At 44.8% G+C, this 144,179-nt stretch overlaps 2 protein-coding genes and 1 pseudogene across 3 annotated transcripts; all 3 read left to right on the forward strand.

Annotated features, from left to right (window-relative positions):
- The first annotated feature begins 11,974 nt into the window (after window positions 1–11,974).
- Window positions 11,975–36,787, forward strand: LOC149348370 (putative sodium-dependent multivitamin transporter). The gene is made up of 16 exons (XM_089541733.1): window positions 11,975–12,085; window positions 17,618–17,881; window positions 19,782–19,847; window positions 21,283–21,334; window positions 22,289–22,356; window positions 24,911–25,068; window positions 25,714–25,854; window positions 25,960–26,089; window positions 26,697–26,785; window positions 30,016–30,125; window positions 31,054–31,121; window positions 31,237–31,323; window positions 32,522–32,706; window positions 33,718–33,818; window positions 35,202–35,296; window positions 36,629–36,787. Exons 1-16 carry the CDS (start codon window positions 11,975–11,977, stop codon window positions 36,785–36,787), a joined length of 1,884 nt encoding a protein of 627 aa, XP_089397859.1.
- Window positions 36,788–41,522: 4,735 nt separating this feature from the next.
- Window positions 41,523–70,693, forward strand: LOC149348371 (putative sodium-dependent multivitamin transporter; annotated as a pseudogene). The gene is made up of 16 exons (XR_016292249.1): window positions 41,523–42,042; window positions 43,613–43,876; window positions 47,115–47,180; window positions 48,768–48,819; window positions 49,682–49,749; window positions 51,332–51,489; window positions 53,704–53,843; window positions 53,967–54,096; window positions 55,267–55,355; window positions 61,877–61,986; window positions 63,823–63,890; window positions 64,028–64,114; window positions 65,923–66,098; window positions 68,574–68,674; window positions 69,724–69,818; window positions 70,472–70,693. The product of XR_016292249.1 is annotated as a putative sodium-dependent multivitamin transporter (transcript).
- Window positions 70,694–78,804: 8,111 nt separating this feature from the next.
- LOC149348372 (putative sodium-dependent multivitamin transporter) lies at window positions 78,805–116,361 on the forward strand. The gene is made up of 16 exons (XM_089585805.1): window positions 78,805–78,932; window positions 81,606–81,869; window positions 82,937–83,002; window positions 85,120–85,171; window positions 86,803–86,870; window positions 88,207–88,364; window positions 89,984–90,124; window positions 90,247–90,376; window positions 91,694–91,782; window positions 102,707–102,816; window positions 104,136–104,203; window positions 104,340–104,426; window positions 111,485–111,648; window positions 112,707–112,807; window positions 113,674–113,768; window positions 116,139–116,361. Exons 1-16 carry the CDS (start codon window positions 78,822–78,824, stop codon window positions 116,298–116,300), a joined length of 1,866 nt encoding a protein of 621 aa, XP_089441931.1. The 5' UTR covers window positions 78,805–78,821; the 3' UTR covers window positions 116,301–116,361.
- The last annotated feature ends 27,818 nt before the right edge of the window (window positions 116,362–144,179 follow it).

Here is a 144,179-nt window from a genome sequence, read left to right on the forward strand (position 1 = left end):
TGATGGACTCACTCCTTCGCGGATTTAAGTGGACTACGTGTCTGTGCTACCTTGACGATGTTGTCTTCTCGCCCACATTTGCCTCGCACCTTGAACGTCTCAGGAGTATCCTGACTGTCTTTCGTACGGCTGGGCTCCAGCTCAACTCGTCCAAATGCCAATTCGGCCGCCGGCAACTCACCATTCTGAGACATCTCGTCGATGCCTCCGGTGTACGTCCTGATCCTGCTAAAATTGCAGCGGTGCAACAGTTCCCTCGCCCAAATTCTCAGAAAGACGTGCGCAGTTTTCTTGGGCTGTGCTCCTACTTTCGCCGTTTTATTCAAGATTTTGCCCTTATTGCTCGTCCCCTCACTGACCTCCTGAAGACGGACACAGACTTTACCTGGGGCTCTGATCAACAAAATGCGTTTTCCACGCTTGTCCGCCTGCTGACATCATCCCCGATTCTGGCACATTTTGATCCCCGGCCCCTACTGAACTCCGCACGGACGCCTGTGGCTACGGGATCGGAGCCGTGCTGGCTCAACGCTCCCGGGGCCCACACCACGTGGTTGCGTATGCTAGCCGCCTGCTTTCACCTGCCGAGCGAAATTACTCCATTACGGAACGTGAGTGCCTCGCTCTGGTTTGGGCTGTAGCTAAATTCCGGCCATACTTGTTCGGGCGTGTTTTTTATGTTGTCACGGACCACCACGCCCTATGCTGGCTGTCCTCGCTGAAAGATCCTTCTGGGCGTCTTGGCCGCTGGGCGCTACGCCTTCAGGAATATTCGTACACTGTCGTGTACAAGTCTGGACGTCTCCATCAAGACGCTGATTGCCTGTCTCGGTACCCTGTCGAGCCACCTGCTCTCAGTGACACTGACGATATCCCTTCCCTGTTTGGCATTTCTGATCTACACAACATCGCCGAGGAGCAGCGCAAATACCCATATTTGCAAACCATCATCGAGGGCCTCAGCTCTGGAAGCTTGAAGCGCTCCCTGCAGCTCTTCGTTACTAAAAATGACATTCTCTATCGCCGCAACTTCCGTCCTGACGGGCCATCACTCCTTCTAGTCATTCCCCAGCAGCTGCGGTCTTCTATAATTGCAGAACTCCATGACCTGCCTGCAGCTGGCCACCTGGGTGTGGCACGAACTTACGACCGCATACGGTGCCGTTTCTTTTGGCCTGGATTATACCGTACAGTCCGGCATTACGTCACCAATTGCGACCTTTGTCAGCGCAGAAAGAAGCCTTCGGCACCACCTCCTGGTCTTCTGCATCCTATAGACGTGCCTGTGGAGCCGTTCCACCGTGTAGGGCTCGATCTCCTCGGACCATTCCCGACCTCGGATTCCGGAAATAGGTGGATCGCAGTAGCCACAGACTATGCCACTCGGTATGCGATCACCCGTGCGCTGCCTACGAGCTTCGCGACCGATGTCGCTGACTTTCTTTTGCACAGTCTTATTCTACAATATGGTGCCCCTCGTCAATTACTCACAGACCGCGGACGCTATTTCCTGTCCAGAGTTGTCGACGACATCCTGCGTTCGTGTTCTACCAAGCATAAGATTGCCACAGCACACCACCCCCAGACAAACGGGCTAAACGAACGTTTGAATCGAACATTAACAGACATGTTGTCTATCTTAGAAGAATTTGTTGTTGGGCTAGTTGGTAGTTATTCATAATTAAATTCAAAGGCGCCAAACCATACGCACACACACACACAGGAGGCGCTCTGTCTCGTCTTTCTTCTCCTGTGTGTGTGTGTGCGTATGGTTTGGCACCTTTGAATTTAATTATGTTGTATATGTACGTCTCCCTCGACCACAAAAACTGGGATCTCGCCTTGCCCTATGTGACGTTCGCTTATAACACCTCCAGGCATGACACAACTGGTTACTCTCCGTTCTATCTCTTATACGGCAGACACGCCGTCCTGCCATTGGACACACTCGTGCCATCCGCTGACCGTCCCGTCACGGCCTTCGCCCGGGACGCCATTGCTCAAGCTGAAGACGCTCGCCAAATCGCCCGAACTCGGCTCCAAGCGTCCCAACAAGCGCCGAAGTCATTGTACGATAATCGCCATCGTCATGTCACCTACGAACCGGGGTCGCTCGTTCTTCTGTGGTCCCCTTCCCGTCGCGTCGGTCTCTCTGAAAAACTTTTGTCTCCCTACCATGGTCCTTATCGTGTTGTGCGTCAGGTCACCGATGTCACGTATGAAGTTGCTCCTCATACACCTGCATCCTCTTCATGTACACCACCCACCGACATTGTTCACGTTATGCGCCTCAAGCCCTACCACGCCGCTCCTCTATCACCGGCCTAACGCCGGGGCGGCGCTCATGCCGCCGGGGGTCATGCTACGACGAAGAGGAAGTGGAAGTCGAAGTGGCCTCCGGCGTGAAAGGGTCGCACGAAGAAGAAGAGGTTGTTGGTGCTTCCTGCTGGCGTTGGTGCTTCCTGATGCTCGCCGCTAGGAACTATTCACCTACCGCTTGTAAATAAATGTAAATAGTATTTCCCCGTAACAATATTAACAGCGATGTTCACAGCTTACAAAACTTCCGATAGCTAATAGTACTTCTCTCCATAGGCGCTACTGAGCTCATTCTTTATTTCGGGCACAAGCATGCACGAATAAGCATTTTAATCTTAGGCTTCGACAGCTTTGTATCCAGCTTGTCTGTGTGGTAGCAACAGTGGTCTGAACGGGGACTAAAATTATGGTGCGAAAAGAAATGCGTGTTATAGTTCACATTCTTTGTATGCCAGCACGTGGAAAAGCAGTTGCGAGCGACAACGAGTTCTCCAGAATTTTTTTTTAATTGCGTCGAATATAGCCCAGGTGCGCACACGCTTTCTCGAAAACAAAACCGCGCATGCTAGCAGCCTCGACTGAAACGGGATGTGCACTGCTTGCTTACCGCGCAGCGTTCACTTGTTCCAGCTGTTGCGAACGCAAATTGTCGGATACGAATAATTGTTGCCATTGTATGTTGTTTTCGAGGAAGCACAGAGTTTATGAGCAGCTTTCCCTTTTCGGCTGACTGCGTCAAATATTTTCACAGGCAGAGGAGCGGACGCCATTGCTTATTGCTTCCAAAGCAACGACTGAGTTACATTAACTAATTCCATCGGCTTTTCGTGGAAATATCACGTTTTCAGCTGCTTTTTACCCATCTTATTTGTGCTTTTATTTTCCTTGAGCCCGTTATAACGTCGCTGTTAAGTGCATTCTCCGCTGTCGTTGATTGTTTTTTTATGATATTTTCGAAGGTCTAACTCACTGGGGTTGTTTCAGATCAAAGTTTTACGCATACACACCGTTGCGGTGGCTCAGTAGTTATGGTTCTCGGCTGCTGGCTCGAAAGACACGGGTTCGATCCCGGCCGCGGCGGCCAAATTTAGTTCGAGGCGAAATTCTAGAGATCCGTGTACTGTGCGATGTAAGTGCACGTTAAAGAACCCCAGGTGGTGGAAACTTCCGCCACCCTTCACTACGGCACCCCTCATAGCCTGAGTCGCTTTGGGACGTTAATAAACCCCCATAAGCCATGCGCGAAATGTAATGGTAAAGATGACGTCAGCGATATTCACTACCATAGTACTTCAGCTGCTCTGTTAGAAGGGTTCTGTTGTGGGAGTCCAGTGCTTTCGTAAATGGTACGAAAACTTCGAGTTTGAGCTTTTTTCGTAAAAATTCTGAAGGATGTACTCTTTTGCTGCGGGAAACGTACCAAATAATTTTGGAAAAAAGCACTTTTGAAAAGGAAAGAAATTATCGAGGGAATTTTTTCATATATTCAAAAAATTCGCTATAAAAATGAGTACGTTCGCAGATTGCCCCTCGACAGGGCAGTAGTTTTTGCCAAAACATTCATCACTGGTTTTCTAAGGCAGTGTTAACTACACTATGCGAGAGATGGAAGCACTTTAATAGAATGATTTTGCTACGCTTTGGTAGAACAGACAATTACTTTCAACATTTTTACGATAGTAACTTAAATCATTTCAATACTGAAATTTTTGTCCAAAAACGTTGGACATGCGCTGTTTATGTATAACGTTTTTTTTTAAATCCGTCAACATGACCTCACATGTTCGTAAAGATTGATGTATTTTAATATGTGGCATGCTAACGAAAAAATGCATTCCTTGGCAGCAAGTGAGGCGACCGGCACGGTGTGTGCGGCACAACTGCTCCTAGCTATACTACGTGTGCAGCTAAATGTGTCTCTTTATTTCGCAATTTTAAAAATCGCGTGCTCGTATACCAGCTATTAAGCCTAACGGTTTACTCGATATGACGCCGGTTATAGACACCATCTGCATCAAGGCTTCGCACTCCGCTATCGCGGCTCATTGCCTCCTGCAGTAATATATGCCGCTTACCTCATGGGACACACTTTATTTGTTAATTTTAGATACAAACTGCATCGCACAGTGTTGCAGCTGGTCGCTATGCTGCCTCTACTGCGCATGCGCAAGGTGCAGCCACGTTTAGCCGTGGTTGTCACGTAGTGTCGGCGGTAACTGCTGCAGCTGTGGAAGGCATTCCTAAGCAGAACCTGTCATGCCTATCGTACGAAAGTTGTTACTGACATAAGCGCCATCGCATCGAAATAACATCACGGCGTGAAGCAGGTGTATAACACTGGCAGTGCAAATAGCCGTTCTCTATGCCCGAACTACTGCAAACGGCTCCCGTAAGTCGGCCAGCAACCCCTAGTGGAATATGTTCGTGCCCAATAACTAGTTTTTGTGTAATTATTATTTCAATACGCTTCTCGCGTAAACTTCGCTTTGTGCCCGTTTCCTACTTGGTGTAAAAAAGTCTATTTAGTTTAGTAAAAGTAGTGCAGTAGTTTAGTAGAAAGTGAATTTACTTCACCTAATGAGAAGCAAAGATGCAATGTTATGATAAGTTTCCAAAGTTTAATGTTAGGCCGCTTTCAAAGCATAAAAAACTATAAACACCGTCAGCTCACTCCATCAGTGTTCCAACACATCGCAAGAGATTATAGGAATGAAATTGTCAAGACGTACTTGCTTTACTTCCCAATCGAAAGAAACGACGCAACTACGCAAGAATTACGACAAAACGTTTTGTCATTTCATCGCAATGACGGAATTTTCTGTTGTGTTTTTGTATTATTTTCTAGTACTCAAGTTTTTCCTTTTATTAGTTTCTGTATTCTGTAGGGTTGTAGTACTTTACTGCAGTAATTGCGCCAAATTTAGTTGTTACTAGAAACATTTCTGTTGTTACCGCAAGTTCATGAGCAAATCTACAAATTTTGTTGTAAGGACAGAAAACTTCCTGTTGTTTAAGGGTAGTTCAGTTCCTGCCTGCTTCCATTCGTCCTAAAAAAAGCGCTGTTGTCCAGTGTTCGCGTATTTACCAACATGATCGTGAACCAAGAAGCCCACATTACCACTCCTACGAACCTCAGTGACTCTTGACAGTACCCAGTTTATGAGGAGAGGCTCTTAACAACAGTCCATCCATCTATCCACGATAGTGAGGCCATGAGGTCATATGCGAGGCTTTCTGCTTCCCTGATATGAAGGAATTGTCATAAATAATTGCCGTCATAGTCGTCGTAGGTAATCCTTCATATTTGGTACATTCGTTGCGCGAATCCATGTGCTAGACGGCAAAGAGAATATAAAAAAGAGAACATTCAGGAAAGCGTGAGGTTGTTTGGTATTGAAATCTTACCTTGCTGCAAGGACAAAGAGCATAGTTTTCCTAAACACAGAGTGTCTACAAGCTAGAAAAGGTTAATATTTTAAATGCAGGTTTCGCTGTCATCGGCCGTTCTAGCAAGTTAAGTACAGTAAGTCAAGGATTCTCGAAGCCAGTGTACTCTGCTATTCATCTTCAATCGGTATCACGGAGTCTCTGTGGCATTGCGATAACGAGTTTGAAAGAAGTTGCTGGAATATTTCTGAAATGAGATTTTATCAGGAATAAATGCATATCTTGTTGCCTGATAAGCCTGAACATTGCTAGAAACAGACACGAAGCCAATGTTTACAACGCACAAAACTAATGAATTTCTTCTTAGCATCCCGTTAACACAGCTGAAGTTTATAGCTAGGTTGCTCTCATATGGGTTACCAAGGGCTCAGTGCATCTAGCCTTTAAAGCCCGGCTGTAAACTCAATTTATTATTTCAGCTTTCCAATAGATATTTGGGCTTCTGAGCGAAAACATTCATACCTGCGGATTAGAAGTTTTGCACTGCCCTGCCAGCAACTGATTAAAGTCAGGAGAACTGATGGAGGTCCGGCAAGTAAGAGTGGTCAAATGCAGCGGCCTGTTATCGCTGAAGTGAACGTACCAGGTATTTCTCCTAAAATGATCTGCAATTTTTTAAAATAAGCTCTTTATTTAGAAGAGCGAGCTTATTTTCCTCCTCGGCATTGTCAGCGGTGCAGCGCGTCATAATGCAGCTAAAACTTGCTAACTAGTTGGCTGGCTAAATAATGTTCAACATCTCAGGTTTTTTAGTATCACTGTTAGCCTCCTTGATTACCGAAGGGCGTGTAGCCCGCTGTCAGTAATATTCACATCAGCCTTTAGAATTTCGAAAATACAGTCCCCAACGATGCTGTGACGTAACAATTGTTAACTACATCGCGCCAAAATACATAAAAGCTTGCAAACAAACAATCCCCTCTAGTGCACGGAACTTATCGAATTGGCAAAAAATTGTTGCGTCTCTCAACCGAGGGTAACTGCGTTTTCGAAATTCTAAAGTCTGAAATGGATAGCACTTACGGTGTGGTACACGGCTCTCAATGAACGAGAAAAAGCAAAAGCTAGAGTTACGTACTCAGTATTGGTTAACAAGCCTACTAGTCGCACGTATTAGCTGTGTTCTGATGCGCACCACCGATGAAAAAGTTATAGCGAAGGAAGGGTTCTTTTAACACCAAATGCCTATTTTTAAAAATTGCAAGACATCTTGTGTGAAAAACGCAGCACATATGGGCAAAAGCCACAAGGAAATACTTTCACTTTATTAAGGGCGCTGTGGCAAAATGCGAAAATACAGCTTCGAGCTGAAATGTACCTTGGCTAGCTCTAAGCTGAAATATTACTACATGTATTGTTGTTGTAATGAATTCTTATCTACCCGGAGGTTTGAACAGTGTTCAGGACAATAACCTTACCTTTATCTCCACCATCTATTTCCGACGACAACTAGGTTTATCGAGGTCGTCCGGACTGCTGCAAAACATGGGGGCAATAACACCGAAACTGTCTACCTCTGTTTTAGTGTGCTAAAATTAAATCATCTGCAAAAGGTACAGCCGATTCGAGTGGCTGAAATGATAAAAAATTGCATTGCTTTCCCCGCAAAATGTACCGGATCATGAAAGAAACGTGCGCAAAGTGTATCTGCTTCACTAGGGCATCGGTGTCTACTCCGCAAGACGATACAAAGAAATCGAGAGTTGGGTGCCAAACACACACGCCAAAGTTATTCCTTGCTGTTTGCGTGTACCTCCGCGTCCACAAATGTAAGTCTGCTTGGTTTCGCCTTAAGCTAGGCTACCTTTGCTACTCTTTGAAGTGCACATAAAAATGAGGAATGGTGTCCAATGTCCCCTTTATTGCGAGGACGTGGTTATACGCGAGCACTGGACGTTTCCACTTGGTATATACGAGTACAGAAAAAGGAGCGTTCCTTATAGAAGACATCGTGCAATACTTTAATATGAGGAAGATTCCGGAGATTGGCTGCAGAACTCCTCTAACCTTGAACTCTATAGAGAGGGATAGCTGAAGGTTTGGTTTATGGTTTTAGGGGGGTTGAACGTCCCACAGGTACTCAGGCTATGAGGAACGCTGCATTAAAGGTTTCCGGATATTTCGGCAGCCTGGAGTTATTTAACGTGCACTGACATTGCACAGTACACGGGCATCTAGCATTTCACCTCACTCGGAATGCAACCGCCCAGACCGGGATCGAACCCGCGTCTTTCGGGTCAGCAGCCGAGCGCCGTAACCACTGAGCTACCGAGGCGGTCTGGTAGGTTGAAGCGTGTTGAGAGAAGGTTACAATGAGAGGGTTTGTATTTCATAACGCAGTGAGTAGAACACGTCATGTGAAGGAGAGGATTTAAACGTGCGTGTGCAGCCTTAGTGAGAAATTAACAGCCCAAAGGGTTGCCTCTAAGGCTTGTTAACGGTGGTCATGAAGTAAGCTTGGAAATGCTAGCTTTCGAAGGAACGTGGACAAGAGTTTCTCTTACCGTCAAGAGATTCTGAACGCTGGTGACCCAAACCGATCAACATGAGATAGCCTAGAGGGAAACTCTTTGTCCTCTAACTTTTTAGGGAACATTACACATACGAGAACAAGCAACCTCCGTAAGTGCTCAACGGAATACCGTCTATAGGCTGGTTTCACGCAGAAACAAGAAAGAAGCCTTTTCTGCGGGCCGTGATAAAGCGGTTGGGAAGGAGCTCTCCGCCCTATGATAGAAACCCGTCAACGTTCGCGAATGCTCCAGTGCAGTTGCCTTGGCAGATAACTAACGTAAATCGTACCAAACGCTGAGGAGAGGCTGTTTGGAACAACCACTCGAAGAGGTGGACTGGAAGCTAAAGCATTTGAGAGCATTCGACGGCATACATCTGGTTTTAGGAAAGGAAACAATACTTGTGCGGAATTCGCTGTTCGTACAATTGACTGATGCGCCGCGGCGGTCGTCTAGCGAGCCGGAATACCTGGGTTCGAAACCGACCGCGGCGGCTGCCTTTCGATGGAGGCGGACGGCAAAGGGCGAGCATTTGTTGTGCGATGTCAGTGCACGTTAAAGATCCTCAGGTGGTCGAAATTATTCCGGAGACCTCCACTACGGCACCTCTCTTTCAATCCCACTTTCCTCCTGTCCCTTACGGCGCAGTTCAGGTGTTCGCCGAGATAAGTGAGACAGATACTGTGATTTAATTTCCCCAAAAACCACTTTACCAATTTACTATTGATTGACTTTTGTTTTTCATACTCGGTTCATAATATGAACGCTTTAGAGCTGGTAAGATGACTTCACAAAGAATGTTTTGATTTAGCTGGCTGGAGCTCTGCTAGTGTTTCTAAAATAAGATTTGAAAAAAAAGAAACGTTTGTAGCTTTCTTTCGCAGGGGGACTGATTAGTTCAAAATTGGCTGTTTCTTCGAAATGCATTCAAAGGGCAGTATGCTATAAAGAGATTTGCATGAAGGGGTTGCGAGGGGGAGTGATTGTAGCAAGGCAAAGAGCTTTTAGCGCTTGCCCTGATCGGAGGAATAAAGGACGATGCGTGTCCTGTAGCACTAAGCACGCTTACTAAATACGCACGAATTGAACCGGTCGGCTCTTGATTGGGACTCTCATTGGGTTACGCAGGATGTTTTTGCCAATTCGTTCAGTGCACGCTAAGCGTTGAATTCGCCGCGGTGGCTCAGTGGTTATGGCGCTCGGCTGCTGGCCCGAAAGACGCGGGCAGAACACAACATGGTAGTTAAATAGCAACGCTTTGCGTGTAGCTTCGTTTCCTTGGTCGTTTGAATTTTCCTACTTGTTCTGTACTTTTCTGCGTTAGTGTCACAGCTATCGGTTTTGCGCTTCATCCCTGAATAATTACTTTTCCGGACACCGTTGATCGCCTGGCCCAAGCCCTCGGAGGGTGGTGGGAGGCTCACCCTTCGCCGCACCATAAAAGAGGCCTACCTCGAGCTCCGCCTCGACAAACGCCTTTACCCTCCCCCTCATCCATCACTCACGGTGCCGGAGGCTCGCCTTCTTCGGCACATCCAAATGAATGCAGTCATCACCCCGTGTCGCCTCTTCCTCTATCGTTATCGATCGGACCCTTCCTGTCCCAACTGCCCCTGTAGCCATGCGGACCTGGCACATTGCCTCTTCTATTGCCCGGCTGCTCAGCAGTCGGGTTCCTTCCCCCCACCATCTCTATCCATCACCACCTGGCTCAACTGGCTTGGCGCTGAATAGGAGGAAGAACAGCGACTTCTGGTCGCCCAGGGGGTCGACATGATCGGCCTGTAAATTATGGCCGAATAAAGGTCTTGTACTATACTACTTACTACTACTTCACTCGATGATTCATAGTGCGTTACAAGCGTTGCTAGATGCGACTATAGGTAAGACTGAGCAGAGCGTGCTAGTTAGTCAAGGTTTGTTTCCAGCAGCCGTTCTTTCGAGTAAGAAAGAAAGTGCAGCTTCATCCCAAAGAAACTTGACGCATTGCTTGCCTTTTTCAATACTTTATTTTTTCTTCGGTGGATGATGATGATGATGATACCAACTATAGTATCCACAAAATAAAGAGCCCCTACTCCGTGTCCTTGGCACGCAGGCCCGGGTGACGGTGGCCGGGACCTCCGCGATTAGAAGCAGGCAAGGAGGTATTGACTCCTCGCGGCTTCTTCCGCCAGGGGAATGGCTTGTTGCTGTGGAGCAAGGGCCTCGCTCCGCAGCAGGGTTTTCCAGGTTTTTCACCACGGGCAGAGCCATCCTTGAAATGGTAGGCCTGCAAACAGATAGGGGACTACGAGCCAAATCGAGCATTCCGAGGATTGCCGAGAAAATCTAATCATTCTTCGGTGGAACGCATCTTTATAAGCAATGTGCTTAGTTTTTTCTGATAACACCTGATTTTTACCCTATTCTTGCGCTCTGTATAGATTGAAGGATGCCACTTCCGAGCAGAGCCGTTACGGTGGCTCAGTAGTTATGGCACACTCCGCTGCTGGCCCGAAAGGCGCGGGTTCGATTCCGGCCGCGGTGGTCGAACTTCGATGGAGGCGAAATTTTGAAGCCCCGTGTACTGTGCGGTGTCAGTGCATTTTAATAACCCCAAGTGGTCGAAATTTCTGGAGCCCCTCACCACGGCGTTCGTCATAACTCGAGTCGCTTTGGGACGTTAAACCCCAATAAAGGAAACCATAAACCATTACTCAGATGCAGTAGCGGCACAAAAGCGCTGCGCACACGCTGTTAAGTACTTATCAAATGTACCTCGGCCGCAAAAGTTTAAGGATACAGGCACTCCGCAATAAATGTTTTCTGGCATTACCTTTCATCGCAGCTGCCTTGCACTTATACCGTCGTATGAGGCATGCAGGTCCCCCATACTCGTTGCCGCTTCACGCGTTTTATTGTGTGGCAGGGCTGAAATTTTTTTTTTTTTCATCTGCACAGCTGTGTCCCTTGAACTTTCCACCCCTATACTGTAAGATGGGAGATACTAGGCAGAAAAAATGGCAATAAAGTTTGCGAGGTCGTGACATCGAGGTTATTCACTGCAGGTACACTTTGTGCAGAGAGAAAGTTTGCCTTGTGACGCCTGATAGTCGCTACCACCTGTGTTCGGGAGGTGTAACCATGCGCGGAAATGCAACAGCTGCTTGAACAGTGAGCGGAGGGTGAATTCTATGCGCCATCAGTTTTGCCAGAAGCGTACCTGGCTGGCTTTCTGCGGTTCTGAAGCCTCACTGCTTAAAGTTGAAGCGATAAAATTAAGGCTGCTCTGTCACTCGTTTTCACTGTACTCTGTACTTTAAGTGCTTCTTATGAGGACGACTGAAAGAGGTTGCAGTGCTAGCTCATAATGCAAGACCGTAGGAACCTCTGTAATTTATCGTCGACCAAATTCTTCTAGATTGCTCAGAACTGAAACTCCTTTTATTATCCACTGGCAGGATGCTCAAGTAATCGAGTGACCAGATAAAAAAAAACGCGAGAGGCAGCTACAGTACAGAAAAATGTGTCCAAAGATAGCGCCAGTTTTTAGGGGACAAAATATTAGGTTTCTTTAAAAGATGAGTGATGAAATGAAAAGAGAAAGGCAGGAGTGTGAATCTTAAAAAGGCTAAAATCATTCTTCCCTGCAAATGCCTCGACGTTCTCAACATCAGTAACACCTATAACTTCGCAAACGACGCCAGGACACCATGCCCTCTGCAAACAACCTGGACACTGCCGATTGTGCCATCTTCGGAGTGCTGACAGCCTTGGGATACCTGGTGGGCCTGTATTTTTCCTTCGTTCGTCGTCGTCGTCAGGTACGTTCGAATATGTGAGCACAAATCTAATAACTCACATGCAATTTTCACGTTGAAGAATTGCGAAATGTTAATGAATAGTTTGCGGAGTATTTCTGCTTTAGTCAAAATATGCAAAACATGCAAGTAAATAGACTGATTTTGTCATAGTACTGATTTCATAACATAAACCTCGGAGCCATTCGCACTGCGCTATAGAAAGACAAACTGCTGCCAGCACAAAAAGGAAAAGAGATCAGTTAAATACATGCACCAAAGTAAAAACTGGAGTCACGCATTGTGGGACTGCTGGTGGGGTTAACGTATTACTACGAAAAAAGGTCTTGGATGCATCTGTTCAACAGTGAACTTTTAATGGCCGCTTGCGCTCATATAGCATGATATACATTGAAATCTGCATATTCTCATAGGAAAAATAAACGCAACCTGAATTGTCACGAGCTAAGAATACCTTTTATTTACGGCTGCGTTCAGAATTTCACGGAGGCGCGTTAAGGTCCTCGATATCAATTCATTCTTGATAAAAGCGTGCAGTAAACGACGAAGACAAAGGTGAGAAAAAGACACGAACAAGTGCTTGTCTCTCTTTTCTCGTCGTCGTTTTCTGTGCGCTTTGTGTCTAGGTTTTGCGCTTCTCATGAACGCACCCCACGACCTTACGCATTCTTAAATGCTCAGCCCTGAACGCCCGATTAAGAAGCAACCTCTATAGGCACCATCATTCCTTGTTTTTTGTTTTTTCTTTTCGTCGGCATTCCTTCTTCACCGTCAGTACCTTAGTTCTATTTTCTCGACATTTCACATTCTGAGTTCAAAACCCGAGGTCACAATCTTCACCTCTAAAAGAAAACCTTGTGCCAAAGAGCCGACACGTTGCTTTATTCACAAAATGAAGGAGAAAACTACGATCTTGCGAAAGTTTATTGCCTCACGAAAGGAGAACTCTTTGAGTTTGTTTATTAATTTAGTGTGCCCATGAACAGCAACAGCCTCACACACAGCCTTAACAGCAACAACACACGTGTAAACACCCACCAAACACAAAAGTAAGGAAAGCTTGAATGCATTTGAGCGGAATCTAAAATTTGAACACTGCAACCACCACTGGGGTTAGCTTAACTATCAAGTAGCAACTGTGTACGTGCTATCGGGTTAGTACAATGTTCTCACCGGAAAGACATCGTGTGGTCGGGGCAGCGTTGTGGCACATTAAGGCTGATTGATTCTAGGATGCGAAAGCGATCAGTATAAGGTCATGTAAGGTCGTGCAAGCATTTGCAAAAGAAGTTTACGTAACTTTTTCCTCTTTAGATCCTAAATCTGGGAGGTTGCACTTTCTGAGCGTTCTATTATAGCCGTGGTAACTAACACTCGTTGCCTAAGTACTTATCATAACATGCGCGAATAAAGTGATGTCGTACCTTTGCCATTCAGGATTTAAGTAGAGGGCAAATGCAAGCTCAAAGAGCAGCGGAAAATTTGAGGTTAGAGCGCACAAGCGAGCAATATAGCGCTATCAAATAATGATGTTAACTGAATCCACATGTGGTCCTTGCAATAATACCTCATATAGAAGAAGCAGAATTGTTGGTGCAATTACCAGGGTCATGAAATTTCAATATTTTTATCTCCTCTGGTCACTATCCGCATTTTATAGATGTTTTAAATTCGAAGAAACAACTTTGCCGTACCTCTACCATTGCAATGAAGTCTCAAGCAACAGTGCACGTAAACAGCAAAATCGCAAGTGCGCTTCTCTTTTTGAAGCTATCACCACAAATGGTGAAGTAGAAATTAATAAGGACATGTTTCGTATTCAAAAGCTACAAGAGTCGTCGAGGTTGGATTAAAAACTGGGACATTGAAGAGCACCACTTTTCCTGGATACAAATATCTTGCAGCACGACATTTGTGTATCAGAAACAGGCATGATCAGCTTAATATTGTCTGCATATTGAAACATATTCGCTCTCTCGATTACCATGCACATGTTGTTAACAAAAAGTTTAAACATGAGTGGAGCAAGTTCAAAGCGTAGCGGGACACCATGTACTGAAGGCCATTTTTAAGAGCGCGCACTAGAATGTTAAACTAGTTTCTTCGTTCACGGAGAGAACTTTAACTGAAATGCTCAAAAAAGATCGCTAATCCTTAAGACTACCAATCTCATTAATTTTTAACTAGTGAATGACTAACATAAACGCTTTGGAAAGATCGAACTATTCCCTGTCTTTATTTTAAATGTTTGCATCTAGAGGAGCATTCAGGTAAAAAAAAAAAAGACACGAGGTTACATTGACCACATATTCCTTTCTAAAAGCCCTCTTTAACACTGGAAAGGTGATACCTTGCCAGGGCTATATAGGGGACTTGCACTGGAACTACCGGTGATACATTAGTTTCGTGCAATTATCAGCAGTTACCGCACAGTAACTTGTATTTCACAGCAGCTTCTACGATACATACGATTTCAGCAGCGCGAACACCGTTAGGAAAAGACAGTAGGGACAGGACAGAGCGCTGAAGGGCCCTTTGAACAAGAAATGAGATTGAATAACACAATCTGGCGGGCTAGTTGGTGGGAATCCATACGATTTCAGCAGCGCGAAACCTAACCGTGTTCGCGCTGCTGAAATCGTATGGATTCCCACCAACTAGCCCGTCAGATTGTGTTATTCAGCTTCTACGAGCAAGGAAGACTAGTTGATAGCGAACATCGAAAATAAGGTTTGCAACGAATTCTTCGATAAAATAAAATCTTACGTTTACGAATAACGACCTGTAGTTTGAATTGGTACATGCTGAAATGAACGGTGACGCAACTACAACGGAACAAGAAAAGGACAACACATGCGCACGAGTTTTCCTTTTCTTGTGTCGTGGTCATTGCGCCGACGTTAATTTCTTGCGCTTACGTGTACCGTTCTACTTAAACTGAAGCCCTGCACGTGAAAATCTGTCACTTGAAAACTAACCAGGCATTTATTCTCGGTAAGAGAACCATGACGGTCGACGTACCGGATATTTCGATGGCAAAATGTCTCCTCAGGTTTTCTGATCATAGAGGTGCTCTTAATACGCGTTCAATGTACAATCTCGAGATAGCAGGTCATTCGTGGATTAAAGGGCAAAATGGTTTGCACCGAGGGTAAGAAAAGCGAAACACTGATAGATATTAAATCACCCATCACCCTCCGGCAAGAACTGTCGATCCCGATTAAGATGCGATATAGACATCGGCCATCGAACACGGCCTGGTTTCTTTTGTCTATCCCAAATCTTATACTAGAGTGAGCCACAAAAAAAAATGATGATCTCAGGTTAGGTCTACACTTTGTCTCTTTGGCTCGGCTGTTTATTGTTTAGGTTTCTATTGGAAGCTCGCTGCCCTGTCACAGTAGAGGAGGGAGTGGATGGCAGTGACGCACTGCCTTCTCCACCCGGCTATGTCCACCATCTCCTTTGCCTTCGAACATCCTGTTATCGCATGTTGTCGCCTAGGAATGAGAAGTAAAAAAAAAATGGAAATTATTCATTCGCTTTTCAGGACTAGCACGTTGCACGGACGTTCAACGGCATTTAGTAAATATAATGAACGAATTTTATAGCTACTTTTAAACCGTCTATTCTCTCCTTAATATTTACAGTGAGCAAGGAAACGGCATGCTCGCATCCGCCTTCGTGGAAGCATGAGACCCAAAGAGGTATATATAAAAGAAGATGAAAAAGTTCCGGTCATGATCGAACTTCGGTGCTCCCGGCCACAAAAATATTGATTGAAAGTTCATCTTTGTGGCAACGCGAATTTCAGCTACAGCTGGGGTGGTGCTAAATGGCTAATGCCACGCTGAGCATAAGGAACTCTCGATAGGAACGTTACAGGGTAGAAGGGTAAATTTCTCTCACGCGCGCATGCGTACGTCACACGCGGTCACGCGTTCACTTAATGATCCATATGAGGCGGACGTCCAGCGGGACGAACGTACTGAGGGGAAGGGTTTCGAGGAAACGGTCGATAGGAGAGAAGAGAAAGATGAAGACGGCGGTAAGAGTCATGTGCCATGAAGCCTGAGGACATCATTATCACCATCATTCGGGTATCTATTTAAACGAGGTGGCTGATTTATTGGCACGGTCAGCTCTCACTGCCTCTGTAATCTATCCCGTACCTCACCTCATTCTGTTGGAGACCTCCCGTCTCCAGCGGTTCCAACATATGTCAGCCAGCTTGGGTGATCCGTCGCTGAATACCGCGGATTTCCAACATTTAAAGTTCCCATGGAATGTCCGATCATGTAAGTCAAGGCTGTGTGAAGTGTCCATGACGCGTTTGCGATGCAGAATTCCCAACCTCAACTTGTATTTATGCAGATGCGGGTTCGCTACGCACCATTGCACCATATGCGGAGAAGTTGAAACAGTAGACCATTTTCTCCTCTCTTGTCGGCGGTTCGCATTTCAGAGAAAACAGTATTTGGAGGTTCCGCTTTCGAGGTTCGGACTCCCTCGGTATCTACTTCTGCTCTCGTTTGGTGCGAGCGCGACGGGATTTCTCGTGAAGCACTATTTGCGGCTACCTTAAATGATTACATTATTGGAACTGGTCGCTTTTCCTGCTAACTCCGTGTAAAATTCCACCGCATGTCCAAAAAGCGTATTTCATTTTACTCCTGGTATGTATAATTTGTTTAATCTATTTTAAAAAATTCACCAATTAATATATTTCATAATTTCAGTCATTGTACTATTATACTTAGTTTTTTTTCGCGCATATACGGCACGCTCTATTAACCGCCCCACTACGAACGTCCTCCCGGCTTAGTCACGGTAACCCGATAGCACGCATCAGTGGCCACACGTCAGCTTACAACAACTCATTTTTCCCCAACGCAATAGCACTATGGAATTCACTGCCTAACGACATCGCTGCATGCACTGATCACAAAACATTCCGCGAGAAAATAAAAATTCACCTCACATAAATCTTGATCACTTCTGCGCTCTTTGTAGCGAGTATTGCTTGACATATCTTTATTACATGATGTATCACCTGCTAGGAAACCCTGATATGACTGCAACCCCTTTTATGTTTATTTGTATGTTTGTTCTTTTTATTGTTATGCATGTTCCCATCATCGCCATTGTAAACCAATATGCCCCCCTTATGTAATGCCTTCGGGCCTTTAAGGGATCAATAAATGAAATGAAAAATATACCTCGTTGGCATTCACCACCTTACCTTGGCCAATCACCTCGCGTGGGTATGTGCTATATTTAATGTAGAGAAGAAGGCGGTAAGAGGAAGACAGTGCGGACGACATCGACATGATTTTGCCGAACGTCATTAATACAGACCTCACTGAAAGACTGTTGTTATTCCAGCACAAACAACGTAATATACCAACCCATCCAACTATGATGACCACTAGCGGCCCTCATTAATCGAAGACTCCGCATCTTCTAGATAATGTGGCACCGATCTGGCTCTGCATTTATTCAAGATCGAACTGCTGTGCTCGCTCACATCAACAGGTCGCTACCGGCGAGGCCAGCAGCGCGTCCGAAGCCCTGCTAGAGACCTTCCTGGGAAGCCGCACCCTTCCGGCCGGTGCCCTCAGCATATCTGTCTTGGCTTCGCTCGCTAACGGCATAGCTGTGGTGGGCTACGTCGGGCACCACTACGGCTACGGCTTCCACATGGTCTGGGTGCTGGTCATGAGTCCCATTGCCATGGCGGTGATGTGCACCTCTCTGGTGCCACTGCTGTACAGACTGCGTGTCACGTCTATCTTTGAGGTAAAACTTATATGGGGAGCGGTTAAAGGGAAACTGCATAGGTTTTAGAAATCAGCAAGCTTAAGAAGGTGGAAAGTGTGAAACCTGCAGGTAAAGCATGCGAAGTCTTTTTGGGATAGGACTTGAAATAGTGAAGTAATCGCCGATTAAAATTCGGATGTCCTTCAAGCTTCTCTGCAGCGCACAACGCCAAGTGGGGGGAAAGGGGGGGGGGTGCATGATGACGCCATGGAAGGTATCGGTACATTCCCAACGCACAAACACCTGCGTTGAAGGAAAAAAACCAACGCCACCGAAGACGAACCCTGCCGAGAGTTGTTTGGCAGCGTCTAACAGGTCAGGGCAGGGTGTGGGTGACGACAGCGGTAATTTGAAATCACACCTTCCCTGACGTCACGCTTAGTTTTTCTGCACTTCTCCGGCGCATTGAGGAGAAGTGCAAGATTCATTCGTCGATTACGTCACTATTTTAAATGCTAGTGCAAAACCACTTGGCATGCTTTACCTACAGCCTGTATAGATTTGAATCCTCGAATATCGCAAAATTCTAAAAAATGTGCTGAAGTTGCCCTTTAAGGTGTCCACCGTGATATGTGAGAGAGATAATGCGCCATATCCTTTCCTCAAAATCCAATTTACCAAGTTTAACATATGCGATTTGGAACGTACCCAGAAGAGGCATTCGATGGAAAAGTGAAACATTATGAAAGCAGTACATTTATAGCTGTTAAGCTTCTGCTGTTGGAATTGAATGTTCCATGCAGGCGCGAGTGGCTTACACAAGAACTACACGCGGGCGTTATTTCAATGTCTTCTTCAAAGCGCAATTTTTGCAGAAATATATCTTTTGTCTCCGCGGCCTGGGCGAATTTTGGTTCAACTACTAAGTTTTTATGAAGACTGTACAGCTACCTTCATTTGAGTGATTCGAATGAGTAATTACTCCTTTCTATCAAATTCTCCTCCACCTTACGTCATTGCCCTAAATATTAGACTAACAGCGTTCCGACTTCAGGTCACTTATAAGTTCGGCATCCCTAAATCATCGGCTAGCTGTCCTGGTTAGTAAGAAAGGCGGTGTAAGGTCCGTTGCTCTATCTCCGAACCAGGACGAATATTTCTTCGACTACCAAGTTCGTCTGAAAACTCTAAAGTTTTGCTTCGTATCAGTAAGGTGGCGCTTGGGTGAACGCTAATGAGACATTACTTTCTTATTCCAGGCGCCATATTGTTATGTGTTCAAGACAAATGGGTGTTTTTGGTGAATAAGTGGTAGGCGTACTACTGTCAAATTTTTCGCTGATTTTAGTACTACGATTTGCAAGAGTGTAACAGGTTTAAATATGTTCGCCACGAAGTGCTCTGGAATTGACCGTAGAGTTAAATTATTTTTTTCGTAGAAAATCTTGCAAGAGGGCATGACACTAACGCAGTTTTTTTTCTGCCCTTTAGCTAAAAATCCTTGTATTACGAAAAGCATTGCATCGAACCTGACCAGTACTCTTATGTTTATTCGTAACCATTCTAAACTCTCATTTCTTGGTGTTCTTTTCCGAATGATTGCAGAAGCTACTACGCAACTCGTCGCTTTGATTGCGTAAGCATGCAGCCCAGAACAGTTTTGCTCAGCGCACACATTTAAGCTTAATCACGAAAATGAGACAAACAGTAGGTGGCCGCTTATTAGCGCAACATAAATGCTCCGCTATTTCTAAATTGTCCGTAGTCTTTTTTCGCTGTTTATGTCGATCTCTTATCTTCCTTTTTTGCATGAATAAAATTAACTAAGTTCCAGGGTGCGAAGCATTTAGACACAGACCTCATGAACCAGCATCTTTATTGCCTTAGTTCAGTGTTTCAGTGTTGTTGTCCTGTAACCAACTTTATTTTATCTTCCAAGTTCCTGCGCATGCGATTCGACAACAAGGTGGGCATCACGGCGTGTGTCATCTACTTCGTGCTCAGCGTAAGCAAATCGCTCACAGACCTGTGTAATGAAGTTTGGCTGTTAATTCATCCACCGGAATGTGAAGAAATGTGAGCTGCAAGGAAACAGCCGGCTCTGAAATCTTTGTACAAATTTCACCATCAACTGTACGCATCCGCGAAACCTCTTCGCTAGAAGCTTAATAAACAGCTACAGTGCAACTTGCACGGACAAAAAAAAAAAACACATCGAACCGCGCAAGCGAATCGACAGGGCACACACTAGCATATATCCCGTCAGTTTTCTTTTTCTCGGTTCTTTGTGTTTTTGCGCTAGTTACAATGTCATAACTCTACACAACACCAACTAGCTCAACGCTCCTCCTCTAAGAAACAGTGACTGCCGCGAACTACTGATGCCGTTTATTACAGGAGTTCGATGGAAGCGAAATTTTAGAGGCCCGTGTACTGTGCGATGTCAGTGCATCTTTAAGTACCCCTGAAGGTCGAAATTTCCGGAGCCGTTCACTACGGCGCCCCTCATAGTCTGAGTCCCTTTCATAAACCACAATCCACAATTACACTGAGACCAACATACTTGTTTCAAACATTACACACCATGTGCTCCGGCCACGGAAAAATTGGGACGAAAAGAAATTTTTGCCGGATATTTTAACGAAAACTTAGCCACTTTTGGTTCAGCTGGAAAAAAGAATATCGACTGCTTTAAGGGCTACTCTTGGGTACTTTTATGTAGCGCTCTTTTTCTGACAATTTAAAGACAATGACTTTTATACTACGAAACTGAGGAGTGCACTGCGCGAATACCACCCAAAAGCACTTGAGCGGAAACGTACGAAGGAACAGAGCGGGGTCGTGCACATGTCCGACGCGGTTGCATGAACCTGACGTTAGCGCCGCCGCACCTGTGACCGATGCTTATAGAGATAAGAGGAAAGCGTAATAAATGCTGCTCGAAGTGGTGGTAGCGATCTGTGCACCGTATCCAGTGAATTGATATTTCGCCGCAGAAGACAATATCTTTAGTAAGAAAATGTAACATGGGTCGTTTTAGATCCTGAGAAATCGGCGTTCTAAAAATTTTCAGGCAATCTTAAGCTTCCATTTGTACGGTACGACCAATAACTCTAAGCGTGTTACCTGCTTTGTTCTCCGTAACCTCTGCACTGAAATCTTTTACTGCATGTGGATGTGACTTGTAACGCCTGCGCAATGTATGATATATTATATTAGGCGAAAAGTTGATATATTATGCTCTAAAACAGTGTTTTTAGTCATTGTATCAAGTGCGAAATGAGTTCACATCGTTAAATGCTCATACAGACCATATGCCCAACGATGGCGGACTCTTAAAATTTCTAACTTCTGCCAATATGTAATGCAGAAATCTGCTGAAAGCGTTTATATGCTCTGTGCGTAACTACGGAACTCATTCTTAATTTGTTTCCCTGCAGCAAACCCTCGGCGCTGTGGGAATATACACCGCTGCGATAGGAATTTCAACAAGTACGTGTCTACACACAATCACTGCATTGCATATTTTTTATACTAGAAACATACTCTTTTATCTAGATATAAGAAGACAATTAGAAATAAAATTTCATGCATCCTTTAAAGGAATCTTCCTGCGACTACTTAATACTTAGAGAAATTGAGGAGCTGCAAAAATTATAAACATAAGGTCTGTAAATGAAGTAATAAGACAAAGACAGCTCCCACACCGTTTTATGGCAACACTGAGGCCGTTGCCGGCATCTCTTTGCCGGCATCCTGGGGTGAATGACCCACGCACCTTCAGATTAAGTAGGAAGCTCGCGACATTAACCGGTGGTCTTTTAGTGCACTTTCCACAAAGTCGTCGCCTTTTGTGCGTTCTGATAATGAGCGAGCACAGTTACGAGGAACGCTGTGCGATCAAGTTTTGTTCCAAACATGAAGACAGTGATACTGAAACTTTTGAGAAACCTGAAATGACGTACGAAGGGGCTGCTTTGTCAAGAGACCAAGTATTTATAATGTTCAAAGAATTTTCATAAGGAGGAGAATCTGTTGAAGATGACCCGCGGTCAGGAAGGTCGTCAACGGCAAGGAGTGACAAAAACAGAGAACGCATCAGAAGCCCCCTGCAACATGACCGTCATTTAACGGCAAGATTGATTGCAGATGAGCTTGATCCGCACAGCCATTCATCACGTTTGTAAAGCGCAATTAAGAATGAGGAAAAATTGCGCAAAAATTCTCCCCAGAAGCCTCACTTATCAGCGGAAAGACAATGGAGCAAAAAGAGAAAGGAAGTGTGCTGTGAGCTGGAGTGGATTTAAAATTATCAAGAGTTCTTACATGCGACAGTATGTATCATCCAGCGAAGGGCACAACGAGCAATTCAGACTTTAGTAAAAGTCGATATTTGGTGCCGGTCAAGTGCAGGCTTCTATGTTGACTTGTTTCTTTTCTTTTCAGTGTTTTCCGTGCCTCTGATGTACTCGAATATCGCCATTGGTCTGGCGGGTACCATCTATGCGGCACTGGTAAACTTGTGGTTGTTTTTTCCTGCTGCTTTTCAACACGCAGTTTTATTGAAGCTACACTTCTAAAATTAGCAGTACTCGGTTAAATGTAAAAGGCGCTGCCAACTAAGTGACGATGTAGAATGCTTAATTGGTGCCACAGTTTTGAGTTAAATTATCTTGAGATTTAGGGAGAGATTATGGTCTGAGGGTCAACTTTGGATTTACTGTGCGCATTCTCTTGAAACTTTCACTGGAGATGTATGATTCTCATTGGAGTATAAGCGTAGTTTCATGATTTGGTATGGAGTGACAAAAATAAAGATATTCGTGTCTGCAAAAATTCGGTGATATGTTCATATACGTTCATATAGCGCTTTTACAGGATAAGAAGAAGAGATAGTTATATACGACTGCTATCTTTGAAATGAAATCACTTAGAAACAATTATAGAAACAATTGTTTTTTTAGAGCACTCCTGTTAAAAAAAAATTAGACTTCTTTTTCAAATAAAAGCTTAACATAGCATGAAAGCTCCAATATCTTGTTCCTAAGTAAATATTGACGGGCACAACACAGTCAAAGTAAACTTGGTGACGCAGTATGAAAGCGGAAGTTCTCTTAAACGCGGCATTTGACCCAAAATAGTGGACTGAGAACATTTAATGCAAGAGTTTCAACAACCTTAATATTCCTTCATAGGCTTTTCTTCTCAACAAATGCCCGAGCTTTATATATGCGACATTGTTCGATGCAACGCTGCTCTGTAGGAATTTCTTGCAGTTTTTCCTGAGATTTTCTCACTTTTGAACATTGAACCGACTTTGTTGCTGCTAGAAAACACTGGTAATTGAGCAAAACTTTAAAGACAATTTCTGTAGACACTAGTAAAACCATGCTGTAATGATGAATAGCGGCTTGAAATTTTTCAGTCCTCACGTTATGAGCTTTCGTTGGTCACAACTTAAGTTCCTTTTTTTCCTGCTGACCGTGGCTCACCAAGCTAGGATTTTGGCGCCCTTTTGCCGTGTTAAAAGGCAGTCTGAACCGACGGTCTGAACAGGTCAGGAAGGGCAAAAAAAAGTCAACCTGACTTTTTGGTCAGTGCGCTAGAAATTGAAATATACTTTTTCGGCTTCTGCACACACCACTATAAGAAAAAAACCCTCGTTTTCTACATTTCTATTGAGAAGATTATAAACAATCCTGAAAGTTCTTTTTTTTGTTGTCAATGAGCTTTTTGCGAGCAAAATAGAGAAATTATTTACGATAATGGTTGCTTGGCCCGCACTCGCCCTAAACAACACTAATAAATTGTTTCACTGTGTATAGGAATTATTGTATGCTCGTGCCAAGGACTGTTTTTAAGGGGAAATTTCGATTTTCAATAACTATAAAAAGAGCCCATGTTTAACTAATGGTACAATAATGATGCCTTTAGAAGTCTTTAGATAATATCGTACACACTGTCCACATAACAAAGCTGAATTTAAATTCGAAAGAAAGTTAAGATTTGAGCATTGGCATGATATACCAACTCTAATCTGCATTAATGCTGAAAAAGTTTTGTTACTGATGTTATTATTATGTTGGAATTACTAGTGACGTGTAAAATATGGCTATATACGATCAACGAACGACAGGCATTCTGTCGTTCTCGATCCCATGTTCTGAAGAGAGCAGAGCGCTCCGGATTTAAAGGGAATTCATTTTCTAAGCTTTGCTGTTTTAAAAGGGATTTGAGGCGCCAAAACTTTGCTCTTGGCAAATATTTTGTCCAACAATAATACGGTACCCCACCTTGCAGGAGAATAAAAATTCTTGAACATGCACAGAGGTTAGTCAAACCTAAAGAAGAATCTCATTCTCTATCAATATTCATGTATTATCTGCTTAAGAACCCCATTAACCAATTTTTATCCTTGCACAGAGGTTAGTCAGATCTAATGAAGCATCTCATTCTTATTCATCATTCACGTACTCTCGTCTCACGAACACCATTAACCAATCTTTATTCTTGCACAGAAGCCAGTCAGATCTAATGAAGCATCTTATTCTCATTCACCATTCATGTATTCTCTGCTTAAGAACACCGTTAACCAATGTCTATTCTTGCAGAGAGGTTAGTCAAATCTATTGAAGCATCACATTCTCATTCAAAATCCATATACTCTGCTCAGGAACACCATTAACCAATCTTTATTCTTGCACAGAGGTTAATAAAACGTAATAAGCATCTCATTCCCATACACCCTTCATGCACTCTCTGCGCACGAACACCATTAACCAATATTAGAATAAACTTTTACTTGATTGAACTATTACTAGCGCAAGCGTAGAGACTTTGTCTTGCATCACTGCTTAGCCTTGAGCAAAAATAATTTTTTTTAGAAAAAGACCTTCGCTGCTTATGTTTTTTGATGATGAGAGACACATTGTGACTCGATGTAATTTAAAGGTTTATCCTCAGCACTAGTTCACGAGTGTTTAGGTTAAATGAAAATAATGCGTAAACTCCATACTGACGTTCTAGTCACTTACACCCTTATATTATATCGTTTCTGTCCCCTAAAAGGGAGGCCTGCGCTGCGTTGTTTGGGCCGACTGTGTTCAAGCGTTCGTCATGCTGGCGTCGCCTTTGACGATCATCGGGAAAATCTTCTACGACAGCACTTATGCGAGTCCACCGCTGAGGTCCATGAGTGATTATAACGTCACAGAGTTCGCATTAAGGTGAGAAAGTATTGCTCACTGCTTCTACTTCTTAGCCAAATGAGCATGCCTGGGTCTGTCTCGTCGGAACAAGCGAGTGACTTTGAACTAGATCTAACAGGTATAAAAGCTAGAAAGTTACTTAACTTTCTCGGGCGTCTCAGTGCGCGTGACGTTTGACTGCGCGGCGTCAGGTTACTTGTTTTATAGAATTTGTGGGAGCCGCATCTGACTGGAGGCGAAGTTTCAAAGCGGGCGTGAGCTGTTTGATAAGCATTGGTTGGGAATGCTTATGAATATTCATGCAACGTGGCATTACTGGACACAATACCGAAAGTATCAAAAATGCATTTTTAGGGCCAATGTAATGTTTTTTGACCCTGTGCTTCCTTGACATTTGTGCTGTAGTAGTTACGTATAAAGGATAGGTAAGGGAATGTTATATTTTTCAGTGAGCATGTTTTTGTAGGATGGAGTGCTAAACGTTTGTAAGTATAGCTTCTTTCTTCGTTTTGTTAAACAAAAACTACCAAGCAAACTTTGCGGGCGTCAAGTTTGCGATAATTTGCTTAAGGAATGAAATCTCCAAACTATTAAAAATAATAGTGCACAATAATAGTAGCGCCTTTCTTGCAATACGTTTTCCAACACTGCCTTTGCTGACAGAACAAATGTGGACATATCGAGTGACGAGAATGTCTGGTCTTGCCTGGTAGCAGCGCTGCCTTTCATCATGGTACGGATGGGATTCGACCAGATGGCGGTACAGCGATTCATGGCGGCCAGGTCATTGAGAGATGCCAGAAGGTACACATTACTGCTTTTGTTTCCCTCGCACTTAAGCTAGTTATAGCGAAAACGTGGCTAGTGCAGTATGACTACAGTACATCCCCTCCTTGTGTGTTTCTCCAGGATCGTGGTCGGTGGCGTCATGTCCATCGTGGTATTCTTTTGCTTGGTTTCAATTTCGGGTGCTGCCATGATATACTGGTATAGGGACTGTGACCCTCTGCTGCACGGCGATGTGAAGACCTACGACCAGGTGACTACCACATCTTGATCGCTGCATATGCTTTTGACTCAGAGAAGCGTAAGGGGAATAATAATGGAAGGCTGTGGGTGGCAGTGTTTGACAGGCACAGAGTGAGAGACGATACTCAAGGTTACAATATGTAAAGTTTGACAATAACCACGAAAAATGAATTATTCCATTCCCTCGCCTCCCGCCCCTCCACCCCCCTTTCCCCTAGGACCGCCACTGTACTGACTATTGTGTTGTCTGTGACATCATTTTGTTAACAAGGTTCCATGAACACTCAAAACAATTAAGCCGTCGTTGGGGATGTGATACAACCTAGTTCTCGATCACAAGAACGAACTCACATAGGGACAGCCCCTCGACGACACAGATTCAGTAGCAACAAAGAAGAGTTCAGCCATGCGTATAGCAAAACAAAAATTGATGCTTCTCGTTCGTATTTGATACGTAACTGCGGACGGTTGTGAAAGTCGTGGTGCGTTTCAAGAACTGGCACTGTGTCTTCTTTTATTTCATGCATGAACGCGATCATCCCAAGAAATCGCGCTGCAGACCTGTCTTTGTTTCCCGCATGCGCTAAGCAGCTGCGAAATTTGGACTTTTCTTCCAGATAGTACCATACTTCATGAGGGAGAGTCTCTCTGATATCACAATGTTGAGGGGACTATTTCTTGCTGGACTTCTTGGCGCTTCCACGAGGTGAGCAGAGATTTTTACACTACACTTAGACCTATACCTCTACTACACAATGCACCGCAACGATACACGTCACTGCCTCAACTGATGAAGCAGGCATGGTAGAGCAATATGCGCTCTGTTTTACTTGAGAATCATTACTACAGTAATTATTCGTTGTTTTGCTTATTTTATGTGACGAGCGCGCGTCACACATCGACGCGCATATCACGTGACCTCTGCACGCTCACTGCTCCCATCCATACGCTGGGAAAGGAGCACGTGACACACGCACCGCTGAGTGACGCGCTCGTGGGCGTGGCTAGTTTTCTTTCTGGTTGCAGGGGCTCCCTTTAGTCCGTGGTCGGCTCCCAATTTCCTAAAGTTGCAGCGGCAATGAGAAGGACATCTTTTAAATTCTAAAAACAGATAAGGATGCTACTTACGGTGGGGTGAAAGCATCTCAATAAACAAGAAGTCTAACAGCCTAACAGTGCGCAGCTGAGAAAAAAATAACGACGGTCCATTGTTGACACACTCAATGTGCAATGAGTAACATAACTGTAAGTTTCCTTGAAAGCCGCTGCTTTCATCGCTGTAGCTCTCCCAGCTCCTAAAGGTTTTTCTCCACCAATTGCAGTATCGTTGCAGAAACGATATGATTCACGGCGTCAGAAAATTCAAAAACAACATTTTGTTTTGGGTTTTATAACCTCCTGGCTCTGCCGGTGCATTGTACGCTCTCACTTTTTGAAATGACCAACATTACCTGGCCGCATAAACAAGATACGATTCACACAAGGTCAATCAATCAAATCTTTATTTCAGTTTGTACACGCAAACTGGGGATGATGAGAAAAAATCAGTGAATGATACACCGCTTGACGGGCCTCACCATCCTTACAAGTCAGCAGTTGGCACGAGGCAGAAAGAGAAAAAAAAAGAACACTGTTGAAAAGTGGATACAAGTGCGCTTATGAAGAACTATGTATTATAGGAAACAGATATCTAGCAATTGGCAGTAATAATTATAATAAAAGACAGTGAGGTTATTACACAGAGTGGCATAGTACACCCAGACGCTTCGCATCACTGTAGCACAGATTGCTGAATAAAGCTTTTCCAGATGGGAGACAAAGACAAAATATTCACTTGGTCACTGAATGAGGTATTGAGCAACTTTGGCACAATATACCTTAACATACAGAATCCGTAGTGAGTTCTGCATTTTGGTAGTACAAACCTACATTGCAATCGGATGTCGTACGATGATTGGCGATATGTCATTGGCACAATCTGAGAAATAAATGAAATAAATGAATCACCCTTTTTCACGACTGTTTTGTAAAAACATGCAAATCTGTAGTCAAATAGTTTGTTGACAGGTATAATATTATAATGTAGGTAAATGTGTCTAGTAGGTGAATCATATGACCCATTGACGATTGCACGAAGCATTTTTTTTTTTGCAATGTTTGCAGTTTTAGGACGTTAGATGCCGTTGTGTTGCCCCAGACAAGGAAACAATAGCTTAGGTGGGAATAGAAAAATGCATAATACAAAGTAATTTTAGTTTTGGTAGGTAAAGTATGCCGGTTACGCAACGTAATTCCGACGATTCTAGAAAGTGTTGATACAATGTTATTAACATGTGCATCCCATGTCATCGTACTGCTAAATGTTAAACCCAATGATTTAAAGGTGTCCACATATTCGATCACACTGCCACTGAGGTATAGCGAGGGGCGGTGAAATAGTTGTTTCCTTTTAGGAAGGAACAGTACTGCTTTAGTTTTCTCTTTATTTATCTTTAGTGAGTTAACTGATGACCATGCGGCAAGTGATAATAGCGTACGGTTTGCGGTATCTACTAAGCGGTGTACATCATTGGAAGCAAAGAATAGGCTGGTGTCGTCTGCATATATAATATATTTTGCATGGTTGCTAATGTTAGGAATATCATTTATATATATATTGAACAGTAGTGGCCCCAAGATGCTACCCTGAGGGACCCCATTCGAAATTCTTAGAATCTGTGAAGAAGAATGATTAATCGCCACATATTGAGACCGGGAACTCAAATAAGATTTAATTAGGCTGAGAGCATGCCCGCGTATGCCGTAGTGCTCTAGTTTTGCATAAAGAACATCGTGATTCAAGCAGTCGAAGGCTTTGCTGAAGTCAACAAACATACCAAGGGTTAAAAGCTGTGACTCAAAAGTTTTTAATATATATTCTTTTTGAACCAGTAGTGCATGCTCCGTAGACCTATTTTCTCTAAATCCATATTGGCAGTCAGTTATTACGGAATGTTTAGACAGGAAATGTTGAAGACGGATGAGAATTAGCTGTTCTAAGCCCTTAGAAAAATACGGAAGTATAGACACTGGTCTATAGTTCCCCAATTTGTTTGCATCGCCTTTTTTATATATCACGGCTACCCTGGCTAGCTGCATGTCAGAAGGGAATTGAGCGGTCATGAGTGCGGTATTATATATATAGGTTAGACATGGCGTAATTATGTCAAGAATATATTTAACTGGTCGGCTCTGTATACTGTGTGTATCAAGACTACACGTATCTTTTAACTTTCTGCATATTGTAAAAACTTCAGCTTCGTCCGTTGGCCCGAAGAATAGAGATGCTTTTAACTTGCCGCCTAAAAAATTGAAGATGCCAGCATTAAATTGGCTAGTACCTACTTCGGAGAAGAATTTATTAAATGTGTTTGCGAGGTGTGATCCAGAAGTTTCTGTACCATCGATTATTAAACTTGTTATCTTCCTGCCGTGTGGTTTCTATTTAAGAGCAAGTTTAAGCGCCTCCATTTTTCTTTGGGGTTGCTAGGGAGCTGGTTATCAAATAAGTTGTTATAGTAAGCGACCTTAGCTATCCTAATTTCTTTATTTAAACGATTGCGCAATGATTTATACCTGGCTAATACGTCCGCGTCCCTAGTTTTGGCGTCCGCGTCCCTAGGTCTGCAGAGGGGGTCGCCGTTATTGAGTACGCGCACTAAATCTGATCGTTTGCCGACAACACTAGTTTGCTCTGCACAGTGGTATTCTGTTTAGAGCATTTAGGCGCACGTGGAAGTGTAGTCCGTTCGTGACTGGCAAGAACGCCATTTCCTGTCACCGACGTGGGAGCATGGCATCAGATGCTGATGATTCGGTGCACACCATTTGAACCAACGCCGCCTGAACTTTGCAACGTTTTATCCTATTTTTTCTCTTCTTGATTTGAATCCTCAGCACCGTGTCGTCAGTAGTCAACTCTAACGCGGCGACCTTTTACGTCGACATCCTGGCACCCTACGTCAAGATGAGCGAGCAGAGAGCTGTCCTCGTGGTGCGGCTTCTAGGTACGGTGCCTCTTCGCTATAAATCAACCGCTGTTGCACAGTGTTCTGGAACACATGCGACCTCTATGCGCAGGCGCGGAAAGGTTGACCCATGAGTGATATTTCATGCAGAGGCTGCAGCTCATATTCCAGTTTAGTCTCCAGGGCATAACTGCAGGATTTCTAGCTGGCGTATTCTTTATTTGCGTTTCATTCTGCTTTCAGACCATAAGGAAACGTTGAGTATCTATTACTTATCATTGCGAGTTGTTTGGGATTTTTAATATATCTCTGACATAGCCTCGTGCGAGGGTGCAGCGTGTGATTATCACGAAATTCTTAGATAGATGCAGTAATGAATCAATAAACAAATAAATATGTATTCAATAATGAATCTTACCATATGATATATGTACTTTAACTTTCTGAAAAATCTGTTTTCGAAGAGCGTACAGAACGTGTGCGACTAACCAGGAAGAGAGCTTGTTTATTTTGATCCGAGTAATGATTTCTAGACCGGAAAGTTCAGACTTGGAAGTTCAGTAGGAGCTGTTCGGAATGCAAGAGCTGCTGCAAGATCAATGAAATCCCGGAACAGCGGAACAGACCGCCAATTTTAGATACAGGTGATATATTTTCATCATCATCTCGACCCGAGGAACGCTTTCTACACTATAATTTCTTTCGTTGGTTACTGGAAGTTCAGTATGTCTTATACGTCTTTCTCTCCCCTTGAGCTTTTTTACGCCCAGCGATGTTCGCTTTCATTTCCTTACTGGCGCTCATTAGCGGCCCACTTCGATTCACTGCTAATTATTCAGTTTTGTGGTAAAAACAGTGAACTTTAGCCTCAAAACAACCTTCATGGCACTGACACTGTGCTTCGTAGTTCTTTGGTGAAGGAAAACTCATTCTGTTAATCTGAAATGAAGTAAAAATACCCTTTCAGCGACTGCCAGCGGTGCCACAATGACTCTTTTCGCAGTCGCGGTACCATTTCTTGGTACTGCTACGAGGGTGAGTCCGGTTTTATTACTGCTTTATTACAGCTTACTTTAGAGAATTCTTTAATCGTGTGCAACTCAACGTCACTCAATCTTTTACACTGCGCACTAATCTCGTTCTCGCACAGCTGTTCCTCTCCCTATATTCCTCTGCTTCAGGCCCATTCGTCGGACTCGTCCTTCTCGCCATATCTTCGCCTTGGGTGAACGCAAAGGTATGTGTACCTAGTCAGGCCTTGCCTGCCCGGACGAACAGTCGTGAAGATTTTGGTAGCTTTAACAATTGAAATGGCCTAGCCTTGCCGCCGCAACTGTATTCATGTTTTAAAGGATAGAAAACCGAAGATAAGATAAAAAGGTGCTGCAAACCAAGAGTAATATCCAGTTGGAGCTTTTGCGTAGCAAGAACAAGACAGATGGAGGTCACAAATAAATGAAGCCAACCTACAAACGTGGTGGCCACTGGTGGTTTATTAAACTTATTTGTCTGGAGCTCCGGCACGCACTTTCACCTCAATAACAGCAACTTATTGAAATCTTACGAAGAAAATGCACATAATAGTTGTATGTTGGTACTTGGTACTACTTTCCCATATAAAAAAGCACAGAGGATAACGAAGATATATTTTTTATTTATCTAATTTAATACACATCGTTTGCAAAGAAAACCGCTCGGCAAACATCCAAGGCTAGTATAGGCCCATTTCACAAACATTCTTACTGCGCCAACACTACATGAAACTGCATTTCACAAGATAGATGAACACAAAAATGGCATAATGCGGTTCAGTTATATGGAAAAACCTCTGACCAACAAGACCCGGTATAGAAGAAAAATGAGCACTTAAACCCTCAAGTTCTGAAAACACGAAAGTTTAGTTGAAATTATGAAGTTTTCAGGTTTTCTTTTATCTCGAGGGGCACTGTAATTCAAACTTTCTCATTAGGATAGTGAATTAAGCGTGGTACGCAGGCATTACCAATTTCAGGCCAACTGAAATTAATTTTCCTTACATTTCTACTATTCTCCTTAGTCAATACAAAGGCAACCGTTCGGCCGCTCTTAATTTAATGAAGGAAAAAAAACAGCGACCTATAAAATGAAAAACTATCACGGCGATGCGTTGGGCTATTGATGTCAAAGTGTAAATGAACAGGATCTAATGAACTCAGGCGGGACATCGCACTATACCCCGCTGTGGGTATGTGCATTAAGCCTGAGAACATCATCATCATCATCGCACACCTGCTATTGCACAAACGCAAGCGTATACACAGCAAGCGAGAAATTCTTCAAGCTTTGAAGAAGCAGCCTTCACACGCAAGGAACTGAAGGTTCACATGCTGGTGTGACGGCAGTGTTTCAAGATGGCGCTGGAAGTTTGCCTCTAAGCTGCCGCACTGGCATCGCAGGGCGCCGCGTGGGCCAGCTTGCCGGTTTGTGGACTTCAGCTGTGGCACGCCGTAGGTAGAATCGTGTCCCGCGTACCGGCTCCACCAGTGCTACACGGAACACTGAACCGTTGCCCACCACTCGCCAACGGAACTGACATTGACTCCAACCCTGCGATGCTATTGCAGGCTTCACTGTCCAGCAGGTTCGTCATGGTAGTTCATTCCCTTGATTAGTTGGCATGGTCCGTATTTATTGTCTCAAGCTCATGTATGGCTTATGAAGCGAATTTTACGGTGGACGCTATAAGAACTGTCTACCAGCTGTTGTTCTGGGTTGCGAAATTATGATACCAGGGATAGAAAACACGCTATGTACTCTTAATAAGAGGCGCATGAGGCCGGAGGAAGAAGAAGCAAGAGCAGGAATTCAAGGCCAGATCTGTCTTCTTGTTTCCTCTCCGTTCATATCTCATTATTTTTCACGAAGCAGTCCAACCCGCCATTATTGAGTAATTCGTTTTTGTTTCCACTGCTTCACGTGCTCTCCACATGAGCTGCACAGAACATCCTCAGTCACATCGAGAGGTTGGATTTCCGTGACCCATGTCCATGACCCAGCAAACCAATTAAGAATTGAGTAGCGACCTCATCACAGCTTAATGTGTGATCTTTGCTGGGTGTTAGAATCAGCCTCGGGATGTAATGTGGTTGTGACGTCACGATCTTCTTCATCAGTCCTGATTTTCTAGACATTAGGGCAACTACGCCGGCTTCTACGCGAGGGGTTTCTTACCACTATGACGTTAAAAGCACATGTAAATATGAACTGCCCATTTGACCTCAAGTACGCCATATGTCAGTCTGTTAGGGATTACGGCGGCGATTTATAGATTGGCAGTAAGGAGTCTGTACCTACCCGAAGTGAGTTACTGAGAATAAAAGTTCTGCGTAGTGTTCTAAAGCTATTCTTTTGAGGTCTACCTTTGTTGTTGTGCAATTTTCACATGCACCACTAATGTGCGAAAAACGCTTCTTATACTAATCATTTTCCACCGGAAAACGTTAATGCGGCAACCTGGGGAGATATGAAGGCATTGTTTTTTATATGTGACCATGTGAGTGCCATAATTCCCGGTAGTACTGTGTATCGCCCATGAGATTCGGAGGATTCTGAAGGAATGAATTAATTACCGCTTGAAATGGTTCTTTTGCAGCGTTGACGTGTTCCCACTGTATCACCTGTCGTTCTTCTGGAGCTCTTTCTTTGGTTCCCTGCTAACCATAATTCTTGGCACTGCTTTGAGCCTTGCAACAGGCGAGTATTAGGATGACTGCTACAGAGTTCTTAGTGATATTACGTCGCAGTATCAAACGAGCCTGTTTAATTTGATGTACTTAGCAGGCGCGGTCTAACGATAAGCATCGAATTTTGCTCTCTATTGTCGAGAGATGTGAAATGTGAGAAAATGGATCTGCGTCAAGCCGTTCTCACTGCTTTTTGTCCTGTCTCTTCCCCTGAAAAAAAAAGGAAATAAAAGGATGGGATTGAATTTAATAAGGACGAAGTAAGTACAGTCGTGTCCACACTTGTCTAAAATGCTTGAACCAAGCGCAGTTTTCTGGCTTCACAAAAATCGCCGCTGTATGGCGTTCGCGATACAGCTGCTAAAGACACCAACAGTTATACATGATCCGCGGGTATGTGCGTGCATGATAAAGTCAGATTGCAAGTCCTGGGCCACTCGTAAACGATACAAATGTACTCCGCAGCGCAACGTTCGAGTGCTCTGAACAGGCGTGTGGACGTTACTACGCGTGGTGTATACGTCTGAAGTGCCAAGTTTAAAAAGGACTTACATAGCAGTTCAGTATTAATGTTTGCCATGCATGTAGTCTTGACCCGAGCTCAGGTTGCGTCATGGGTAAAGCATACTGAGGATAGTACTTGAGGCTGCTTCTTTGCTAAGACACGTGTGCATGTAAAATGGTTCTTGTAAGGCAGAGCATACTAAAGACTAATAGACGCGTTCCGGTTTCTAAGCGTTCATCCGTCTTCGACTAGTCTTTTCATATACCGCTTGCTAAAAGGAAAAGAAAGCTAGCATTTATGCCAAGGCGCTTTATAGGAAGAACGCGCAATGCTTTGGGCACTGTTTTTTGAGCTGCGTACAATTTATGTCAACTCTAATTAATTAAAATAATATACTGACCTAATTAGCGGCTTATTTACTAATTCGACGTATGTAGCCTCACGTCGTTTGTATGAACACATCTTTCTACAACAGGAAAGAGTTTGGTTTATGGTTTTATGAGAGTTTAACGTCCCATAGGGACTTAGGCTATGAGGGACGCCGTTGTGATGGGTCCAGATAAGTTCCAGCATCGGGCTTTTCTTAACGTACGCTGACATCGCACCATCGCACCTTACACGGGCCTCTGGCATTTCTCTTCTATCCAAATGTGAACACCACGGCCGGAGTCGAACCCGCGTCTTCTGTGCGGGTTCGACTGAGCGACTGAGCCATCGCTGAGACTCATGAAGAATCCTAATATTCATGTCATACCATACAATTTTTTGCTTAAGTAACAACACTCAAATTTGTTGTGCATGAACTCAGTTTCTGTCGTTCACACACAAAGAAAGGAATTAGTTTTCTGTAAGAACAGGTTTAGTGACTGCAAGTTTCATAATTTAAAGGAGGCGCCCGGCAATCGAGGAAGAATCTACGCCTCACCAGTCCTGCGTTTCTGAACCTGTGGAGGCGCTTCAGACGTCTGCGTCATCTACTGGAGGTGAATACAGTTGACAAAAGAGAAAATTGGCTCGAATACTTTGAGAAAATGAGTTAAAACATCCTTGAAACCCTTAAGTGAGTCGAAAAGTACAATTATCAAACATCGCAGGACCGAAGTGAGAAGGGCTATTACAGAGAAACAACAAGATTCTGATGCGACTCGCGACTTGGAGTAAAATGTATTTGCACTAGCGTCACAAATTCTCTGCTGTCCTAAGGTGTAAGCACTCGAGGGAAGGTGTACCGTTAAGCCTTACATGAATGGATATTCCTCATAGATAGCGAGGGAGTGCAACTATATAAGTATAGTAAACACCACATATGCGGACGATTTGAAATCAAGGACAAGAATGGTCTCAGACCATTTGACAGAAACATTGAAGTTAAGAATGGTAGACTGCCGATAATCCTTATAAAGTCGTATAACTTCTATTCAGGCAATTAGCTGAAAACGGTAGGGAATTGACGGGCTGGTGGAAAAATAGATACGATGAAACCAAGGAAAGCATGGTGGGATGTTTTGTTCTTTATTTGTTAAGTTGATCAGTGGGAAGTCAGTAATGGAAACATTTTTACTTGAAGGATGTTTACAAAGGAGAATAAACCGAAGACATAGTGCAAGTTGCACCCGAACACGTGACCTAAACATGTCTCGTGTGCTTCTCTGCTAACTCAGCTTCAAACGCGGCTTTTCAGTGTTCTGCTCTCGAGAGCATTTATGTTGCGTACAAGCTAAGCTGGTTAACCTCCCTGAATTTTCTTTCTTCGGCTACTCCATCTCTAACCTTCAGCGTTCGTCAGTGGCGCTCTTGTCTATCCCATCGGATCTCACTTGCGTGCGGTTCCTTTTTCATCTACCTTGAAATATTTCAGGTAAAGAAATGGTAATGAAAGATAAAGAAATTACAAACATTCCACTACTATTTCCTTGGTTTCAGGATGGTTGGCTTTGTTCATTCTATTCAGCCGGTACTTAACTTACAGGCTGAAAATTTGTAGAGTAAAAAAATGGCTTCAATCTGATTCACTTGATTGGAGCTAGGTTTTGAAAGCAAAACGTTAGCAAATGTCATGAAACAAAAAGAGAGCGGCGTATATCATGGAAGAAACTATCATTAATATCCCAGTAAAAGTTCAGAAGAAAGGAACTTGTACATGAAATGCGGCGAACTGATTACCGCTCGTCTATTAGTGCAACTGTTTGCATAAAAAAAAGAGACACGTAGGCTTGGCGCTGTGAAGTCGATTGAGCAGATTGCATCATGAAACATTCTTCCTTCTTTTTTTTTTTTAGTGTCTTCAATGTTCTTTTTTGCTTTCATTGACACAGCCTGACGTTACAACAGCGTCATACATCAAAGCATCGACTGCCACGGAAGAAGAGAATGACGACGAGCACGTTGTTTTCGACACCAGATTCTCTTCGAAAGGCGAAAATCATCATCATCGTGCTGCCTTTGTTGAAAAGAGACTTGAACATGGCACCTAGCCACAAGGCCGGTGATTTATAGAAATTCTAAGAAAGTGCGAACGACGGTGTAGGATATTCGCTGAGGAAATGCCTACTGCCCCGCAATGGTGGAATTACGGCAGTTGGGTTGGCTTTTTGGTTTCTGAGGAGAAAAAAAATGCTTCAGCCTACAAAGATTTTATTGCAGTGAAGGATGGCCACGTGGTAACAGGCATTCCTGTGATACCCTATATTGTACAGTAAAACTCAGGCCACATTATGATGGAAAAAATAGCGCGCTCAGGACAACGGACAAGGAAGGCCAAACAACACAAGCACAAACAAACCAACTACCTCAAATGTCGATTCTACTTGAAGCTACATTGTTGTTTCCCTCGTAAGGTTTAATTAAACCATTTTTATGTACCTTGACACTTCTGTGTTATCAAGTGAAGCCCAGAAAATCTGGATAAACGCTTCTATTTTACACGTCAGCACGAGCCGCGTAGCGCTTGAGACTCAAAATCAGTGCGGGTATTTAGAATGTTCGGCACATCCGATTCATTTTCGTCAGTGATCGTAAATAGTTGTAGTCAGAGCAGGAAGCATAGTAAGTCAGGTTTTGAAGCAAACAGGAATAGTAAGTCATGGTAATCCCCATGTTGGCGCAGTATCGTTTGGTACTCTTTAGATTTCTCAGTATTAGCAGCTTCAACTGTCCCCTGTAAGCTAAGCGGTGTTGGTTAGTGGCGGCCAACACATGTGCATGGAACCGCCATGAGAAGTATTTTCTAGCTGGAGCACATGACGAAATAAGGCCTGACTGATGTTTAGTTTGTTTCCTCTAATTTGCTAAGTTTTTTTGAACTCCATCAAATGCAGGGAATGTTTTATGCCACGTTCATTTCCGTTTCAAGCGGCATCACATCCTGCCAGAGAAATAAAAACAACTGAAAGTGTGCGCATGTGTTGTCTTTTTTCTTCTGTGTTGTCGTAGCGACGCAGTATTTTCAGTCATGCACCAACTCACACCACATACTGTCATTGTAAAAAACAACGATCCATCGACAATCTAGTGCTATAGTGAGCATGTTAGGGAAGCTTTCATAAGCAGTAGGAAAAAAGCGTGATAATAGAACACGCCGACAGAATAGAGCAGCCGACAGAAACATATACGACAGAGTGCTATATTTGTGCAGTTTCTCTCACAGGACTTCCCTTCCCTTTTTCACCCCTCTTGTTGTTACGGCAGATACGTGCAGATATGCTGGCGTTCGCCAACACTTTTTTTAGAGAATGATGTGAATGAGCCGAAAAGGTCGACTTGCAGGCACTTTAAGTCCAGTCCCGTGTGCTTAAAGAGCTCGGCATTTGTGGATGCACAAGACATAGACTTGGTCAAATGTTTAGGGGAATCCCCCAAGGTGGAGTAGATTTGTAATAAGGGAGTCATTACTCATTGACATCCACCCGAGTGCAGCCATACGGCTACAAAGGAAAGCTATACAGCTTTCTCAGAAACTTCGTAGTTAAAGAAAAATTCGTCCTGGTCCGGAGTTCGAACCCAGGACCACCGCTTCACCGGAGCAGTCGCTCTACGAATTGAGCGACTGCTAAACATTTGACCAAGACAGTTCCCATTTCGAGTTATTGATCAATTCGCTCTCGCCCTACCATAAGCTTGCCGTCCTGGTTAGCTCAATTGGTAGGACGACTGCTCCGGTGTAGCGGTGGTCCTGGGTTCGAACCCCGGACCAGTACGAATTTTTCTTTAACTACGAAGTTTCTGAGAAAGCTGTATAGCTTTTCTTTGTAGCCTTATGGCTGCGCTCGGGTGGATGCCAATGAGTAATTACTCCCTTATTAAGACATAGACTTGAGTGTGTATAAAATTAAGGGCGATTTTTTCACGCCACAACAGTAGTTAACTCATGTCGAGATAAATTGTCCGGTGTCGGTGTTGCCGACCGTTGGAAGCGTTGCTACCGGAACGGCCTGTTGCTCCGCCAATATAGGTGTCTACCTAGGTGACGTGACGCAGCAATCAATTTTATCTTGATGAGAATTACTGAAAGGTTAGCTAGAAAAGAACGGACCTCTAAGGAGCAAGAGTTAGAAATACCTGAAAACATCGCACGTGTCAAACAGAAGACTTCAACATCGTTCACACTGCGAAACTTTAGTTGAAATACCGCCCCGGCACAAATTACCTTGATGTTACCGACCGTGCCATTTAGGAATCTTTTCTGCATAGGGCTACCTTGTTGGCCCATATTTCCCTTTTTATTTGCAGCATCATCAGGTGAGTGTACTCGTATAATTGTGGAGGGCTAGAAATGATCAAAAGTCCCCAAGACACATGGTTTTGTTTTAGAGCCCTGCAGTCGCGCATTTACGAAAACCTTGAGCATCAAACTCTCTGAGAAAAAAAAAATCAAGACGAGTCTATGAGTTCCTAAAGTGCCGCGGTTTCACACGAAAGTAATGTTTTATGAAAATGTAACGTAAAATTCTCTTGCAACCATAAACAACTACTGCCATTTACACAACAAAAATGGCAAAAAACTGCTTTCCTTACATTTTTAGCTCACAGCAGAGCTCGCATTTTCTTTGAAGTATTCTGAAGACCTTTATATGAAGGACTGTATTCATACTCGTAGAATAGTAGCAAAAAATATTATCGAATTATTGCGACTCAGAGAAAGAATGGACTTTTCTAGGGGCAATCAGGGAAGGGAGACGTGCGGTGGTCGGTGTGGCTCATCACCTGTTTTGTGCTAAGTACGATTAGCTTCCGCTTGTCTACCTCAAATGAACTAGTCAGAGAACAGAGAACTAGTCAAGAAGAACTGGTCAAAAAAACTAGTCAAGAACAGAGGTGAGGCGCAGATCTTTGCTGATTTATGTAATCAAGCCTTGAACGCATCGCTCTTCTAGGAGGGCGGCACTGAGCCCACTAAATTCAGCGGCGACTATAGCGCAACTCTACGCATTGCCACCGCAAGGGTTACAGCACACACTCTGGCCTATGCATCGTATGCATGAGGCCGCTCGGGAGGAGTTTACATAGTTCCTGACGGAAGGAAAGGCGTACGCTCACGTGGTGTTGCAAATTTGCAATCGTATACACTCGTATACTTCCCGTTCGTGAACGTACCCCTGTCAGAATCCCAATTGGGATGGACGCTACCATACACACGAACAAAGGTGCCTCACATTACAGAGCCCTGAACCGTTAGCATGTGCCGCCAAAACCGCGTACGCCGAAGCGGAGACGCCGGCTTTAGCACCAGGCAAGGAGCCGTCACCGCAGTTGCCGAGAGTCCTAAGATCGCGGCCCCGAAAAGCCAGGAAGCCACAGCTCTACCCCAGCTTAAACATCAGATACTCCTTCCCAAGGCGACTCGATGGGCTTAGATGATGTACTGCTAGTTAGCAAAATTGTAAAAATCAATATTGTGGTCTTTTTATTTTTCTAGATGTCATGCAATTAGTGAGCTTCACATGAGATGCCTATTAGTTGAACATTTCGATTTCTTGCTTAACTCCAAAAATAAGACTAATAGTTAGAGCGGCTGTTAGGTCAGCGCACATGCGATTTCTCCGGAAAACGTGAGCCTCAGAATGCCATGCAGCACTGGCACTTTTCTATCATGTGAAAGGGACATTTTGAGGGGTTTACTAGAGCTGCGCTTTATATAAGCATGCAGTGCATATTAACAGTGTGGTTGCACACGGTATACCTCAATTCTGATTTTTTAAAATTAGTCTGAGCCAGTTTGGTTGTCACAGAACATGATTCAACATAAATTGAACAAAAATTAGCCAACAAATAAAGTAAATAACTAGATTTATTTACGGAAACCCCTCAAGGCCAGTGGCATTACGTAAGAGTGGTAAATATACACAAACGGAGAGGAAAATGCAGTCGGTTACATGAATGGTAAAAGGACCTGGATATACAATGTTAGCTAGTGCTACGTGGAACTGCTCATAATTTTCGATTGACCGACGTTAATATATAGCTCTTTTTGATGCTGCCTTTGCCATAGTCAACAACGTTGAGTTTTTGTTGTATATGCTTCTTGACAAAAATAGTGAAGAAAGGAATATGGTCCCTGCAAAGGGGAATATCACACGCCACCCACTCACATGTGCATGATATTCGGATAACCCTTACTCAACTTCTTAATGCCTGAATATCAAGAATACTGAATGTCAACTACTTAATTAAAACTAATATTTGGTTTTGTTAAAGCTGAGTAGGATAAAGGGCTGTTGACTTTGCACTGAAGAACCTTCGAGTAAACAAAGCTTCAACAAAATATAGACGGAAGCTCATAGCTAATTTACGCCAAGAAAGATGCATAGGCTTCGGAAACCCTCGCTTCACTGCAACGTGTGAACTTCGAAAACAGCCTTCGTTTCCAAAGCAATTACTTCTGCGACGAATAGGTGTTTTCAAGGCACTTCATGGTGAACAAAACGCTGACTACAACAAGCGCTTCTACTGATGATGTAATAAAAGAAAGAAAGAGAATGAAAAGCAAACAGCATTGCCGACATTTCCACATGTCGAGGCCACTGAATCCAAAACGCCGAGGTTAGTATGTAGAAGAGGAGAGTTGCGACGTAAGCACCTGAGCCCTAAATACGTGTGGCATGTTTTCTTTTCGAAAGGGCGCACCTGTTTTAGCAGCGAGCTGGATGAGCTGTGCGTCAGACATTTAATCAAAAGGCAGCTAGCTGACGCCAGGTTTTTTAAGGTTTCAGAACAGGCCCCGGCAAAGTGGTGGTTCTAGCATCCGGGAAAAGGTGGCTGCGCTTGAAAGAACTGTACGGATTCCGAACTCATTCATGTGTGATCAACAGATGATAAAGGACATTTTGGGCCACTTATTAGGTACGAAGCACAACTGAGCAGGACACCTAACTCAGCCAGTACATATGAGCAGTTTGTATATCTTTGAGCCATAACTGTGATTGTGATGAGCAGAATCTGCCTAAAATAATTAAGAAGCCAAATGTTTTGCTGGGTTTTCTAAGTATCCGTGAACAACACATTCTGGAACTGCATGAAAGCTATAAAAAGAAGAACGAAAATTTCTTGGCTGGTGAACCCAGTAGACAGCGCTTCCAACACCAGTCTCTTCGGGAAGTGTTTAAGCAAACGGCGAAGCGGCATGACTTCATCGAAGAGTTTGGACGCCGCCGACAGCGCTGTCTTCGGGGTTCTCACTGCCTTGGGATACCTGGTGGGCCTGTACTTCTCATTTTTTCGCCGACGCAGTCAGGTACGTCAGTGAGCTCAGTGCTTCTTTTAAACTATGGATTCACGTGTTGTATTTGTTACTCAGTACCTTTGTAACTAAAGAAACATAGCGCCTGAACGAAAAGACGACGAACGACGAGACAGGACGTCGTGGTCAGTAGTTTTGTGCATACTTATTCAGTTCCGATGTATTACCAACCCGCCCAAACCTGTTCACTTCTCATTAGCTTTGGCGTTCAAATACTTATACGAAGGCTGCGGGGCTGCGGCCGCATTTCGACGGAGGTGACGTCCTTTCGTTGTGCGATGTCAGCGCTCGTTAACTAACCAAGGTGGTCTGGTAGTTAAGGAACCCAGGTGTAGCTATCGAATACGGCACTCCTCATAGCCCGTGTGCCGCTTGGCGACTTTAAAATCCAAAATTTCCAATTCACGATTTACAGTGCATGAAAATGCAAGAAGCAAAGGTTTGGGTCGAAAATTTCTGGCTTGTTACTTGTAAAACTGATCATTATGACCAGATTGCTGGAGACTGTCACCACGCACGCAAAGAAAAGGAGAATAATTTCCTTTATTTAGAGTTATTACATATAATAAACGTTTTTTAAAAATTTTATCTGCACAACTTGAACCGCGGTCACCGTTCTGTACACCTGATGCAAGCACATGAGAAGGAAGTGATTTTAATTCGTCGTATTGTGATCAAAGAAATAGAGTTAGTAGCACTAAGACAAGCTATCAAGCGTGCCGTCTTTGTTATGTATTTTTTTTAGTTTGCGCGTTAAAAATGTGATTGTATTGAGAGGCTGTGGTTTGCCTGCTGAAAATGCCTTTGTCCTTGTGCCCGCATTACAACATCTCTTGTTCTATACTCATGGGCTGTCACGGCTGTGAGCACTTTTCGGGGTGACTGCAAATAGATGTCCACATTATTACCACGAATGCGATCGCCTCCAATGCTTCCAGAATGGCACGTACCTACCAAAATGAAGCTCTACTTCTGCTATCTAAAATGAACGAACGCATATACGTTTATAAAGCCACTAATTAAAGAAAAGCGTCACAACCGCGTTTTTTTAGCATTACACTTGCTACTTGTACTAAAGTCCTGAAGTGAAATAGTGGCATTTACCTAAACAAAGACTCCATCTTCTCATTCGTAAGGCCATGATAACGAACTGGAGCAATCAAAACTCATTTCGAAAAAGGACCGTCTGCGTCAGGGTTATTGCGCGTTCGTTGTAAAAGCTGTCACCTCAGCACACTTCATTGCCACGCCGGATACCAAGTGTTCTCAACACAGTATTGATTTAGTGACTGCTGTGAGCACTGTACCTACATGGGACTAAAGCTGTTGCGGACACATGAAAACATAATTGAAAAGCTCGGTTTGAGAACTAAGTTTTTATTCGCAGGGCAATTAGAAAAGTACACATTCTCCTTTCAATTACAGAATATGGTGCCCCCTGTCGAATTATTTCGGAGGTTGTGTTTGCGCTGCAACAGTCGCAGTCTGCCAGGTTTTATGATTTCCTGCGTGTTTACATTGCACTTCTAGTACTATATGGCACTCATTAATATTGTCTGACCAGGCCGCTACCGCTGATGCGAACAGCACATCTAAAGCCCTGCTGGAAGCTTTCCTGGGCAGCCGAAGCCTTCCGGCCACCGCTCTTGCCGTCTCCGTGGTGGCCTCGCTCGCCAACGGCATGTCCGTTGTGGGCTTTGTGGGGCACTACTATGCCTATGGCTTCCACACGCTCTGGATACTTGCCTTGAGCACGATTGCGATGGGGATGACTTCTGTCGTGGTGGTCCCGCTGCTGTACCGACTGCAGACCATGTCTATCTTTGAGGTACACCACCCGATAAAAGTCGCGTCAGAGCTAGACGTAATGAGTGCACCATGCCCAAAATTCTCGGACATAAATTTTGAAAATTTGAAAATTGTAGACACATTCATGAAAATATGGAATGTAATGTTTCATTCTTGTGATAGGCAGGAAATTTTTTTAGAAGTGTTTCCATCGATCGCATTCAGCATTTAAGACTGCCATAGAAAACCAATGGAGATGGAGGGATGGAATAAACTAATGTCCATCGTATAAGGTGGTCTACCCACTCCTCGACACGCCGGTCAGGGTGCGGCTGCCGCCGCCTCAGATGCAGGCTGGGAGGTCTTGGGTCAAAGCAACCTCTTCAGCCAGTTGGACGAGCAGGAGCTGGGAACGCTTTGGACGATAGCAAAAATGTCTATATACAAAAAATACAACACTGCCGTCGGGTGATCTGTGGTTAAAATCATTGTTGTAATAAAATCTTACATTCTATGAAAAAGTTGCGTTCATAAATGGTTTCCAGCTCAAAAATGCCATTGTCCAGAATTGCTCGGTATGAATCGTAGTGCTGTAAGAACTCATCAACCTTTGCTCTTTGATTTCGGTGCTACGTCATGAGCGTTAACAGGATCCCTAACATAGAGCTCGCATAGAAGGTATCTCCAAGCATGTTCGCGCGTAAAGCGTAGTCGTTCCCGGGTTCTGTAAACATAAGTACTTCCGCCGCTTGTTATACGTGGTTTGGGTCGTAGCTTCGTTAAGATCTGCAAGCAGCCTTAAGAAGTTTTTTCGATGATTTTCTTGCAACTAACCATAAAATCCTAGCTGCTTCAGGTGTCTTAATCATGTGTTTTAGTGGTCTTTAGATCTCTCAAATTCTTACTTGAAAGCTGACGTGCAATTCTTCAGATTCGGTGTCAGGCAGAATTCTTGTAGAAGTCTTAACTAAACTCTCAATGCCTTGGCCTGCTCGTATACGTAGCGAGCATAATTTGGACTACACGTACATCACTCGGAGGACAAATAAGCTGGAATCTTGCACTGCTTTCACTTATAATTGAAAAATATTAGTTAAATGATCAGTGTGACAGAGCCCGCGACACTAATATTTGTAAAGGACTACAATATTATGCACATGAAAGCTGTTCATATTTATGGTTGGTAACAATTAAAAAGATATGCTTTTAGTTAATAAATGAACATTCACTGATCATCACATAAATTGTAACAAATATCACTAAAGTATAGAGATGGTAGCTCTGGACATCTCAAATGTCGTTACTGCTCCATTAAGGTTGTCTTTTTTTAATGGCAGTTCAATGACGTTGCTTACTGCAGTCCAGTAATGGATGTTAGTAATGTGAAGTAATGGACAGCGCCTCTTTTTCTTTCTTTCTATCTTTCTTCCTTTCTTTCTTTCTTCCTTTCTTTCTTCCTTCCTTTCTTTCTTTCTTCCTTCCTTTCTTTCCTTCTTTCTTTCTTTCTTTCTTTCCTTCTTCCTTTCTTTCTTTCTTTCTTTCTTTCCTTCCTTCCTTCTTTCTTTCTTTCTTTCTTTCTTTCCTTCCTTCCTTCTTTCTTTCTTTCTTCCTTTCTTCCTTCCTTCCTTTCTTTCTTTCTTGCTTTCTTTCTTCCTTTCCTGCTTTCTCTCTTTCTTTCCTTCTTTCTTTCTTTCTTTCTTTCCTTCCTTCCTTCCTTCTTTCTTTCTTTCTTTCTTTCCTTCCTTCCTTCTTTCTTCCTTTCTTCCTTTCTCTCTTTCTTTCTTTCTTTCTTTTTTTTTCTTTCCTTCCTTCCTTCGTTCTTTCTTTTCTTCCTTCCTTCTTTCTTTCTTTCTTCCTTTCTTTCTTTCTTTCTCTCTTTCTTTCTTTCTTTCTTGCTTTATTTCTTCCTTTCCTTCTTTCTCTCTCTCTTTCTTTCTTTCTTTCCTTCTTTCCTTCCTTCTTTCTTTCTTCCTTCCTTTCTTCCTTCCTTTCTTTCTTTCCTTCTTTCTTTCTTTCTTTTTTCATTTCCTTCTTTCTCTCTTCCTTTCTTTCTTTCCTTCTTTCTTTCATTCTTTCTTTCTTTCTTTCTTTCCTTCCTTCCTTCGTTCTTTCTTTCCTTCCTTCCTTCCTTCCTTCCTTCTTTCATTCTTTCTTTCTTTCTTTCTTTCTTCCTTTCTTCCTTTCTTTCTTGCTTTCTTTCTTTCTTTCTTTCTCTCTCTCTCTCTTTCTTTCTTTCTTTCTGTCCTTCTTTCCCTCTTTCTTCCTTTCTGCCTTTCTTTCTTTCTCTCTTTCTTTCCTTCTTCCTTTCCTTCTTTCTCTCTTTCTTTCTTTCCTTCCTTTCTTTCTTTCTTTCTTTCTTTCCTTCTTTCCTTCCTTACTTCGTTCTTTCTTTCTTTCTTTCTTTCTTTCTTTCTTTCTTTCTTTATTTCCTTCCTTCTTTCTTTCTTTCTTTCCTTCCTTCCTTCCTTCGTTCTTTCTTTCTTTCCTTCCTTCCTTCCTTCCTTCTTTCTTCCTTTCTTTCTTCCTTTCTTTCTCTCCTTCTTTCTTTCTTTCTGTCTTCCTTTCTCTCTTTCTTTCTTTCTTTCTTTTTTTTTATTTGTTGCTTAGACATTTGCCTAAGAAGGGGCTGGGGCTAAAGGCACAGTGTTGCCTGACAGGGCCTCAGCCCCCTATTACATGACAAACAAACATACAAATTACAAAAGTCCGGCGGGCCGGTACAAAATAGTATCCTTGATAAGGACAAAAAAATGTGAAATCAAAGAAAAGTAGACACAAAACTAAGCATTATACAGAGGAAAATACATACACACTCCGCAAAAAAGACAGAAGCGCCTGATAAGAATTTGCATCATAAATGTACGATGACTACATAAATAAGAAACAAAGACCAAGACATGCATGAAACACTTCATCAAATAAAAAAGTTCTACTTAAGGCTTATTCTAGCCTACTGAAAAAGAAGGCATTACGGACATATAAGCACAAACAAGAGTACACAGATGCGAACACAGAAACACTAATTGTAAAAAAAATGGACTACAACATGCTTACATGAAAGATCTCAGTGATCGGTATAGGTGACATCGCTACAAAGAAGAGCTCCCTTACATTCATTTTTGAAAGTGGAGTAGGGTTTACTGTAATTTATATCACTTCTATTGAGAATTTTGATAACTTGAAAAGACAGTGCTTGACGACCATAATTAAAGTGGCACGCGCATGATCACTGTATCTTACATATTAAATATTGCGATGTGGTCTCTCTTTTCTTCTAGTACCTCCGCATGCGTTTTGACAACAAAGTGGGGATTGCAGCCTGCCTTATCTACTTTTTGCTGAGTGTAAGAAACTAAGTTCCCTTCGCCCAATTTTATCGAACCTAAATTTGTTGTGCGTTTGGAGCTAACTGCTAGAAAATAAATGATTCAAGTTTAGCACATTGTGCTAGTGTAATTTGCACCGAACCAATGGCCAAAAAGTTTAAGATGTTATTTCGTTCTGCATATAGCTGTGGTTAAAACTTCTCTGAAAATCAAGCTTTATGCCCTGCTTTATTTGATTTATGGATTCCGAAGACAAACTAATCTACGGGGAAGCAAACACTGCTTTGGAGGACTCTTGGGATAATTCCTACAAACTGCGGCAAAACTTCTATACACGAGTGCGTTATCTCTTCCCCTATCCGAGAAATTCCGCAACGGCCAGGAATTAAACTTGTGACCGTGTATTCAGCTCCAGAATCCATTATCTTTTGCAGCCACTTGCAGCGTTGTATCGCTTTGTTACTAAAGGCAATTAGAAACACTTGCGTTCTCTGGTGTGTTGTAAAGTAATAAAAAAAGGTTGAAACGCTACGTTAGTTTTTTAACATCCGTAAGAGAAAGTGTTTAACACTTTGATAGCCCTGCGTGCAAGGTACTCTGAAGAATCACGTCAAAATTATGGGCTTAGTTTTAAAACTGACAGAAGGAACTTTGAGTCTGAGGTTAGTTGGCACGACAAACTTAAGGACACTTACTAAGCATGGTAGCCTGTGGTGGGTCGAATTAAGCCCTTCACAACATCGCTGGGCCCAAGTATAAAGCCGATGGGAATGCCTTCCAGTAAACACTGCTCTGCGGTTCAAACACCAGCCAGGAACGTTGACGTCAAAGCATAAGCACTGCCAGCTAATGGTTCGAATCATGCTGTAGAGTATCATGTGCTCTGTTCACCACAACTTTCCGCTGGCGGAGATGAAGTTCTTTGGAGGTATTCTGGTGGCTTTCTTGGCTAGAGTGCAAAGCACTGGATTAAGCTACAGTTACTGGGAAAGAGGCTGATTTGGTTATTCTTTTTCGCCAAGGAAGGAATAATCTGCTCCTTCATGGGCACACTAGGAAAAGTTGTTAATATGTGCTTTTTACTGCCATGCATGTGTTTTGCTCGGCATATCGCATTGAGCATTCTGTCGACGAAAGTTTTCCGTTTAATATAAAGCTATCTGACAAACACTAGTCTTTGGAGCACCTGCCATTTTGTTTTATTCTAGATGAGAGGCACGAAATGTTGGTTTACATTAGACACGCACACTCACGTCATGTTCACATACACTGCATATTGCACTGCGGAAAGCTTGTTCCCTCCTTTCTGTTCCCTTAAATTTCTAGTCATGAAGACGCCACATGCGTAAGCAGACAATATTTGAGCCTTCAAGTGCCTATTTGCGGCCTTTTTCTCAAGGCGCCATCGAACGGGAAGGCGTGTATGTGGTGTTAATATTAGAATGGTTTTCATGAAATAACCAAGACTGTTCGCTAAGGCATTGCAATGTCTCTGAAATCAAAGGTTTAGAACTGTGGCGTTGTATCCCTCTATTTGTTTTCGTGTTTACCTTTTCATTTAGAAATAAATGTTCTTATTTTACTCTCCCTGTTCTTTTTCTGCAGTAAACCCTGGGTGCAGTGGGAATATACAGCGCTGCTATCGGGATTTCCACTAGTAAATATTTTTCTGCTAAACCTGTTCTTTGTTATTCGTTTCATGGTAATAACTATTGGTGATATTGCATAAAGGGATACATAAAAAATCTTCTAAAGACTAAAATACTTGCCTATATTGCTACTACCTCTCTTTAACGAGTCGTTTCCACGAGGATTGAAAATTTCTGCTACATCCGTGTGGTTACTTTGCCACAAATTCCTCGTTCAGCGAACACTCGAACAAACTTTGCTGACTCGAATTCGTTGACTTGTTTTAATTAGGCAGCCAAAAGAGCTTGACGATTCTAATGCATCGACCATTTTAAAGAATCAGAAAAGCAGCGAGAATGCACTGATCAGAAAAAAAGAACAATCATATTGCAGACGTATTTTCTATGCAAATGCATAAACGGAGCCCTCGCTTAGGGGAGCACCACGCCTGATTGCACGAAAACAAAAAGCCCAACAGAAATCTGTCTTCTGCAATCACTACTCGCAGCAACTGTGCCCAATACTTTCAGTAAAACCCTTTTGTTTGTTTTAATGAAATCCCGGTAAATATGACTGACGACACAATGGTAGGTGGGTTAAATAAAAGAAAAGTTATTGATTTAGTAACAGGGATTTCATTGCTTAATATTGAAAACCTGATCTCAAGAAACTCACTGGCTTTTAAGAATAGGTTTTGTTCACGCATATTATCGGACATCAAAAATTTCTGACCAACAGATAGCCGATCGCTTTTGACAGGAGATTGTGCTTGCTCTCCTAGCTGAGATAATGCGCTACAGGCCGCTTGCCTTGCAGTTGCGAAGTGGTGAAGTATAATAGTCCATCTTCTGTTTCTTTTTTGTGCATTCGCCTCTTAATCTACGTTTCAGTGTATTCCATCCCAGTGCTGTACTCAAACATCGCTATTGGCCTGGCGGGCACAGTATACACGGCGCTGGTAAGACATTTGTATTGCTGTAGGCTCTGCTAGGCAAAACGCAGGTTCATTGCGATTAAGTGTGCAGTGCTTCTTAATAAGTGCTGTACTCAAACATCGCCATTGGCCTGGCGGGCACAGTATACACGGCGCTGGCAAGACATTTGTATTTCTGTAGGCTCTGCTATGGAAAACGCAGGTTCATTGCGATTAAGTGTGCAGTGCTTCTTAACAAGAGCCGCCGCGGTGGCTCAGCGGTTATGGTGCTCGGCTACTGACCCGAAAGACGCGGGTTCGATTCCGGCCGCGGCGGCTAGAATTTCTTTGGAGGAGGAATTCTAGAGGCCCGTGTACTGTGCGATGTCAGTGCACGTTAAAGAACCCCAGGTGGTCGAAATTTCCGGAGCCCTCCACTACGGCGTCTCTCATAGCCTTAGTCGCTTTGGGACGTTAAACCCCATACACCAAACCAACCAACCAAACCTTCTTAATAAGAAGTAAGTAGTAAGTGCACTGATTTGCGGCACAGGCGCAAATCACAACCAGCTGCAAAAACTGCACTTGCTACTGTTGACGAAAAAGGTAAAAATGAAATTCGTGTTGAGACATCAATTATATGTTCGCTTCATTTTTCATTGTTGACGTTAATACTCATAGAAGTGGAAATACGAGATATAAAGCACCAAAAGATTTTTATTTTGAAAGTAAAGAGTTGCCTTCAAGCATGTTCTATTGCCGGCATTCAAGATATGTTGCTCTGATTTGAAATCGGGCTAGCGATCACCTGCAATAGGCGATGATTTGCCATTCAAAGCGAACAAAACTCGATCTTGGCTTTCTTGTGTCCAGTACCAGCATTCTGCCCCTCGGCTCTCTAGAGGCTCCCGGCCAATGAGTGGGTCAATTACAGGGTGGAGGCTCGGTCGGACATACTTGTCTCCAGTTCGGAGATCTCATAGCCCATGGGATCTGCAGTTCTGCAGGAGCTCGCATGTGACATCACAAAAAATCGGATGGCTGGTTTACGCCGAAATCGGAACTCCATGCAAAAAAAAAAACATCCTCGAACTTCTCGGTTTGCTCAGACTTCCAAAGCCAAAACACAATTTATACTAAGGAACTATCTGTCTTTACCCTCTTTAACGCAAGTGTACATGCTGTCGGCTGGGGAATCAGTTTTTACTTTAGAAACATTCTGGAAACGACGCTGTCATTCGACTAGTGCCTTGCGGAAGACATCGAGGGGGTGCTTTAGAAGATGCAGTATCTTGCGTTCTTACAGTGGAAACGTAAATGATTACGACTGTCAAATGTTGACCTTAAAGTTTCGTTTTTCCCAGCCAGCAGAGAGGTTTTTTCAGATAAGCAATAACTGCGGTTTCGTTGTAGGAATCTTTCTATGAAACGGTTGTCAGATGTTCTTTCCTTATTTCACCTGGATGCGGATGCACTTTTTGTAATGGAAAGACTTGGCCAGAGATTTGCCTTCAGCGCTTGCAAATAGTTTCATTGGCTTTAAGAAGCAACTAGTCAATGCTTTTTTTCTCTTTGTTAGTATTTTTCGCAGCGTCTTTAACAGATGGCGTTTTTTTTCGGCTAAAAGGGAGGACTCCGAAGCGTTGTATGGGCAGACTGCGTTCAAGCTTTTGTCATGCTTGCTTCGCCTCTGACAATCTTTGGGAAAGTCCTCTAAGACCACACGAGAGTGAGTCCACCTCTGCGGTCCATCAGTGACATTAACCTTAAGGATCTCGGACTGCGGTAAGGATTATCGCGTCTTCTTTCGTTTGCGACTGTTGTGTGGCACTGAACACCCTAAGTTATGCATTTGTTTTCTGAAAGAGTGAAACAATAAAGAATTAAATTAGTGTCAACATTGAAATGCCACAAACCGAAGAAGTCCGTTTCCTAGATACCAGGCTAGCTTGCGAAGAAGGCAACAGATGCTAAAACTGTGCACCTCGAATTAACAAACTTTTGTTTGCATGTCATTTGGCAGATAGTAATAAAAAGAAGCATTTAAACACGCCTTTAAAAAAACAGCTCAGAAAGTTGTGTGGCCATTTAAATGACTGTAGTTTCTATGAACAAGTCAAACGGTTACACGAAGGTGCATATCCTACTGTTATTCTTCTTTCTCTAGCCAAAGTGGTCCGTAAAAATGCTACTGTGGGTCACAAACGTTCCTGAGAAGTAAAAGCAGCTTGAAAAGTTTTGTATGCGCTTAATACCCCAGATAAGGGAAAAAATTAGCCAGCGAGCATTATAGTCTCGTAGTGTTCTCAGCAGATGACAGACTACAGAAACTTTGTTAGGTGATAAGTACTTTTCTTTTTAAGAAGCAACCACGCACTTAGAAGCCGAAGAAAAAAAGTTGTTAAGTCTGCGGCTGGGGTTGAGTATTTGTGCCCTTTCACAAGTGGTAACTTCTACATACGTCAAACCAGGAAGTGCTTGAATAGCAGACTACGACAACAAACTAAAAATTGAGAAAGTGCTGAAGGAATTCTTGCCGAACGTTCTGAGGAGTGCAAGTCAGATGACTGCAGCTTCAGTTTCAGTGAATGTAACGTCAAAGGAAGGAATACCAAACTAATAACACGTGAAGTCGTGTTAAGCGGATACCAAAATCTCAAATGACTCTGTCCATTTTTTTGTAGCTTTGTAGAACAAAGACAGCGCTATTGCTGATGCGGTGAAGAAGTGTTTAACTGTTCGGGCATATAAACTTTCATTGTGATAGAGGGGAAACCTTTGCCCCCACGGTTTATAAGAACCTGCAATGAAATTGTCTAATCAGGTATCACCATCTGCTTATCGGAGAACGCAAAGTGTCACGAATGCTATGGGTTTGCAGTTATCTTACAAACACTCTTTGCAGGGCGATTTGTTTCATTGTTGTGCATTTACAACAAATTTCACTAACACACAAGACAAAACAAAGGAGACGAGGTTGACGGGACTGGCGAAAGCTTGCAACTGATTGTTTTGCATTGAAAGTGAAAAGCTGATATAGAAAACAATAAGAATGAACGGACACTTGGACAGACGAAGCCTGTGGTTGTGCCTTATATGCAAAAAGTCGCCCGCAAATAAAATCACAAGAAAGCAGCGCAAACTTCGCGAAGGACGCAGAAAGGGGAGACGAGACACAGACGCTGCGTCCTTCGTGAAGTTTGCGCTGTTTTCATATGACGGAAAACCAAATAGCTCGTGATTTGTTCCGCAATATAAAAGAAGGCGGAAACAGGCATGGCATTCCAATAATATTTTCAGCACCACGAAAGCTCGGTTGGCTACGCCATCGAATCAGTTTCGAAGGAGTTGACCAAATGTGCGCGCAACGAAGCATGCCATAAAGTTTGTGAAATGTGCAACACTGTCGTCTACCTAATTCCACACTCTCGTCTACCTAATTCCACAGTTAAAGGAACTAACATGACCACTCACTCTATTGCACATAACTTGAGCTACGATTGAGAATATTAAGATTATTCGCAGAAGCAGGAGCAGAGTAGAATGACAGCTGTTTTGGAAGCATACCGCATCAGAACTAGTGATGCCTGCGTGAATGATACATCGATGCGTTTGTATCATGTAGAGGGAAAATTTCTGGAGTGTTTCGCATGCCATGTGCACTGGCTTGTATACCTTGTTTGGGGCGTTTGTTTTCTTTTATCATTGCCTGCATAAGATTCAAATTTGATGCCAACAAAAACCGTTGCAAGTTCACCCCAGTCCCGTCAACCACTTCTCCTCTGTCTGTTTTGTGCGTTAGCGCAATTTGTTGTGAACTAAAAAAATGCCACAGTAATAAATGAGGGATGCAGAATAATAAACTTATTATCTGTCACGTCTTCTTAGCGCATACTTTCTGATGTAGCCAGCAGTCGCCTTGACACATGTTAAGGTCATCGCATCAAGGCCTTTTATAATGACAAGCTCTCAGAGGATACTTTCGACTTTCACACGCAGTGCTAACTTCGACGTATCGACTGACGAGAACCTCTTGAGTGCCTGATAGCTGCACTGCCCTACGCTCTAGTTCGTACCGGCATTGACCAGATGGCGGTCCAGCGATTCATGGCAGCCAGATCACTGAGAGACGCCAAAAGGTACAAATCTGCTCTTTTTTCCCTGTGCTGATGCACCTCACATCGGTGCGAAAACAGCAATTATGCATGTCCGAGTATGAGACGGAGAAGTTAAGGTATGTTTTCATTTTTCTACTTTTTCAGGATTGTTGTCGGCGGCGTGCTGTCTGTGGTGGTCTTTTTTTTGATCGTAGCTCTTTCATCCGTATTCATGATATACTGGTACAGAGACTGCGACCCAGTACTGCATGGAGATATCAAAAGCTACGACCAGGTGACTATTTCCGATAGATTACTTCAATTCGTATTACGTGCAGAACTTTAACTAAGGAACATTGCAGGGTGGCATAGATACTTACACCAGTGGACATCTGGAAAAAACTAGGTATGTCTGCCACGCCTATTCAATGTAGTACATTACTTGGTGCTTTACATTACGATTTGCATTATAACTTAAATGTCGATGTTTCCGCAAGAAAATCTGGAATTATTTTTTCAGCCAGAACCTGAAAAATCGTGATGAATGTACAAACTGGCGAGCCTGTTGCGACGGAATTATCTTGCCCAAAACTACTTGCATCTCACGAGAGCAGATTAGCGTTCTACTGTCGTTGCGAAATTACTGTAATAGGGTTTTTATTTCCTTTTACATAATATGCACTTGCTCGGAAGATGAACCGCCTAAAACGTGTACCGGCCGGAAAAGAGAAAGTACAGCTTCTTCCAAGTAGCCTTGTTGATTTGTTCATCAGCCCTCGCTATGCTATAGCCTTTAACTTTGCGCAGTCTCTTTCAAAGAACAGTATCTGGTGAAAGGAACGTGTTGCACCGCCCTGTAGCAGTCAGTGCCTACTGACTGATTTAAGCTTCAAAACAAACAGAGACCAAAATTTCACTCTTTTTATGACTCTTAATGGGAACCATCTCACGTTTAAGTAATGCGTTGCTCTCAAAACGTAAAGAGCGCCATAAAATATTCTCACTCGCAAGTCTAACCGATTAGATACCCTCAGAACGCACCTGTACGTGACGAGTTTCATGCACAATTCTAGAATGTATGTTGTTTTGTCGGCGGTTGGCATTGGCGAGATTGATGTCGGAGTATATTTCGCCTCTCACTGCAGTAGCTTTGAAGGGTAATAGACTATTTGGAATTTGATACGCTTGAAGTGTTGCCTACATTAAAGGTAGACAGAAAAGAGAAAGCCATTTTGCCATCTTCTGGAGAAAACAAAGGACAACTAAGTTGTAGGAATGTGTGTGCGTTGCAGGAACCAAAACTACGGGAGGTAAAACTTCAAGATCATGTCTCAAAATACAAGATTTCCGCATCGAGTGGCTTCAAGGAAATTGATCGCCTCGTCTTCTTTTCGCATTATTAATTGGTGGTGTTGGGCCAGTGGCGAAAGTTCACCGCTTTCTGCCATTTCCTATTCTCTTCCAGGTTCTTCCATTGCACATAACGGACAGCCTTTCAGATTTTACAATGCTCAGGGGGTTATTTCTTGCGGGACTTCTCGGCGCTTCGACGAGGTGAGAAAATAAATAGTGCCAAAAACATTCGTAAAATGTACAGTCGCACTTGCTTACAATGGTTCCACTTATAACGAACGCTCTTATTTATGTGGACGTGGGTGGTGCTACCATCATAATATTTATCAATGTATCAAGCACTGCGCCTTATATAAAACGAACAGATATGGCTATATCATTCGTTTGGAGCGAACACGCCATGATCTGTCAACATCCACGTCCAAATGCGTACACTCCCCACCAGACAGGTAACCGAATAGCTCCGACCAGATCCAATGATAGCACTAACATTAAGTACAATGTTACTCCAAAAAAGCAATAAAAGAAACGGCATTGGAACTGCTTTTGAACTGCTGACCAACAACTCACCAACGAGCTACAACGTCAATCAGCGCGTATGTGCGTGCCGGCTCGGAAATGCGCCTTAGTGGTTCCAGAGGCGCGTTGGGCGCATTAGCGGGGCAGGCTTGTGAGGGAAACTGCACCAAATCGTAGGTGATAAAATAATTGTAGCGGTTTGAGAAGTTTCCACAGCATGCATATAGTATCTCTTGTTGGTCTTGGTGGTCAAGTGGCGAGCGGCGCCTGCGTTATCCTGCTATTTACCGTCTGTGCTCCGTGATGACAATGCTGTAACAGCGGCCAATAGAGACGTAAGTGATTTCTCTATAGCGCCCTAGTTGTGTTCTCCCGGATGAATAAAGTGAGATCGCAACGAAATCTGCTCTGCTGGCAACCCTGCGGTGACGCCTTTTTCGTTCTTTTAGATACGTGGCACCGCTTCAGGTCAAGAAGTTTTGGTGAGAACCGCTGGATACTTAATGTTACGCCTTCTTTGCTGCGATGAGCACAGCACGAGTGTTCTAGACAAGCCAGCTTATGTATACACTTTCTACGGGCACCTGAACTGCGCTAGCTTCGGTACTGTTTCCTGAAATTCTTGAGAGGACACTTAAAGGTGCACTGAAGAGGATTCTGAACTTGTCTTTTTGCCGCGGGAACTCGATCTACACGTTCCCAGCATTCTTCGAAACTTCGATTTATTGCCGTGCGTGGCCGATGTTCCTAATTAAATCGAATTAACGTCCGGCTCCCGCCTGTTTTTTCGAATTTTCGCCCGTACGCTGGGCGGACTCGTTCAACGCGTGGAGTGCCTTTCAGCCAGCTCCGTGGAGGCTTTCCTTTCGCTTTATTTATGTTTTTTAGGTTTCCGTGAATAAATGGTTTCATTCGTAGAGAATATAGCCGCAAAATAAGGCCGCAGAAATAAAAATACGCGCGGACTATTTGCTTCTATGGACTACTACGTATTACTCTGCCGATGGCAGAGCGGCAAGCCGCCACGGGACTGGGTGAAGGGCACTCCACGCGTTGGTCGACTCCGCCCACCGTACGGGGGAGAATTAAAAAAAAGGCGGGAGCCGGACGTTAATTCGATTTAATTAGGAAAATCGGCCACGCACGGCCATAAATCGAGGTTTCTAAGAATGCTCGGAACGTGTAGATTGAGTTCCCGCGGCAAAAAGACGAGTTCAGATTCCTCTTCACTGCACCTTTAAGCTCCGCCTTAAGGGTGTGACGTCACACCGTTAATGGACTAATCCCCATATATGCGCAATCGGTCATTCTTTACTTGGCATTCGTATGGCCCTGCGAGTCGTGGGCCACAGCCCGTTGATGGTGGGTGCTGCCACCCATGGGGTTTGTGCCACCAGGTTTCTGTTCCTGAGCAATGTCTCGTGACCAGTAATAAATTAACTGCCACCTGCCACCTGTCTGCAGTTTGCTTTAAATCCTCTGAGCGGGTTGTGATGCCAGGACAAGGGCCTCCTGGGTGGATGGGGTGGCCACCTGGGCCACCCTATCCTGGCCAATTTTTCGCTCACAACACCCGCGACGACACCGGTGACGACGACGCCAGATGTCCTGAACAGAACGAGCCTTAGAGCTATTACATTACAAACTTTTTCTCCAGGACTGAGTTAAAGGAGGCTGACCTGCTAGTAGGAACCGTGCAGGTTTCAATCGCAATTTATTATATACCGTGGTGGAGCGGCCCGCCGGCAAAAAGAGTCGACCACTAAGACATGGACGTTAGAGGGTTTGTGCCTGATGAGTATACTTTCAGGAATGAGACATACATAACGGAATTTTTAGCGAACTAATGAAACCAGTCTTTTTCATACTATTCATATTTAGCTTTAGCTGTAGTGGGGACAGTCCTGCTAAAACGACTTTTTGATAAAAAAAAAACACATTCTGGCCGGTCGTCAGCTTCGCATAAGTGGAGTCGAGTGTGTTGCACAGCCCTTTGCTTACCAGTGTATAAAAATCTAAGTTTTTAGACGAAGTGTCTCCTATACACATTGTTTCTCTTCCATACATATCGGAGGCACAAAGCAGAAGCATACAAGGGATACCTGCGGCGTTTTTTAGTGCAGGGAATAAGAAACTATTCATTCAAAAGCGCGTAATTAAGCTAGCGAGTGAGTGAGTGAGTAGAAACTTTATTGATTTATAAGATTTAGCCTGCGGTGGAGGTCTTCTTCAAGTCTTCTCTTCAAGTCTTGAGGTTGCCTCCTAGCCTTGGGTGGTCCCCTAGTCCAGGGCTCCACTGAGTCTGGCCACCTCGCTTGCGTGTGCTATGAGTGCCCTTTGGGCCTCTAGCTCGCAGCTGGTGAGCCGGCTCTCCCATTGCTCCGCACTTGGTGTGTCGTGTTTGTGGAACGATATGTTTCTGTCGCATTCCCATGTTATGTGGTATAGTGTTGGCCTCGCTTCGCACCAAGGGCATGTGGCGCGGTATTGTGTCGGGAACATCTTGCTTAGTATATATATGTTGGGGAAGGAGCCTGTCTGTAGCTTCCGCCATTTTGCGGCTTCTTCCTTGCTTAGCTCTTTGCGTGGTGGGGGGTATTTGTATCTTAGCCCCCTGTATAAACTTAGTGTTTCAGAGTACCCAGCCCCTAGGCTAGTCCAGAGCTCCTCCGGGGCTTGTGACCCCCCAGCTCGGATAGTAAGCCCTCGAGCTAGTTCGTCCGCCCTTTCGTTGCCCCAGACCCCCGCGTGGCCTGGTATCCAAATTATGTTATGTTTCTCTCTCCTCCCCGAGGGTGTCCCCTCGCTGAGGATCCTGAGTGTCGTTTTGCCTACCCTTCCTTTTGTGTAGTTTCGACACGCTTCTTGTGAGTCTGTTAAAATATTCAAGGGTCTCCCCTTTCTATCCCCCTCCCTCATTGCTAGGGCTATCGCTATCTCCTCCGCCTCTGCTACATTTGATGCCCTGGCCGTGAGGCTCGTTATGTGTTCTCCCTGGTGGTTGACGACTACCGCCACCATTTTATTTCCTCGTTCACCATAGTACGGGGAAGCGTCGGTGTATACCGTGCTGTCCCTGTGCCCTATTGTTTTTTCATAGTATTCTGCCCTGGCTCTCCTGCTGGCATGGAGGTTTGGGTCCATGTTGCGGGGGATGGGTTGTACGCTTATGTTTTTTCTTAGTGCGTCTGGTATGTTTTCCCTGTTGTTGTGATGGTTCTCCGTCTCCCGACCCAACCTAGTCAGAAGTGCTCGTCCGGTTCTTGTGTCGCTGAGTCTTTGAAGTTGTGCCTTTATTTGGCATTCACTCAGCCCTTCAAAAGTGTTGTTTAGCTCTAGTTGCATTAGCTTCTCGTTGGACGTGTTCCTTGGTAGATGTAAGGCTATCTTGTACGCTTTGCGAAGGATAGCTTCTGCTTGCTCTCTTTCAGCTTTGATGGTTACGTGGTATGGTAGTGAGTATGTTATTCGATTGACTATCAGGCGAAGAAATCTATACACTCTTCCCCCATGCGATAGTTAGGTACATCGAATAAAATGCATTGTAGTGGGAAAAAATATAAGTGACGGAGGGTTAGTGTTGCCGCAAAGCTATTGATTACTCTCTCTGGCCCATAGAGAAAGTGAGCGTAACGCTGCTTTTTCTTATTTTATTACTGCCGTAAACAAATTCTCTGACCATAATAAGCGCGAACGTGTTTGGAGTGTTAAATGCTGGGATGCACGTTTCATTTAGGGTACCATGGTAAAATACGAAATAATGTGCTGGTTATGTGCGGAACGTGAAAATCAGGACTGCTTAATTCTCAGCTATAATCTCTATACGTTACAGGGTGTAAAACTGAACACTGAGCTGAAACGTCTTCATCAGAGCTCTTGCCTTACCCGGGTAATGCATTTGAAGTTGGGAATGAGGCCGCGTTAGGGCTGTGTACGAGTAAGACCCTTTTAATATTTGTTTGGAAAGCAAGACGTGAATGCTTTTAAATGCTATATGTTCTGGTATATGAATGCTTCTGTACCTGATCTGCATATACTTATGTGCTGTAGGCTTGCACCATAACGTTATTCATTTTTATCCGCGTAACTTTTTTGTAACTGTATTACTTCAACATTTTCATGCTCATCTGGAGTAGCCCGAATGCTATATTACCAGGCTAGACATCCTGCAAACCTGCCATAAACGCTGCCAACCCATCATCTTCTTCTTCGTTACTGAAAAACGAGCGCGTAAAGATGCGTTCGGACTGTGGCGAGAACTGCTGCAACAAACATTCAAAGACACGCCTTTCAGTAGACACCTGTTAGGGCCCTAGAGCACAACGCTTCGGTCAGTTCACCACTGTCACCACAATCTTCACCAGAGTAAAAGTGAATAAAAGATTTCATTCGAGAGAAGCTCGAACGCAGTGTGATATACGATGAGAAACAAGAGAAATCCCCTTTACGGGGCCTACTTTGGGACCTAGTTCGGCGGGAACACACCACCTGTGCATTACAACTACAGCCCCAGGTGCATGCCATCCTCAACCGCTGCACCGGATGTAAAAAAAGTGCACTCCTAATAGCTTGAGACACTCCGGATGCTGCGGAAAAATACCACTGGAATTGGTCTTGGGCGCCGGTTGCTTCAGCTCGCCATAATGCCTCGCCGCGTTACGACTTTTCCACACGTCTGTGAAGCGGAAATGAAATAAAATTGTACGTTGGCGTGTATACCTACCTATACCTGAGTATGGCCATGCTGCAAAAAAAAAACAAATAGTAAGAACCAGGTCCTCGTGGAGGCGTTGCCTGGGAGAATGCAGAGAATTGAAGAGTCGGGCATTTGCAGAAGGGACATTCATATATGGCTTCAAACAATCAAACATGCAAACAGTTGCCCCACAATTGAAAGCGACGTACAAGAAAACAACACTTGCTGAAATATAGGCTCGCTAAGTAGTAGCCTACTGCGAACGATACCACTGACTTCAAGTTGTCGCCTGGAGGGCACAAGCCACCCGTGGAATGCGCATAAATATTATTTCCGATGGATATGAATTCACGACTCACAAAACCAATTAGCCGTAAATGGCCAGAGGAAATGAAGCTAACACTCAATATCTGCACTAGCGCGAATGCTTTTCGGAATATAGTATTTGATACGTGCATATAACCTGGCCACTTTTGCATATCCAATAAATCCAGGATTCACTAGGCATTCCGCTGTTTTTCAAGACGAGCGAGCGCTGTCTACTCGTCAGAATTCACGTGCAGGAAAACTCGCAGGCGATAATCGGGGGATCGTTTCGATGCGTTCGCATTTTCTGTTGTAGCTAATTCTAGGTTATCTAATGCGAAAATATGCCGAATTGTTCATTTATACTTTACACCATTCGATCCCTGGGAGTGCTCACACCACTCCTTGCTAATCAGTGCAGCGGTTAAGCGATGCGCCACTGCACCGGCAGGCGGCTGCTTAGAACACAGCTGCGGGTGGGGCATATCCCTGAAGAAAAAAGTATACAACAGCTGTATCCTACCGGTACTCACCTGTGGGGCAGAAACGTGGAGGCTATCAAAGAGGGTTCAGCTTAAGTTAAGAACAACGCAGCGAGCTATAGAAAGGCAAATGATAGGTGTAACGCTAAGAGATCGGAAGAAGGCGGAGTGGGTCAGGGAACAAACGCGGGTTAATGACATCTTAGTTGAAATCTAGAGGAAGAAATGGGCTTGGGCAGGGCATGTAATGCGAAGGCAAGATAACCGCTGGTCCTTAAGGGAAACGGAGTGGATTCCAAGAGAAAGCAAACGCAGCAGGGGACGGCAGAAAGTTAGGTGGGCGGATGAGATTAAGAAGTTTGCGGGGATACAGTAGCGGCAACCGACAAAGGACAGAGTTAATTGGGGAGACATGGGAGAGGCCTTTGCCCTGCAGTGGGTGTAGTCAGGCTGATGATGATGACGGGTGGGGCTGGTGAAACCCAGGTTTCTCTTCCTGAGCAACCTCTTGCGAGCAATAATTGACTGAGACCTGCCGCAGTGGACCGGTTTCCATCCATCACGGTGGGAAAGTTGTGGTGACATAAGGTCCACATCACGTCATGAGTCACCTATGACGGCGGTCGTCATTTCCGCTGGCACGCGCCCTTCTAATGCCAACGTATTAACAATTGCTTTTGAACTGACATTATTGTTTTCGGTTCTCACGCATTTCGCAGCACGGTGTCATCTGTTGTCAACTCGAATGCCGCGACTATTTACGTCGACATCATTTCTCCGTACGTCAACATGAGCGAGCAGAAAGCCGTCGCGGTGATGCGCCTGCTTGGTACGTGCGAGTCAACTCGGTGATCGCCGAACTGTGTTTCCTTTTAAGGCGAAAGCCTTTAATGGCTCATACTGTCGTGACCATGACGTCTTAGCAAATTTATCCGCTTTTCACATTGGTCGAAATGGTCGTGACGTCACTGCACGCGAATTTTGAGTGTCCACCGAAATATCTGACACAGTTACTGCGCAATTCCCTTTCCGCAAATTTTCGACTGGTGTGCCCCGAGATATGTGAGACTGTTGCTTCGTAATTTACTTTCCTCAAATACAATTTTCATTTTCTTCATTACGGCCCTTCTTTCTCTTTCTTATTTCACTCCACTTCCTCCCTTCCTGTACGGCGCGGTTCGGGTGTCCACCGAGATGACAGAGAATTACAGCGCCATTTCCTTTCCTCAACAAGCGTTGCGTTCAAGGGCAGTGGCGGGCAGCTCTACTGCACGCTGTCACTTTACACTCCTGAAGGCAAAGATTAAGCATAATTAATTGGCAGTTAATTAATGCACCAATAGAATGTGAAGTGAACAATCGCGTAGCAGAATGCAGCACTCACGCTTTCGCCTTTCACCACTTTAGCCGCTAAACTTGCTCGTAATTTTTTACGTCACGTAATCGCTTATTTACGAGAAGTATGCCCCGACAGCTGAAGGTTTGCCTCAGATGTTCGTATTTGAAACGTATAATGTGGCCAGTATTAGCTTCTATACTCCTAAAGTTGCGACTACTGCAGCGTCTTGAGGAAGGCTTAACTGTTCACATCTTCGTAATATCTATCCATTAGAATGTGAGGTAACACTACGTGGTTGATTAGGATCGCTTCCCCGCATGGTAGCCTTCCGAAAACAGCTTTGCATCTCTTTAGAAAATTAAACAGGGTATTTATATTTGATTTGTTGCGAAGTAACTAATCTTGCGACAGTCGGCACACCACATCGATTTGAATATTGAGAGGTCGAAGAACACGGCGCCTATTTATTACGCCGCAAGTGCCAACACAATTCTAAACTCCCATGTCTTGTCTTTTACTTGCCATTCATTGCAGTACGTCGTTATTTTGATTTTAGAGGAATATGTGCATGTGATACCATCCAAGACCTGTGGATACGTTCAATAAAAAAAAACAAATGAATTTTCAGCAGTATACTTAACATTAAATGTGTAATTTTTCTTGATGATCTTCATTACGTTCGGGCGTAATTGCAAATGTAACAATAATTGGCTCCTATAATAACAGATTGTATATAGGGGCGCAAGAGAACCTCATCCGCACTACTATTGCATGCAAAAGCCGTACTTGGTCACCTCTTGCTTTCAACTAACTACCAGTGGTGGGTCTCTTGCCAAAAAGCTTGCCGTCTAATCCCCTTGACTTACGAATGCGTACTCAATAACGTGCTGTATTTCATGCAATACTTTATTCCTGTACTGTAAGTACCTTCTAATTGAGCTTTTAGTAAAGGTAATTCCTTAGAGGCCCATGTATTATTAAAGCAAGTATCCGGGGTTTTCAATGCATAGGCGCTCTTCTGTTATCCAACTGAGCTAACCTGTAGGCTGCTCATAACACCCACAGACTACAGATTTATCTATATGAGTCACGTTGGCTCGTTCACGACCATTGGTGTCCGCAAAGCTTCACCTCAACACAGGACAGGCACTGGTGGAGATAAGGAATAGATTGCCCTCTGCAGAGTTAAGCCTGTGCACATGCATGAGCGGGCGGGCAACATTGGCAGGACATGTGCGACTACATAAATCCGGATGGGACATGGAAAGTCAAAGGTTAAGTTTGCGCTTTATAACTGATTTAATGAACTAAATTCGCTGGTTTCAGCTGTTGCCAGCGGCACGACAATGACGCTCTTTGCCATCGCAGTCCCATTAATGGGAACAGCCGCAAAGGTATTTATTATCTTTTGCTGCAGTACTACGCTTGGCTTTCTATTTGCGTTCGCTAATCTGCAGCCACATTGCTACTTACTCCCGCGACACTGCCTCTCGCAGTAATTGAATACCTCGCTTACGGACATTCTGCGCAGCTCTTCATGTCTCTATATTCCTCTGCTTCTGGGCCGTTCGTCGGAATCGTCCTTCTCGCCATGTCATCGCCATGGGTCAACGCAAAGGTGCGGTTTTCCTCCGCGGGCCTGCCTGCCTACAAAGGCTTAGGCAAAGCTTATCAACTACCGTCTTTGCAACTAAATCTCCCGCCTTGCCACAACGTATTCAAGGCAGAACTTCGCAAGCTAGAAAATCTATCGATACGCAATAGTCATCGTCGACGACTGAACTACAGGAAAAAAACGTAGCGAGAGCCGTTTAATTACAGGGCTCCACCTCCGAAACGCTGGCTTCGGCGGAATCATCCTGGTGTAGATAATTTTCATGCCTAGTTGCTATGATTCCGGGGAATGTCTGCCTACTCACCGTCTAGATACGCCTCTTACTTGTCTAACGTCGTTGGAAAATAGAGAAAGAGTGTTGCCCCTTGCAACTTTCACGAAGTACACTGTGAGGGTGTTTCTAAAAATAGTGTTTCTATTACTGCTGCCTACAGCTGAAGTTTTCTTCTTTGTTTCAGGTTTATGGTAGATGTGGCTCACACGTGCGCTTGACCACGCCGCAACCCCACACATAGCCAGATGTGATGATCTGTGTGTTTTTGTGAGGCTACATACGCTTATGTGAGGCTAGAGTAAGTGAAAAGACCCGAGGGGAAGCTTAAGCACCGCCTTAAGGATATGATGCGATTGCTTGAATGGGTTAACGCTCGTATATGCAGATTTGGTCATTCTCTACTTAAAGGTGCACTGAAGAGGAATCTGAATTCGTATTTTTAGTGCTGGAACTCGATCTACACGTTCTGAACATTCTTAGAAGCTTCGATTTACGGCCCTGTGTGGCTGATTTCCCCAATTAAATCGAATTAACGTCCGGCTCCCGCCTTTTTTTTTTAATTCTCCCCCGTACGGTGGGCGGAATCGAACAACGCGTGGAGTGCCTTTCAGCCTGCTCCGTGGAGGCTTTGCTTTCGCTTTATTTTGTTTTTTAGGTTTCCGTGAATAAATAGTTTCATTCGTAGATAATATAGCCGCAAGATAAGCTCGCAGAAATAAAAATACGCCCGGACTATTTGCTTCTACGGACAACTACGTATTACTCCGCCGATGGCAGAGCGGCAAGCCTCCACGGAGCTGGCTGAAAGGCACTCCACGCGTTGGTCGACTCCGCCCACCGTACGGGGGAGAATTAAAAAATAAAGGCGGGAGCCGGACGTTAATTCGATTTAATTAGGGAAATCGGCCACACAGGGCAATAAATCGAAGTTTCTAAGAATGCACGGAACGTGCAGATTGAGTTCCCGCGGCAAAAAGACGAGTTCAGATTCCTCTTCACTGCACTTTTAACATGCCTGCATACCTGGGAGGCCTCATACGATTTCTGGATCAGTGCCGCAGCAGTTAAGCAATGTGCCACTGCCCTGCAATGGCAGGTGCTGCAGCCGGTGGAGCTTGTGCAACCCATGTTGCTCTTTGCGGGCAACCTCTTGCGAGAAATCAATAATTTAACTACTGCATGCCAATGTGGTTAGTATGCTCACAATCCGATGGGCAGGTTGGGATGACACCATAAGGTTGCAAGAGAAAGGAGGGTCGCCTGCCTCCTAGGTTCCTTCCCTGGAGTTTTTTTTTGTGTATTTCTTGCTCATGGTCAACGATGCCGACGCCGGCTGTTCTGCGACACGAGCTCCTTAACGTTATCGCGTTAATCAATAAGTGAACTTGAATATCATCTTGTGAACGCAACCGCATACACAGCGTGGGCAAAGGCACCGGCCTGTTTATTGAAACGGAGTTGAGCCCCGGTAATTTACGAGCAGCAGAAATCCGTGTAAACTAATGTGAAATGCTTTACCAAGGAACCGATTTACCAGCTCACATGACAGAGTGCCGCCTGGGCCAGCCTGCTGGTCTGTGGCATTCAGCTGTGGCACGCCGTGGGCAGGATCGTCTCCGGGGTTCCCCCACCACCTTACCTTCGCAAGACACTCGACCGCTGTCCGACGCCTTTCAATGGTACCGACATTGGATCCAACCACGCAGCCACGTCGTAAGCACTGAACTTTCACTTGACGGCCTCAGATGTTATCAGGGTATTTTGTTCGCGCCGTACCCTTTCTTACTCTTGTGAATTTATATTCTTTGTTAAATAGGGCAATTGATGGAAATGGTGGTCTTACCAATATCACTGACCAATATCACTCAGACTTCTCATCACCATTCCCTCGATTTTATTAATTATGCTTTTATAAGCGTCTATCCATCGTAATGGATAGCGTTGCAGGAATGACAGTCATATGTCTTCTTTGGGCTCTACGCATCTTGACTTTAGCGTACTTTTATTCTCAACATGATCTACATTCTCAGACATGAGCTGCCCGTACGCTGGCCAGCGCTGTTTGGCAATATATGTCCGTGAGCCAATTAATTGTATCATCATCATCACCATCATCATCATCACTCTCAGTTTGAACTAGCCTGCTCAGTCAAAACTCAAAAGCTTTTAGGTTGATATATGCTCTCTGTGATGAACATACACGTGACAAGCACACCGGCATCCATATGTCACTTCTAGAAATGCTTCGTCATACCAATTTTAGTTTCAACTATTTGGCTGCCTCTTTTTGAGGGCCACAATCTTCGCTGAAATTTGAAATGTTTGGCAGCTAGCATGTTCTGACTGTTGTTCAAAGTTAAATTCTTGATCTAGCTCTTACCTCTTAACTTTCGATATCGCGACCCTGTTGTGTCTGCAACCAGAAAGACCGTTAGATATTGAACAAAATAAATAAGAGCAAAGATTAGCAGCTTAACTTGAAACATACTGCTTAAGTATTAAGAATGTGTTGACCTCTACCAAAGTGTATCACGTGTTACTCTTCCTGGGAGTACGGTTGCTTTTCTGTATAGATCAAACCAGAGAGATAAAGAATAAAACTAATTAAAAAATTGAGTTGCTAAGAGTTAAAAAGTATGCAATCGATGAGGAGCTTTCATGATATCATCATTTCATTTTCTGGTTTGGTTTTGTTTGTGTGTGCTTAACGTCCCAAAACGACTAAGGCTATTGGGACGCCGTAGTCATTTCATTTTCTATCTATACGGTATGACAAAGGTATATTGAGTGAAGGTTCCTCAGGTTTCAATCTTATTGGAATGAAAAAGGGCATTCATAGATGCAAAGAACCTGCCACAAAGAAATGGGTACAAATTTGGGTACAAATTTTGTGAGAAATCTCATTGTTTTATCTGTGTACAGGATGTTCAAGGCAGCACTCTCTAGAGTTCTTAAAAAAACGATGAGATTCACCAAATTCGTTTCTACAGAGAGATTATGATACCAAAAGGACGAATACTGAGATAAAAATTATTGTCGTGTTATAACCTCCGAATTAACCGAATTAAAATTAGTGTGCGTATTTGTAGTAAAAACCAAGAGTTTGTGGCAGTCCTACACATCTCTGTCCGGTAGAATTGTCCTTGCGCCCGCCCTGCGTTGCAAGATATTCATCTCTACTTTTTCTACCGAATCCGCGTAATGATGCATTCAAGGCGGTGGCGAGAGGCGCGAAACTACTACCCAGTGTAACGGCGTAGGCGCATATAGAGCTTCATGAATTTTCTTCGCTTAAAGTGATAGGGAAGCAGTTATCATCCCTCCCTTTGGCTCTACACTGTTTGCAAACGAAACCTCACGCGCAACATTTGCGCCACGCCGAAATTGCCCCTGCACCGAACGCCACACGAATGGAGATGGAAATTCGCAGTCGAACATTGCGCAACAAACGAGTGCTTGGATGACTACCAAACGTGACTGTCTATAAGTTTTAATTAGTTATATAAACGCGAGTTGAACGAAAAACCATTTATTAACAAATTTAGGTAAAAAAATTCGCTGTGGCTTAGCTTGGGTAAGCCCGGTAATTGCGAAACCAATATCCGTACCTACGCCATGGTTCAGCTGGTAGTGTAGCTTGTGGTGGTGCTTGTGGTGATGCGTCGGTTATCCAATCCAATCCAATCCAATCCAATCCAATGCAATCTATACCAATCCAACCCAATCCAATCTAATCCAATCTAATCCAATCTAATCTAATTTAATTTAATTTAATCTAACCTAATCCAATCCAATCCAATCCCGTCCAACCCCGTCCAGTCTAGTCCAGTCCAATCAATCCAATGCAATCCAGTCTATTCCAAACTAATGCAATCAAGGTCAAATGAAGGTCAATGGTGGTCACCGCCGCGGCACGGCAAAGGCGTGAAAGTGCAAGTAGTATTGCTTTCGCAATAAAAGCAGCGTGAGAACTAACTGCGATTATTATCCTAATTATGCGCGCATGGTCGCGTAGCCTACGTGCGAAGAAGGCTTTCGTGTGTCGCCCACCACTTGTGTTTTAACGACTCTGAATGGCTAATTTTAATATCCTGTATTGCGCCTCTTCATCCTGGCCCTTTTGGGTCACAATGAGTACTTACGAACAAGTGCGACGGCACTGATCTGAGACTTGAGAACCCTATGCAGCGCAGACATATTCCCGCTGTACCGGGTGTCCTTCTTCTGGATCTCATTCATCGGATCCTTGCTGACCATGCTGCTTGACACCGCACTCAGCATAGCTACCGGTGAGTGCTCGATAAGTTCAGAGTAGCGCCTCTTTGTGATTGTTGCACACTTCATTGTAAGCGACTTGGCTTCGTGAGATTGTTAGGAAGCGCGTGCTAAAAGCGAATTGTGCTTTCTTCAATACACTGACACTAATATTAACAACGGGAGCCAGGATACTCGAGAGGCACATTTTTTTTTGCGTTTGCAGAAAAATAAGAGAATTGTGACTGCTAACTTGTCAAGTACTCCCGTTAGTAACTTCCTAGAATATATCTGAGAGCAGGGGCAAGTTATTGCTTGAACTCTTTTAACAGAGTCACTAGATAGTGCGACAATCTTTTGCAAGTATTAAGGCGGAAAGTTGATCTAGTTGGAAAGCGTTTGGAATCATATTTGCTACCGCTTAGTGAACACACGAGACAAGAACGCAAACACACAGGACAGACGCTAGTCCTGTGTCTGTCTTGTGTATTTGTGTTCTTGTCTCTTGTGTTCACTAAGCGCTAGCAAATACGATTCCAAATCTTTGCAAGGCCTTGTGCTTGTTTTCAATTGATAAAGAAATTAGTTGCAGCGAAAAATTCTGTTTCAGAACGCTTAGAAAGGGCGTGACTCTTCTCTTGTTGTTTAAGTAGCGTAAAAAAGTGAACATCGCAAAATCGCTGTACTATGGGAAGCTTTCACACCGAACAAGGAGAGGTTTTCCTTCAAACTGGCATTCACTAACGCTGCGTTCTCTAGACGGAGCACACAAGTTCGTTGGCCCTGCTGGAGGCGGATGTCTTTTTCAAGGTTTTCCGCGCAGCTATAATTAAGATATTAAGATTTGTCCCATGAACTGTTTCTCTTCGAAATGAAATTGCACCGCCTTACTCTCATCACCGACTCTATATTTTGTGCGTGTGACCTAAGTTCAATACAATGATGAATAGAGTGGCTGTATTATAAAATGAACAACACATAAAAGTAGCAAAGCAGCGAGATTTTGTGTCTTAAAATCATCTCCACATCGAGAATACCGAAACATCACTTGATATCTCTATAACTTCCCTTCACCTTTCTTAAGGAGGAGCCCGTAATTCTAAAAGAAACCTGCCCCTCACGAGCCCAGTATTCCTGAACTTCTGGAGGCGCTTCAGCCGTCTTCGCAGCTTACTGCAGGTAGGAGTGAATAGCCACACGAATTGTACACCAAGCGAATGTTGTTTTTCGAAAACATAGCGCAAAAAAGACACGGACGACTCAGAAATGGACAGGACAGGCGCTAACTTGCAACATTATTTTCGAAATGCCACCACTTGTAATATATAGGAGCCGATCACCACCATCAAGCGATGAGCATGCGCAAAGAAGAGCACGGTCAAGATTACAGCGTGTGGAAAACAAGCAAAAATTACAAGAAAACAAGAAAAGGAAACAGGAAAGGAATGAAGGAGAGACAAGGGACAGAGGATGCAGACGGTGCTTTCTGCTTATTCTCTCCCTTGTCTCTGTGCTGTTATTCACAGTTAGCTAAAGCCTCTTAGATAGTTTCGATCGAATCGAACATTAGGCTGTCAGTATCTTCGTATGAAATTTCCTTGCATTGCAGTTTGATGTAAGACGGTAGATATGAGCATATGAAAGCAAGAAACAATAAAAATAGAAAATAATTTTCTTGAACACTGTACCTACGAACTGTTTCCTTCATTAGCGTCGCTATAGTTATAAAGCAATGAATGTCTTTTTAAATTATTATGAAATTTGAGCCCGCATGCTTTGATTTTTGATTGCGCAATGCCTTCAAGAGACGGTTTTACCGTTTTTCATCACAGATGGACGAAGCGGCGGGTACATATGGCATGAAGACGTCAACTGGCGTTGAAGACGAAGATGACGACGCCCTTACTGCTTTGGATGCTGGTCGGTCCAGGGTGTGGGAAAACCCTCAGCTTCATGCTACCTCTTTCTGCGAAGGACTTCAAAGTGTTCACTGAGCAAGGAAGATGCGGTTTAGGGCGACTTTCAAAGAAAGCATTTGAAGCGCTGCTGATGAACTTTTGAAGAAGGAACTTCCTGATTTTTGCTGTTGTGTTTTTGTCGTGTTTTTGCTGAGGTGGGCAATAACAACAAATTTTGGTCAGAATTTTGGGTTGCGCCAGCCCAAAATGCCCACATGGGATCCACAAGGGCCCACATCGTGTTCTACTTGGGTTAGCTTTGCTTAAAATTTAAAGGTTTATGTAAAGAAATTTACTTGATGTACAGTCTTTGTCAAAAGTAACCAGGCTGCTTGGTTTGCTTCTAGCTTGTATAGTGGAGCCCTTGTGGCTTTCCTAAGGATTAAAAAGTTTAGAAGGTAAGAAGACACCCAGTCCTGACCTTTAACGGCCATTTCAGCTTCAGTGAAGCTGTAAGGGCTCCACTGTACGAGCTAGAAGCAAACCATGCAGCCTGGTTACTTTTGACAAAGACTGTACCTGTCATGCTGGATAGAATGAAAATATAATACTACGCGTTTCCGTCCGATTGGCAGATCAATCACCTATAAGTTTTTTTTTTGTTGGCTACGATTCCGACATTCTTCGGGCGTTATTGGAGAACTTTAATCTTTTGTTCGCCTTCAAGTTCGTTGATCTTTCTAGACGACGTTGGCCAAAGGCGGCCGGCATAGTCGAAAAATACGACAGAGCTGGTCCCAAAATACAACACAAATTTTTGTTGTCTTGTCGTTACGACAAAGTTTACTGTAATATTGGCAAGTGTTCTGCTGTTGCGACAGAACTCACTCTATCGTTACGACAAAAGACAGCTCAGTACTAGAGTAAGTCCTTTTGTTGCTAGAAGAAGTTATGCTGTAAAGTCCCAAAATTCCATAGGAGAAGCTGTTGTGAAAACTGAGAATTTTCTGGACGTGTTTTGAGAAGAGTGCTCTACATTGTTTCTTTGCTAAAAGACTCGTGTGCAGGAAAAAATGGTTCTTCTAAGGCACAGTATTCTGGTTTGGTTTGGTTTATGGGGTTTAGCGTCCCAAAGCAACTAAGGCTATGAGAGACGCCGTAGTGGAGGGCTCCGTAAATTTCGACCACCTGGGGTTCTTTAACGTGCACTGTCATCGCACAGTACACGGGCCTCTGGAATTTCTCCTCCAACGAAATTCAACCGCCGCGGCCAGGATCGAACCCGCGTCTTTCGGATATAGCCACTGAGCCACCACGGCAGCGGCACAGTAAGAAGGCTTGCAGAGACGTGCCGGTTACTAAGCGTTAATTCATCCATCTTTTACTAGTCTTCTCATATATCTCATGCTAAAACCAAAAGAAAGCTCGTATTCATGCCAATACGCTCCGTAGCAAAAACACGTAATCCCTTTGGCGCTGTGACAATTACCGTACACGTTATATCAACTCTAATTACTTAAAAATATTCTACTGCCCTCATTAGCGGGTTATTTGCTATTTCGACGCATGGAACGCCACTTCCTCTGTATGAACACATCTTTCTGCTAACAGGAAATGGTTTGGTTTATGGTTTTATAGGAGGACAAGGTCCCATGGTGACTCAGGCTTTGAGGGACGCCCTATTGGAGGAGACCAGATAAGTTCCAACACCTGGTTTTAAGCATGAAATGCTTTTAGCTCCCGTTGTCGGCAGTGTGGTGACGTCACGCCGAGACCGAAAGCCAACATCCGGGCACTGAATTCCACTCATCCGGGCACTGAAACGAGAACATCCGGGCACCGTACGAGATTTCACGAGATTTAACGAGACTCTCTAAGCCCTCCTACAGGACTGGCATAAAATCGCCGGTAGCTTTGTGCCGTTCCTCCCTCCTGTACGGTGCGGTTCGGGTGTCCTCCGAGATGACAGATAATTACTGCGTAATTTCTTTTCCTCAAAAAGCGTCGCGTTCAAAGGGCAAGGCATCGCGCCGAACGCGTGGTGGCGTTCCGTGGACTGCCTGGAGCAGCGCTACAACATGCTGTAGCGTTCCACTCCTAAAGGCGAAGCTTAAGCGTCATTAATTAGGTGTTAAATAGTATTTAGTCATTAATCAGTAATTAGTCACTAATTAGTAATGGTTCATTACTTCGTCATCAATTGTATGACGTAATCCAGTGGTGACGTCACCAGTGTCACATAGGCAAAGTGGTGCGAAAAACGCTTTCGCCTCTGCGCACTTTAGACACTTTCCAACGCGCTGCATATACCTTCTTGTCAGGCCTGCGTCTCGTCGTGTCCGCGTACGCTTCGTGCTATGCCCCTATACTTGCTATGCCCTATGCTTACTATACTCTCGGTTACGGGAGAGGCAGAGATTTTTTTTTTTAACTTACACTGACATCGCACCATCGCACCGTGCACAGACCTCTAGCATTTCTCCCCCATGAAAAGGCGGCCAGCATGGCCGGAGTCGAACCCGCCTCTTTCGCGCAGGTTCGACTGAGCCACTTAACCATCGCGGTGGTTCATGAAGAACCCTAATATTCATGTCATACTATACAACATTGCACCTAAGCAACAACGCTCAGATTTGTCGTGCATGAACTCAGTTTCTGTCGCTCACACAAATAAACAAATTAGTTCTGTATAAGAGCAGTTTGAGCGACTTCAATGTTCATAATTTAAAGGAGGCGGCCGGCAATCGAGGAAAAATCTACGCCTCACCAGTCCTGCGTTTATGAGCCTGTGGAGGCGCTTCGGACGTCTGCGTCATCTACTGCAGGTGAATACAGTTGACAAAAGTGAAAATTGGCGCGGGGACATTGAGAAACTGTGTTAAAACCGCTTTGAAACTCTTCAGTTAGTCAAAGTGCACAAGTATAAAGTATCGCAAGACTGAAATGAGAAGGAGAGAAGCCAACAGCCACAGAAACCAAGGAGCACAGGGGCGCCTGTGCTCCTTGGTTTCTGTGGCTGTTGGCTTCTCTCCTATTTATAACGAGCCCCTCATTCCCCTTCCCTTGTTTGCTTAATTGCTTAGCGAGGGCCTCGGTTCTGGCAGCTTTGACGCCATAGGAAGCATAAGAGGGTTCTCACACAGCTTCCACCCTCGCCGTTCGATGGCGTTCTACGTCACACCAGCGGTAACCCAGGACGTTCCACGTCCGCCGCTTACGAACATGGGTGGCGCTGATGAACACTCTCAAGCTTAGGTTATTTCTAAACATAAATACCCCCGAAAGCAGAAGGTTTGACAGCCGTCGCCGTAGCTCAGAGGTAGAGCACCGGACGCGTAATTCGGAGGTCGTGGGTTCGGATCAAACCGGCGGCATGTGGTTGTTTTTTCTTCTGCTTTTCTAATCAATTAGCTTTAAGCGACAACATGTTCAGTGATATTCTTACTTGATCGACACCACAAAAAAAATAAATTAAAAAATCCCCTGTGCTCCTTGGTTTCTGCAGCTGTTGGCTTCTCTCCTATTTATAACGAGCCCCTCATCCCCTTCCCTTGTTTGCTGAAATGAGAAGGGTTATTACAGAGAAACACAACAAGATTCTGATGCGACTCGCGGCTTGCAGTAAAATGTATTTGCACTAGCGTGACAAATTCTCTGTTGTCCTAAGGCGTAAACGCTCGCGGAAAGGTGTACAGTTAAACCTTAGATGTACGGATGTTCCCTATAGACAGCAATGGAGTGCAACTTTATACGTATAGTGTAGACCGCAGATCCGGACGGTTTGAAATAAATTTGCTAGAGGACAAAAATGGGCCGAAAACGTTTGTCTGAAATTTGGAAGTTAAGAAAAGTAGACTGCCGATAATCCTTATAAAATGCTACAGCTTCTATTCAGCAATTAGCAGACAACGATAGTGAATTGACGAGCTGGTGAAAAAACAGATACGAAGGAACCTAGGAAGCACAGAAACCAAGGAAAGCATGATGGAATGTTCTGTTCTTTATTTTTCCAGTTGATGAGTGGGAAGTTAGTAAATATTTTTACTTGAACGATTTTTAGAAAGCAGAGAAAACTAAAGACATGGCGGCAAGTGTAATCCGAACACCTGACCTACCCGTGTCTCGTGTGCTGGTCTACTAACTCTGCTACAACCACGACTGTTCAGTGTTCTACTTTCGAGAGTATTTGTGTTGAGTGCAACCTAAACTGGTTAACCTACCTGCATTTTCTTTCTTCCGCTTTTCCATCTCTAACCTTCAAAGTTCGCCACTACCATTCTCGTCCATCCCATCACATCCCACCGGCGTATGGTTGCTTTCTCATCTACTTTCTAATCAATTATTTTTCAGGTAAAGAAATGGTTAAGAAAGATAAAGAAATCAGAAACCTTCCCTATGCTTTCCTAGGGTCATTGGTGAGTGGCCTTCTTCATTCTATTCAGCCGGCACTTGACTTACAGGCTGCAAGTTTGTAGGTTAAAGAAATGACTTCAATTTGAGGGACGTGATCGGAGCTAGGTTTGTAAAGAAAAACGTTAGAAAATGTCATGACACAAAGAGCGGGGCGTGGACATTAGAAGAAACTGTCATTAATATCCGAACAAACGTCAAGAAGGAAGGAACTTGGACATGAAAATCGATGAACTGATTACCGGTCGGCTGTTAGTGTAACTGTTTGCATAAGAAAAAAGAGGGGACGTAGGCTTGGTGCTATGAAGTCGACTGGGGCAGATTGGATCATGAAACTTTCTTCATTCTGCTTTTTTCTTGTCAGTACGGTTCTTTTTGCTTTCATTGACACAGTCTGACGTTACAACAGTGTCATACATCAAAGCATCGACTGCCACGGAAGAAGAGAATGACGACGACCATGTTGCTTTCAACACCAGTCTCCCTTCGAAAGGCGAAAGTCATCAACATCGTGCTGCCTTTTTTGAAAAGAGACTTGAACATGGCACCTAGCGACAAGGCCGGTGGTTGATAGAAATTCCAAGAAAGCGCGAACGACGGTGTAGGATATTCCCTGAGGAAATACCTACAGCAACGTAATAGTGGAATTGCGACAGTTGGGTTGGCTTTTTGGTTTCTGAGGAGACAGAAAAAAAGCTTCAGCGTACAAATATTTTTTTGCACTGAAGGAAGGCCACGTGGTAGCAAGCATTCCTGTGATACCCTATATTGTAGAGTAAAACTCAGGCCACATTCTGATGGAAAAAATAGCGCACTCAGGACAACGGACAAGGAAGGCCAAACAACACACGCGGAAACAAACAAACTAGCTCAAATGTCGATTCTACGTCAGGCTACATTGTTGTTTCCCTGCTAACATTTCATTAAACCATTTTTATGTACCTTGACACTTCTGTCTTCTCAAGTGAATCCCAGAAAATCTGGACAAATGCTTCTGGTTTACACGTCAGCGCGAGCCGCGTAGCGTTTGAGACTCAAAATCAGTGCGGGTATTTAGAATATTCGGCACATCCGATGAATTTTCATTAGCCATCGTAAATAGTTGTAGTCAGCGCAGGAAACATAGAAAGTCAAGTTTTGAAGCAAACAGGAGTAGTCAGGCATGATAATCCCCATGTTAGCGCATTATCTTTTGGTAGTCTTCGGATTTCTCAGTACTAACATCTTCAAATGTCACCTGTTAGCTAAGCGGGGTTGGTTAGTGGCGGACAACCCATGTGCATGGAACAGCCATAAGTATTTTCTAGCTGGAGCGCATCACGAAATAAGGCCTGGCTGATGTTTAGTTTGTTTTCTCTAATATGCTAAGGTGTATGGAACTCCATCAAACGCAGGGAATGTTTTATGCCATGTTCGTTTCCGTTTCAAGAAGCATCGTATCCTGCCAGAGAAGTAAAAAACAACTGAAAATGTGCGCATGTGTTGCCGTTTTCTTTCTTGTGCTGTCGTCGTTGCGTCGCAGTATTTTCAGTCATGCGTGAACTCTCCCCACATGCCGTCATTGTATCAAACAACTATCCATCGAAGATCTGGTTCTGGTGAGCATGTTAGGAAATCTTTGATGAGCAGTAGCAAAAAAGCGTGATGATAGAGCACGCGGACAGAAGCATAGACAGAGTGGCATATTTATGACGTTTTTCTTATTGGACCTTCCGTCCTCTTTTTTTACTCCTCTTGTTGTCACTGCAGACACCTCCAGATATGCTGGCGTTCGCCAACGCTTTTTACGCGTACGCTCACGCGCTGTCACAAATTTGGAATCGTATATACTCGCATACTTCCAGTTCGTGAAGATACCTCTGTCAGAATCCCAATTGGGATGGACGCTACAACACACACGAACAAAGGTGTCTCACATTACAGAGCACTGAACAGTTAGCATGCGCCGCCATAACCGCGTACGCCGAAGCGGAGACGCCGGCTTTAGCACCAGGCAAGGAGCCGTCACCACAGTTTGCCGAGAGCCCTAAGATCGCGGCCCCGAAAAGCCAGGAAGCCGCAGCTCTACCCCAGCTTAATCATCAGATACTCCTTTCCAAGGTGACGCAATGGGTGTAGATGATGAAGTGCTTGTTAGCAAAGTCGTAAAAATCAGTATTTTTGCCTTTTATTTTTCTATAAGTCATATAATTAGTCAGCTTTCCATGCGATGTCCTGTTAGCTGAACACCTCGATTTCTTGATTAACTCCAAAAATAGAGCCAATATTTAGAGCCGCTGTTAGATCAGCGCACATGCGATTCCTCCGCAAAACGTCAGCCTCATAGTGCAATGTAGCACGGGCACTTTTCTGGGATGTGAAAAGAGATTTTCAGCTGCTTACCAGAGCTGCGCTTTATATAAGCATCGAGTGCATACTAAGACTGTGGTTGCACAAGGCATACCGCAATTAGTTCTGACTTTTTAAAGTTAGCCTCAGCCAGTTTGGTTGTCATAGGACATGATTCAACATTAATTGAGCAAGAATTAGCTAACAAATAAAATAGTTATTTAAATACATTTATTTACATTACCCCTCAGGGCATTACACTGGGGCGGGGGTGGTAAAAATACAAAAACAGAGAGTGAAATACAGTTAGTTACATGAATGGTAAATAGGACCTGAATATGCAATGTTAGCTAGTGCAATACGGAACTGCTCATAATTTTCAATTGACCGAAGTTCGAAAATAGTTTATTTTTTTTTACGCCACCGTTGCCAAAGTCAACAACGATGCGTTTTTGTTCAATATGCTTCTTGACAGAAATAACAATCCGGCCATGCCTAGAGGAATATAATACGCCACTCGACCACATGTGCATGATCCTAGGGTGACCGTTACTGAAATTATTAATGTCTGAATATCAAGAACACTGAATGCCAGGGACATAATTAAAATTAATAATTTGTTTTCTTGTTACTAAGTATGTTGAGGACTGTTGACTTTACACTGAAGAACATTCGAGTAAACGAAATATAGACGGAAACTCACAGCTAACTTATGCGAAGAAAGACGCATAGGCTTTGTGAACCCTCGCTTTCACTGCAACGTGTGAACTTCGAAAACAGCCTTCGTTTCCAAAGCAATTGCTTCTGAAACCAATATCTCTGTGTTTTCAAGGCACTCCATGGTGAACCATGCGGGGACTGCAAAAAGCGCTTCCAATAATGCTGTAATAAAAGACAGAAATATAATGAAAAGCAAACAGCAGTGCCGACATTTCCCCGTGTCGAGGCCATTAGTTCCAAAACGCCGAGGTTAGTATGTAGAAGCGGAGAGTTGCGACGTCAGCACCTGAGCCCTAAATACGCGTGGCATGTTTTCTTTCTGAAATCTCGCACCTGTTTTAGCAGTGAGCTGGGTGAGCTGTGCGCCAGACATTTAGTCAAAAGGCAGCTAGCTGACGCCCGGTTTTTTAAGGTCTCAAAACAGGCCCCGGCAAACTGATGGTTCTAGCATGCGGGAAAACGTGGCTGCGCTAGGAAGAACTGTACGGAGGCCAAATTCATTCGTGTGTGATCAACAGATGATAAAGGACTTTTTGGACCACTTATTAGGTACGAAGTACAAGTGAGCAGGACACCCAACTCAGCCAGTACATACGAGCGGCCTGTATATCTTTGATCCATAACTGTGATTGTGATGAGCAGAATCTACCTAAAATAACAAGTCAAACGTTTACTTGTGTTTTCTAAGCACCCGTGCTCAACAGAATCTGAAATTGCATGCAAGCTATAAAAGGAAGAACAAAAATTTCTTGGCTGAGTGAACCCAGTTGAGAACGCCTTCAGCACCAGTCTCTTCGAGGAGTTTTCAAACAAACGGCGAAGAGGCATGTCTTCATCGAAGAGTTTGGATGCTGCCGACAGCGCTGTCTTCGGGGTTCTCACTGCCTTGGGATACCTGGTGGGCCTGTACTTCTCCTTTGTTCGCCGACGCAGTCAGGTACGTCAGTGAGCTCAGTACTTGTTTTAAACTGTGGATTGATATGTTGTATTTGTTTATAAATAAGCGCCCACTGCAGTGACTCAGTACCTTTGTAACTAAGAAACATTGCGCCTGAACAAAAAGACGGCGACGACGACGACGACACAGGAAGTCGTTGGTTGGTTGGTAAAGGGTAGAGCTGCGTAGACGAGCCTCCCAGGTATGTTGTGTGGGTGTTGGCATGTGTTGTCGTGGACAAGTTTAGACCATATGAAGGAGGTCTGCTGGGATATTGCAGTGCTTACACATCGGTATATTCCGTTCAGGAAATATATTATGGAATCTTTTGGGATTGGGGAAAGTGTCCGTCTGGAGTTGGCGCCATGTGACGGCCTCAGTCTTTGTAAGTTCTTGAAGGAAGTCGTCGTCAGTCGTTTTGTTCATACTTATTCAATTCCGATGTATTACAAACCCGCTCAAGCCTGTTCATTTCTCATTAGCTTTGGAGTTCAAATAGTAATACCAAGGCTCCGGGGCAGAATCCCGGTTGCTGCGGCCGCATTTGGATGGAGGTGACGTCCTTTCGTTGTGCGATGTCAGCGCTCGTTAACTAACCCATGTGGTCTGGTAGTTAAGGAACCCAGGTGTAGCTGTCGAATACGTGTCAAACAAAAATAGCGAAGGAACAGAACAGGGACAAGCAAGGACACACACGAGCGCTAACTTCCAAAAGTTTATTGTGAACCGCAGGGGGGTAAATATACACAACGTGGCGATACATTGCGCAGGCGCGAGAGGACAAAAGAATTTCAACAATGTCTCAGATAATTTAGCTCCTTTCGAGATAGTCCAATAGACCGTTTCCCGATGTGCAAGTCACCTAGGATATCTATGGCTTCTGCTTCAGTGATTTCACGGGTAAGTCTGGTAGGGTTCTTGGTGATGACATTGTGATGTGATGACAAACTTACCCGTGAAATCATCGAAGCAGAAGCCATAGATGGCCTAGGTGATTTGTGCATCGCGACACCGTCAATCGGATTATCTCGAAAGCAAGTAGATTATCTGAGAAGTTATTGAAATTGTTTTGACCTCCTGCGCCTGCGCAACGTATCGCCACGTTGCGTATATTTACCCCCTGCGGTTCACAATAAACTGCTGGAAGTTAGCGCTCGTGCGTGTCCTTGCTTGTCCCTGTTCTGTTCTTGCGCTAGTTTTGTTTGACTTGGGTTACCAACAAGCCCAAACTGCCACCTTAATTGTCGAATACGGCACCCCCCATAGTCCGTGTGCCGCTTGGAGACTTTAAAATCCAAAATTTTCAATTCACGATTTACAATGCATGAAAATGCAAGAAGCAAAGGTTTGGGTCGAACATTTCTGGCTTGTTACTTGCAAAACTGATCCTTAGGACCAGATTGATGGAGACTGTCACCACACATGCAAAGAAAAGCAAAATATTGTATTTATTTGGAGTTATTGCAAACCATAAACGCTTTTAAAAATTTTATCTGCACTACTCGTACCACAGTCACCGTTCTGTACACCTAATGCAAGAACATGAGAAGGCACTGTTTTTATTTCGTCGTATTGTTATCAAAGAAATAGAGTTAGTTGCACTAAGACAAGCTATCAGGCTGGCCGTCCTTGTTACGTATTTAGTTCGCGTGTTCAAAATGTGATTGCATTGAGAGGCTATGGTTTGCTTGCTGAAAATGCCGTTGTCCTTGTGCCCACATTACAACAGCTCTTGTTCTATACTCGCGAGCTGTAACGACTGTGAGCACTTTTCGGGGTGACTGCAAATAGATGTCCACATTATTACCATGAATGCGATCGCCTCCAATGCTTCCAGAATGGCACGTACAGCCTATGTCAAAAGTTTAGAGCCCAGGGGGTTTGCTTCTAAGCACTATAGTGGCGCTCCTGTAGCACTAATGGAAGTCCTACGCATCGCAGAGAGCAGGACCAAAAACCTTCTCATCTTCAGGTGATTTGGGACGCTGAGGACACATTATAAGCAAAGCAATGTGGCCCAGAAGCAGACCCCCTGGGCTCTAAACTTTTGACAAAGGCTGTACATACCAAAATAAAGCTTTACTTCTGTTATCTAAAATGGACGAACGCATATAAGTTTATAAAGCCATCAATTTAAAAAAAAAACCGTCACAACCGCGTGTTTTGAGCACTACAATTGCTACTTGTACTATAAAGTCCTGAAGTGAAATAGTTGCATTTACCTAAACTAAGACCCTATCTTCTCATTGGTAAGATTATGATAACGCACGGAAGCAATCAAAACTCATTTTGAAAAGGGACTTTCTGCGTCAGGGTTATTGCGCGTTCGTTGTAAAACCTGTCACCTCAGCACACTTCCCTGCCTCGCCTGATACCAAGTTTTCTCAACACAGTATTGATTTAGTGACTGCTGTGAGCATTGTACCGGCATGATATTACAAGGTGTTGCAGACACATGAAAGCATAATTGAAAAGCTAAGTTTGAGAACTAAATTTTTATTCGCAGGGCAATTTGAACGTACACATTCTCCTTTCAATTACAGAATATTGTGCCTTCTGTCGAATTATTTCAGAGGTAGTACTTGCGCTGCATCAGTCGCAGTCTGGCAGGTTTCATATTTTCCTGCATGTTTCTATTGCAGTTCTACTACTGTATTGCACTTGTCTGACCAGGTCGCTACCGCTGATGCGAACAGCGCGTCTAGAGCCCTGCTGGAAGCTTTCCTGGGCAGCCGAAGCCTTCCGTCCACCGCTCTTGCCGTCTCCGTGGTGGCCTCGCTCGCCAACGGCATGTCCGTTGTGGGATTTGTGGGGCACCACTATGCATACGGCTTCCACATGCTCTGGGTACTTGCCTTGAGCCCGATTTCTATGGTGGTGACTTCTGTCGTGGTTGTCCCACTGCTCTACCGACTGCAGGCCACGTCTGTCTTTGAGGTACACCACTCGATAAAAGTCGCGCCAGAGTTCAACATAATGAGTGCACATAATCATAGTTCGGTAAGAAGAAACCGAACAACCTTTGCTGTTTGTTTTCGGTGCCGCGTCATGAGCGTTAACAGGATAGCTACCGCAAATCTGATCCTAGATGACATCTACAAGCTAGTTGGTTCGTAAAGCGTGATCAGTCCCGTGGTCTACGAACATAAGTATACTTCTGTCGCTTATTACAAGCAGTTCGCCGTGGCTTGCTTAAAGTAGCCTTTCGATTATTTTTCGCTGATTTTCTTGCAACTATTAAAAAAAAACCTAGATGGTTTAAAGATCTTAATTTCATTGCTTAAAACGGAACAGCGCAAACACAGGGCAAAGAGAGAAACGTACAATACAGGCGCTCCTCTTTTTGTCCTGCGTTTGCGCTGTTCCCTTTGAAGCAACTTTAAACTAACCAGCCCGCAACGACACCCTCATGACCTTAAGTTATTCGTCAGTGGATTTAGCTTGAGCACGGTCTAACCTGTATGCGGAAGGGTATTGCATAACAGCATCTAAATGAAGTAGAATTCCTTTCGCGGTCATATATAAAGTCTGGTTGCACTGGGCTGTTTGTATACGTAGCGATCACAACTTGAAAGCTCTTGACAACAAATAAGCTAGCATCGAGCGCTGCCTTAACTTACAGCTGAAAAATATTAGTTACGTGAATAGCGTGACAAAGCCTACAATGCTAGCGTTTGAAAAGGACTACAATATTATGCGTGTGCAAGCTGTTTACATTTAAGGTTGATAATTAGGAAAACGGAATATACTTTCAGTTGTTCCATGATTATTCGTAAAGCAGCTCTGTTGTGAATTGTCCCAAATATTATTAAGATCTACAGAAGGTAGCTTCATGCATCACAGATGTCGTTATTGCTCTATTAAGGATGTCTGTATTTAATGGAAGTTCAAAGACCTTGTTTACTACAGTCCAGTAATGAACATGTCTCCTGATTTAAGGGGCACGGCGCATGAACACTGTATTTCACATATTCAACGGTGTGACAAGCTCTCTTTCCTTCTAGTATCTCCGCATGCGTTTCGACAACAAGGTGGGGATTGCAGCTTGCCTCATCTACTTTGTGCTGAGTGTAAGCAAATCAGTTCTGTCTGCTCAATTTTGTGAAACCAATTTTGTTGTGCCTTTGAAGCTAAACGGCAAAAGCACAAACGGCTCAACCTTAGCACAATGTGCTTGTGTAATTCGCATCCAACCAATGGAGAAAAGATTTAAGATAAGGTATTTTGTGCGACTTAACACATAGGCTGTCAATCGCTGAGAATCGTAGTGGTTCGAACTGCTCTCAAAATCAAGGTTTTATGCACCGTTTTTATTTGATTTTTGCATTCCTACGTTCTGAAGACAACCTAATCTACGAGAAGGCGAACAATTCCTTTGAGAACTATGGAATAATTACAAAAAACTGTGGCAAAATCTCTGCACACGAGTGGGTGTTTTTCCCTCCGCCTGTACCGAAAAATAACGTAGTTGCCGGGCATTAAACCTGCGACCTTCTATCCAGCTGCAGAACCCCTTACCATTTGCAGCCACTTGCAACGTTGCAGCGCTTTGTTGCTAAAGGCCGAAACACTTACGTGCTCTGTTCGTTCTAAAAGAGGAAAGAGAAAAGTTGAAACTCAATGTTTGTTTTTGAACATCCGTTCAAAAAAAGTCTGCCCAGGATTAGCTTGGTTAAGCCAAGAATGCGTTGCATATTGCGCGGTCTTTTTGCGCGAGGGATTGCTTGGCGGCAGTCGATTTTCTCAGCAGCTTTTCCGACGTGACGTATGGATGGCTGGATGGATGGATAGGAGCGCCCCCTTTGAAACGGGGCGGTGGCAACCGCCACTATGGTCAGCCGTTTTCTTTTTCAATTTTTTTTTTAATTTTTTTTCTTTCCTTTTATTCCTCTTTTCTTTCTTTCTTTTTTTTTTAGCGGGAGTCAGGCGGTGGCTGCGGCCGCGCGCGACAGCGCGAGTTGGGGCCCAGCTTTTCCTCCGGCTGTCGTGACGTCACGTCACGTGGTTTGGTGGCTGCCCGACCGCGCCCAAGGGCTGAACTGAGTGATTGCAATATGCTACGCATAAAAGGCGTTTATCTGTTTGATAATCCTGCGTGTGAGGCACTCTTGGTAGAGCAAACTTTATTCATTTCACTGTCTTGTCCTCCTTGTGTAGCTGTTCCTGGAATTAAAATCGCTTCAGAGTTGTGTGGTTGCTGTTAAAGCTGCCAGAAGCAACCGGCCTTAAGTCCGAACTTTTATGGCATGACAAACTTACGAGTTCAAGGACACATCCTAAGCGTTGTAGCTTTGTGGCGGGTCAAATTCAGCCCTTCACAGTATTGATGTGTCCACGTATCAACCCGATGGGAATTCCATCCAATAAACACTTCTCTGCGGTTCAGACATGAGTAAGGAACGTTGACGTCACAGCCTGGACACTGCCACGTAATGGTCCGAGTCGTGCTGTGAAGTATCGTGTGCTTTACTCACTACAGCTTTTCACTGGCAAAGATAAAATTCTTTGGAAGTATTCTGGTGGTCTTCTTGGCTAGAATGCTAAGCAGGAAAGTGAGCTAAGTTACTGAGAACAAGGCTAAGCTTTGATGTTTTTTTATTTTTGCAAGGATGGAAGCATCTGCAGTTTCGTGTCAGTCAAGGAAAAGTTGTTTATAGGCGCTCTTTACTGAAGCCCTCCGTATATTGTTCTCGGCATATCGTATTGAGAATTCGCTCGAGTGAATTTTTCGCGTTTAATATAAACTGATATGACAAACACCAGTCTTTACAGTACCTGCCTTTATGTTTTATTCATCATGAGAACTATGAAATCTTCGTTTATCATAGACACGTGAACTCATGTAACGTCCACCTGCACTGCATATTTCAGTGCGAAAAGTTTGCTCACCCCTTGCTGTTCACTTAAGTTTCTGGTCAGATGGACGGCACATGGAAAAGTGGATACCATTTGGTCCTACTTGCACTTGTGCGCTTGCCCCAAGGCGCAATCGAATGGGAATGTGTGCATGTGGTATTAATAAGAAAATGCTTCACATGAAAGAACCAAGGCTGTTAGCATTGGCAGTGCAATGCTTCCGAAATCAATGGTTTTAAACTGTGACGTTGTAGCTTACTTTTCTTCCGTGCTTAGATTTTTATCTAGACATAAATGTTCTTATCTTAGTATTCGTTCCCTTCTCCTGCAGCAAACTCTTGGTGCGGTGGGAATATACAGCGCTGCTATCGGGATTTCCACAAGTAAATATTTTTCCGCTAATTCTGTTCTGTTTTTTATGAACGAAATATAACTGGTTTTATTTATTCTGCCTAAAGCGCTATATAACAAATCCTCTAAAGATTATTGCACTTACTTATATTGTAACGACCTCTCTTAAATTAGTCGTTGCCGCGAGGTTTGAAAATTTGGGTTACATCCCTGTGCTTACTTTCGGCACATAAATTACTCGTGAGGCGAACACTCGAATAAACTATGCCGATCCGGATTCCTTGCCTAGTTTCAATTAGGGAGGCAAGAGTTTTTGGTGAACGTCATGCATGTACCAATTTAGAGAATCGCAACAGCTACGAAAATGCACTGAAGAGAAAAAAAAACGATAATGTTGCCGACGTGTTAGCAGCACGAAGACATAAACATGCTTTAGGCATCGCCACACCAATGATTACATGGAAAGAAAAGGCGAAATGCAGTACTTCGGAGATCACTGCTCGCAGCGACTGCGCTCAATCCTTTTGTAAAACAATTTTTTAAAAATATCTGGGTAAGCATAAGTGAGCACTTCGGTAGCCAGGTTTTATATAAAAAAAATTATGTACGCAAACAGAAGGTTTTGTCCCAAGTCTACGGTTTATAGAATTTAACGTCCCAAAGCGACTCAGGCTATGATGGACGGCGTAGTGGAGGGCTCCAGATAAATTCGACCACCTGCGGATCTTTAACGTGCCGTGACATCGCACAGTACACGGGCCTCGAGAATTTCGCCTCCATCTAAATTCAACCGCCGCGGCCGGGATTTGTTCCAAGTTTACTAACTCACAGCCATTTCATTGCTTCATATTGCAAACATGATCTCAAGAAATTGTTTAAGGGAGGAGTAGCGCGAAAAAAGACAGGGACGAGAGAGACACAAGACACAGGACCAGCGGTGTCTCTCTCGTCCCTGTCTTTTTTCGCGCTACGCCTCCCTTAAACATGCTTTACCAACTGGCCCAGAACACCACTATGCTCAAACTCAAGAAATTGTCTGGATTCTTAGTATACTTTGATGATGTACCAGATGTTTCAGCGAACAGTTAAAAAAATTTCATAAACAGGCTTTTTTGTGTAAAAATATGGCTTTTACGGCGTATTATTACCAGTGTTGGCGGACACCACAAAACCGATGAATCGTGTTAAGTATTAAGCTGGTTAACTAATTTCAATAATTAACTTTTTAACTGATAGAAAAAACTGATATGGCTGTTACTGACGACCGGCTACAAATATATAATTGCAACTAGGCACCCAACTACAATAGTTAAAAGGTAAATTATTAAAAACTAGTTAACCAGCTTACTACTTAAGACGATTCACTGGTTTTCTGGCGTCCGCCAACACTGGTAATACTATGCCGCAAAAGCCGCATTTTTACCCCAAAAAGCCTACTTTTGAAAATTCTTCAAAGTGTTTGCTGAAACACCCGGTATATTACACACCATATAAAATTTCTGAACAAAGGGTAGCCGATCGCTCTTGGCCCGAGATGGTGCTGGCTCCCCATGCTACGAGACAACAGCACTACTGGACACTTGCATTGTTCTTGTTCTGAAGTAGCCGTCTAATAATCTCTCTTCCTTTTTTTTTGCAATTGATTCTGAATATGCGTTTCCAGTGTACTCTGTCCCACTGCTGTACTCAAACATCGCCATTGGCCTGGCGGGCACAGTGTACACGGCTCTGGTAAGGCATTTGTATTGCTGTAGGCGCAGCTAGGCAGAGTGCAAGTTCAATGCCATTTCGTCTGCAGTGCCTTCTAGTAAGTTGTAAATCGTAGCTGCGCTGATGTACGCCACGGGTGGAAATCCCAACCAGCTGCAATAATTTCCTGACAAAAAAGCGAAAATGAAATTTTCAGATTTAGAGTTGATATATTATACTGCCACAGTACGATACAATCAGTGGCGCCGTACCGCGGCCGAACTGTTTTAGCTGGAACTTGCCATGCCTTCGGCATTCGAGGTGCTCGAAGATTGTCTTCTTTTTCGCTTTAGCTCCCTGCTGCCTGGAACGCACATCTCGCCTAATTAAACCTGGGCTGTGTTCTTCAACCGTTTGTCGGTGACAATATTTTGCTTCATTTCTTTCACCCTTTATGCCTAATGAAGTGGACATGAGAAATATTGAACACAATACAGCAATTATTTATTTTAGAACATACAGATGTGCCTTTAACCATATTCTGCTACTTCACTGAGTCGAAGAGAAAGGTCTCTGATTGGAAATCTGGCTAATGTGCACCTTCGACAGCTGATTATTTGCCATCCGATGAGATGAAAACTCGATCCTGACTTCTCTCCAGTACCAGTATTTTATTGCTTGGTATTTGAAAGGCTCCTGTCCAGTGAGTGGTTAAGGAATGAGTAAGAAGCGCGGTCGGATATACCTGCTTCAAGTCAGAGATTTCTTTGCCAGTGGGATCACCGGTTCTGCATGAGGTCAAATGTGACCTCACACAAGAGCAGAAAGCAGAGTGCGAAAGAAATCGCTCTTCAGTTTCTCGGTTTTCTCTGTTTTTTAGAGTGTTCCCAAGCAAAAAAAAAAAAGAAATACACAAGAACTATTTGCCTATACCAAATTAACACACGTATACAAGCTGCCTTGTCACTTTTACTATAGAAACATTTCGGGCGCCATACTGACGATGTCGATAGGGCGCTTAGTAAGAAGATTAGGTATTCTCTGCCACTATTGTTTAACTTAAATGATTATTCCGCTGAACTTCTGACCTTAAAAGTTTGTTTTACACAGCTAGCAGCCAGTCGTCTAGAATTGAGTAGCAAATGTGTTGTAATACGTCGAAGCTAAGAACCGCTAGTCAGAAGTTCTTTCGTGAGTTCATCTGAGTGCTCTTTTTTTCTGTAAAGGAAACGCTACCACCTGACCTTGTTCAGAGATTTGCTTTCTGTACTTTTAGATAGTGTCGTTCGGCTTAGAAAGCAACTATTCAAGGCTTTAATATCTCCTCTAGTGTTTTTTGCACTGTCTTTGACAGTCTTTTTTTTTTGTTGTCTAAAAGGGAGGACTCCGGAGCGTCGTATGGGCTGACTGCGTTCAAGCTTTTGTCATGCTCGCCTCGCCTTTGACCATCATCGGGAAAATCCTGTATGATCACACACGTGTCACTCCGCCCCTGCGTCCCATCGGTGACATGAACCATACAGATCTTGGATTGCGGTAACAATTCTTGTATCTTCCTTTCTGAGTGTTCTGTGGCACTGAACCTCCGAAGTTGTGCATTTGTTTTGTGAGCGAGTCAAACAAGTGAGAATCCAACTAGAACCAACTTTGAAACGCCACAAACGGAAGAAGTTCGTTTCCTGGATTGCTTGCTTTCGAAAAACACACATGCCGGAGCTATGCATCTCGAAATAACAGGATACATATCATTCGGCACGCACAAACTAATAAAGAGAAGCATTGTAAACGCGCGTTTCGAAAAAGAGCTGAACAAGTTATTTTTGCATTTTATGAAGAGTAGTTTTCATTATCAAGTCGATTAGTTATGCGAAGGTGCCTTCCCAAAGCTATTGAGGCCCGGTAGCCGAAAATGTGGCCCATGAGAATAATTCTTTGTTTGAAAACCTTCCTGAGAATCAGGAGTTAACAGAGTTACTGAACAAGCTCTATATTTCACACAATCTAAAAAATAAAAACATCAGCCGGCGAGGAATATGCTGTTGTAGTGCTCACGTACAGCACTTGATAAAGTAGACAAATATTGTTAGATGAACAATTCGCACTTAAAGCACCAAAAATATTGCTGAATTTACGCGTGGAATTTTGAATTTCTTGCTATTCTCATATGGCAAATTGTACGTACGCCAAAGCAGGAGCGCTTGAATGACAGGCTACGGGAATGCAATAAAAACTCAGAAGGTGTTATAGGGATTCTTGCTAACAGTTTGCAGAGTGCAAGCCAGGTGATTTCATGTGTTTCAATAAATGCGAAGTCAAATAAAGGATTAGAAACAACTAACAATTCAGGCCGTGGGAGCTGGTCACATGAAAAACTGAGATGATTGCGAACGTCCTTTCTTTGTTCCTGTCGATGAAATACGCGGTTTTTCTTGATGTCGTGAACAAGAGTAACTTTTTAGCGGATAGACACTTTCATTGCAATAATGGTGAAATATGGATGCCCCTGCAGTGTGTAAAAACCTGCAACGAACTCGCTCAAACCGCTGCCTTCATCATCTCTGAGATTGGATGCGCACTGGCTAGTATCCTTCGTTTCGGGGCGTGTGCTTTTTTATCATTGCTTATATATGCTTTTACCTGCAAGGCAGTAACGTCGGTTGCAAGTTTGCGCAAGTCACGTCAACTTCGTCTCCTGTGTCTCTTTTTCGCGTAAGCACAATTTCTTGTGAGTTTAATAAATGCCGCAGTAATAAATGAGATTTGAAAAATAATAAAACTTTAGGTTGGTTTGGTTTATGGGGTTTAACGTCCCAAAGCGGCTCAGGCTATGAGAGACGCCGTAGTGGAGGGCTCCGGAAATTTCGACCACCTGGGGTTCTTTAACGTGCACTGACATCGCACAGTACACGGGCCTCTAGAATTTCGCCTCGAGAGAAATTCAACCGCCGCGGCCGGGATCGAACCCGCGTCTTTCGGTTCAGCAGCCGAGTACCATAACCACTGAGCCACCGCGGCGGCTAATAAAACTTTACTAAGTAACTTCTTGATACCATGTATTTTCTGCTGTGGGCTGCAGCTTCCTAGGCACATATTAAGGTCACTATACCAAAGCGTTTTATCATGCGAAACTCTCAGAGAATCACTTTGACGCGCAGTGTCAACTTCGACGTATCGAATGATGAGAACGTTTGGAGTGCCCTGATAGCTGCACTGCCCTACGCTGTAGTTCGTACCGGCATTGACCAGATGGCGGTCCAGCGATTCATGGCAGCCAGATCATTGAGAGATGCTAAAAGGTACGAATCTGCCCTTTTTTCCTCCGCTGATGCATCTCACATCGGCGGAAAAACAGCAATTATACATGTCGGAATATGAGACGGACAAGTTAAGAAATGTTTCCATTGTTCTACTTTGTCAGGATTGTGGTCGGCGGCGTGCTGTCCGTGATGGTCTTCTTCCTGACTGTGGCTCTTTCATCCGTATTGATAATATACTGGTACAGAGACTGTGACCCAGTGCTGCATGGAGATATCAAAAGCTATGACCAGGTGACTATTTTCGATAAATTACTTCAATTTGTACTACTTGCAGAACTTTAATTCAATTTGTACTGCGTGCAGAACTTTAACTAAGTAACATTTCAGGATGGCATAGATACTTATATCAGTGGATATTTGTAAAACATTACGTATGTCTGCCGCGCCTATGCAGAGTAGTACATACTTTGCCTTATAGCTCAAATGTTGATTTTTTTTTTCCACCAGAAAATCTGGAATTCCGTTTTCAGCCAGGATTTGAAAAATCCTAATTAATGTGCAAACTGGCGAGCTTGCTATGACGGATTTATCGTTCCCAGAACTACTTGTATCGCATGAGAGCAGATGACCATTGTATTGTCCTTTGGAAATAACTGTAGTAGGGTTTTTATTCAGTTTTACATAATATGCACTTGCTCGGAAGATAAACCGCCAAAACATGTGCCGGCCGGAAAAAAAGTATAGCTTCGTTCAAGTAGCCTTGTTGACTTGCTCATCAGCTTTCACCATGCTATAGCATTTATCTTTGCGCAGCCCCAAGCAGCAGCGTCTTTCAAATAATATTATCTGGTGGGAGGGGCGCTTTCCAGCGCCCTGTAGCATTAAATATCTACTGACTGATTCAAGGTACAAAATGAAAAGGGACCCAAATTTCGCCCTTTTTATGACTGTTCATAAGATCCCTCTCATGATAAATAAGGCGTTGTTTGCAACCTGCAAAGAGCGCTGTGAAATTTTCTCACCCGCAAGTCTAACTCACTTAGAAACCCTCAGAATGCACACTGTACGCAATGAGGCTCATGCGAAATTCTAGAATGTATGTTTTTTTTAGTCGGTTGGCACTGGCGAGATTGATGCAGGAGTATATTTCGTCTGTGACTGCAGTAGATGTATAAGGTAATAGACTATTTGGAATTTTGTACGCTTGAACGGTTGCCTACATGGAAGGTAGATAGGAAATAAAAAAGCATTTTGCCATATTTTGACCAAACAAAGGAAAACTAAGGTTTAAGAATGTGTGTGCGTTGCAGGAACCAAAACTATGGGAGGTAAAACTTCAAGACTATGGCTCAGAGTACCAGATTTCCGCATTGAGTGACTTTAAATAATTTGGTCGCCTTGCCTTCTTTTCGAATTATTAATTGGTGGTGTAGTGCCTGTTATGAAAAATGCAGTAATAGTGATTTAAATATAGCGATTCGATATAAATCTAATTCCCATCGAAAATTGCAATCTAAAAATTCAGAGGTTTCTGCTATTGTGAAAGCGAACCGCTGATACGGAGAAGATTCATGTCACCGCTTTCTGCCATTTCTTGTGGTATTCCAGGTTCTTCCATTATACATAAGGGACAGCCTTTCAGACGTTACAATGCTCAGGGGGTTATTTCTTGCTGGACTTCTTGGCGCTTCGACAAGGTAAGAAACTAAATAGTACCCAAGTCGTTTGCAAAATGTACAGTCGCACTTGTTTATAATGGTTACACTTAGCGAACGCTGTTTTAGTATGAATATGGGTGGTGCTACAGTCATAATATTTATCAAGAGATTAAGCTCTGCGCCTGGCATAAAACGAGTAAACATGGATGCATCACTCGGTTAGGGCGAACACGCCATGATGTCTCAACACCCGCGCCCAAATATCTACACTTCCCACCTGGTCTTTAAAAGGATAGCGCCGGCCCGCTTCAAAGGTACTCCTACCCTTAAAAACGAGGTGACTAAAAAAATTGGCTGTGGCTTAGCTAAGGTTAAGCCTGGATAAGCGAAAAGCTCTCGCTGCTTTTCAGCCAACTCCCAAGCTACCACTTCTGGATCGGTGTTTCTGCGCCGTCCGACTGATGCTTCTTCTTCCATGGCGAGTGTCTGCGCCTGTTCTATGGGCAAGCGCGCCTTATATACCCCTCCTTTCAAATGTGCACTGCGCACGGCTTCGGCGAACGGACAAACGGTGGCGAGGATGGCCGCCTCTTCAATGGCCGCCGCCGCCGCTCGCGAGTTCTCGCAACGCCTTGCGAAAGAACCTTCACCTCTTGGGACGGCGGCGGAGACCGCGCGGCAGCGGCGAAGGGTTAAAATGGTGGCGAGGAGATAAAGCGGCGACGCTCAGAAGACGGAGTCAGCGCGCGGCGGAGACCACGGCTGCGGCAGCAGCGGCCACCTGCGCTCCGCATGACGTCGCTCGGCTTCGTGCATGCGCAGCCTTGGCTAAAGTTGATCACGGCACACGCCAGACCCGGTGTTGACGAGCCTAGTGAAGTTTTTCGCTTCAAAAGCCATAAAAGAGACGGCTTTGAAACTGCTTTCAACTGCAGGCCAACAACCGATGAGATACAACGCGAGTGTGTATGTGTGTGCCGGCTGGCAAATTGGCCTTAGTGGTTTCAAAGGCGCGGCAGGCGCATTAGCGGGGACCGGTTAGCGAAAATGCACCACACGATAGGTGATAAACCAATTGCAGCGATTCGAGAAGTTTCCGCAGCATTCAAGTAGTGACACTACTTGAAGTGCTGACACTACTAGTGACACTACTTGATGCTTAGACGTAACTGCAGCGCGAGCAAAACAACCACATATGAAAAGAAGACCCCCAAGACACGGTCAAACGCTGCATGTCTAAGCTAATGTCTAAGCTAAGCAACCAACTTTAGTAGTGCTTAGGCATAACTGCAGTGCGAACAAAGCAACCACATATGGAAAGAACGCACTCTTAACACGGAGAAACGCTGCATGTCTAAGCTAATGTCTAAGCTAAGCAACCAACTTTAGTGGTGCTTAGGCATAACTGCAGTGCGAACAAAGCAACCACATAGGGAAAGAACACACTCTGGACACGGACAAACGCTGCATGTCTAAGCTAATGTCTAAGCTAAGCAACCAACTTTAGTAGTGCTTAGACATAACTGCAGTGCGAACAAAGCAACCACATATGGAAAGAACGCACTCTTAACACGGAGAAACGCTGCATGTCTAAGCTAATGTCTAAACTAAGCAACCAACTTTAGTAGTGCTTAGACATAACTGCAGTGCGAACAAAGCAACCACATAGGGAAAGAACACACTCTGGACACGGACAAACGCTGCATGTCTAAGCTAATGCCTAAGCTAAGCAACCAACTTTAGTAGTGCTTAGGCATAACTGCAGTGCGAACAAAGCAACCACATAGGGAAAGAACACACTCTGGACACGGACAAACGCTGCATGTCTAAGCTAAGCAACCAACTTTAGTAGTGCTTAGACATAACTGCAGTGCGAACAAAGCAACCACATAGGGAAAGAACACACTCTGGACACGGACAAACGCTGCATGTCTAAGCTAATATCTAAACTAAGCAACCAACTTTAGTAGTGCTTAGGCATAACTGCAGTGCGAACAAAGCAACCACATAGGGAAAGAACACACTCTGGACACGGACAAACGCTGCATGTCTAAGCTAATGTCTAAGCTAAGCAACCAACTGTAGTAGTGCTTAGACATAACTGCAGTGCGAACAAAGCAACCACATATGGAAAAAACGCACTCTGGACACGGACAAACGCTGCATGTCTAAGCTAATGTCTAAGCTAAGCAACCAACTTTAGAAGTGCTTAGACATAACTGCAGTGCGAACAAAGTAACCACATATGGAAAGAACGCACTCTTAACACGGAGAAACGCTGCATGTCTAAGCTAATGTCTAAGCTAAGCAAGCAACTTTAGTAGTGCTTAGACATAACTGCAGTGCGAACAAAGCAACCACATAGGGAAAGAACACGCTCTGGACACGGACAAACGCTGCATGTCTAAGCTAATGTCTAAGCTAAGCAACCAACTTTAGTAGTGCTTAGGCATAACTGCAGTGCGAACAAAGCAACCACATAGGGAAAGAACACACTCTGGACAGAGACAAACGCTGCATGTCTAAGCTAATGTCTAAGCTAAGCAACCAACTTTAGTAGTGCTTAGGCATAAGTGCAGTGCGAACAAAGCAACCACATAGGGAAAGAACACTCTCTGGACACGGACAAACGCTGCATGTCTAAGCTAATGTCTAAGCTAAGCAACCAACTTTAGTAGTGCTTAGACATAACTGCAGTGCGAACAAAGCAACCACATAGGGAAAGAACACACTCTGGACACGGACAAACGCTGCATGTCTAAGCTAATGTCTAAGCTAAGCAACCAACTGTAGTAGTGCTTAGACATAACTGCAGTGCGAACAAAGCAACCACATAGGGAAAGAACACACTCTGGACACGGACAAACGCTGCATGTCTAAGCTAATGTCTAAGCTAAGCAACCAACTTTAGTATTGCTTAGACATAACTGCAGTGCGAACAAAGCAACTACATAGGGAAAGAACACACTCTTGACACGGACAAACGCTGCATGTCTAAGCTAATGTCTAAGCTAAGCAACCAACTTGTCCAGAGGTTCGTTTTACTAAAGCGTTCAAGTAGCGTCTCTTGCTGGTCTTGGCGGTCACGGGGCGCTGGGTGCCTGGACTATCTTCCTATCTATCGTTAGCGCTGCGTGATGAGAGCGCTCTGACTGCAGCCAATAGAGACGTGAGCTATTTCTCTGGAGCGCCTGAGTCATGTGCGCCCGGAGGAATAAAGTGAAGTCGCAGCAAATCTACTCTGTTGGTGACCCTGCGATTATGCATTTTTCGTTTTTAGAAATACGTGGCAGCGCGTCAGTGCAAGAAGCGACAGCCGCTACCTGCTTAATATTTCGCTTTCTTTGTTCCGAAGAGCACTGCACGAGTGCTGTAGACAAGCCTGCTCATGTGTACACTTCCTGCGGGCACATGTACTGCGCTAGCTTCGTCAGTGTATCCTGAAATTTTTAAGAAGGCACTTAAACTCAGCTTTAAGTGTGTGACAAGGTACCGTTAATGGGTTGATGCCCATATATGCGGAATTGGTCATTGCTTACTTTCCATTCATAGGTACAGTCTCTGTAAAAAGTAACCAGGCTGCATGGTTTGCCTATAGCTCGTACAGTGGAGCCCTTACAGCTTCTCTGAAGCTTAAGTGGTCGTTGAAGGTAAGGAATGGGGGTCTTCTTACCTTCCAACATCTTTTGATCTCTAGAAAAGCCACAAGAGCTCCACTATACAAGCTAGAAGCAAACCATGCAGCCTGGTTACTTTTGACGAAGACGGTGAGAGAGAGAGAGACTCTTTAATGAAATACAGAGAATTTAGCCGGCGTTTCAATACTGCTGGCATGCTACTCTGCGTAGGGAGGGGACTTTGGGAGATAAAGACAGAAGGAGAGCAGTGTGGAAGAGGTAAAAAAAAACGAAGATAAAATGCGGCTGTGAAATGTGTACTAAGGATGCAATGGCGAGTATTGATGTAACCTATGGAATGATTGAGTGCATAGTCCGACAAATGGTCTGATGAAGTTCACTGCATGAAGAATGCATGAAGGTAACGTGCAAGTGAATTTAAAGCTTATCCAGATTTCCAATGTCTTTTAAATATGTAAATAGAAACTTCATTGCAAGTCTCTGTTGCCTAAGGCAGGCTAAGGGACCTAAAACTTTGTCCATTGTTAGGGGCACTAGGCAGAGCTTCTGCATGCAATGTTCATAGTACGCACGCTCTTTAGCATACGCGGGGCACTCAAGTAAGATATGTTCCACACTTTCTATCGAGGCACAGTTGTCACAATGCGGACTGTCCACTTGTCCAAAACGATATCGCAAGCCGTTTTTATATGCAGCATTCAGACGAAGTCGATGATAAAGTGCTTCCAGATGTCGAGGAATTCTGGGTGAGAGTCTTGATCTAAGATGTGGGTCGATTGAGTGAAGAAATTGGTACTGATGTGTCGGCAAACTCCAAAGCCGATACGGTACCTGGGAGTCCTCATACCAAGCAGTTGAGCGATGCGCCACTTCCCGTCGATTGCGGGTGCTGCCACCTATGGGGTTTCTTAGGTGGCCAGATTTCTCTTCCTGAGCACTTTCTCGTGACCAATAATAATTTAGGTGCCACCTGCCATGGTGGGCACTTTGCTCAAACTCCGTTGAGCGGGCTGTGATGCCAGGATAAGGGCACCATGGGTGGATGGGGTGCACCTGGGCCATCGTACCTTGGTCGATTTTTCGCTCACAACGCCGACGACGACGACGCAGGATGTTCTGCATAAGTAAGGCTTTTTGACGGGCTAGTTGGTACATATTCATATTTGAAAGGCTGTGCGCTAATAAGACGTTCACAGGAAAAGGGTTCAGACGACAGGAAAGAAGATCAACTTCCAACTTTAATGACGACAAAAGAAGCCAGGCGCACTTATAAATCCGCTGATAACCAGAGATGAGCTGCGTGACGGTGCGTGAACCCAACAACCAAACAAAAGAGAGCGAAAAAAAGCATATCTAAGCGAGATTATACGTAACCGAAAACTGTGAACATATCAAACACCTGCCGAGGTAAGGTAAAAAAGGGGGATTCATATCGGCTGATAACAATGCATAACAACATGGGAAAACAGAGCTGCATGAAAGATGACTCTGAAAAAGAGGATAACACCATAAAAAATGCCTAACAACATGATGAAATTTATAACAAAGAAAAGAACAAGTGAAAGATGAGGATAAAAAACCGTGTAAAGGGCGGCAAATAAAATACAAGCACATTAAAATATCTAAAAGGACACTAAAACATAAAGAAACGAACGGGTTAATAGTCTAGATGTACCCATTCAGAAAGGTAAGTTCATTCCTATAAAGGTTAATAGAAGGCGTGCCAACGCACTTGTCTTTCCTGAGGTGAATGAAAAAGGCCTCAATTACTTCTCTTTCGGTATTGTCCTGAGTTTTAGCTAGAAACTTGGGGTAGCAGTTCTGGCAACTGTTGCAGTGTAACGGTAGGTTACCTCCAGATCCTTTCTTCATGGTGACGTTGTGTCTGCGGGCGCGCTCATTGAAACATTTCCCGGGTTAGACCCACATACACTTTACCGCACGTCAAGGGAATCTCGTACAGAACATTGCCAGTGCATTGCAGAACACGAGCCTCAACGTTGTCGCGTTAAAACGTTTTCTCCATAAGTGGGGAAAAAGGGCACGACCTACTACTAGCAACTGTGCAGGCTTCAACGCAATTTGTTATATACCGCCCTGAAGCGGCTGGTCGGCAACAAGTGTCTCGACCAGGAACGCATGGCAACGCTAGAGGGTTTGGAGAAAAGTCTGACAGAGTGTGCCTTCAATCAATCAATCAATCAATCAATCAATCAATCAATCAATCAATCAATCAATCAATCAATCAATCAATCAATCAATCAATCAATCAATCAATCAATCAATCAATCAATCAATCAATCAATCAATCAATCAATCAATCAATCAATCAATCAATCAATTTTATTTCCTTAAAGACTTATTTTCAGGGGCATTACATAATGAATGATAGATGAGACATGTATAACGAACTTTCAGCGAACTAGTACAACGAACCTTACCCTGACTATAGCCGCCGCGGTGGCCCAGTGGTTATGGTGCTCGGCTGCGGACCCGAAAGACGCGGGTTCGATCCCGGCCGCGGCGGCTAGAATTTCTTTGGAGGAGAAATTCTAGAGGCCCGTGTACTGTGCGATGTCAGTGCACGTTAAAGAACCCCAGGTGGTCGAAATTTCCGGAGCCCTCCACTACGGCGTCTCTCATAGCCTTAGTCGCTTTGGGGCGTTAAACCCCATAAACCAAACCAAACCTTACCCTGACTATTAGTGTTTGGCTTTAGCTGTAGGATGGAAAATCCTGTTACAGCGACTTTAGAGCGAATAAAACCCATTCCGCGTGACCGTCAGGTTCGCATGAAGCCTACTGAAGCACACCTGCGACGCTTTATTTCTGAAACAGAGAATAAAGTATTGATTAAAAACTGTGCGGAAATTGTGTGAAGAAAACCATGTTGTCTTGCCTCATGTGACGTGCATTTAGAATCGAAAGCAGTGCTCTGTAAAACAAATACAGGTTACAGAGGGAGAGTGTTGCAGCAAAGCTATCGATTGCTTCACTTGGTAAGGCAAGTTGTTGGGCGAGTTGGTTCCGATATTCCATGACTACAGCGCAACGAACGGGACATAGAAGAAGGTCAAAGGTAGAAACACAACACAGCGCTGCGCTGTGTCCCTGCCTGTGTCCTTCTTCTATGTCCCGTTCGTAAGGTGTAGTCGTGGACTTTCCTTAGCCCATAAAGACAGCAAATGTAAGGAAGCTTTTTCTTATACCCCTGCTACACGGGCCTTTCGAATGCCTTCCAACCGAATGTCATCCAACTCGACTGCCAAACCAACGCTGCTACACGAAGTTTTTTAACGGCATTCGGTTCAGATGACATTTGAGTCGACGGAGCTACGCGGAGACATTCCATATTTTGGAATGCCTTCGAGCCCGAACCAACCAATAGCCGTCGCTGCTGTCGTCGCTTTCCACGCCCACAGCCGAGCGACTGCTTTCTGCTCTGTGGCTCTTCATTTCGATACCCGCTGCTCGCTTTTTTCTGCTGTTTGTTTAGGAAATAGCTCGTGTTCTGTCTGAGGGAATGTTTGAAGATAATATTACACCAACGAACATTAACCGCGTCAGCATGAAATTTCCACAGGAGTACGCCGATGAGGACGACTGTACTCATACTGTTGTTTACATTGCTGCGTACGAACAGCTAGTGCTCTTTTCATGACATAAAACGCAATCTGTGTTTTAGTTCTATTGAACAACCTGTTTTCTTTTTTACCGGTTGTACTCGTGCTTGTTTACGCAGTGCGACAATGTGTGGGAAGCGATGATGCGATCGCACGCTTGAGAAACACGACAGCCGGGTTGCTGACATCGAGCAGGACCGGCGCTTCTCGCTTCTTGTCCCGGCTTCCTCCGACTTGATTCAAACTACTTCATGCAGAAGTATGTTTGGCGACCATTCGGTTTAACTGGAGCGGCCTAACTTGTTATCCACAAGCTAGCGACGGCGACGACTGCTGCTTGCCGTAAAGCACGGCTCGGCAGTCGTCACATCGGCGTTTGCCGTTCATCGTATACGCGCCCTGCGATGTAAGCAATAGTTGATTTCAGGTCACTGTTGCCAAAACTGCACTCGGTGACCATTTGCATTCGCCAAAGCTTGTGATTCACTCTTCACAACCGCCGCAATCACAGATCCAACACTGCAGACTCGCTAGGCCTAGTCGTCGCGGAAGGGAAGGGAGCCGTCGTCGACTGAAATTAATTTGTCAAGCGCTTATCGCTGGTGAGTTTTCAGGTGTGCACATGTGAAATGTAGCCGTTCGTATCGCTCATTTATAAGCGCGAACATATTCACACGGCCGCCTCATCATCGTGCTTTCGCTCAGCCGCCGACAAGGCTGACCGTCCGCCGATCGGATTCGTCGGTGTCGTTGGCCTGACAAACTTGTCCCACTACAATCATATTATAGTAAACTAGATATTTCACTATAATCGAATGCTGCTGTTGAGCGTGGTATATAGTGTTGTCGGACTAGTATGACCGCCGACGTCGTCGTCGCTGTACACTGAAAACGAGCTGAGGCTTTCGAATGCGTTTGGAAAGTGTCGTGTAGCACCGCGGGAGTCCGTCGAGTCCGAATGTCATTCCAATTCTCGAATGTCATTCGACTCGGATGTCATTCGAACGTTGCCGTGTAGCACAGGTACCGCTGTAAACAAATTCTGTGACCACAGTAAGCGTGAACATGGTTGGAGCGTTAAATGCTCTGAAGGACATTTCTTCATGATAGCATATTAGAGTGTGGAATAATGTGCTGGCTATGTGCGGTACGTGAAAACCAGGGCTGCTTAATTTTGAGCTATAACCTCTATACAATGTAGTGTGTAAAACTGAAAACTGAGCTAAAACCTCATAAGAACTCTTGCCTTACCCCGGGTACTGGATTTGAAGAATGAAATAACGCCACATTAAGGTTCCGTACAACGAAGATCCTTTTAATATTTCTTTGGACAGCAGAATGCTTTTAAATGCTATATGTTTTTATACAGTAATACTGTTATACCTGATATGCATATACTTGTGTTCTGTACGCTTACACACCTCCACGTTATGCATTTTTATCCGCGTAACTTTTTGTGACTGTGTTTTACTTTATCATTATCATTCTCGTCTGGGGTAGGCTGAATGCTATATTATCAGGGTAGACATCCTTTTTAACAAACCCTACCAACCCATCATCTTCCTCTCCGTTATTGAAAAGCGAGCATGTTGAGATGCGTTCCCACTGGGGTGAGAACAATTCGAAGGCACGTCTTCCAGTAGACAGGTGTTAGGAGCCTAGTGCAGAATGCATCGATTAGTTCATCACTATTACCACAACCTTCACCGAAATAAAGGTGAAGAGTGAATTTAAATCGAGAGAAGCTCAAACGTCTGTGCGATCTGCGGTGTGAAACGAGGCAAATCCCCACTGACGGGGCCTAGTACGAGACCTAGTTTGGCTAGATCACGCCACTTGTGTATTACAACTACAGACCCATGCACATGCCGTCCTCATCCGCTGCACCGGATGTAAAAAAAGTGCACACCGAAGCGCTTCAGGCACTCCAGCTGCTGTAGAAAAATACCACGCGAATTAGCCTTGGAAGCAGCTGGCTTCAACTCGCCATAATGCCTCACTGCGGTACAATTTTTGCGTGCGTCTCCGAAGCGAGAATAAAATAAAATGGGTGCGTTTACGTGTGTATACCTATGTTTGGGCATACTAGAAAAAATAAAAATAAAAACCAGGTCCTCGTGGAGACGTTGCGTGGGAGAAACTGCAGACAATTGAATAGCCGGGTATTTGTAGAAGATGCATTCATATATAGCTTCAAACAGACAAACAGTTGCCTCACCATTGAAAGTGATTTACAAGAAAGCAACACTTGCTGAAATATAGGCTCGCTAAGCAGTGGCCTGCTGTGAACGATGCCACTGCCTTCAAGTTGTGGCCTGGAGGGCACAAGCCACCTGTGGAATGTGCATAAACCTTATTTCCGATTGATGCAAACTCGTAAACTGCAAAACCAATTAACCGTAAATGGCTAAGGGAAAAGAAGCGAACACTCATCATCTGCACTAGTCCGTATGCTTTCCGGAATATAGCATTTGATGCGTGCATATAACTTGGCCACTTTCGCACATCCGAAAAATCCAGTATGCAGTAGGCATTCAGCTGTTCTCCAAGACGAGCGGGCGCTGTCTACTCGTCAGATTTCCGGTACAGGAAAACTATTAGGCGACAATCGGGGGATCATTTCGATACGTTCACATTTTCTGGTGTAGCTAATTTTGTTGTAAGTAATGCCCAAATATGCCGAAATGTTAATTCTCGACTTTGCGTTCTTCGATCGCTGGGAGTCCTCAGACCACTCCTTGCTGAGAAGTGCAGCGGTTAACAAAGGCGCCACTGCCACGGCAGGTGCGTGCTTGGAACACAGCTACCGGTGGAGGCTGGTGTAACCCACGTTGCTCTTTCCGAGCAACCTCTCATGACCAGTCATTAATTAACTTCGACCTACCCCAGTGGGCAGGTTTCCATCTACAACGATGGGAAAGTTGTGGTGACATAAGGTTCACGCCACGTCATGCGTCACATGTGACGGCGGCGGTTGCCATTTCCTCTTGTACGCACCCTTCTAATGCCTTCGGAATACCTTCAAAATGAGGCAGCTAGGCTTATCACAAGGAAATACGCTCGCTACTCCAGCATCACCGATATTAAATCAGCTCTAAATTTAAGCGCACTTGAAAAGTAAAGACTTGTCACCCTGATAAGTGACTTTCACAGGCTTTATCACAGTCCGTCGCCTTTCACAGAATCTCATATCAAACCAGCACATCGCATTTTTCCCCGATTAGGCCACTGCTTTAAAGTGCAACCCAAGATCGCTCACACCAAACTTATGCGCAATTCGCCATTGTTCCATTTACCGTTGGAATAAGCTGCCTGCAGAAATCGTTTCCGAAAAAAATTACGACGCATTTGTTAGCAAACTGAAGTGCTTACTCAATGCTTAGTTATTCTTATTACACTGTTGCTAGGATTGAGTTTTGTCTCCTGCATTGTGGTCTATGTGTGTGTGTGTTATCAAGCATTTCATTGACCCAGTTATGTTCACTCTTTACTGGAGCGCGTTTGTTTATGCTTTTCACATTTTCAGGTTTCAAATTTCACTTTGTTATGTACTTACTACATTGACTATGGGTTTTTCAACCCCCCCTATGTAATGCCTGTAAAGAGCCTTTAGGGTATGTGAATAAAACAAATAATAAAAAAAACGTATTAAGAATTGCTTTTCAACTGACGTTATTTTTTCGGTTGTCACGCTTTTCAAAGCACGGTGTCGTCTGTTGTCAACTCGAACGCCGCAACCATTTACGTCGACATCATTTCGCCTTACGTCAACATGAGTGAGCGGAGAGCCGTCGTGGTGATGCGCCTGCTCGGTAAGTGAGAGTCAACTCGGCGAACGGCGAACGCTGCTGAGTTGTTGGCTTTTTACGTCATGTAATCGCTTATTTACAAGATGTATGCTCTAACAGCTAACGGGTTGCCTCCGATGTTCGTATTTTAAACCTATAATGTGGCCCGTATTAGCGTCTATACTCTTATGTTGCGACTACTGCAGCGTCTTGAGGAAGGCGTAACTGTTCACACTTTAGTAGTATCTGAACTTGAGAATGTGATGTAATACTACGTGGTTGATTGGGTCACTTCCCCGGAAGGCCGCCTTCCGAAAACAGCTTTGTCTCTCTTTGGAAAATTAAATATGGCATTTAAATTTTATTTGTTGCGAAGTAAATAATCTTGTGACAGTCGTTACACCACCTGGGTTCGAATATTCAGCGGTCAGAAGATCACGGCTGCTATTTAATACGCCGCAAGTTCCAACACAATTCTAAACTCTCATGCCTTTTGCTTGCCATTCATTCCAATACATCGTGATTTTGATTTTAGAGGAAGATATGCATGTGACACCATCCAAGCCCTGTCGACGCATTCAATGAAGAAAAAGAGATGAATTGGCAATAGTATATTTAACATTAAATGGGTAACTTTTCTTGATGTTCTTCATTGCGTTCGGGCGTAATTGCTAATGTAACAATAATTAGTTATTATAATAACGGGCCGTACATAGGGGCCCAAGAGAACCTCATCCGCACAACTATTGCATGCAAATGTGGTACTCGGTGACCTCTTGCTTTCAACTAGCTATCAGTGGCGGGTCACTTGCCAAGAAGCTTGCGGTCTAATCATCTCGAATAATGAATGCCGACTGAAGAGCGTGCTGTATTTCATGCAGTGCTTTATTCCTGTACAGCAAGTACCTTCTCATTGCGCTTCTATTAACGGCGCTCCCTTAGAGAACCATCCATAATATTTGGGCCTTAGAGGCCCAAGCATTATTAAAAGCTAGTATCCAGGGTTTGTAATGAATCGGCGCTCTTCTGTTATCCAACTGAGCTAAGACCTGTATTGGCAAGGCAGGCTGCTCATAAAACCCACGGACTACAGCTTTCGCTACATGAGTTTCGTTAGCACGTTCAAGACAATTGGCGTCCGCAAAGCTCCACCTCAACACAGGACAGGCACTGGTGTAGAAAAGGAACAAATTGCCCTCTGCACTGCTGTGCCTGTGGAGATGTATTAGAGGGCGGGCAACAATGGCAGAACGTTGGCGACTGCATAAATGCAGGTCATGAAAAGCCAAAGCTTAAATTTGCTTTTCATAACTGATTTAATGAAATAAATTCTCTGGTTTCAGCTGTTGCTAGCGGCACGACAATGACGCTCTTTGCCATCGCAGTCCCACTAATGGGAACAGCCGCAAAAGTATGTATTATCTCTTGCTGCAGTACTACGTTTGGCTTTCTATTTGCGTTCGCTAATCTGCAACAACACTGCTACTTACCCCTGCGACACTGCCTGCGCTGTAATTGAATAACTCGCTTACGAACTTACTGCGCAGCTTTTCATGTCTCTATATTCCTCCGCTTCTGGGCCGTTCGTCGGAATCGTCCTTCTCGCCATGTCATCACCGTGGGTCAACGCAAAGGTGCGGTTTTCCTCCTCGGACTTGCGTGCCCAAAAAGGCTTAGGTAAAGCTGACCGACTACCGCCTTTATAGCCAAATCACCCGCCTTGCCACAACCCATTTGAGGCTGAACTTTGCAAGCTAGAAAATCTAACGAAAAACAATAGTCTTTGTCGACGACTGAACCAGAGAAAAATAAAGGCAGCGGGTGCTGTTTAATTACAAGACTCCGCCTGCGAAACACTGGATTCGGAGGGATTACCCTGGCGTAATTATCATGCCTCGTTGCTATGGCACCGGAGATCGCCTAATCAGCGTCTAGATACGTCTCTTACTTCTCTAACGCCACTGGAAAGCAGAAATACAGTGTTGCCCCATACAGTGTTGCCCCTTGCAACTCTCACAGAGTACTCTGTGACGCGGCCTTGTTGCTAAAAATAGTGTTTTTATTACTTCTGCCTACAGGATAAGCTTTCTTCCTTGCTTCAAGTTGATGCTAGATGTGGTTCACACGTACGCTTGACCACGCCGCACTCACACACATAACCTCAGGTGAGGATCTGTGTGTTTGTGTGAGGCTACATATACTTATGTGAGGCTAGGGGAAGTAATAAGATTGGAAGGGAAGCTTAAGCACCGCCTTAAGAATATGATGCGATTGCTTTAATGGGTTAGCACCAGTATAGGCAGATTTGGGCATTGTCTACTTAACATTAATACACGCCTGGGAGTCCCCATACTATTCATGGATCAGTGGTGCAGCAGTTATGCAATGTGCCACTGCCATGCGATGGCAGGTGCTGCCACCTGTGTGGCTTGTGCAACCCAAGTTGCTCTTCGCGGGCAACCTCTCACGAAAAATTATTAGTGTAACTGCCACTTGCCACGGTACGCAGTTTGCTCACAATCTGGTGGGCAGGTTGTGTTGAGCCACATGGTTACATGATAAAGGAGATAAAGGAGGCCTACCTGCCTCCTAAGTTGCTTCTCTGGGGATTTTTGGTGGATTTTTCGCTGGCGGTCATGGATGAAAACGACGGCGACGTCGGATGTTCTGTGACGAGAGCTGATTAACGGTATCGCGTTAGTAAGTAAACGAACTTGATCTACCATCTTATGAACGCAAGCGTATACATAGTTTATTTTTAAATGAATTTAAGCGCACAAGAACACGCACACAAGAAGAGGAAACACAAATGAAAGGCGCTAACTTCATCTGATTTATTCGCAGGCAAGAGAGCGAACATATTGTAGCGGAAAATAGGGCGACAGGTCGCTAACCGGCAGAATACAGCAAGCAGCCAGCCAGCCAGCGCGAGACTCTTCAACGTCTTCGAAGACACTTCAGCGCCACCGGAGAACACCAGGTGGCATTACTCCCCCTCCCAAAAAAAGAAAAACATAAAAGCGGGGTTGCAGTACGGGCAGTGGAAAGAGAAAAAAAAACAGCACAAGCACATAAAAATGTACAAGGGAGGTGGGCGAAGGTGTCCCACGCGAAAACTAGCGGAACACTGAGCGTACTATCCATTGCCGCGTGAAGTAGGGTTTCATGCGGACAACGTGCACAACCTCAGAGCGGGGTGGACGACGCTGAGGCTGCACAGTCCCGTCAGGAAGAACTTCGTAGGTCACTTCGGTGACGCGGCGCAAAACTCGTTACGGTCCAAAGTATCGGCACATCAGTTTTTCAGACAAGCCTGGGCGGCGTACCGGGGTCCACACCCAAACTTGGTCACCCGGATGGTATTCGATGTGCTGATGACGGAGGTTGTAGCGGCGCGCATCCGTGCTCTGCTGCCGCTGAATGTGAATACGGGGAAGTTGACGTGCTTCCTCGGCGCGCTGAGCGAACTGCTCGGCGTCTGGTGTGAGTGGGTGGTCATCAGTGCAGCATGGAAGCATTGCATCCAGCATCGTCTGAACGTCACGTCCGTAGACCAGACGAAATGGTGTAAATCGGGTCGTCTCCTGGGTGGCCGTGTTGTAAGCGTATGTGACGTACGGGAGAATCTCGTCCCAGGTTTTGTGCTGCGAGTCTATGTACATTGCGATCATGTCGGCGATCGTTCTGTTGAGTCTCTATGTGAGCCCGTTCGTCTGTGGGTGATAGGCAGTGGTTTTGCGATGGTTCGTGTGACTGAGCTCGAACACGTCGCGCATGAGCTGTGCCGTAAACGCGGTACCTCGATCAGTGATTACGTGGGACGGTGCGCCATGACGCAGCACGATTTGTTGCATAAAAAACTGGACGATCTCAGATGACGTACTGCGCTGCACCGCCTTAGTGTCCGCATACCTTGTTAAATAGTCGGTCGCGACTATGATCCATTTATGACCGGCCGATGACACAAGGAATGGGCCCAGAAGATCGATGCCGACTTGATCAAAAGGCGTCCGAGGCGGTTCAATAGGTTGGAGCAAGCCCGCTGGCTTGAGAGGAGGCGCCTTACGACGTTGGCAATCGCGGCAGCCTCTGCCGTAACGCTGGACGGCGTGAGAAAGTTTGGGCCAATAATACGCCTGGCGCACGCGTGCAAGTGTGCGGGCAAAGCCCAAGTGGCCGGAGGTCGGCTCATCGTGACAAGCAAGAAGGATATCGGAGCGGAGATCTGCCGGAACGACGAGGAGGTGCGCTCGATCAACAGTGCTGGAGTTTTTCTTAAACAAAATGCCGTTCCGGAGACAGAAAGCCGGCAGGTTTCTAGAAAATTGTCGGGGTACGACAGAAGCTCGGCCCTCCAGATAATCAATGATAGGTCGCAGGTCTGGGTCAGCTCGCTGTCGGGTCATTAGGTCTAAGTCGCTGACAACTTCAATAAAACCACTCTCGTCCTCTATGCTATCATCCGCTAACCCGACGGGTGCGCGAGAGAGTGCGTCAGCGTCTTCGTGCGTCTGGCCAGATTTGTGCACAATGGTGTAGTCGAATTCTTGGAGGCGGAGGCTCCATCGGGCTAGGCGCCCCGATGGGTCGCGAAGATTGGCAAGCCAGCACAACGAATGGTGGTCGGTAACTACTTTGAACGGGCGGCCGTAGAGGTACGGACGAAATTTCATGGTTGCCCACACAACCGCAAGGCATTCTTTTTCTGTGGTCGAATACTTTGTTTCAGCGCGAGAAATCGTGCGGCTTGCATACGCGATGACCCTTTCCACGCCACCTTGGTGTTGGACGACTACGGCGCCGAGGCCGACGTTGCTCGCCTCGGTGTGGACTTCGGTTTCAGCCTCTTCATCAAAGTGCTCAAGAACAGAGGTTGTTAGCAGTCGTCTGCGCAGCTCGGCAAAAGCCTCCTGCTGCTCGGCAGCCCACACGAACTGTGTATCATTGCGCTTGAGGTGGTACAGGGGTGCGGCAATCTTTGAAAAGTCGGCGATGAAGCGGCGGTAATATGCGCACAGACCCCAAAAACATTGCACACTTTTCTTTGTTGCAGGAACAGGAAAGTTGGCGACGGCAGCAGTTTTCTCGGGGTCGGGCTTAACGCCATCGGCACTCACGAGGTGACCGAGAAACTTCAACTCTTTGTACCCAAAGTGGCACTTCTCTGGCTTTAGCGTTAAGTCGGCCGATCGAAGGGCATCTAATACTGTCCTCAGGCGTTCAAGGTGTTCGGCAAAGGTTTCGGAAAATACGACGGCATCATCGAAGTAAACCAAACAAGTTTGCCATTTTAGTCCAGCGAGAACGGTATCCATCATCCGCTGGAAAGTTGCCGGCGCTGAACATAGCCCAAAAGGTAGCACTTTAAATTCGTACAGTCCGTCGGGTGTCACGAACGCCGTTTTTTCGCGGTCCCGCTCGTCGACCTCTATCCGCCAGTACCCACTCTTTAAATCAATGAAGGAGAAGTACTGGGCGCGACGAAGTCTGTCGAGCGAGTCGTCGATACGAGGCAGGGGATAGACGTCTTTTTTAGTGATGTTGTTCAGTTGGCGATAATCCACGCAGAAGCGGAGTGTCCCATCCTTTACCTTCACCAGCACGACAGGTGAAGACCAGGGGCTGCTGGAAGGTTGAATGATTCCATCTGAAAGCATCTCCTTCACCTGCGTTTGGATCGCCTCACGCTCCTTCGGTGAGATACGGTACGGCTGCTGATGGATGGGGCGGGCATCGTCGGGCGTAATGATGCGGTGCTTGAGAAGAGCCGTTTGCCGGACTTTCGACGAAGAAGCGGAACAGGTAGAGTATTCGAGTAGGAGGGCACGTAGTTCTCGCTGTTGAGTCACCGAAAGGTCCGGGCTGATGTCAAGGGATGGGCGCACAGGTCTAACAGCTTCGAACGCGAAACATTCAGAAACCTCCGCTAAGGGGTCGGCGAATGCGATGGCAGTAGCACGAAAAAGGTGCCGGGGCTCGTTAGAGAAGTTAGTCACGAGGAGCTCAGAGCAGCCGTCGCGGAGATGGATGAGACTTCGCGCTGAGCAGATGCCGTGGGTGAGCAAAAGGGACAGGTTGCCCTCTGCGACCGCTGTCCCTTCACGTAGTCCGTCGCAGTGAACACTCACAAAAACACTGGCGCGTGGCGGAATCCAAACGCTCTCGGCGGATATTCGAAGGGCGGCGCGGCGTGGACAGTCCTCGGAGTAAACATCAGCTTTCTCGGTAGAAAATGTGACAGTGCGCTTTCGGAGGTCAATAATAGCTCCATACTCTCGGAGAAAATCAAAGCCAAGGATACAGTCACGGGAGCAGTCAGGTAGAACTAGGCAGCTGACAACAAATGTGGAGCTGCGAATTTGGACTCTTGCTGTGCATAGGCCAAGCTGAGTTACGACATGTCTGCCAGCCGTGCGAATCTGCGTGCCGGACCATGGCGTCATTACTTTTTTAAGAAGCGCCGCTGGCTTTCCGCTTAAAATTGAGAAATCAGCGCCAGTGTCCACGAAAGCACTAACCTTATAGCCATCGAGAAGCACGGGTATATCCAACGAGAATCGATCTCCGAGTTCAGGTACGGCAGTCGTTGCCTTTAAATCGCGGTCGGTCGCTGTTCGTGTTGTCGGGGGGTCTTGTTCGCATCGATTGCCAGCGGCCTCGCCCCCTGAGGTCGCTCTCTTTAGTTTTCCCGGCGGGGACTTGGCGACCATCTCTGCGCCATCCAGGAGGAGCTTTGGGGCTGTGGCGAAGGTTGGCGTGGTGATGGAGACCGAGACTGCCGCTGGGGAATTGTCGCCATGCGCTGCTGGGCTACGTAGTCCTCGATCTCCCGGGGTCGTTGACCTCTTGGTGGACGGGGCATGTCGATAGGGAACCCCTGCAGCCCAAGCTGTCGATACGGGCACTGGCGATACAGATGACCGGGTTCCCCGCAGTGAAAGCAGAGACGCCGCCGATCTGGAGCACGCCACAGGTCCGTCTTCCACTGGGGTGATCGTCGATTGTCGATGTAGTACGTGTCGGGGTGTGCGGAAAACAGCGAGCCTTGATTAGACGGAGGTAACTGCGCCGAAGAGGGCGCAGGACAGTGCAAGGCTTCAGCATACATTGGACGACGGCACTCCGTGGGTAAAGGCGGCGGGTCAACGGACGGGAACGAGGTCTCTAGGCTTGAACCTCTTCGCCGACGAGGCTAGCGAGAGAGCCGGCCGTCGGCAGGGGAGCACCGAAAAGCGCCTGGAGCTCTTCGCGCACAACGGAGCGGATCAGGTCGCGGAGAAGACCAGGGTTAGCCCCGAAGGCAGGAAGCGGCTCTGTAAGTGAAGCGGCGAGTACCGGCCGGTTGTAGGTGGTAGACCGCCGCAAGAGCATCTTCTCCATCGTGACCCCTTCCGTGAGAAACTCAGCAACAGTCCCAGGTGGACTGCGCACGAGGCCAGCGAAAAGTTGCTCCTTAACGCCGCGCATGAGTTGGCGCACCTTTTATATTCAGGCATGGCCGAGTCAGCTCGCCGGAAGAGCCGAGTCATATCCTCCACGTACATGCTTACAGTCTCATTCGGCATCTGAATGCGAGATTGCAAAGCCCGTTCAGCCCGTTCTCGACGATCCGTGCTGGTGTAGGTCTCCAGCAGGCGTCGGCGGAACTCGTGCCATGATGTTAGGGCGTCTTCTCGGTTTTCCTACCAGGTACGTGCACCATCCTCGAGGCTAAAGAAGACGTTTCGAAGCTTGGCGGCGTCGTCCCACTGGTTGAATGAGACCACGCGTTCAAACTCGAGAAGCCAGTCTTCTACGTCTTCGAGCTGACTGCCGTGGAATGGTTTGGGCAGTCGCGGATTCTGCAAGGTGTAGTAGGCTGCAGCTGGCATGGCAGGTCGATGGGTGGGCGCTCTGGCAGACTCCAAAAGCCGGTGTTCGGGTGGTAGGCCTTGGTTTCTCCGGCTAGCACGGTGCACGGGGGTGTCCACTAGCGAAGGACTGGAGCCCAGGGTACCCGGAGGAGTATGAGACATATACGGGGATCTCCACCCCGCACCTCCACCAAAATATGTAACGAAAAATAGGGCGACAGGTCGCTAACAGGCAGAATACAGCAAGCAGCCAGCCAGCCAGCGCGAGACACTTCAACGTCTTCGAGGACACTTCAGCGCCACCTGAGAACACCAGGTGGCAATATATACATAAAATGAGACATGCGCAGTAAAGAAACACATCGTCAGTTCACAATACATGCTCAAGATACCTGTACTCTGCCTGCAAAAGATTAACAGACGTGTCACTCACACAGTCAGGCCCCCCTCTTCCTGATATGAAAGGCTTGTAATAGTTCACGTGCCGTCCATATCACCGCCTCTGCCAAGTATCTTTATCACCTTCAGCCGCGGCTCGCATGCTCTGCAGTTCGCACAATGCTCTGCTAAATGTGTCCCTCCACACCTTAATTCCTTTCCTGTGTGGTTCCTCTTATTGTGTGCGTGTTCTTGTGCGCTTAAATTCATTTCAAAATAAGCTATGCACAACCTAGCCGAAACAGAAGTTTTGTTAAATTACGTATACATAGTGCGGGCAAAAACGCCGGGCCATGTCAACGAAACGGAGGAGAGTCCCGGTGGTTTACGAGCAGCAGAAATGGGGGTGAACTGACGTAAAACGCCTTGCCTAGCTGCACATTTACCAGCTCACACGACAGGGTGCCGCCTGGGCGAGCCTGCTGGTCTGTGGCATTCAGCTCTGGCACGCCGTGGGCAGGATCGTCTCCGGGGTTCCCCCACCACCTTACCTTCGCAAGACACTCGACCGCTGTCCGACGCCTTTCAATGGTACCGACATTGGATCCAACCACGCAGCCACATCGTAAGCACTGAACTTTCTCATGGCGGCTTCAGATGTTATTAAGGTGTTTTGTTCGCGTCGTACCCTTTCTTACTCTTGAGAATTTGTATTCTTTGTTAAATAAGGAAATTAAGTGAAATGGTGGTTTTCACGTCCCTTTGTACCAATATAACTCAGACTTTCCATCACCATTCACTCCACTTTATCAATTTTACTTTTACGAGCGTCGATCCATCGTAATAAATAGCGTTGCAGAAATGATAGTCATATCTCTTCGTTGGGCACCATGCAACTTGAGGCTATGTACGCGGGGTCTGGCACCAAAACGTGTCCGCAAAACGTGTCCCCAGAAGTTGTGACGTTCTCAGAGGAGGTGGCATCAAACGAGTGGTTGTAATTGAAAAAAAAAAAATATGTTCATAGGATTACTAGTTAATTCGAGCCAAAAATGTCGAAAAAGCGTCGAAATAGCGCGGACGTCGATAAAGTGAGTGGACGGGAAAACAGCCGGGCATAATGGTGCGCTCAAGGCGGTGGCGAGAGACACGAAGCTACTCCCCATTGTGATGCTTTAGGCGCATGTAGATCTCCATCAATTTTCTTAGCCTAAATTGAAATGGAAACAGGTATCATCTTTCCTTGTTGCTCTAAACTGTAGGCAGACAAAACCTCATGCGCAGAATCTACGCCAAGCTGAAATTACTCCTGCGCCGAACATCACATGGATGGAGATGAAAATTCGCAGTCGAACAATGCGCAACCAACGAGTGCTTGTACAATTGTGCCAGTTGTGACTACTGATAAGTTTTCAGTAAAAATATGACGCTGATTAGGACTAAGAACCATTTATAAACTGATTTTTAGTTAGAAAGTATCCTCCTAATTATGTCCGCATGTTCGCATAACCTATGTGCGAAAACGGCTTGCGTGTGTCGCCCATCACTTGTGCTTGAACAGCTCTGAATGGTAAATTTTCAACATCCTTTATTGCGCTGGCCAATTTTGGCCCCTTTGGGTGACAATGGATACTGACGAATGAGTGCGATGGCACTGAAATGAGACTTGAGAACTCCATGCAGCGCAGACATATTCCCGCTGTACCGGGTGTCCTTCTTCTGGATCTCATTCATCGGAGCCTTGCTGACCATGCTGCTTGGCACCGCACTCAGCATTGCTACCGGTGAGCGCTCGATAAGTTCACAACAGGACCTGTTGGTGATTGTTGCGCACTTCTTTGTAAGAGACTTGGCTTCGTGAGATTGTTAGAAAGCTCGCGCTAAAAGGGAATTGTGCTTTCTTCAATACACTGACACTGAGAGTAACAACGGAACCCAGGATACTTGAGAGGCACATTTTTTTTGCGTTTGCTCAAAAGGAAAAGAATTATATTTGCCAATGGGTCATGTGCTCTCATTATTAGCTTCCCATAATACGTATTAGAGCAGGGGCCAGTTCTGTGCTTGGACTCCTGTAACAGAGTCACTGTATATAGCGCGGCATTTAAGCCTTGTGCATGTTTTCAATTTATAAAGAAATCAATTGCATTGAATAGCCCTCCATAACCACACTGAGAAACTACTCTTCAGTTATTGCGTGAGCAGTGCAAAAAATGTGGACTTCGATAAATGGCTGTATTATAGGAAGATTTTACACAGAACAAGGAAAGGTTTTTTTTCAAACTGGCATCCACTACTGTCACATTCTCTAGAAACAGCACAGAAGCTGATTGGCCCTGTTGGCGGCGGGCTTAGATTTCAAGATTTCTCTCGTAGCTATAAATAAGTTTTCAACTATATGTCCCATGAACTCAATTTCTCTTCAGTCGGAAATTGCACCGCCTTGCTGACACCACCGAATCTCTATTTTTTGTCGTGAATTAAGTTTAACACAATATTGAATACAGTGGCTGTATTGGAGCGTGAACAACATACAAAAGTAGCGAAGAAGCGAGACTTTGTGTCTTCGGACTCCCACATGGAGAATGCTGAAATATCTCTTGATATCTCTGTGACTGCCCGTTAATCACCAACCTTGACCTTTCGTAAGGCGGAGCCCGTAATTCTAGAAGAAACCTGCGCCTCACCAGTCCAGTGTTCCTGAATTTCTGGAGGCGCTTCAGGCGTCTTCGAAGCTTGCTGCAGGTAAGAATAAATGTCAACACGAAGGGTACACTAAGTGAATGCTGTTTTAAAACATTTCGAGCAGCCGCTGGCATGAGCTGCTAATCTATTGCCAGGAATTCGGAAAAAGAGATTTCCTAATTTCTTTGGCTGTCACCTCGTGACCTATCCCTATGAGCATTCGTAAATAGCGTCTTTACACTATACGTCACGTAATACAGAGAATGACCGATAGCATCCCATTGAAGAGTTATAGGCCGTTAGGCTTAGCCGCACTGGCTGGGCGCTGTCCCGAATTCCTGGTAATGGTTGCGGCCTACGCCGCACCATTAGAGAAATGCTTTTCGGTGTAACTAATTGTACAGATGGAGGACTGGATTTTTTCGCAAGATTTACGTTGTGATTTCCCGCACACAACAAAGAAAGCACAGTCTTCATGTCTCGTCTAACGTTTATTCCAATATTCTATGCTTAAGTCAAGATATTTGAATAATCTACAGACCGAATTACTTTTTTCTGTTCGTTAAAATTGAGCAAGGGCTGGGTGTTTCCTTACTCAATGCCCTGATGGTCGCAAATAAGGTAAGCAGAGTGTCCGAATTTTACACACCACCGTCGCACCATATGACAATGGAGAGCTGCTTTCGTGGCATGATAATAGTGAGATTTTCTTTTTTGCAAGTTTTCATATCCAAGAAAGAAAAAAAAAGTAGAGCTTTAGCAAAGTGGCCTCCCGTTACACCCCACAGATATGGAGGCTTTGAAACCAAGCCTTTGGTGCCACCGCGTATTTTTTTTTTGCAAAAAAAAAGCTCCCATTAGTTTCCTGTCATATGCAGTACGTGGCTGAAAAACGCGATCCACAACGCTATCCTTTATACCTGCTTAGTTGAAAGTATTTGAAGTGTTTCAGTGAGTCAACATGCGTCCGCAAGTGATGCTGGGAAAAACACCTGCTGAATTCGGTAATTGGGTTACATCGCGCAATCGTTCTACCGGAAGGTGCTTTTGTCTACCTGGGTGCCCGGACGAGTTGAAGACGGAGCAATGAGCTGAAAATTATGGCATAGGAAACATGGCCCGAGCATAGCACAAAGCAAAATACTTTTAAAATGTTGAAAGGTATTAGGTATTGAAAATTTTGATATGTAAAATACTCGACTTCATTCCGGTGGAATCATTGTACTTATATTAATTAGTTCAGTTTAGCAGCCCCCGCCGTGGCTAAGCGGTTATGGTGCTCGGTTGCTGACCCGATAGACGCGGGTTCGATCCCGGCCGCGGCGGTTGGATTTCTATGGAGGTGAAATTCGAGAGGCCTGTGTACTGTGCGATGTCTGTGCACGTTAAAGAACCCCAGGTGGGTGAAATTTCCGGAGCCCTTCACTACGGCGTCCCTCATTGCCTGAGTCGCTTTGGGGCGTTAAACCCCATAAACTAAACTAAACTATATAATTATACCTTGCTATTTTTGCTATCTTGCTATCTTGCTAAACTAACTAATTAATATAAGTATAATGATCGCTACCGGAATGAAGTCGAGTATTTTACATATCAATATTTTCAATACCTAATACCTTTCAATATTGTAAAAGTATATTGCTTTGTGCTATGCTCGGGCCATGTTTCCTATGCCATCATTTTCAGCTCATTGCTCCGTCTTCAACTCGTCTTCAACTTATGAGTGTGCTTTCGCCTCCGTTGTTTGTTCGCCTCCGTCCTGATTTGCTAGGCCGCAAACGCCACTGCTTTACGGCGCCCTTCACGTTAAGGCTGATGCCATGCAACAAGTGATTATTTCTGGCACCAGCCACCACGAGCCACGCGAAGGTAACTCCAATGAACAGATTTATCAACGAAGGAATTTAACTTCATAGGTTCCCCTTATGTTGCTTTGTTGAATGCAATTATTTAACTTTCTGCTGAGCGTGTGCTACGTGTATTAAATGTATTTCACAATTTCTCTTTTCTGTTCTTTTTAACATTTACTGTCGGTACAAGATGCATTGTATATGCTTGTTAGTTTTTTCCCGAAATTGCAGCCTGTCTGGCGTTTCTGTTCGGTAGGGCAGGAGCCGTTGTCAGGCCAGGCCTTTAGCTACTGCTTAAGAAAAAGTGCGGACGCACCGGCGGTCAGCATCTTCGTATAAAATTTTCTTGCATTGCAGTTTGATGTAAGACGGTGCATTTGTGCATATGGAAGCAAGAAACAGTGAAAATAGAAAATAATTTTCTTTAATACTATACCCACGAACTGTTTCCTTCATATGCGTTTCTAGTTATAATGCAATTAATCCCTTTGTAAATTTATTATGAAATTTCAGCCCGTATGCTTTGATTTCTGACTGCGCAATGCCTTCAAAAGACTGTTTTACCCATTTTCACTCACAGCTGGACGAAGCGACGGGTGCATACGATGTGAAGACCTCAAATGATGTTGAAGACGACGATGACGACGCCCGTACTGCTTTGGAACCTGGTCCGTCCAGGATGTGGGAAAACCATCAGCTTTATGCTACCTCTTTTTGCGGAGGACTTCAAAGTGTTCACTGAGAAAGGAAGAGGCGGTTTTGGACTACTTTTCAAAGAAAGCATGTGATGCGCTGCCGATGAAATTTTGAAGAAGGAACGTCTTAATTTCTGTTTCTGTGTTTTGTCGCGTTTTCGCTGCGGTGGGGCATAGCAATAAATTGTTATGAAGAGACATGCAAAAGGGGCTACCCCAGCTCAGAATACCCACTTGAGACCTACAGGGGCATATTTCATGTGCTACTTGGGTTAGCTTTTTTTTAAATTTAAAGACGGGTGGAGACCGCAGTGAGCCTAACAGCTCCGCCTGCGAAGGTCGCATCCGCGACAAACGGCACGTTCTGCTCTCGAGGGGAAAACAGATAGAGACACGCAAGTTTAAAGAAGAACGAAGAACACTAAGTGTTCACCAAAGGTTTATGTAAAGAAACGCGTTTGATGTACCTGTCACGGCAAGGAGAAAAAGGTATAATACCACGCATTCCCGTCCGATAAGCCAATCGACCACCTCTCAATTTATTTTCTGTTGGCTACCATTCCGACAGCTGTCTTCGGGCATTATTGGAGAACTTCAGTCTCGTGGTCAGCTTCAAGTTCGCTTCTCTTTCTGGACGATGTTAGCCAAAGGCTGCCGGTCCCAGTCGATAAACACGACATAGCCGGTCCCAAAATGCAATAGAAATAATTCTCTTGTCGTTAGGACAGATTTTTCTGTTGTATTGTGAAGTGTTCTGTTGTTGCGACACTACTGACTCTACCGTTACGATAGGAGACGGCTCAATACTAGAGAACGTCCTGTTGTTGCTAAGAAAAGTTCAGTTGTAAATTTCGAAAATAGTTCAGGAATAGCTGTTCTGACGAAAGAGATTTTTTTTTTGTAATTATGGCTGAAAGCACTTCACGCCTAAAACACTTCAGGCCTAAAGTCACGCCAACAGATACCCATCTACACTATTAAATGCGTACGTGCACTGAATTTTAGGCAGGTGCAGCAGTTTAATTGAAAGTTCTCTGAGCTGATCTCTCTAAATTTAATAGCGCCGAAAGTATTGATTGTGCGGGCAAAGCCAGGCCGGCACACATCGACCCCAGGGGTCCCTGTAAAGTCCTGCCCGGCAGAAACACCTCGACACGCAGTCCATGGTGCATGGCTTTTCCCCTTCTTGTCGCCAGAGTTCTCTGCATTTTTGCTCGCCGCAGCTGCTGCTCTCGCAGTCTCTGAAGACTTCTCTGGGAGGACAACCTGCATTTTAAACAGACAGAAAAGGCCGTTGAATGAAGTTGAATTGATTGTTTTTATTGTCCGTAATGGAACAAAATGATGGAAGTCGAACCAACAAATGTGGCACTGGGGAATGGGAAGATATACTTAGAAGAGCAATCTCCTGGTCAAGCTGACTGTTTCAGGCTCATTTTTCGTCGAGTTGTTACAAACTATAACTGATAAAAGTAGCACCTGGTTGCACTGAAATTCGAAAGCCTAAAAGGCTAGCTGTGTCTAAAGATAGAAAGCATCTAAAAGACAATGAGGTGATAGTATAGGCTTCCTCTTTGTGAGCGCTGTTGAAGGCTAAAATGGAAAAAAATTGCTGTCAAAGGCATTTCCTCTTCTTCGATGCAAAGTGGCTGTGAAGAATAGGCCTAGGATGTTTTCTTTTATATTTTTTCCCGCATACAGACTAAATACAGAATAAATATTCCGCTATTTAAGACAATTAAAACATTAAATTTTCTCTGGTTGTATATGACTCGGCTAAGCTGTTTCCTAATTTCAGTTATTTCTTTTTTTAAAAGCTGCTTTACACTCAGATTTCTTCTAACACAAAGTAATAGAGCTGAACCCCTTTATAATCAGGGTGTCGAACCGGCATTTTTTCGGGTTCGGTTCGGGTTCGGGTTCACGCCTTTCGGGTTCAGTTCCGGGTTCGGCTCCAGAGGGTCATTCCGTTCCGGTTCGAACCGGTTCGGACCGTCCCGAACCGGTTCAAACGGGTTCAAACGGGTTCAGGACAAAAAAAAATTAGAACACAGATAAGTTTCAGTCAACCCTGCTATGCGTTTTCATTTTTCTGGCACATCGGTATACAAAATAAAAAATGCAAAGATTTGCTTACGAGAACATAAAACTGTGCTAGTTGGTTAGAGTTCATGCTTAAGCAGCGCTGTAAAGAGGACAAAAGGAAGACTAGAGACGACACAGACGCTGAATAACAACTGGTTACTACATCCTCGGAAAAGTGTTTGAAGGCGCCGGACACAGTGAACAATCCAAAAAACAGAAGAACAAAGATTAAACTAAAAAACCATACGCCGCATGCACATCATAGTCGAGTCATGACGTCTTTTTCAAGGAAATACGAAGACTATATTCCATAGTAGACAGCACTCCGCTATCTCCTGGGCCTCACACAGTTGCCAAAAAAGTCTGACTCCTTCTCTACCAAATTGGTGGATGGTGAAGCAACACGCCCATCTGCTTCCTTCCTGATCATAAATGCCTCCACCATCTCCCTACGAATTCGATCAGAGTGAATAATCAGGACACTTGTCTTTCTAAGTGGGGAAGCAATGAGCATTTGTTCGAACATCACAGATGGGTGAAAAAAGTAGTGTCGTACAACTTGGCTTTGCACTGCAGCGAGTGCAACGATTGCTTCCCCCAGTAGAAAAGACAAGTGTGTTTAATAACCCTGTTTGCATATGTAGGGAGTTGGTCGAGGCCTATGGGATCAGGAAGGAAGTAGATGAGTGTGTTGCTTCACCATCTATCAGTTTGGTAGATAAGGAGTCAGGCTTTCTTGGCAATAGGGTGAGGTCCAGGAGATAGGGGAGTGCCGTCTACTATGGAAGATAGTCTTCGAATTTCGTTCAAAGAGACGTCATGACTCGACTGTGATGTGCATGCGCTGTATGGTTTTTAAATTTTAACCTTTGTTCTTCTGTTTTTGGGGTTGTTCTCTAAGTCCTGCGCCTTTATATACTTTTCCCAGAATAAAATAACCAGCTGTTAGTCAGCGCTCTTGTCGTCTCCCGTCTTCCTTTTGTCGTGTTTACTGCGTTACTTAAGCATGAAAAAACTGTTTAATGCGAGATGTTCTCACTTTACCCATTTTACTTATCGTCAGCAGCACAGACGAATTTACGGCAAGAGGCGCAAAATGAAATGAACTCGAAATTGATGAAAATCGGCTATGTATACGCTATAATCCACCTTATGAGGTGTAAGGCGAAAAGCCGGTGGATTTTGCGTCTACAAGACCCTCCTGCTTGAGCAGTTTGGGAGACCCCGTCGCGCGAGTTATAGATCTCCCTTGAAGCTTGAGTCATTTGGGACTTTCTCGTACGCAGTGTACTTACGAGGCCCCAAGATTGCCACCGCACGCGCCCCCTACGTTCCCGCGCACTAGTGAGAACCGAAAACGCCATGTATCGGTACCTACATACCGACGGACACCTTTCCGTCGCCCTGAAAACGACTTGCCAGTCCCCCCTCCTTTACTAAATGGTAAGAAAATGTGCGAGAATCCCTCCACCGCCCATCCCCCCCCCCCCCCCCCCCCCCCCCCCCAACGAGAGCCTCGTGGGAGCACTGGCTCTCCCTAACATCCAGAACTTACACAACATATTTTATTTAAATCACCTATTCGACATCGCCTTTGTGATCCACGTTATAAATCCCGAACCCCTATAGATCAGTATCTTCAAAAACACAGCTAATCGTGCCTTCTCACTATAGTACAGTGAGAAATTACGAAATTGACTTATTATGATGACGTCAACCTCCTCTCTTCTGATAAAAATAGTATCATAAAAAAACAGATGTTTGGATGGGTTGAGAACGCCTTGTTTTTGCACGGACACACACTGTCAACAGCCCCGCCGCAGTGGCTCAGTGGTTACGGCGCTCGGCTACTGACCCGAAAGACGTGGGTTCGATCCCGGCCGCAGCGGACGAATATCGATGGAGGCGAAATTCTAGAGGCCCGTGTACTGTGCGACGTCAGTGCACGTTAAAGAACCCCAGGTGGTCGAAATTTCCGCAGCCCTTCGCTACGGCGTCTCTCATAGCCTGAGCTGCTTTGGGACGTTAAAATCCAATAAACCAAATGAAAGCAAACAAATTGGCAACATGTTTGTTGCGACGTTGAGCTGCAACATTCTTGCAAGTGCAGCATTGTGCGAAGAAGGAGATATACTTGCACTACATTGAATGTTTGCGACTTTTCCTGGGGCGCTATCAAGGGGAACCTTTGCGTCAACAGAATTTTTTGCGCCCTTAATAGTGATAAAGAGTGGTTAATCTGGCGTGCACCATTTGTCCACCAACTTGTTTCAGGCATTTATTTTCAAAATTACAAACATCCCCTTTCTGGCAGCTATGCTTAATAGGCGACTAAGTGCTCGCCTGCCTTTTCTTGACATGCTCGCGAGAAAACCCGCGTCGATGGCCTACGAGGGCAATCATTGCCTACGCGTTCGCCAGCTCGGAAAAGCATCCCGAATGGGAGAAGCGCGGTGCGTGTGAGACGGGGGCATTGTCGAATGCGAAGCTACTGACCATGGTCGCGGATCAACTAACAGCAGCGATTTGATAATTTTGAAATCCTTGCTGGCCATGCCGGTCACGGGGTATGCTTAGCCTGCCTAGTCGTCTCCATCTTTTGCGCCGCTACTATGTGCAGGCATTGTCATACAGCGGACAGTGCAACGGATACATTCTGCGCCACAAGCGCTGCGCTACTTTGTCGCTGCGTCAGTCCAGGAATGACAGAAGAAGCTTGAAACACACGTGACCAGACTCATGCAGATTTCTAGCAACGCTTCGTTGATCCATAGCCGACCAGATGTTTCCTCGGATAACTACGTTCCTGCGGACCACAAAATCGCAGAAGCGCCTGCTCTGATAGTTGGCAACAAGGTCTCGACGAGGATTAAATGACAGATAGCCCGGAAAGAGCAGCGACAGGCTCTGCTTTGCACAAGTAGGCACGCATAACGTAGTTTTATAGAAATAAACCCCACTTTTAGCACCCTTAGTATTTTTGGCTGTAGTACGACGATGATGATGAAAACGTTTATTAAAGCCACAATGCCTTAGTTGAAGGGAAGGTTGATCGGGTCCCTAGTCCGGGACGCCGTTGGTGAAAGCCGCTGCCTGATTAACTCTGATTAATTATGCAAAATTTCAAATATTCATTTTAGTGCCAAGACCATTACGTTAGGTTGTAGAGGAAGTTTATAAACAACCGATCCCGTTTATTGCAGCATCGTATCTCCTACGGTGCCCTTTTTTCCGGCATTTAAAGAAAGCCCGCGAATTATGAAAAAGTACCACGTGACTACGCTTGTGCGCTACCAAATTGCAGCGCTCTCAGCGGCGTTTCGAGCAAACAGAGCCTGTCCGCTGACCGTGGCGAAGTGAACGGCCGCTGCGGAAAGGGCTGACGCTGACGTACTGTCAAGCCGCTGCTAAGATGGCGGCCGTTCACTTCGCCACGGTCAGCGGGGACGCTCCGTTTGCTCGAAACGCCGCTGAGAGCGCTGCAATTTGGTAGCGCACAAGCGTAGTCACGTGGTACTTTTTCATAATTCGCGGGCTTTCTTTAAATGCCGGAAAAATTGACACCGTAGTAGATACGATGCTGGAATAAACGGGATCGGTTGTTTATAAACTTGCTCTACAACCTAACGTAACGGTCTTGGCACTGAAATGAATATTTGGAATTTTGCATAATTAATCAGAGTTAACTAATTAAGCGCAATTAAAATATATGCTGAGGAGCGCCACGTGATGGCGAACAATGTGTCGTTGGTTTCAGCGGGCTGCGGTTTATCGCTTTTTTAAATCCTTGGTTCAAGTTACGTGAAGCACCCTGTATATTTCCGCATTGCCCTTTTGATTATCCGGTATTTAATTTTTTTCTTATTAGTACATCTCCACCGTTGCCATGAACCCGCCTTTCGTTGCTTATTTCCGTCGCGTGCAAACAAGAATATGCGGATTCTAAAGAAAAGAAAAGAAGCTGCACCAATTTATACATCCTTCTTTTGGTAATACTAGTAGTAATACCCCGGGTTTAACGTGTCGAGTAGACATTGAGGCTATAGGATAGACGGTGTAGTGGAGGGCTCCAGGTTAACGGAGATCAGCTGGGGATTTTTGGCGTGCGTCACATTTTTGTATTTCTGGAATCAGCAGCCGAGCTCCAAAGCCATTCAGCCATTTTTTTTTCTTTGTTGCCCTACATCGTGAGGGGTTTTATTAAAAACCTGCTGTCTGAGACAATGAGCGCCTACAAAAGTAAATGTTTCACTACCCACTGCTGTGGCGCAATGGTTAGGCGCTCGGTTACTTATTCGGTGTACCCGGGTTCGAACCCTGCCCGGGGGGCCACATTTCGACGGAGGCGAAGCGCAAAAGGCACCGTGTGCTGCGCGATGTCAGTGCACGTTAATTGGTAACTGCGCCACTTTGAGAATTTCGCGATACGCAAGGATTCAAATCTATATAGGCTGTAGGTAAAACATGCTAAATTTTTTTCACTGCCATTTAAAATAGTGACGTAATCAACGATTAAATTTTGCACTTCTCCTCAAAGCAATGGAGGAGTGCAGGGAAGTTCAGTGTGACATCAGGGAAGGTATGACTTCAAATTACCGCTGCCGTCAGCCACGCCCTGCCGTGCCTCGTTGGACGCTGCCAAACAACGTTCGGCGGGTTTTGCCTTCGGTGGCGTTGGTTTTTTTTCTTCAAAGCAGGCGTTTTTTCGTTGGAAATGTACCGATACCTTCGATGACGTCGTCATGCGTCCCCCACTTAGCGTTGTGCGCTGAGGAGAAGCTTGAAGGCCGTCGCAATTTTAATTGGTGATTACGTAATCGTTTCAAATGCCAGGCGAAAAACACTTCGCATACTTTACCTGGAAGTTTCACACTTTCGACCCTTTTAAGCTCATCGATCTCTAAAACCTATGCAGTTGCTCCTTAGGGATCCCCAGCTGTTAGAAATTATTCTGGAGGCGTCCCTTACTGCGCCTGTTCCTCTTTTTTCTTTCACTCCCACCTTCCTCCCTCCCTTACGGCGCGGTTCAGGTGTCCATCAGGAAGTGAGACAGTTACTGCGCCATTTCCTTTCCTCAAAAACCACCATCACAACGTTGTTGGATTCTCGCGCCAATATTTCATCTATTTGTGGGAAATGACGCAAATAAAAGGAAGCCATTCTCAATCGGTGCTTAAATGACTATAGACACCCAGTTTTATAGCGTGTTTTCTCCTTTCAAATGACGGCATAGATATTAGAATACATTGACCACCGTGTAGTATTCGCCTGCTGCCACTAAATAATTTAGAAAATAATTTTTTCTCCTATGCTGTCCCGGTTTCATCAACCGAATGATGGCTGTGACATGAGTTCAACATTAGGTCACGTAAGGCACAGAAAAACTAATACAAACGCTGATACATTGTTTTGACTCACTATAGCACTTAAATCAGCCGGCTTCAAGACCTATATTTACAACGAACGACGTATCAGCAGTTATATTGCCGTTTTATTGCAATTCACGCGACCTAATTTCTTCTACATGTCACAGCCATCGTTATGTTGGTGAAACCGAAACAGGGCCATGAAGAAATTCAAATATAAATTATTTATGTGTTGGTGAAGTACCACGCGGTGCTCCGTGTACGCCAATGTCTAACGCATCGTTTCAAAGAAGAAAGCACGCAAGCAAAAATTTGATGTCTACCGTACTTTATTGAGTTAGAACAGTCCTATCAATTTGATTAAAGATTTACGCAAATATGTAAAAGGGGAGGAATAATAGCTCAAGATTTCACATAAACCTGAAGTACAAAGAATTGGCGGTAGTACATTACAGAAGCGTCAATTAGGCTTCTTCCCAGGCACCAGACCTCCTGTAAGTTTGCTGTCGCATATACTGGGTACCATTTTCGCACTTCCCAGCGCAGACAGCTACGGGTGGGTAAATCTATGCGCTAGACCATTTCATTTTGTCCGGAAACAAGAAGTATGCCGAGATGCAAAAAAAGTGGGGCTGAACCGGGTCCCGAACCGGTTCGGAACGGTTCCTTTGAATCGTTCCGGTTCGGGTTCAGTTCCAAGATGGCGAAAAAATTACGGGTTCGGTTCGGTTCCGGTTCCGGGCGAAAATTCGGGTTCGGTTCCGGTTTCGGGTTCGGGTTCGGTTCCGGTTCGACACCCTGTTTATAATGACGTAAGGAAGCATGGCTGTTTTTAACATTCATTCATTCATTCATTCATTCATTCATTCATTCATTCATTCATTCATTCATTCATTCATTCGTTCATTCGAAAAAGCTCTTGATGGACTTAACAGAAACTGTTACAAACCTACGGGCTCCCAAACCGCCATGCCCAGGACGTAGCTACTGCTTAGACTGCCACCTATGTGTGCTTACGTCGTCGAGGGCACCTCACTCATGCAATCAAAATGAATCCTTGGTTGGTTGGTTCATTAAAAATTGCCCAAAAGAGATTCTTGTGAAGAAATCGTCCCATGCCAGCCTCTTCACCAAGGCTGGTATTGGTTCCAGCGCTTAAAAGACGGGCTGATTATTGTAACGACACCCGTTCCTGTCAGCGTCTATTATGAATAGCGTAATAGAGGGGAATATAAACCTAATCCGAATATTTAGCCCCCTTTTCTTGACGCTAAGTCGATACGGGCAGCGATAAAATTGGGCGCGCAGCGGTGATTTTTTCGTGTATTATCATTCTTTCTCTTTAACGAATATGACGCAATGGTGCGGTGGCGGCGCGAATTTGTTTAAGGGAGGACAGACGCGTGCAACCGTGTCTTTTGCTGAGCTTCCTTAATAATTCGCCCGAACATTCAGACCTTGTTGTCAGTTTGTCTGTAAAGATACGTGTAAATTATTTTCTTACACTGACGACTGGAATGTAACTAGAAAAAAGTGCCGCTGACTGACATTCCTTTTGTCGACAGGTAGACAGCGTATCTGACGCACACAAGAAAACAACGAGGGCGCAGAGCATGCGCCAGGCATTTGACTTCCTTCTCTTCTCCACATTGTACTACGTCGCAGTAGTGCGACAAACAAGAACTAGTCGAAGGGTGCAGTGGAGCGGGGTGCAGGGCTCATACCGGGCATGCTGCCCATTAAACCAAATTTTATTTGTCATTATGTCGTGCTGCACTATCTCTTCCCACCACATAAAACCTTCTTGGAGGTGCTGCGGTCCATCTTCATTTTGCATCGATGTCTTCCGCTCGCCCTAGTCGTCGGCTGAGGCCACCGGCGCCCGGCTCATTCCCAGCTCGACTTGACCCGACCCTCCTTTCGCCCCCTGCCTCATCCCCAGCCCCGTCCCCAGCCCCGTCCCCAGCCCCGTCCCCAGCCCCGGTCACAAGACAGTGCGGGCAGGAGCTGATGTGATATGACCCGATACTTGCGACTTCAGGGCGAAGTACTGAGAGACGAACACATATGGCGCACCCGCCTTAGCTACCCGCAGTGTCCATTGTTTTTGTCCTCTGGCTCTTTGCAATCACTGGACCTGTACCTCCTGGGGCAGCTGTTCATCAGATCATCTCATGCATTGTACTGCCTAGCCTTTCATCTTGTTCTATCGTTCCTGAAGAACCACAACTTCGCGTCGTTCATCATATTCTGAGTGAATGATTGAGACGATCGCTCTGTGACCCCGGGGAATTCTACGAACAAGATGGCGACAAAGTGGGGAGTGGTGCTGGATGGAGCGCTCGCTCTAGGCCCACTGTCTATTAAAGGATATCGAAATCTGCCGTCATGACATCCTGTTCTTTGACTTATCACCATGTAAAGGAATCAATAACCGGAACTTGTTCCATAACACACGTTACTTTTTTCTTTGTCTCTGCGGTGATCATGTTCTGAGATAATTACATGAACACATTGAGATTACCAAAATCTCTCCACGAATGATGCAAGTCGCATACACGAACATCATAATCTGTCAAAATAACGGCGCGCACACAATGCGGTGTTGAACAACCATTTAGTTTATGCAGCAACTGGGAAGTAAGTCGTGAGAAAGCACTTACGTCTCCAGCCATACCAGTTGTACCACCCAGGCGAGTTACCGTGGTAGTAACCGCCTTTTTGATATGCAAACACCGCTGAGAGTGTTGCCAGCGTCGAAAGAACCACAAGCAGCACCCTAACCGGGCGATACATTGTGACAAACCAATGAGCTCACCCGTGCTTCTAAGAGAGCGAATGCTCAAGGCGGAACTCTTTTATATATCCTTTCTTTGCTTTTTTTTCTGAATGTATAAGTGGGTAAGCTTACACAATGAGAGCTTGCTTTCACATGTCAGCGTGTCCTTTAGACCTTTTTCCGGACCATTGTTCCCTCTCTGATTTCGCATTACGTTGGCCTTGTTTCAAAAAAAGACGGGTCGTGGCAAGGCAAGATACAGACATAACATTTTGCATGCACATTTTTATTTAAACGCTGCGTGAGGATATTATTCTCTACTGTTCTATTAACCATAATGCTAATCTAACTCAGGGATGGTATCGCATTTAATTTAAGCCGCGTGAATCCAGAGAAATGCGCCCGTTGCGGTCCAAAAAGTGTACGAGCATGAATTTCACGCCTTTTATTAGCAGTGCATGTGTAAGAAAAACAAACAAACAAACAAACCTCACAGAACCTCAGAGAACTTTAATATGCATTACCAGGTGTAACTGTGCACAAAGGAAGATCGCAGCGAGGTTAGCTTTTTCACATCGTTTTGCTGCGGAGCGGTATGCATTCTTTTTTTGTGGTCAGCGTCCCCTGTAGCTTACGTATCAAGCGCTCTTAGCGGTCCTATGCCAAAGGTGAATATTAAGGAATTTACGTTCGGCGCATTTGTTGACATTCCACTGGCAAAACATGACATTTGGCACGATGTTACATCCTTATCTTATTATTTCTTGTTATTGCGGTGAATTGTGGTCTCTACTGATCAGATTGCTGTTGTCGCTAGAAAAATATGACCTAGGAAAAGAAACCCAAGCGCTGAAACTCCGTGTAAAGTCATTTTGAGCTGCAGTAGTGCTTTAAGACTACTTGCAGCTAGAGGTCTTGTTATATAGGAATGCTATGTGATAAGAACTAAAAGAGTATGCGTGGCGCAGACATTTTTCCTGTGCGGAATGCTTTTATATGCAGGCCACGGCGTTCAGTGCGGAATTTTGATGAAGTACATGTTGTATGTTTCTATGAAATGGGGCGTTACAACATCACAACATCAGCCCACAACATCACGTCATTAATGTGCACGTGAATCCTGCGAAACCATGTTCCTGGCTTCGTATATCACCTACGTGAGAATGTTCTATAAAAGTTTTAATGCTGTACTGGCCACAACGCACTTCGCACAGTTAGATAAACGTTAGGTTTTCGGTATATAAGATGCCTGCATCGGGCATCAACGCTATGTTTCCGTTATACAAACAATAGGCACTTGGGATATAGGTGCTTGCATTAGAAATAAAAACCTGCTGTTAGATAAGCAACAGAAACTCGGTATATAAGATGTTTGCATCACCTCCTATAGCTGTTTTTCCTCAGCGAGCTATCAGCAACGCAAGGACGTACACGGAAGTGCCTGTCTGTGTTACCGCTAGCACATATGGACGAAAAAATGGAAGCCCCTATACTGTTATGAAAACACGCTGTCGCAGGGCCGTTCCTTAAAAAACAAAAAAAAAGGAACAGAAGCAGCAAGCTTGACAGGAGAAAAATGGTAGCAGTGAATACAGTTTAGAATATTCACATCAGGCAGTTATTCCGGACGAAGTACAAAACGACTGCCATTGTTTTAGAAGTGAAACGTTGACAGCAAGGAGCAGCTGCGCTTCTGTGTGCGTAAGTGTCCTCCTGCTTTGAAAACGTGCGTGCAGGAGAATAGGGCATCGTGACTTGGGCTATTGTGTTGTTCTCCAACGAGAATTACAGTTTTTGTCGGCTGTTGGCCTTTTTCTTTTCTAAGAAGTTAAGCAATATTTCTGTCTTCTTCTTGGTGTTGCTTATACTCAGTTTAATATAGAAGAGTCTTCGCTTCATTAGAGTTTATTTGCAAGAGTCAGTAATGCGTGTACGGTAACTGTGACGCAGAGTCAGCGAAGGCCACCCTCAAAACAAGATTGAACTATACAATTACTTCATATGCAGTAAAGTTGGCTCCTCTAAATTAAAAAAAAGGTCTAATAATTTCTAACAAATCTTATTAGTTTCACGCATTGTGTGAGTAAATGTTGAACAGACAGCCTGTCTGAGAAGGTAAAAGAAGTGATGTGATTACATATGATTTATGTGAGAGCATGTACACATCGCGTTGTTTAACTCAGACGCCGCGTAGAAGCGCTATCTCAAGGAGGCATCGCCTCTATGCAGCATAGACTTAACGCTGCTGCTCTGCCAGGAATTCTCCCCATGGAAGAGAAAAAGATATTAACCGTTCGGCTGCTATTCATAAGCGAGGAATAAATGAGGCCGTGTTAGCGGTACCCTTCGCTGCCACCATTCGCCGGACTACGATGGACTCCTAGCGCGCCGATGTGTTGATTTTGATAGGCTTTGTGTGCTTTGCATCGAACCCGAAGCGATATGTGCAATGGAGTTAGCCGCTTCTTATCATAAAAAGAATATTTTGTTACTTCTTCACCTAACAAAATTAAGCTTTCAATAAAATGATGTGCGATTGATGTCCACATCTCCTTCGGTAGCGAAGCCAAATAGAAAAGATCCGCGGCGACTGCCGCCCCGCACTGCTGGCGGCGAGAATCCGCTGGCCGTACCCACGAAGCGTCGTTTCACGGTAAATGACAAAACGTCATTCAAACCAGGTGAAGTAAGGACGATCAGACTCGCTCTAATGCTGCTTGAATTGTCTTAAAACGTCGTCTGAAAATGTCCATTTTCTTAGCGGTGGTCGCTACTGCGCATGCGCGCTCGCAAAGATGCAGATCACACGCTGTGCCACGGAATCTCTCCAGCGGAGGAGAGTGAGAGCCACCTCTTGGCAACACCTGCGTGCACCAGCGTGCACCTGCGTGCACCTGCGTGCACCTGCAACCACACACGCTGTGTGTCGCCACTTTATAGGCGCCCATTCTTGCATTCCGCATCTTCGTCGACGTCGTCGGTGTAACCATCTCCAAGTATAAATGACCGAAATGCCACCTGCAAGGTTGCGGCCACGGGAAGATCGCGAAAGGTTACTAGCAGAGTAACGCGCTACTTGCCACTACGCGTCGGTGTTGTCGACATAGTCGGCGTAACACGGCGCCTTCCAGGTCACAGGTCACCCTGTAACCTGACAGTGAAAGAACAAAATCACGGACTTCTCAAATGACCGGCGATAATTCAGGCTTCAGTGACCACCGACCTGTCATGAAATATCCATAACAGACTCCGTGACATGAGCCTCAAAACGATCTGGAAGTACAGTTTGGAACGACAGTTTAGTGTTCTACCTTCATGTTTTGAAGCTATACACAGGCGTTTGACGCAGTTACGAGCGTGAATTGATATGGGGCCATCCGTCGTTTAATATTAGTTCAATGTAGCAAATGTGCTCAGTAATCCCCCCCCCCCCCCCCCCAGTTTCTACGCCGGTTGCCTTAAAAAAAATGTAATAATGCGTGCAGCTTCGCTCGGAAACATTTGAAACTTGGTTAGTTTACAGGGAAATGTTCATAACGAATCTTAGCGGAACGCTAGAAGGTTGGTTCACATGAGCACGTACCTATTCTATATGCAACTCCCTAGTGCCTCACGTATTAGAATATACGAGTAAAAAATAAATTATGTGCAACTCAGCTGCACTGAAGTGATCACTGCTACTGTACAATTACCCCATGCGCTATCATGTAAGAAGGCCCGCATGCTTCTTGCTCTCGGCTTTAAATTTGCCTTTTATAGAGCAAATGTGTTGTGCGTACAAAATTTATGAAAAAAAGTTCACTGCAAGAGTAGCCTTCAAATCCCTTTTAAAGATCAGGCCAAACATATCACATACAGCTCATGCGTATTAGTATAGTATTTAACAATGCAGTACACAAGAAAAACGTTTCATATACGAATAAATGAATTGATTCTTTCAATAAATATCGTGCAGTTGTTCATTATCTTTGTTGCTGATATTACCTCGCCTGGAAAAGTGCCTCCTGTGGGTTTTATATACTGTCGTGTACAGAGGTGCTGAAGACTGATTAGCTGAACGGTTATAACAATTGCTTATGTGTTTCGAAGAGGCACTGATTTCCTCGTATTGCTGTTTCTGTTCATACCTTGCCTGTGGATGCCATATAATTTGCGCGAAAGGACTAGCAGCACATCATTTAGTTTTGATGGAAAGCGAAAAACCTGTGGCAAAAACCAACAACAAGGATTTAAAGAACCTCGCTGTGTAAACAAGATAGGTAATTACGAAGAGAACACTAGTACTTTTGTCCGCATCGCCCTCTCGAAATTGTAGTTTAACCTCTTGTGACCTCATTTTTTTTTTATCTGGAGAAAAAATCTGGTTGTCGTACCATTTTTCGACCGTCGCATCTTCTCCATTGGCACAGACTTCTTTCCCTTTGTAACTTCCCCTTATTTTTTCTTTACTTTTTCTTCACCACTGGCCAAACTGCAGCTAGGAAGTTGCTTTGTAGCACTCCCGATGTGAGGTTCACCCCATCAGCAGCTACCGCTTCGTGAAAAGGACTGGAATAGCTGTCGCTTTTTTAAGACAGCTGTGTGTTTTCGCTCAGTCGCCCTACGGCACGTTTATTCAATTAAAGTCTTCGGATCCGCCTTAAGAAATTGCCTGTTAGCTAATACAATACAATTTCTCTCTGTTCAGTGGTAATTCAGGCAGCACAAAAAAAAAAAGAAACCGCCTGTAAACAGTCCCTTACAGCCTGTTGATGCGAAAAAGTGACATACCTTTCCCAAAGCAATTTTGCCCCGAATATTTGAACAGTGTTTTTTTTTCCAAAACAAAGCGTTTGTATAAAAGCGAATGAACCAAAATGCATTGTTTTGCAATTCATCAGCTTACCGCATTTAGGCAATAACGAGGAGATTGAAAGAAAACGACCAGGAATTTTCTAGTGCTTCTTGAATGCAAACAATGGCGCAGAGAACTTCGTTTACGAGGCGTGAGATGACACTTCGCTGTAATTTTGTTGCTAGATGCATTGAAATATTGTCTGAAACCGGGATATTATTGTTCTTGTGTTCAAACTCGATTTAGGAGCTTGCAAGCGGTTTGACGCGGATTCGATACACTCGCCCACGAGAGGTTTGATAAAAAAATTCTTCCCTCCATGAACATCCGGTGCTTGCCTCAGATACCATCCTCCTGCATAATTAGAAAGTTTCTTTCTACCGATAGTAATGTGCCTTGCGGTTTCTTGAAAAGATATTGCAGTGGTGCTTCCATTTCTTCGCTGGTACTCTGCTGAATTCGTGCAGTACCATTCTTATTGCATAATAGTGTTGGCTTCCCACCAGAAGACCCTCAACATTTTGAGCTTAGAGTCATTTATTTCGTTTAGGTACTATCAGGGACAAAAGTGGCGCACTCTACGCGGCGAGAGCCGGAGCAGCGGAAAACTGCGGCATTTTGGCGAGCTAAAGGACGAAACATTGAAACGAGCCAAGCGACATGCCTGCTGATAATAAAGGTCACGCATTGGCTGTCTCGATCCCAGATGCCGCCATTAGATGGCGTTGTAACGCAGTTTTCCGTTGCTCCTTCTCCCGCCGCGTGGAGTATACCACTTTTGTCCCCGATAGTACAGTGGTGCTCAAATAGGTTGCGCGTACTTAGGCGTGCTCCAAAGCTTTTTCCCACAAGCCACCTGCGCCACCTCCAGGACGCCTGGCGGCTTGTATAGAAGGGCGCTCTATTGCTCTCGCTTGTAGGGTGAAGCACCCACGGTGACCTCTACCATGACCCCCAGGATCATCCCGCTAATAGCCCCAGACGCGCACTCTGTGCTATTTGGATGTAGATAAAAACAGAAGACAGAATTTTTAAACATTATTTTGTGGACGCAGCCAGCGTGACCTTTTTATATTGCTCATCCTTCCAAACTTAATTTACACAGTTGGTCTCATACTCCATTGCATTGTATTCAAGGGACACCATCTGCGCGTTGAAAAGAACTCGTGTTTTTGTGTGCTTGTGAATTCAAGATAAAGACTGCGGACTCAGCACCAAGCTTTCTGACAACACAATGTTTCCGTTTCCCAGAACACGCCTGAACTATAATACCTAACCGACTTGCTGGGCGGATAACAACGCACTGGGGCATGGATTGAGGTCAAGTCCGTACGTCCACTTCGAGCGTCTACAAAGCCGCGTAGCCTGTGGCGAAACCGGTGGCATTGTGTATTTAACAACTGTGCCCGCGTTAACGGCTTTTTCTAAGCCTTTTTCCTTGGAATAAAAGCATGTTATCGTTAACTTTATTTTCTTCTGTTACCAGTAAGACGCACGCTTGTGTGGCAAACTGGAAGGAACAACGTTACAAGCAGTAGAATTCCGTGGAAAGGAAGGACTCTCCTTTTGAAATAAGTCGACTAATATTCTATTATAACGCGGCGCGCAAAAGTACTCCGATACCACATGCATATATGAAGTCAAAGCTTTAGAAAAAAAATGCCATAGAAAAGAGCGCCAAGTTGAACTACATATCTTTTGTCCGCTATATGAACAGCAAGGAGGGATGATACACTGAACTCGAATTATATGACTGATGGTTCTGTTACCCCCCAAATAATAGACTGATAACTTCACAGAGCTTACAACGTGCTTCAGAATGCTGTCTACAAAAATTTAGTGTGCAACTTTGAAGCACAGTGCTCTCATTATAAAACAATTTAATATTCACTTTCATTAGGAATATTTTTATTTTCCGTATTTGGGCTTCTTGAAAAAGCTACTTTGATAACAACTGCAAACCTTTTAACCAAATGCTATTATTTCAGACCGATACGTACACCAGACGTGCATTAATGTTAAACCACATTGTGTAGCGTATGGTGCATTGGGAGCACAAAATACGCTACAAAAATACGCCAAAACAGTATTTTAGAAACTGCGGCTTAAGGTTTTTTTCGCACTATTACAACCTCAAAAAGCGTTTGTTCGCTTAATTTCAGTGTCGTTTTTTTGACCTTCCTGATCAAACACATTCTTTTAGTTCTTCATACTCTGCCTGCTTTTTTAGAGGTGCGAAAATCGTTCTTGTTATGGTGGTGTTGTCTATGCAGTTTAGTTCCAAATTACAAAATGCACACGATATAACAGGTCACATAGCTTACAATAGCACTCATGACTATGATTGCCGCAGCAAGGAGGCATAGCGCTTGATCTTCGCATCAGAGACGCCCCGTCAGAGACGGTCTTGTGATCAGTTGAGACGCAGGGGGTAAGGCGAACACTTGACGATTTATATACAGCTATTTACATTGCATATACAAGTTTAGGCACTCGAGACATTAAGCAGCAAAAAAAAAGACAAAACATCAAAAAGGTGGATCTGGCTAATACTAGGGGAGGCCCCTACTCGGCGTTGCCGAAGATGCGTTGCATCTCACCTTAGCCCAGCACGCGGTCCGTACAGGCGGGCCGACGAGAGCGTGCCCTTATGGGTGTCGCAAGGTCAAATATTTGGACCAATCGAGGATCATGACGTTTTTGATCCTGGAGGGCACCAGGTGTTGAGTTCTTGCCCCGCTGTGGCACCAGCCTAATGAGCCGAGTGGCAGTTAGGCGTTAATTGTGTTGAGACGCGTAGTGGCTCGAACGCACACAAGGACGCTCGGTGCGACTAGGGAGGCTCACGTGGCCACTTACGGACGTCGTGCGAGTGCTACTGAACGCTCAAGTTGCGAGTGTCTGTGTGTGTGTGTGTGTGTGTGCTCGTTCGCGAGCAGGACGAGGGTGTCCACTTGGAGGTGGTGAACTGGGTGCAAGGCACCAACTTGGACGCTGTGTTACGGCGCACGGCAGGCATGCCACTGTGTGTATTTAAGTGTGCATTTTCTTAATGTTGTGTTGGTGCCCGTGTGCATTTTTTTGTTTTTGGTTTTGTTGGTGCAACTGGTCGCAGCGCGACAGCTTGGACTTCGGTCAATGCGCTGGATTTAAAGGTGTGAAACGCGCATTTCTATGTGTACGTTTTGTTTATGTTATGTCACCCGAAGGGTGGTTTCGTGTCAGACACCGATCTCTTTTGTTTGTAATTCTAAAAGTGCCATTTGGGCCCTTTGTACAATCTTGGGAAGGGCGTGTAAGGGATCGTTACTGTACGCGGGGTCATAGGAACGCGGCTGGGGCGCTCAAAGCAAAGCGTCTCCTTTTTCGGAACGCGGCCGCTCGCGAATCGATACCGCGGGGCGGGGGACACCCTACTTCCAGGCGCGTTCGCGAGCGGCCGCGTTCCGAAAAAGGAGACGCTTTGCTTTGAGCGCCCCAGCCGCGTTCCTATGACCCCGCGTACAGTAACGATCCCTTACACGCCCTTCCCAAGATTGTACAAAGGGCCCAAATGGCACTTTTAGAATTACAAACAAAAGAGATCGGTGTCTGACACGAAACCACCCTTCGGGTGACATAACATAAACAAAACGTACACATAGAAATGCGCGTTTCACACCTTTAAATCCAGCGCATTGACCGAAGTCCAAGCTGTCGCGCTGCGACCAGTTGCACCAACAAAACTAAAAACAAAAAAATGCACACGGGCACCAACACAACATTAAGAAAATGCACACTTAAATACACACAGTGGCATGCCTGCCGTGCGCCGTAACACAGCGTCCAAGTTGGTGCGTTGCACCCAGTTCATCACCTCCAAGTGGACACCCTCGTCCTGCTCGCGAACGAGCACACACACACACACACACACAGACACTCGCAACTTGAGCCTTCAGTAGCACTCGCACGACGTCCGTAAGTGGCCACGTGAGCCTCCCTAGTCGCACCGAGCGTCCTTGTGTGCGTTCGAGCCACTACGCGTCTCAACACAATTAACGCCTAACTGCCACTCGGCTCATTAGGCTGGTGCCACAGCGGGGCAAGAACTCAACACCTGGTGCCCTCCAGGATCAAAAACGTCATGATCCTCGATTGGTCCAAATATTTGACCTTGCGACACCCATAAGGGCACGCTCTCGTCGGCCCGCCTGTACGGACCGCGTGCTGGGTAAGGAACGTATCTCTTGCCCAGTTCAACTGTAACAGTGCGGCCGGCTTCGCTGCCCATAATTTGGCGTACCACCGCACGGAACGTACTGTTCAAAACGCCGACTTTCAGTGTGAAAGCTATGCGCCTGTCACCTGGCACTTCGCCTCGCTTAGAGCCGTTTGCTACGTTCCTGCTCGGGCAAACACTGACGTTGCCGTTCCCTGCTTGACAGGCATTTGCCGGTTTCGTGGCATTGTCTAACTCCGAGGCTCCATGAGCTCCCTCGCAGTCACTTGACCCGAGCTTGCCTTGCGGCAAGTCGCCACTCATTTCCGGGTCCTCAAATGACCTGGCCGGACACACACCGGGTGCGTTCGATAACTGCGCGGCGCTCTGCCCGGTCGGCCCAGCGGGCCCACCTCCGCTCTTTGTCTCGGATGAAGGGCTCTTGCCACCAGAAACGCTACGGGGCACTTCATGCCCTATGGCGGACACAGTGTGTGTTTGCAGCAACGCCAGATTTTCATCGGTTACTAGATCCGTGTAGGGGGTCTCCATCTCAGTAATCAAGCCTGCAGGAATTAGACTGCTGTCCTGCTTGGTTTCGAACAATTTGGTCTCGATTGGCCCTAGATAATCAGAATTTGGCTGCTCTTTTTCTTTGCTAGCCGCCCGCGGTGGCGGAAACACTGTGATCCCTTCAGAAATCTTGTTTTCGCTCTCTGCGACCTTTCCTAACAAAGCGGCGTCCGCGCATATCGGCTGATTGCCTACAGCGACCTGGCTGCTCTTTCCTCCACCTGTGCTTGAGCAGCATAAGTCTTTGTCTTCCAGCACAGGCGGCCTCACATCTCTGGAATCGGAGCAGTTCTCCCTGGCTGATTGACTGGCTCTTCTACTCTCCTTGATCTGAGAGATCTCGAGCTCTACCTGCTGGCGTCTTGCTTCTATAACCTTCAAGACATACTTAATATCCTGAGGTTCTTCCTCGCGAAGCAGCGCCTTTCCGCCATTTACTTTCGCAAGTTGAGCCTGAAGGTCCGCTAAGCGCGCCTTCGCTAATTCAACCTGGTACTTCACATCAAGTGAGGGCCGGCTTGGATAACTCTCCATACCGCCTTCCGTACCCCCCAGCTGTCCTACCGGCTCGAACACAGGGACGTGAACAATGCGGGCAAGGAAACTCACGGTTTCGATGCGTCGATCCGCATTGTCAGCTGCTTGGCGTCGGAGTCCACCGCCACTTTCCTCGGACGCTGCGATAAGCTGTCGCACGCCGCTGGTCCGCCGCCGGTGACCGTCAAGTTCCCGACGCGCTGCTTCCTTGACCGGACGCAGTCCCGCGTCGCTGGACTACTGCCGTGGTCCTTGCGTCCTTGACGCCGTCTCTCCACAGGTCCTGTCTCGAACGCTGACCTGTTGCCTTGTCGTCGCCTTTCTCCCTGCCTTCAAGTCTTCCTCCTGCGCCGTTTTCCGATGGCCGCAGGATCCTGTCGACTGCGCCAGTAAAGATCACAGGTTCTCTTTCCTTGCACCAGAGGTGCCCCGCCAGAAACGGTTGGTTTCAACTTGATGACTGAAGCTCTTCGCACCAGGGGTGCCCCGTCAGTGACGGTCTCTCAATGAGTAGAGATGCAGGGATCAAGGGAAACTTAAAGGTTTATATACATATATTTACAATGCATACACAAGTTAAAGGCACTCGAGACAAATTAAACGGCACAAAGATACAAAACTGCAACAAGTTGGAACTGGCTAACACTAGGGGAGGCCCCTACTCGGCGTTGCCGAAGATGCGTTGCATCTCACCTTAGCGCAGAACCCCACTTCCAGCTCCGGGGCCCGGTTTTAAAGCCTTAAAGGCCCAGCCCACATTCGGTAACTTCCAATCATGTTGTGCTCTCAACATGATTGGTTCTCGAGGGCATGGCCAGCCCTCCGGCTTCAACAAGGTAAAACCACCCTCTCCACCACAAAATAAAAACAAACACAAATAGACGTTCGTGCCAGCATGTGCGCGAATCGATACCGCGGGGCGGGGGACACCCTACTTCCAGGCGCGTTCGCGAGCGGCCGCGTTCCGAAAAAGGAGACGCTTTGCTTTGAGCGCCCCAGCCGCGTTCCTATGACCCCGCGTACAGTAACGATCCCTTACACTGCAGTTAGATTTTGTCAACTTAAATACTTGGGTGTACACACGAGCTAAACAACTGAAGGCACTCGAACACTAAAAGACCACAGCGTTGCGACAGGAGCTAAGTTTTTGGTTATAAAAAAGTTTCTACGAATACTTTCTACGAAGCAGATTAACACAGCGCAATGGAACATGGACAAGATAGAAGAAAGAAAAACACAGGACGAGCGCTGACTACGAACTTTTTCTCAGTTCTCGAGGATATGGTGTCGATGTAAATGACGGATCAATTACTATATAGGTAGCCACGGTGAAGTGACATAAGCCTGAATTGCAAAGGTAGCAAAGAGTTCATGCTAGTTATAGCGCGTGTTTGTGTTACTCTCAATAATGAGGTCATTCCGGTGTAATATATGTAACTTAATTCTTAACCATATTTTTTTTTTTCAATCACTCCGATTTAGCAGGTGATGGTGACCAAATCTGCTTGACATACATGATACATTACGGAGAGCGAAAAAAACGCGAACACTCAAAGCGGGTAATATTTATCGAATCGTCAATTCCTTCATTTTTATCTTTGTAACTGCAGTCAAAAAGAAACAGAAAAAGTTTAATTCCGTAACCCAAAGAAAATACAGTGTTTTGCAAACTGCAACGGCGAAAAGGCGCTCAAAACAAGGAATTTTCTGGTCTCAGGAAGCAAAATGTTGTTATATTATACGAAACATCACAGGACGACGATACCACATTGTCGACGTCTACTCCATACCTGCGGCATTAAGCTAGGACAGCTTGCGCCGGTAAATTGGTAAATTGGTTTGTGAGGAATGGAAATGCTGCAGTATCTGCCTGTCATATCTCGGCGGACACCTGAACTGCGTCGTAAGGGAAGGTAGGAAGGTGGGAGTGAAAGAAGAATGAGAGAAAGAGGTGCCGTAGTGGAAGTCTCCGGAATAATTTCGACCACCTGGGGATCTTTACCGTGCACTGACATTGCACAGCACACGGGCGCCTTCTGCGTTTCGCCTCCATCGAAATGCGGCCGCCGCAGTCGGGTTCGAACCCGGGTACTCCGGCTCGGTAGACGAGCGCAAAATGTTATTTGTTATCAGTTTCTTGTTGCCAGTAGATATTGTTGTGTAAATTTCTAAGCCTAAACCAAGGTTATTTAGAGTTTCTTGTCCAGAAGGTATTAAGCTGGAATAACTACTTTCAACACGTTTTCGGCGAAAAAGCTTTTAATTTCGTCAATGGACACTGAAGGCGCCGGTCCAAAACCCCTCTGAGGCATGACTTCCTACAGAGGTACAGGAACTGGCGCCGGGTGGTGCGGCGACCAGCCTCCAGGGTAAGGAGGGTAGACAGGCGGTCGTGTCAAACTCCCCTGGTTGCACCTGTTCCAACGCACACATCTGTGCCTGTCGTTCCTGTAAAAGCCCTTCCTGCAGAAGCACCCGCTCACGCAGTCCTTAGTGCAGGCGGGTCCAACCACCGGCTTCCAGCACTTGGCTTCCGAGCAGGTGCTGCTCACACATCGCTTGTACACCTCGTTTCTTCCGCACCCTAGGCAGCGAGACGAAAATTTCACGCATTGGTAAAGTGACAGGCGATAATTACAGCCTGCAATGGCTACCGGCATCTGATCCGCCCCCCACCGCCGCAGCCGTGGCATAAGAGTAGTGAACGAAAATATACACTTCGATTTTTTTTGTATAAATTCAAAATATCTCAAAATAAAATGCCTCTTTTACATCTTTGACATGCTTTGAAGTAATAATGCATTCTTCTTACGTAAGAAGTTGTTGAGGAAGTAACATTTTGCCTTGAGATTGTTTTTCATTTGCGTTCGTGAATTCATGAACCAGTCCCACTGCGTTCATTTTCCGTATCTTCAAAATTATCACCTTCGTGTAGGTTTCAAGTAACATATCCTGCGGTGACATGTACTAGTGCATATTTCTATAACATATTAGTGAAGTGTGAGGGACACTTAACTCCGTAAGGCTGTTCGAAAAAGAAGAGACATCTGGGCTAGTTGGTACGGTGACAGAATGAATATAGAGCGCTAAAGACCAGGACGAAGAGTAAACTGGACGAGCGCTGACTAGCAAGCAAAGCAGTACCAAAACCACACAATCATCAAAGACCAAAAAAACCATGTCATGACAACACCCTACCAATACCCTGTTCAGGAAATCTGTTCGGATGGAAGTAATCTCAGGACACAACTCTGGGATGAAACACAATCAGCTTTGAATCAGTTCAGAACAGCGCTGTTTGGTCGTTCGCAACTTTTGAATGTGTGTATATTAAAATTAGGTTTGGTTTCTCGTTGTTCACTGCAACATACCTGGTACATCAAATAAACTATCGACGATGGCTTGTTTTGCGCATGCGAGAAACTCTCAATGGTCTCTTGTGCATATTTTGAAAGGTTCTTCCCCGACTTTAGGGCGTACAGTGGCCCCATAAACCGTGAGCCGTAATGTCAAATGTGCTAAACTAAACGTTAGGAGCGCTGAACAGAATCCTTGCATCGGAAAAAAAAATTGGCTGCTAGGATGAAGCAGGCAATGCAACATAGACGGGGAAAGGTGGCCAATCGAATAGAGCGATTTCGTTAGCCGAGTTAAAGATGGCATGGTACATGAACTCGGTGAAAAAGTGGAACAACGTGAGAAGGACGAATCGGCGGAGACGGAGTAGAATGCGTCTACCGTCATATAAGGGATAGAATCATTTTGAAGCCTCCCATTCAGAAAGTTAAAATTTTTTTGAAAGAATCTGATAAAGAAGGAGGCTTTGTCGTCTTGCCAAGGGGAATGTTCGAAGCGGTAAATAAGAAATTTAAGCTTACAAATTTTGACCCCAAGAAACAAAAGTGTGCTGCAGTGAAGCTCATGAAGGACTTGAATTTGCCCTCTTTGAGCAAAGCTCTGAAGGAGGTGAAAAGTGTGAGTTTGGAAGTTTTTTTCAAAACAAAAACGCACAATGAAGGATGCCCTTTCCATCTTATAATATCAGACAAAAACAGCTGACAGAGACTGCTTGGAACATTCCTGCAAGAGCATTTGAACAAGCTAGTAGTGAACGATCCTTTCCTAGTGCGGAGTCTGCACTTCTAAGTGTCGTGAATGTGTCTCCCTGGGGTCCTAACCCTTTCGCGCAGTTAACTCTTTAGTTCAGAAAGTGGTGCCGTAGTGGTTCAATTTCGACCCCCTGGGATCTTTAACGTGCACTGACGTCGCACAGCACAGGGGCGCCTTTTGCGTTTCGCCTCCATTGAAGCGCGGCAGCCGCGGTCGGGGTCCATCCTCTGGCAAAATGATAATTTCCAGAGCCCTTCACTACGGCGTCCCTCATAGCGTGAGTCGCTTTGGAACGTTAAACTCCCATAAACTATAAACCATAAAAGGAGAATATTTCCTGCTTAGCTACGCCTACTGCAAGCTACCATGAGGGCTTAATAAATCGCCTTTTTTATGCTTTGCGGTTCTATTAAATTTTGGGCAGCACCGCAGTTTTCGATTTTCCGTCATAAAACCCCAAATCTTTCTCCAATGTTGCTCGTAACAGAGATTTACTTATTTCGCGTGCAACAGTACCCATATAGCTTGCCGGTACTTACTTCTGCCCCAAGGATAAGGCCACCAGCCGCCTGCTACTGCTCCAGGATGCAAGATGAATTCATCTTCAATCGGTTCTGCGCTCGCAAGAACAACAAAAGCAGACACGGCGACCAGTACTAGGACGCCCAGATTAGCCATGTTTGCCATGTTGATATGGCGATGGTATCTAAAGGCTCAGGTTTGCTGTGCACGCTGCTTATTTATATATAAATAAAGACAATAAGCCGAGATCCGAAACTTTACTTTTCACGTGAACCCTATCTGGCACTGGTGTATTGTTCATTCTTCGAAACAATAACTAGGCGTTATGTCCCATACTTCATAATATTTTGTAGACGGTACACCATTTGTGTAGTCTGAAAAGCTCTCGCTTTTGCGTGCTTCTTATCTTAAGGCTCTCGCCGCAGCCCCAAATTTTCTGACAGCACAATATCTGATTTCTCTAGAAAACTTTTGGAGCGCATATATTAAGTAATCAACTAAGTATATTGCGCAGTTAGTGGGCGGCTCACAATGTGCTCTGGCACGGCTTCACGTGATTTCTCCCAGTCCACTTCTGGAGTATTTAATACTTCTGCGCTGGAGACGAACCGGGCGGGATTATTTACTGAACAATGGGACCACCCTGGAAAGTTCACTGGAAACCTGTTATTGCGCAAGCAATATTAGTTGCACTTTCAGCCCGTTGCGTAGCGAGGCCGGTAGCTACCAAATTAGCATATTGGATTGTATTGGATTGTATAACCGATGCATCACCACAAGTCTAACCACAAGCACCACCACCAGCTACACTACCAGCTGAACCATGGCGTAGGTACGGATATTGCTTTCGCAATTACCGGGCTTAACCAAGCTAAGCCACAGCCATTTTGTTTCCCTTGAAGTTGAAAAAAAAAATTCAGGGGGCACTTTGGCTCTCTGAAGTGCTGCAAGGCTTTCGAAAGCCTTTCCTGGTGCACTGTTTGGCATTGATTTCCCTATTTTCTTACTTTCTGTCTCTTGTTTATTTCATTTATTTTATTTATTATTCTCTTTACTTATATTTAATTTTTCTTTTTTAATGTTTAATACTCTATTTCATTCTTTATTTATTTTTTGTGTTTATTTTCTTGTTTTTAAAATTTTTATATTTATTATTTTTCAATTGTTTGTTTTTTTAACGTTTTTCTTTCTACTCTTATTTTTTTTTCTATTTCCGTGGGTGGCCTCATTACTGCGAATGCGCGCCCTCTGACGTCATAACCATTCCGACCAACCGAAAAGCGTGACACCTCTGCTGACAAGCTTCGGCTGACAACCTTCTGTGACAACCTTCTGTCGACAACGATAAAGCATTGAGGGCTTTCGCCTTAAAAGACACTACTACTGGGGATTTTTCCTTGTATAATCACAACGGTACCCGCTACTGCGGCTGCGTCGGAAGACGAAAGCTACTGCAAGAAGATTTTAGTCGCACGGATCTATTTTCTTTCCTTTAAGCAATATTTCACGATGCGGTAGCGAGTGCCAAGTCTCCGAATGCATACATGAACTGAAATATCAAAAATATTGGCCTTGTAAAATTTTTAAGTTCAGCTATACGTCATCCATTGCTTTCTTAATCAGTCTGAAGTAGTGTGCATAGCTTTTAATGGTCGTTTTTCGCTATCGCTCCCCTCTGTTCTTCAACTTGGTATCCTTTCCCTTTCTCTTTCAGTTACCGCGGCCACATTTCGGGTGTTTAAGATATTAGCTGCTGTAGCTCTGTTTTCATTGCATAAATAGCTACGGATTAGAACGAAAATGATTAATTGATTAATAACGTTGGAATTCTGTGAGTTTGAAAAGTGAGGCGCACATTAATTTCCAGGGTTTTCGAGGCATTCATCTTTTTTATGTACCGCAGGTGGTCATTTTACATACACAAAAATTTTCAAATTTTTCTGAACTGTACAAGGTAATGCGTGCATCAAAGTGACAATACAAGGGTCACTCCTAATCCTTGCTAACTATCAACCTGAACATCGAAGGCGGTGCCTAATGATGGTACTTAATAATGGTTTCTAATGTTGGTAACACAATGAATTGACAAAAGGATCGTTAAAACAGTCTCACAAAAGTTTCGAAATAATGTTTTTTTGTGAGCGAAAATCTTTGGAGCAGCTTAGCTCGAGATTTTCCTGATGCTGTCCACCTATTTGCACACCACTGTAGTCTTGGAAAACCGAGTATTTTACCAACCGTAAAAAAAGATATCACGTTAGCAGGCAAGCAATAATAAGCAAAAGCACACGGGAGAATTGGCGTAGGATTTATGTTAGTGCTGCCAAAGTCTATTTTTTTTTTCAGGCTGGTCGCACATGCGTAACGCATTTTCCGGTTTCATATATGCTTAAGGCCCCTTTTTTTCTCGTACCCTGCCTACGTGTTCAATTCCTTTGTTTAATTCTGAGAAAGAGAGAGCCAGGCAGAGCCATCTTTGCAAAACGATCTGTTTATTTATTTCCCTCACTGCTATTTTAACGTTCTTTTTGTTCCCATGTTAGGTATACAGCTGTGAGCAAAAATGGTTATTTTACTTCCTCGTGTGCAGCCTTTTCGAGCCACTGGCCCTTGCGTATGAGCTAAATGGTAAGAAAATATATATAAAAATTACACACATGAAATGAATAATTGTCAAATTATGAAGCCAAAAAGCAGACTTCCGTGGTGCATATGCGTGGAAAGTAATTTCAACTATTCTTACTAATATCGCACCAATTACAAGAGTTGATCTTTCAAAAGCCCTTGACACAATCAATATATCCAAGAGAAGCTAGCTGCGTCGATGGCTGCTTGAAACCGACACTGCATGTTGTCTAACGAACGGCTGACGACTGTCTGGACTGTGGTTGTACACCCTTACAAAGATTTCTTTAGACAGTC

Source organism: Amblyomma mixtum, chromosome 4 (assembly GCF_055824585.1).
Source record: "Amblyomma mixtum isolate Tamu chromosome 4, ASM5582458v1, whole genome shotgun sequence".
Taxonomy (NCBI): domain Eukaryota; kingdom Metazoa; phylum Arthropoda; class Arachnida; order Ixodida; family Ixodidae; genus Amblyomma; species Amblyomma mixtum.

Bases quoted from the DNA above. Each gene is read 5' to 3' on its own strand.
- LOC149348370 (XM_089541733.1), top strand. From the start codon at position 11,975: ATGCCCTCTGCAAACAACCTGGACACTGCCGATTGTGCCATCTTCGGA. The intron at 12,086-17,617 runs GTACGTTCGAAT...TCACATCAACAG, and splicing joins TCGTTCGTCGTCGTCGTCAG to GTCGCTACCGGCGAGGCCAG. The intron at 31,324-32,521 runs GTATGTGTACCT...CTGGCATCGCAG, and splicing joins CGCCTTGGGTGAACGCAAAG to GGCGCCGCGTGGGCCAGCTT.
- LOC149348372 (XM_089585805.1), top strand. From the start codon at position 78,822: ATGTCTTCATCGAAGAGTTTGGATGCTGCCGACAGCGCTGTCTTCGGG. The intron at 90,125-90,246 runs GTACGAATCTGC...CTACTTTGTCAG, and splicing joins TCATTGAGAGATGCTAAAAG to GATTGTGGTCGGCGGCGTGC. The intron at 111,649-112,706 runs GTAAGCACTGAA...AACTCCATGCAG, and splicing joins TCCAACCACGCAGCCACATC to CGCAGACATATTCCCGCTGT.